This window comes from Malus sylvestris, chromosome 15 (genome assembly GCF_916048215.2).
Source record: "Malus sylvestris chromosome 15, drMalSylv7.2, whole genome shotgun sequence".
Taxonomy (NCBI): domain Eukaryota; kingdom Viridiplantae; phylum Streptophyta; class Magnoliopsida; order Rosales; family Rosaceae; genus Malus; species Malus sylvestris.
The window spans coordinates 1,899,071-2,037,293 of record NC_062274.1 but is presented as its reverse complement, the minus strand read 5'-3'; the positions used below and the strand labels follow the sequence as shown (position 1 = coordinate 2,037,293).

The following is a 138,223-nucleotide window of genomic DNA, read 5'->3' as shown; positions in this document are numbered from 1 at the left end:
AAAAAGGGGAAAATAGTGGAAAAGGTGGAGAATAAGATGGTTTACTTTTCTTGATGGGATTGGCCGGCCACTTTAGTAGTTTTAGGTTTGGATGGGTGTTTCAATTGATAATTAAGGGATTGATTAGGTAATTAATCCCTTAATTAGTCAATTATTATGATATTAGGAAATATGAAAGGAATAAGTATATTATTTAGCTAATTGATTGGCTAAATAATGAAATGGGAAATATATGAATAAATTAGGTTTTAAATTGATACCTATTTTGGGCACTTTTGACTTGGTTAAGGGATAATTGTCTGCTGCTTGCGCGTAGGAATCCTTGTATGCCTCAAGGGTAGTTTTGTCTTCTTTTGTCAAAAATTCACGTGTCGCCTTGTGATTATTTTTAGCTCCACACTTACCACTTTTCTTTTTTTTGGAAAGTGGGATCCAAAAGGATTGCCAACGAGAAGTTTTTATCAAAACAAACATACACTTACAAATAAAACAAAGGCCTAATTTATTCCTAGAAACAAACGAAGAACGGGCCTAAAAACAAAGAAAACACAGAAAATGAGCCCAACAACAGTGAAGCCCAAACAAAAACGAACATAAAAGAAACATCAATTGTGCTCTCCAACGCTAATCCTAGAAGCAGCCACCCATCCAATCCTCCATCCACCGCCAATCATCACCTCTACAGGCGCGACTTGCACACAACCATCAACAAGAGATAGTCAACGAGAGATAAGCCAACCTTCGAAAAGAAGCTCTAGGAAAATCTCGAGCAACACCGTCGTCAACGGTAGACAACAAGGAGAACGTGGTGGTGTGGGAAACACTCGAGTCGGATACAACACCGGAACTCTACACACAAACTCTACAGAAACCATGGCTAAAAAACAAAGCACAGAAGGCCCATGAAAAGGGATACCCACGAGGGTTGAGGGATGGGAAAAGCCAGAGAGGAAAAGGAGAATAACCATTAGCAGATGGAAGGGGAGAAAAAAGAAAAAAACCAGAGGAAAAGGAGAAAGACCATCAACAGATGGAAGCGGAGAAGAAAGAAAAAGCAAATACAAAAAACCACCCATTGATCCCAGCCGTAGCTAGGATCAGCGGCACCAATTAACGGAAGCACGATCGGAAAATTACTCACACAATATGGTGAGAAGCACCCTTAAACAAAGGGAAGAACTCTCACAGTGAGAGAAAAGATGGCATCTTACCACTTTTATTATGTTTGCCCACTTAGAATAAAAAGGTCATGTATTTAAAAATAGAAAGAAGGAAGGGGTAAGGTATCGCATAGCACGTCTAATTGATATGAAATTTTATTTTTTAGTATTGCAGTAAAAAAAATTATGGAACACGCAAAATTTTTCTTATTTTGAATACATTACCAACTACCAAAAAAAAGAATTTAGAAATTAGAATTACTTCAATACTCATTTTAGGTAGGGAAAAATATGAGACATTTTTTTTTGAAAAGGGTTTGGGGTTGATGCCAAAGTACATACCGCGATTGGAAGCTTAGGCTTTCGTTTATTAAGGAAGTTAAATTTGATCGTGACTTGAAAAAAGGCTACTGCGATTAGGATAAAGAACTTAGTCTGACACATAAATGTCATTAGGTTAGATCGAGTCGATAGTGATTGGGTAGGGACCCTCCATCTTAATATATTAAGTAACATGGATGATGACTTTGACTCAAAGTGTGTAAGTTGAATTCTACGTGTTTGTTCTTTATTAACGTATTCATCTTGAAAATATAATGGTGTAAATTAGAGATGAGCAAATACCTATTAGTTATGGATAATCGCAGTTATCCGTCTATTTAAATTAAATAATTACGGTTATGGGTAACCGTTTAGATAAATAAACGGTTATGGATATAACCGCTTACTCGCGAAATTTAAATGAGCGGTTATGGGTATGAACCGCGGTTATAAACAGATAACCGTTTACTCATTTATTTTATATATGTAAAAGTAACACAAATCATGTTCTTGATCCAATAATACTTAGCACCCAATAAATTAGCAAGGAATTCATCGGTCATTCTCTTAATAACACTGCATAGGAATGATGATTCTCATCATCAAGAAATTCGTCAAATTAATTTAAATTCCTTGTGAGTAACCGTGAAATTGACAGAAATGCTTTGACAAAAATGTCTTCTAAACAATTTTTGTAACCCAATAATACTTAGCAAATATTATATTTACCTTCATTGGTAATAGTTAAAAATATCCTCCGTAAACTATTATTTCAATTATTGGAATGGTATAAGGACTTAAAAAATTAAAATACGGAAATGTATGATGAATGTTATAACGGTGTTTAATTGTAAAAAAAAAGAAAATTATGACAATTTTTTTTTTTAATTTTCAAGTTGTTAAAAAACATGTAGACGAATGAAAAATGGGTAATGGTTAAAAAATAAAGATAAAAAGTTAAAATGGGTAAATGGGTGAACGGGTATTAAACGGTTACGGTTAAATGGGTATACGGTTATGAGTATGGTTAACTGTTTATAAACGGTTATGGGTATGGGTATAACCGTTTAGACAATTACCCAACGGGTAAACGGTTGTGCGGTTATGAACATAAACAGTTATTGGTAAATAACCGCGGTTACCCGTCCATCATAACCGTTGCCCATCCCTAGTGTAAACACCCACTATCAAAATTATTTGCGATGCAGACAAGATAGTTCACGGGCGATTAAAGCATGGAAATTTTGTTACTCCATTAAAACTTTGCGTTATTTTTTTAGTCTATTGTGTGAGAGGTTGTGGTTTGAAGTTTGCTTTTAGTTGGTGGTACTTGCGTCGTTGTGTCACTTTAGTGGCTGAATCAAGGTTTTATAATTGTTCTTCACAGAGTGATTTTCTCCAAATAATTCAGTTTTGCGCTCAGATTTGAATTCATCATTTATCGATCATTGGAGAATGTACTCATTTTTGCGAGCATGTTGCTGATAGTATTGGAAACTTTATTAGAATTGAATAACCAACACCATTCTAAATACAAACAAAATCGACGCCTCACCAGTTTTCTCTGCTTCTGAGTTCTGGCAATACCAGCTATCCGCTATTATCCGTTACTTCCGGGATTTAGCATCAAAATCTTGCTTAGCTCAATGCCAATGCATAACTGCACTGCCGATGGTTTCTGCAAAAGCTCCGTGTGACTGTCACCCCTTAATTAATTTTGAAGTTTTCGTCTTCGATTTACATATCTGCATCTCTTCCTCCTCCTCCCCACTTAGCGACACGGCTCTCTGCTTCATCAGCCTGCACATTTCGTGACAGAATTAGTATCGGCTTAAGCAAATTAAAACGATTTAAGGTTAATCAAGAGTAAGGACTTAATACTTCTTTCTTCCAGTTAGTTACGGAAGTGACTACTATCAAGATTATGGTTTGCAAGAGAATGCCACCAATCATTCCTGACCAAATACCCTACAAAACAAGTTTGAAAAACGCAGATTAGGAGAGAGATTAGATTTATGGAATTGTTGCTGGCACTCCAAAATAGTAAGTCGTCTAATTGTATCACCTCGACTCCAAATTTAAATGTGAATCCAAGAAGTATTCCAGCCGGCAATCCGATAATGTAGTAACACCCAATGTTGATGTATGCAACAAGAGACTGCCATCCAGCTCCAACAGCAACACCTTCAAAAACAAATTAAACACAACAAATTGTCAAGAAAAAGAACACTTAATTGATAGATAGATAGATATATGTGTGTGTGTGTGTGTGTCTACGCCAAAGTCTGGGTTAATTATGTGGTTAATTGTAATTACCAGATAAGACTGGTTGAAGGCTGTTGAGGAGGACTGTGATTCCAAGCAATATTGCAAGTTTAGTAGTTTCCTCCGCAACGGCTTCACTGTTGGTGAAAAGGTAGGGGAAATAATCTCTCGTCGTGTAAACTACGATCATGCAGACGATTCCTATAGCGATGGAAGTTATCGAAACTACTATCACTGCAAATTTGGCCCTCTTGAAATCACCACCTCCAAGTTCATTTGATACTCTCACGCTGTTTGTTTTGCAACATATAGCATATAGTCAGAAAATTTAGGATACCAGCTTCCGTATCAGTCGAATTCATGACATGTTGATCTTTAGTTGTACCAAAAAGTCAACAAGTTACAAAAAGAAAGGCCAGATGAGAACATAAGTAAATAAGTTTACCTGATTGCAGCATTGAACCCTAGTGCAATCATTGCATCCCATCCATTTATGTTCATGCTGCATAAATGAGAAGAAATATGAGGTCAAAAAGTGAATTCATAGTTCTGTGCAAAATATCTAGATGGTTAAAGCAACTCACCAAATAGAGATGGCATCAACTGGGATCAAAGGGTTCTTCAAACGACCGGTTATAACCACCAGCACCATCAAGTACCAGAATTCCAAGCTGCAATTATACAAAAACCTTAGTACGACAAAATTCTCGGTGCAGGATGTTCATTGTTTAATATAGAGGGGATGTGCATCAAAATTGTCGAACATGCATGGACAATATGTATGCAGATAATATCGACTCATTACCAATGACATATTAACAGTGTGTTACTCATTAACGAACATAAGCTTGCTCCATAGCCGGACTACTCACCACAACATGACAGCAGAAGATAAAGAGAGCCTAACAAATCCCCACAAGTCTGCAAACGCAAGCCAAGAGAATCCACCCCAAGCACCATCTGACTTGGTGATGAAGATGTATAGCAACTGGCCAATAATTATGAACCACCAGGAAACGTTGAGTGTGATCGCTGCCCCAGTCAGACCCCACTCGAGCTTAAGTATCAACAACCAACTGAAAAATGCATGTTCTACAAGTACTACAACTGAGATCCAGGCCATCACACTAACTTTGCTTTGTGCTTGTAAGAATTTCTGAATTGGAAAGTTGAGGGCGTAGGCGAACAACTGTGGAAGCATCCACACCGCAAACTTTCCTGCACCGCAAAAGCCCTAGTAGTAAGATTTTTCTCCTACCCACCAACACATCAACGACAAGTGTGGGAAGTTAACCAAAAACAAACAAGAGGAGACTTTCCTCAAAACTCAAATCACAAATGACAGCAAGAGGTTCCTCGAACCACATACAGCGGTATTTAGATGAGATATGTTATAAACTAAAATAACCTATAGAAAGTGAATTCAAATTTGGATATAAGAAGACGGACATATTACTCTGCCAAACTCGTCTAACCAAGGTTTTTGCTAAAAATGCGAATATTAATTTTAAGGAAAATGCTAAGGAGACCATCTTTTTAGATCATATTTTGTAAACCACATAATGTGACAATTAATCGTTTGATTCCATTTTTAATGATTTAAAAAATAAATCCAACTATTAAATATCATATCATATGATATACAAAATATAATCTACGAATATTGTCTCTTCTTAGCATCACCCTTATTTAAAATGGGGAAGAGAAAAGAGAAACTTTCATTTTTGGGCAAAAAGTTAGCTCGGGCCTTGAGACTTGGGGACTGGCTAGTAGAGTATGTGTTACACTGCCGGTATCACAAATTAATTTTGCATACACATAAAAGTTAAAGTTTTTTTTTTTTTTTTGTAAGTTTGTTGTTATTAGGTGGAAAAAAAATCGAAATGATCACAATAATTTAAAAACAACTGAGTAATGAGCCTGTGATGCATGAGTATAAGTTTAACACTTTATCTATTAAAATATTAAACTACAAGCATAATAAAGATAAAATAACGTATCATTCGATCATAAACCATTTTTCTTTGGAATTCTATTTATTTATTTAGTTATTGATCAAAGGAATATAGTTATTATTCATGGGATTTTTTTGGGGTCAAGTGCTTTCATATGATGTGATCCAATGACATTTTTATTTGTCAATATTTAAATAAAAAAATAAAAACTAAAACTCAGCCAAAAAGGAAATATCACCAACCAGCGGCCTCAGAGATCTCAGTGGTCTCTCCAATAAGCTCGAGAATAGGTGGGGACCACACATAGATGGGGACCAATACACAGGCGGTCACCAGCAGAATGATCCATGATCTCTGCATGTACACTCCCAACATCCTGATCTGCCCCGCACCGTATGCTTGCCCACACAGCGTCTCCAATGCGCTACCCATACCCCACTGCGGGCCCCCAAATCACAAATCTAATTAATTACTAATCAAGCTTAAGCTAGATTACAAATACTAAATCCAAAGTAAATCACTCCAACTATAGAAGAAAAAAACAGTAATACCTTTTCCGTATTTGAACCCTGCAATTAATAAACATACCAAAAATGCAAATCTTATTGTAATTTTCATACTATATTTATACTATTTTTTAATGCGTTGGTAGATCTCACATTTTTTAACATCTCACACATTCCTATTTAATCATGAGTGTAATTTTCATTTAATTCATTCAATTTGATGGTAAAAAATAAAAATAAAAATAAGTAAAAGGCTAAAAAAAGGTATGTAAAAATCATTTTACTTGTACTATCCCAACTGATTATATATGACGTATCGTAGATTTATGAATTTAGGACAATTGAATCAAATTACACGATAATTATTATAGTCTAATGTTCATTTTTCTAAACATTTCTATTTGTTTATGTATTTGATTTTTTTATGGGCAAACACGCTTTTTTATAAGTCTTACTTTGTAATGTATTCCAATAATCTAAACCGTATATCTTTTAGGTTTTTTCTCAAATATTATTGTACCAAAAATCACCAAAATCCGAAACCATATAATGGATTAAACTTAGTGTTTCTTTGTAGAGCCATATTCGATCATTTTCTTCACTACGTATAAGTGAATGTCTTAATGGTTTTGGATTTTAATTTTTTGCAATGATGATCGATGAATGATAATCTAAAATATAAAAAGTTAGGGTCACTAAAATACATTACGAAGTGAATCCTACAAAACGTGTTTGATGTGCGGAATGATAAAAGTCCTCTTTCCAAATCTGAAAAGAACAATAGCCGAAAGCGATTGGATTGGATTGTGTACAACACTTAGGCGGCTTTTGATGATGATTAAGAGTGATTGGATTGGATTAGTTTGGTGACAGAGAGTGAATGACTTAAAGAGATTTGATCCATTACCATGACGCCGAAAGCGAGTCCGGCGATGACAGAATTCTCGATGGAGACAGCGGCTAGCTCAAGGTCCCCGACGAACCCAGCAAACACCTGAGTGAGGGCACCCAGGGAGTACTGACAGAGGGCGGTGAAGATCGCTGGACCGGCAATCTTCCACAGCTTCTTGGACTCGATCCCGAACTGCTTAACAACTCCAATTTTCTCTTCTCCGTCCTCATGGCCGCTGTAGTTGGAAACCAGGAGAGGGGTATTGTGACTATTGTCGACCGCCATATCTCTCAGCTCAAAAGCTGCAGTGTTAAGAGTTTAAGAGAGGGAGACTGTGTTTGTGTGTTTATATTTGAGAAAGTGGTGAGATTGTAGGGGGTTTGGGTCGTTAAGATTTTGTGATGTGAGTGTTTTTAGGTCGCCAGCCTTGCATGTTTGGTAAGGCATCGTTTGAATGGTGGTTGCGTACTTTTGCATGAAACGAGTCGACGTTGAGATGAGCGGGTCCACACCCCGCAGCCGCAGCGAGAGAGAGGTCAGATTTTTCAGTGTACCGGAAATACTGTTCAATACATAAAATGTAATATAATTAGTTGAAAGCTTAAAAATAAAATTCAATTAATTGTATTATAGACGCTTGGTGTATCGGGCTATATTTCCGACATATTGAAAAATTTATTGATAAAAACAAACAAAATGGAAGAAAATGAAGGGTGAAAACCATTTCCTTTTAAATAGACTATTGCTAGTAACGAAGGAGAGAGAGGGTAAAAGTGGGTACATATTTGATTTTGCCAAAGACTAAAATAGCTATATATACAATAATGAATAGCTCATTATACGCAGATTACACTTTTAACATAAATGAATTGTAGTTTATCACATTTTGCTACCGTAACGGAGAGAAATCATGATTATGCATTATGATGTACGTTTTATTTTTACTGATTTTCATCTCTATATAACAACTAACGATTAAAAGCACTAGCGTTGTTGCTCTACTAAAAAAATATAAATGAATAGTTTTGATTTTTTTTCTTTTGGTGAATTATATTTAATTTAGGAAACTCAATAGGATTTATATTTAATTTACCCTTAACAAAGGCAGAAGCCAACAAATTTACATGCTTCAGTGTAAGAAATATCCGACTTGCTGAAATGCAGCGACTCGGACAATATCTTGACTTTACAAGAACTTTTTGAATTAATGATTATTGTACCTTCTAAATAAATAAATTCGTCACAGCAAACGAACGGTAGCCGACTAGATTTGTGGCTCCAAGTTTGACCAAAAGTTTGGACGGTTAGGTAGGTTGAGGTTCAGCCAAACGAACACGATTTTTAATTTATTTAATTATTGTATTTTATGAAGCATATGATTCATGCCTTGTTCCCGATTTCTCCAAATGTCTGTCTTACTTTTCTCATGCAATCCATGCCAACGCATACAAATCACATGCTATTTAACTATCGCATTCTTTTATATATATATATATATATATATATATATATATATATATATATATATATATATATATATGTATGTAACTGGCTTTTTATATATTTATGACCTCTATCGTCTTATAATTCACAAAAAAAATTCTTATTACCTATTATTGTTGTCCTTTTCAACTTCAGATATTCATTTTTAGAGCAAACTCCATTACTACAAATTACCAATATATTGGGTGATTGAATCTCCTAATCCGCCAAAATCTTCTCCACTCCAATCCCCATGCCAATTGCCCCACCAATTGGGTGGGCCCTTCTCCCACAAACCAAGCAGTCAGGCGAGAATGGCATGAGGCCTTACTCAGGCCATACTTGAGGCTATTTGACGCCAATGGCCTGAGGCCTTACTCATGCCATACTTGAGGCTATATGACGCCAAGGTAATGTCAACCTGACATGTGACATCATCCACGTTATAATTTTTTTTTTGCGCTAGGCTCATGGGCTTCACCATTCGGTCAAGTAGGTTGATAGAAGCATTAGTTGGCTAGCTGAGGCAGGAGGAACTCTTTAGTCTTTTCAGCAGTGAATATGCCAAAGAAATTGTGAGTTTTAATGTCAATCTTGAAAAATTGAGCCGTTTAGAGTTGCCAATTGCCCCTTTTTTTTGGGTGCGGGTGGGGGTGTTTAATGCCATAGTGACTGCTCAGATGTCCCGTATATGAAAACGAGCTGAAACAACCAAAGAGGCCATGCCATGATTGCCATCCCCCAACTCTCTATACATTATGCAATGTTAATGCCAAATGAATCCACATCCCAGAGTTTACAGATATGACACATTTTGTTCAGACAAACATACATGCATCATAAACATCTCGACAAAACCTACATTCATTCCTGCAAGCAAATCCTCTTATCTGTCGAAATTTATTGATGAATCATGGGTCCTCGTAGACAATCTCTGCCTGCACCGAGGCACGCCTAAACAGAAGCAAAGCTTTAACTATCTCCCAATCACAGTTGACGGATGCAGGCTTCACAGTCATCCTCTCGAGCACAGGTGAACTCAAAAGTAGAAATCTGATGAATTCTAGTTCCGGTTTGGTACCTGAGATGCCGTTGATTTTCACAAGTCGCAGTTGGGTGACTGGGCATTTCCAGTTTACATCTAACTGAAGGTCAACTGTTCCCACAACAGCAATGTCCTCTGGGCGGACCTGCATAAAGGAAAATGTTTACGATATCATATTCTTGAACCATGACAAAGCGTAAATTCATTCTTGCATGCATCAATGGAATAAATCTCACCAAAATTTCTACTTCTTGTAGTGCGGGAGAGCTTTTCAAAATGCATACAGCAGTCAAGACCTCGTCCAAATCGTTGAAGCTTATCCGTAGAGAAAGATAGTTCAGAACTGGACATGGTTTAGGCAGCTTTCCTAGCAAGGGACCAATAGCCAAATACTGGAAAGGAAAAGATGCTTAAGATACCACCCGACCAACATGCTTAAGAGAGTGAAACCACACAACCAATTACCTTTAAAAAGTAACTCTGAATTTCAAGTCTCTGGATACCAGGAAGGTGAGCAAAAAACTTGAGCAGATTGCTAGAACTGCTAGGAAGCCGTCTAAAGGAGTTGCCAACATGCTCATACAAACCAATGGACACTACAGCAAGATTTGAGGTATTCTTGAAATTAACATCCTCAAATTTACCTCCAACGTCGAAGAATTGGAGATTTGGCGCATCAATGTTGAGATGGGAGAAACCGTCAAAGTTCATCACAGTCAACTTCTCAAGCAGAGGACAGCGAAGAACCATATTTTCAAAGACGTCTTGGGCCAGGGTAACATGCTGAAGGTCAAGGCTCTTCAAACTCCTGAAGCCTTTGAATGTCGATGGAGGTTTAAGCAAACAATTGAACAACTCTAAATGAATCATATCCTGGCAAGAAAACAAGCATGAGGGCATCTTGTAGCGCTGCCCTTTCCAAATTTCAAGTATGAACTCTTTGATTGAGCTTCTTGACAGATGAAGAATCCAGCGATTAATATCAGCAGTGGCCAGAAAGTCCTTCTTTGACAGCTTGAACTGGTGTACGGGGCCAATGTGAAGTAAAAGCACATGATCAACAATGTTGACGAAGGTCGATTGGTTTTGAGGCGAGACACAGTGGTTATCAAACACAAGCTGTGGAAGCCTAGCATATCTGTACCTCCACTTGGTCGACAAAACACTTGTTCGCACAGCCTCCCTAATCGGCAAATGTGACAAAATTTGATCTATAACATGACACGGTAGGTTGCTAATTCTATCCAAATCCATCTCCATAGTTTTGGAGAGGGACTTGGGGGTTTGTCTTTGCTTCTGCAAAATTCAAGTAATTAAAAAAATCATTAGATTCATACAGTGACCAGTTTCTAGATCATTTAGACTGCAAGTCTGCAACTTTGTGTGTTTGAGTTTGCGTAGGGAGATAAACGATTGTTAGAACTTCAAAAAAAATGGTAGATTAAAACTAAAGGAAATACAAAACAATATTCAGCTTCTTATCCACAACTTCATAAAAAGTGCAGCAAATACGGGTTAGGTCAGTCGGCTAGAGCAGTGTGCCCGTTCCAATGCATACAAGTTCGAATCATCCTCCCCGTAAATTAGAGTAATTTAGAATATCGTATGTCAAATAAAACTTCCACATAAATGCAACTAATTCTTCAAAAAAGTAAATTAAAAAACAAATCCCTAATTCCCTTCAGGCCACCATGAGAACAATACAGAATCGCAAGAAAAGCATACTTAACACACCAAATAGACAAAATTGAATGAAATTATTAAAATTACACGGAATTAAATCAAAAGGCTCACCATTTCACTTCAATTTTGGTCCAGAAATATGGAGAAATTGAGCCGGGATAGCTTCCTTTTCCGCGACAACTGCAAGGGCTGCACATCAACCGGACAAAGACTAAGAATTTCAGAAATTTGAATCAGGTAAGGAATCCAATCATTCCGATAAGCACGATGCCGATAAAAAAAAGAAGAAGAAATTATCGCGTACAAATTCGAAAGAAAGTAGTGCGGAGTAAATGCACTCGCCACGCAGACGCTTGCTTCCAGAGCCCGGTGGATGAAAGCCAGGTGTCTGAAATTGTACTCGATAAAGAGGATTTGTGGGAATATTAATCACCTTAGCTGTTTATGGTACGTTGTGCAGTTATAAATTATTTTTAATTTTTTTATTTAAAATTGAATATAAATAGTATCTAACGAAAATTAACTACATGATCTAAGATAAATAGCCATGATGTGAGGATCCCAATAAAGAGGATTCGGGGAGGATCTTCAAACTAAACGATGTCTCACAAATAAGAAATGAGCATATTTATCAACGTTTAAGTAATAATTTAATCATTAACTTCTAAGTCATTTAGTTTACAAATTTTGTCTGCAAATTTAATTTCTTTAGCATTACTCTTCTTTGATGTGTAAATTGTAATGTTGTTGTCCCCTTTTTTGAAGAACTTTTAATTTTCGTAGTAAAGTAATTCCGATGACTAAATTTTTGGCTGGCATGGGAATTGTTTCCTCAAATTTTAATTATTTTTCGAGAGTTTAATGAAAACTCTGATGAGACTTCCATCGTGGACAGACCGGATTTTGTTCAAGACGCAAGACTCTAATGAAATCAAATCGACTTCGCATTCATATGGAGCAATGAACAATGGACGACATTCACAATTCTGATCATAAGTTAGTGAAAGCTCATATTTGTTTAAAACTTGACAAACCATTGTAACTTGCGAAAATTTGACCGAATTCTAACCGTTGCAATCTAGCTGTTCAGATATCAATGGATCTCATTCACCGGTTGGTATAGAGAAACTTAATAACTTGTATATAAATAGAAAACTTTAATTTACTTCATTCGTGTATGTATTTCTATCTATGTATAGACAGAAATTCCTAGTACGTGGGCCATTTTACATCTCTTGGACGGAAGAAAAAAAACCAATAAAGCCCAAAGACAGGCCCAAAGAGAAACCAGACTTCCATAAGGAGCAAAGATTGTTGTTGTATTTTGTGCTAATTGTATTAGTTTTAAATAATGAAGGTGGTTTAAACTACGACACGTCATTAGTTTGATTCTTGGCATTAATGAATTACACGATAATGTTTAAGATGAAGCTGAAATGCCCCAGTAAGTCTTTTCAGTTTCTAAAAATATAAATTGTTATGACGAAGCCACAAACGGATTCTTTTTTGAAAAAAAAAAATAATAATAATGAAAGTGATTTGAAAAGTTGTTTATTTGTTTTGAATTAGTTTAAGATTTCGTCTGGTTTGTTTCACCTAATTGAGGCCCATCATTGTTGACATTGACCATGACAACATTCGGATTTGCTTAAATAAGCAACCTATTAAAAATTAAACTGCGACTACACCATGCACTTGGACACTTTCCCATTTTTTGGTCGAAGAAAACAAAGTCCATCGCAAAATAGTAGAAGACTAAATCTATATGCATAAATGGTTGACCTTTTATTTTGGGTAAATATACTGTTTTGTTGACATAAACAATTAGTTTTGCTTAGTTGATAAGGTATTAAGTTATACTCATGCAAATGCTCATACAATATACAGTTACATTAAGTTCAATAATAAGTTGTGATTGATCGTAATTTATTATGAGTATATATACGTAGACAGGTCTTTTATCCAAAGGGATACCTACCTTTGGTAAAAAATGAAGACTAATTGTGAGGCCCATTCTATATAGAATATAAACGATTCAAACCGTTTATTTTTTAAGTTGCATTTTTATAAATCATCCTTACAAAATATTAGTCAAATCGAAAATGTTTAAGGAATCTAATTGAGTTAAAAAAAATTGACGAACACAATATTTTAAGAAACATTAAAATTTATTCATGACAATGAAATGAGTAAATGATTTCATATCGATTTGGTATTTTATAAATATGATCTATGAATACAAAATTAAAATATAAACGATTCAAATCATTGAAGTTCGATGTATAAGGAGCCCCGCATCTAATTTCCATTTTACTAAAAAAAATATAATCTCTCTGAATAAATGGTCTGTATACGTAAGATATTTTATCTTTTGTTAAAAGTAAACAAAGATACCATTTTCCTTTCTTTGGTAGGGTGAACGGAAGCTGCTTCACATTGTCACAGACCCTTTTATTGACAAAGTAAAACCCAAAAACCAATGGCACGTGGGAAATTGACATTTCATTTTTCAAACTTTGATATTTAATATTACAGAAACTAATTTCATATAAGGAGCATATAGTCGATGAAGAATTCAATGTATGATGATTTGTAAATGTATGGATAGCGACATATAATAATTAAATTAAAACATAATTATGTCAGTTTAGAGAATTAAACACTTAAACAATGATGCTGCATTAATTATACTTTGATTTGGTAATTTTGATTTAATAATAGGAATCCAATTATTCAGCTCAAACATACAATGCTTGATCCCAAACCGTTCGATTTGCTCGCATTTAGAAAAAAAAATGATCATTATTTGCTCGCATTTAGAAAAAAAATGATCAAAATTGTACCACGCAGTACAACAAAACCATAAGCAATAAATAGGTATCATTGTCAAGGAAATTCAATGAAAATAAAATCATTATAACAACGTTGTACAAATTAAAATAAAATCATGTTATAAAAACCTATATAGATTAGATTCAATGAATGCTACTCTTTTTGTCTATATAAACGTAATCAACTGACAATTCCATCCAACAATAACGAATCGAGAATGATAGTATCATGTAAAATCTTAATAAAAGTGCTTTTCACAAAATTATTTTTGTATTATGCAAACACTTTCAACCAAACCTTGTTCAAAGTGTTTTTAGTTAAGTACTAGTTTGTTTGGTACTGATATAATTTTATAAAAAGTGGGTATAAAAAAAAGTTGAGATAAAAAAAGTGTTTGGTAAACACTTAAAAACAGATTATTTTCATAATTTTGAGTGAAAAAAAAAGTCGAAAATATGAAGCAGCAAAAATAAACTTATTTTTACAACACAGCAGTAATAGTTTTTTTTTTTTTTTTTCGAAACACACTAAATACCAAACCAAGTCACGTTTGCAAAAGTGCTTTTATCTAAGCAAGCCATAGAATTCAGCTTCTATTTTCGGATTCCTTCCACTTTTTCCTTCTCAAAGATATCTTCACAAAATCCAGCTTTTCTGCTCTTTTAGTAGTTAGTTTTTAACTTTAAAGCTCCCAAAAGGACATTTATTTCTTTCTTTTTTCTCTTCCAAATTTTCATATCATTTGTTAAAGATTAGATATTTAATTCGTTTTCTTTCCGATTCCTCGAAAACTTTCGAAACGGCCTTCTCTGATAAATTTCCCCAACTGGGTTTGATGAAAAATTAGTCAACCCCATTAGGGGCGGGATAAAAAGTCAATCGCTGGAGTTTTTACAGTTGTTTTTTTTTCTTTCAAAATATTGTCTTTGAATTTCCGAGGATTGTTCGTGTACTCCTCCATTGAAATTGCTTCTGGGATTTCCTTTTAATTTTAACACGTGAAAGATATTTAATTTCTCCTTCGTTCTTCTTCCCATTTTTCCTCTGCCAGATTCTGCTCTGAATTTAAAGAGTTAAAGGATCAAGCTTTTGTTTTTCTTTGTTCTTTGCTTCCCTTGCCTGCTGGACTAGCTTATATTTTATTAACCCAACCCAGGAGAGAGAGGGAGAGAGATGGAGGAGTTTAAATTATGTAAATTTTGGTTGTGAGCTTTAAAAAAATGGTGCTTTTGATCGTGTTGGGATTTTATCTGATCTGGGTCTGCTCTGTTAGCATTCACAACTCTTGCAAAAGTCTCTGGATTCTTTTGGAGGTGACTCATTTCTCCACTATTTTTTATTCTCTGCCTTTTCCTTTTACCTCAGATTAATTGTTATATGTCTTCAAGTTAATGGAAGAATCTCTCCCCTCTCTCCTCCATAAATGGATGTTTTAGTAATAATTGACTAGGCACGCCTGTATTTCTGCGTATTGAAGTCATAGCTTGAACATTGTGGGGTGCTAAAATGCGTGGTGGGTGAATTACTTCTGTAGTATTACTTTTATTTTTTATTTTTTATTTAATTATGTTCTCTTGAAGAAAAATGCAATCGGTGATTAATTAGTTATTAGAATTGGGATGTCCATGCATGATTTGCAAAATCCACTTTCTGGAATTTTAGGTGATGAAATTAAATAGGTCATGCCATCAGGTTATGTCCTAATTTTTCGGTTTTTGTATTGTTTTGCACCTGATTGGATTTGCTTCGTTACATGAACTTGCACTGGCATTCTGGTTTTATTTGTATCAATTCTCAGTAATTTTGTTTCCAGCATTAACTCAGATGGTGTTTTCATGTTCAGTAAAAAACTTGATTGACTATGAGCAGATAACCTTACACATTATGGGTTGGCTTAGCAAGATTTTTAAAGGCTCGAGCCACAAAATATCGGAGGAGCATTGTCATGACAACAGTGGCGAGGATGCAGATAGCCATGAACCTTCTTGTTCAGGGGTAATAACATCTAAACCTTCTTGATATTATGGAAAACGATCACTTTATTGAACACGAGTTTCTTTCTAATCCTCATTTGGTATGTTTGAACTCCTTTAACATGTTGTGGTGGGAAACTTCATTGTAGGAGGTCTGGTCAGAAAATGAGAATGAAGATATAGATCGTGCTATTGCGCTCTCTCTTTTAGAAGAAAACCAAAAGGGGAAAAATGTGGTTGGTGAGTGATTATTCCTATGGATGATATATATACATTCTGTTCGTTCTTGTACTGTCAAATGATTCAGTTTGAATCAATAAGAATTTCATATTCTTGGATAGGTTCTGATTCTCAGTTGCAAGAAGATGAACAACTTGCCAGAGTCATACAAGAAAGTCTGAATGCGGAGTCTCCTCCTCGACATGGAAATGGAAATGGAAATACGTATCAACCTATCCCTCCTATCCCTCCTATCCCTCCTCCCCGACATGGAAATGGAAATGGAAATGGAAATACATATCAACCTATCACTCCTCCCCGATATGGAAATGGAAGTTCATATCCTATCCCTATGTACTACCCAATGGGCTCCAGGTATATGATTATAAGATGGACAACTGTAGTCACATTTCAGTGCTATTTCTTCCTTGACGTTGCTTCACTGATTGATTACCTCATGGATGTGTAGAATGGTCTCTGAAACAACAATATGTAATTTTCTGAGGGCATCTCATTTCTAACATTTTCTCAATGCTTCTTTGTATTCTCAGTCATTACCCTTTCTCTTGTATACCGTGAATTCCTATTCTATGCTTCTGTTACTTTGTAAATTTTGATTTCTCTCGCTTGGACCTGATTGTGTACAATGATGGAATTTTGAAGTCACTGTGTATAGGAATGACAAATAAAGAAACTTGAGTTGATGGGATGTTATTTGAAATGTTAACAATTTATTCAGTATGTAGGATGTAAGTTGTGGAATTGTAGTTGCTTTTCTCCACGTCAACCACACTACCAAACTTCTCTTGATGCACCGACATTTCTCTGTGGAACTTAACATTACATTCCATATTGGTCCTTTGCTTATTTCCCATATTATGGCACTGAGTATTCTCATTCTTTGACATAGGGTTTGTGCTGGTTGCAATGCTGAGATCGGTTTTGGACGATATTTAAATTGCATGAATGCAGTTTGGCATCCAGAATGTTTCCGCTGTCGTGCATGTAACCAACCAATTTCTGATTATGAGGTGCAAAAATAGGTTTAATTTCAGTAATGGTTCTTTTGCAAGATAACTTTTGGTTGTCCAATTTATCTTACATATGTTTCATTTTATGTAGTTTTCTACATCTGGGCATTATCCTTACCATAAAGCTTGCTACAAGGAGAGCTACCATCCAAAATGTGATGTTTGCAAGCACTTTGTAAGTATCACGATCTGATTTGATTTTTAAGTTACGACGGTGATAAGAGGAAGAATAAATGACAGCTGCTAACCATGCCTCATTGAATTTTATTATAAGTTGAATACTAAATGTCGAGAAATAACTTGTATATGATTTGTTGATAGTTGTTCTTCGTTTTTGTAATATACATCTTTTGACAGATTCCAACAAACCCTGCTGGTCTTATTGAATATAGGGCACATCCATTTTGGGTCCAAAAATACTGCCCTGCTCATGAAATTGATAATACTCCTCGGTGCGGCAGTTGTGAGCGAATGGAGGTCAGTCGGAATAAATTACTTTCTGCAGTTATGCTATGAAATATGGCTGACCCGATTTTTAAAAGAAAAAGAAAATAGAAAGCAAAAGAGTTTGTTACAAGATGTCTATACGTTACATGCAGGCCCGAGACACAAGATATGTACCCCTTGATGATGGTCGGAAGCTCTGTCTAGAGTGTCTGGACTCTGCAGTCATGGATACCAGTGAATGCCAACCCTTATATCTCGATATTCAAGAATTTTATGAAGGTTTAAATATGAAGTTGGAGCAGCAAGTTCCACTACTCTTGGTTGAAAGACAAGCGCTAAATGAAGCAAGAGGAGGAGAAAGAAATGTAAAGACATTCAGTTAAAAACATATCCTTTTAGTACGAAAGTAGGACAGTTTTCCATGGTCATAATTGGCAAGTCATGCATTGTTAATCGAAATTTTTTTTCTCATTTCTCTGATAATTACAAAACTAATGCATATGAAAATCATTCATTCCATTGGTTTTATGTTATTGACATGGAAACATGCACGTACAAGTTTCTCCGGAGATTTTTCGAATTCTCTCCAATAATTTGTAGTCCAAATGTCACACTTGCATCCTGTCGTATTGTTATCTACTCATCTTCTGTTGAAGGTTTTCTTTTTAAGCTTAGAGACTAAATCCGACTTTGATCAATTTTTTGTCATTTCCAGGGCCATTATCACATGCCTGAGACTAGAGGGCTTTGCCTTTCTGAGGAACAAACTATTAGCAAGGTGAGAGTTTTATGAATATATTATTTTTGCTTTCCACACAGGTGGTTTTTTTATAAGGTATCTTCTCGTGGGTTAGCAACTTATATTGTATTGATCCGAGAACCACCAGATTTCAAGGCGGCCACGGTTTGGGGCAGGACACCAAGCTGCGGAATTGATAACAGAGCCCTACAAGCTGACTCGTCGCTGTGAGGTGACTGCAATTCTAATCTTATATGGTCTTCCAAGGTGTGTTTCTATCTATTTTCGATTTGTGGCACAACTGTAACTTCTGGCTGAATTCGTTGCGTGACTAGAACTGTCTGCGTACAGGTTGCTGACTGGGTCTATTCTAGCTCACGAGATGATGCATGCATGGCTGCGGCTTAAAGGTGCTTTTTAGATGGATCCGTTTATTTGCTTGTTTAGTCCCATTTCTGCTAAAGGAATTGTGAACTAAAGATGGCATCAAAATGAAAATTACTGACTAGATTCTCAATACTTCTTGAAGGTTACCGACCTCTTAGTCAAGATGTCGAAGAAGGTATCTGTCAAGTTTTAGCTCACATGTGGCTAGAGGCCGAGCTTATGTCTGGCTCAGGCGGCAATGCTGCATCAACCTCGTCTTCCTCCTCTTCCAGGGCATCAAAGAAGGGTACAAGATCACCGTTTGAGAGTAAGCTCGGGGGGTTCTTTTTGCACCAGCTTGAAACAGACATGTCCCCGGTATATGGAGATGGATTCAGGGCCGGTCAACAGGCAGTGCAGAAATACGGGCTTCGAAGTACCCTAGAACATATTAGAATGACAGGGTTGTTTCCTTATTGAGGACTGAATCTGAATCCTTGAGTTTATTGGGTGCTTCTGAATCTTTTTTTTCCCACATTGGTATAGCTTCGGCCTTTCATGTTAGAACCCGAAGGCCAAAAGTGCATAGGAATTGACTCCATAGTATCACATGGTTTTTTTTATTTTTTATTGTGGCCTTAATGTCATGAATCAATTCATTAATTTGATTTACATTTTTACATTTTTCTGTCTCGCAATGTATATATGCAGAATTTTCAGTCCACCTGTGGACGACTTTCATGCAATGAGATACCATTGTCACTCAATGCTATGAGAAAATCAAAGAGCATTGTAGTGTGTGATTGACTTTACTTCAGATATTGTAGTGACATCGTGGCAAGTTTATTTCCTAGAGATGCCACTCTTATACCTTTAGCCCCAATGAGGAAGGCGCAAGAAAAACCGCGTATAAATTCTAGAGAATTTGAAAAAGCAAAATCATCTAAGTGGAACTACCTGAGGAATTACGGTCCTCAATGCACCTTAATAGTAGTAAAAATGCAACATAAAATGCTTATGTTGTCAAACTATAAATTTAAGGGAACTTTAACGAAAAGCACCCGGTACTGTTTACTTTAACGAAAAACCACATTTTTACACTAAAAAGTCAATCCTGGTACTATTCACTTTACCCTTTATTTTGTCCTTATCATTAAAACTCAAAGTTTTCAAGCCCTTTTCATTAGTTTTCCTTAAATTTAAATTAACAATTTTGTATGTTTGAATTTATAATTTGGATTCAATATTTGTTTGGCACAAGAAGTTTAACTTGGTACTTTAAGGGGGCGTTTGTTGCACCTCCTTAAGAGGGACTGGCTTGGACTGTCTTAAGCAAGACTATAATCCCATGTTTGGTAAGTTGTTGGACTAACATAAGTGGGACTCGCCTCGACTACGAGTCCCGCCGCACTTCACTAAAGCCGTTTATCTAATCCCAAGCTTTCGCTTGGTATTAACAGGGACTAGAAAGGAAATGCGGCCTACGTCCAATTCCCAATTTTTGCTTGCTAAACCCAGACACCCAGTCCCTCTGCGCTCCACCTTCTTCTCCAGCGCCGTCACCATAGCCAGGCTATCACCGTAAGCCTAGGGAGGACGACGACTGCGGCTGCAGGAAAACTTCGATTGATTTGGCGGCGTGGGTTTAATTTTGAGCACCGACCATGGCGTCCTCCTCGAGGCCTCAAGCGCTCCGCTAGGAAGATGCGCCGGCAAGTTTGTTGCTTTCTTCTGCAAGAGCGATTGACGTCGATTTGCAAAAATTGACGACACCTCTGTAAATTGAAAAAAAAAAATTGGGATTTTTCTGTGTTTGATTTGAAGAGAAATAAATTAAAAGAAGAGAATGTTTGAATTGAAGAGAAAGAAAATGAAATGAAGAGAAAGTATGGGTTTGATTTTTCTGAGTTTGATTTTTAATGGGAATGGGAGCAATCTGGCATGCCAAGAACAGGAAACGTATGAAAGAAAGAAAGAAGAGAAGTAGAGAGACAGGGGAGAGAGGGAGTCAAATTAAAAAAGTGTGTATAATAATAATAAATTATTAAAAAAATGAATTAAAAAATGACAGAAAAATATTTGATCTGCAAAAATAATTGAGTCTATGATTTAGTCCGACACTGCACCAAACGTTTCATTAAGTTAATCCAGCTTAGTCTAGTCTAAGCCAATCCAGCTTAGTCCTTGAAGCTAGTCCAGTCCGAGATAGTCCAGCGCAACAAACGCCTCCTAATTACACAATCATGGACACACATTCATCGTACGATTTGGCATCTCTCTGCAATCCTTTCGGCGTTATGCATCCACAGGCCGTATCAACCTCAAACATCTCAAAAGCCCTTTTAACATCCTCCTTGCCATCACCCTCTCGCTCCATCAACTTCACAGAGTCTTCAAACTTCAAGAAGTCGTCGCCTGTTTTGTTTTGTCGAATTCTTCGATCACGCTCTGAGCCTCGGTGTTGGACATGGCTTCCTCGATGGACGTGAAGTAAGCGTGGAGCTTGTCGCTGGAGATCTTGCCATCTTTGTTGGTGTCAAAATGATAAAAAACTTTTGCAAACCCTTTGTCTGTGCTGCCTTTGTTTTGATTTTCAGTAGGGAAATTTGAACTAGGGCTTTCTGTTTCGGAAAGCCAACTCAGAGATCATATCATCGAGATCAACAATTTTGCCAAGGTTTCAGAGACTTGTATAAAAAACAATTTGAACTACTCTTGGAGGGCGCGCCAGGCCAATGCAGTAGTGCAACACAAATGCTACGCGCGAGAGCTACAGTAACAAACTCTCTCTTTAAAAAAATTAATTTAATATCGTAAACACCATTGATTTACGTATTATATATTGTATTATATATTAAACTGATAAAAACAGATTCACACTTAATCTTAGCCTAAAAGCCAAGAAAAGTATGAGGGTAACTTTTAACCGCATTCTATTTTATACACCATGCTGCTTCTGCAGATAGCCGTACTCCCGATGTGGGAACTAAGTACTGCTGCTGGTAAAGTAAGTAGGAAATTCTAAAACTATTGGGATCGCAGCACACATGGGAGTTCCATACTTCCATGTGAAAGTAATTATATTTGTGTTCTCCAATATCTTCTCATTTTTTAATGGACCTGGCTTCTCTGCCCTCCCAGTTCCCATACATTCACATTCTTTCTTATTTTGTGCGGTCACGGTTAAGTCATGTTAATATTTTATATTAATTTTTTTTACAGAGATAATAAGACAACACATAATAGTGATATAAAATGTTAATGTGGCTTAACCTTGACCGTACAAATAAGAAAAGATGAAAATGTATAGGAACTGGGAGGACAAAGAAATCATGTCCTTTTTTTTAATACTTTCAGCGGATTATATTTGGCAGACACAATGGGACCTTTGAAATTGAGCCTTCATGTGGACTTTAAAAACTTAATAATTATCCTTTTGAAAAGAAACGATGTGATATCATTGATAGAAACAATACACCAAGAATAAACTAAAGTATGAGCAATAGAGAATTAAGCCAGTTGAACTTTATAATAAGATTTCATCATTGAACAAATTATATAATTTATTTTTTATTCGTAATCGTACTCGTAATAATTGAAGTGAAATTGTTAAAGGGAATCGAACTCCGATTAGGAGACTGTAGTTTTCAACGACCTCATGAATAGGTCGTCGGTGATTTTAGCATGACATTACAATCCCTAAGTTTCTTGATTAATTAAGATAATCAGAAACTATTGACATCAATTAAGACAGTTAACAAGTACAAGCCAACCTTCTACTCCCAAAATATAGAAGAGAAAGTCACGTCGGATCTTTTAAATTTGTTTAGGGGTATGCGTCATCTTTAAAACGTAGACTTAGAGGCACCTCCAAAATTGAGAGGCAAAAAGAATATGCCACGTCCAACATTAGTCCACTCCTCTCTGCGTACAAATATGGGAACACCTCCATGTGAAGAAACACATAAGTTTTCCAGCGGTCTCAGCTCAGCCACGGAAACCCTAGCACAAACAACGTTTCGGAACAGCTCAAGGTTTTCATACGGATTTCACATATGTGAATTAAGTTAGTTAGTGATAATTTACAAATGCAGTTAATAAAGCAGTATTCCCGCCTATTGCACCTAAAGTCGAATCTCCCTTTTCGTAAACTATATTCATTTAGATATTATCACATGCAAAGAAAATGCTTGGCACTTTTTTTGTTGATTGTGACTTGGAACAAAGCCATCTTCTTTTGTTTTTTTTGGATCAAAGGAACAAAGCCATCTACGTTGTAGTAAATTCATGGGGTCGTGGCACTTTTTTTTGTTGATTGTGACTTGGAACAAAGCCATCTTCTTTTTTTTTTTTTTTGGATCAAAGGAAAAAAGCCATCTACGTTGTAGTAAATTCATGGGGTCGTGGCAGGCAAAAGTTATATGAAACGTCACTGTAGTTATTTACTGAAACATCATTATAAACTTATGTACCGCCGTTGATCACCGCTTCTTCCGCCGTGCATCACCGCAAACTTCAATTCAAACATCATTTCAAGTAGTAAAAAAGTGGTTTCAGAGCCACCTGCGTGTGAGCTTTTGAGAGAATATTCACTCATCTTCTTCTCTTCTTTTTTTAACATGCTTAAAAAATTAATGTTTTATCATAAAATTAAAGATAGTGATATTCACATTGCTATTTTTACCTCTTACATACCTTTGTTAATTTGTTATTGATATTCTTTAATTTATTTGATTCGACGACCAAAATGAGCAAAATGTATGTCAAAAATGGGTGTGTACGGAGCACCATCCAAAAATAATTGCCAATATAACGGAGAGTAGTCTAACTCTATATAAAGTCATTTTTTCCCGTTGTGAGACTTATACTCTCAACACATGTATTTTAAGAATTTTGAATGTCAATAGTAACTATTTTTTATTAAAACAAATACATCATACACCAAGTAATATATTTCTAAATCCAGGGTTGTTGTGATGATATAGTAATTAAGTATAATTATCCATCATGGACGTATTAAATCATGCTTCATGTCTCATACATTAATTGGTTACTTTAAATGGAAGAAATCAGCCTGGAATATTTGATTGCAGAATCAGTAATTAATTAAGCAACCACCTACCTGCACGTTATTAAGACTGAAGCCACTTATATTCCTAATTATTCCTATTAATTAATTGATAATAAATACGTTTTCAAATCCAAAAGTTGTCTATTATTTGATTTAAACGAACTTCTTCTCACCTTAATATAAAAAAAACCGACGTACTAAAAAAAGAAAAAATTTCCAAAAGCAGACAGCTTACCGTAAGGATCTCTGTTCTGTTTCTGTGTCCGAACTGCTCCCTGGCGTCGTTAATTCTAAAACCTAACCTAAAGGTACGTAGGACCCCAGCCACAGGGCGTACCACGGTACCCCCTGGCTTGTCCGACTCGTTTCCTGTACTGATTTTTTGGCCTAAAAAGTTTGCCGCGTGTTCCTTTTTTTATTACGACCTGCTGTCTTGCCACCCTCTTTCCTTGTCCTTTTCCCGCTTCCACCGACACTTCATTTCTTCAGCTAAATATGACATATATTTATTTTTTTGACTTTTAAATGAATAAAAATGATTTAACAAGAGTTTGCTTTCTAATTTAGTTAAAATGAAAAGGGTTTCGAATAAAGATCGTACAGGTTGGCTTTGAATGATATTGACATTATGATTACAGCTTGATACGTGTAAGTTTTTATTTTAAAATTTTTAAGCGTTATATTATATATACATCAAATTGTAATTTAAAGACGAAAAATAAACGAGTAGCGATTTAATTCGTGTCTTTCCTGCAATAACGAAAGGTCCAACTTGCGATGGTATTGTGAATTGACAGTAGTACAATAATCAAAGTTCCAAAATTCCAGATGAGCGACGTTGGCATTGAATTATTTGAGATAATTTGTTCTTTTCAAAGACACAAAACAAGAAGAAAAGACTTGAACGACAGCTGTATTTAATGTAGTTTGAAAATGGTTCAATAATACTTATGTCACTGACCATGACTCGTTAGACACTCGGGAAACTGCACAATCTTTCTAAATCAATTGTAATTGAACGTGGTTATCAAACACAATTAACCGAGCGAGAAGAGAAATTCGAACTTAGAATACAGAAAGGGATCTTGTCGAGGGTAACTTATTAGCACATGCAGTTAAAAATAATGTTGAAAACATATTAAGGAGATTTTATTGACATTGATCAACAAATTGAAATCAAAATTACCATGATTTAATTAATCGACCAACAACAGCTCTTTTGCTGTGCATGAAAATTACAGACGCCTGTATTATACAATTATATGCATTTCAACGCATAATATTGGTGACAGAAATTCATGAACGTTGTTCCATTTATTTCTTCTTCTTCTTTTTTATTTATTTTTTATTTTCTGAGTTAATTAATTTTCTCCCCAGATAGTTTCAGTATTTCATCAGCTAGTAATTTTTTTCATGTTCCTGAAATAATACCTGTAGTAGTAGCATAATGTACAAACAAATTCCAAAAGACTGATCATCTCTGAGAGCTCGCTCATCCCCCAAAACCACGACGCGAAATTCAGAGTCTCAGTCTGTGACTCTGCAGCTTCCACAAGACGGCACCGTTGCCCGCCTCACGAATCCAGAACGAATGGCGTTTCCAAGAGATCGTAAGGAGCCCAGAGAGCATCGAGCGGGCAGGGCCGATTGGCCTCCAGCCGGGCCCACGGCTTCCCCTTCCCGCTCCAATGCAGCAGGCTCACTGCACCCGGATGCAGATCCCTACAAAGCCCTCTGAAGTTATCGCCGCCGAGCCCGTGCTGGTTCCACCGGTGCTCCACAGGTGCGATTTTCCCGGCGAACACCAAAAGAAACGGCGGGAGGGATCCGAGCTCGTAGATCCGCATTCTCTTCTGGAGATGCATCCACTCCTCTATTTTTGCGGTGTAGTCGCCGCGTCGCCACCGGTCGAGGTCGATGACCATGACGCCAGTGTTAAAGTAGCAGGCGTGGCGGTCGGCGAAGGTGAGGGAGAGGGAGGGGTTGGACCAGAAGGCAGAGGTGAAGTAGGAGGTGAAGTTGGCGTTGCAGTATTCTGGGGCGGCGAGGATGGCGCCGCCTCCGAGGGGAGTGGCAGAGAGCTTGGCGATGTCGTCGACGAGGATGAGGTCGGAGTCGAGGTAGACGACGCGGCGGACGCAGTGGGGGAGAAGGACGGCGAGGTAGGATCGAGCATAGTTGAGGGGGCAGTCGAGGGCGGAGCGGATGGAGGTGGTGATGAGGCCGGAGACGTGGGAGTCGTCGAAGGAGTAGATTCGGAATTTCAGGTAGGGAAATGAAGCGGATATTGTTTGGCGGAGGAGGGAGGCGTTGGCGGCGGCGGAGGCGACGAAGTGGAAGACTGCGTTCTGGGGGCAGGAGGAGTGTTGGAGGATGGAGAGGATCGCGGCCATGGAGCCGCGGATGTAGGCGGTGTCGAGAGTCATTGCGACGTGGACTGCTTGAGGAGAGCAAATCATGTGGCTGTCGTCTGATCCGTCGGGGTCCACGTCATCGTCGGGGAGGGTGGTGATTGAAGGGCAGTCTTGGGAGTTATAGAACTGAGGTGCTTCTCTAAACTGTTGGGCGGTGATGGTGGTGGCGGCATTGGTTGCCATGGCGGGGGAGAGGAAGAGGAGGAAGGGGGGGAGGAGGAGGAGGAGGAGTGGAAGTGGGGTGGTCATAATTTGAAAAGGGTGGGAGTGATGTGATGAAACGAGATCTGTACTATTTTCTAAATGATGGGGTGCAGATTTTAAGTTTTATAAAGGGGAGGGGGGTTTTAAAGAAGGAGGGGGATTAAAAGAATATACTTCAAAGAAAGGGTAGGAGGGGAGGGAGTCGTTGAGTTCACATTAGTGAGTAAGATACATGATATGATGATACATCTCCTTCTTTTAGTTCAACCTCCTACATCTCAATCTTTTTCACTTTGTTTCTTTTTTACTATATTTTTTGACAATAGAATGTTGTACATCTTTCGGTGTCAAATCGCCATGGAGAATAATTAATATGCTCGTGTTAATGTGTATCTATTATCATATCACCCTCAATTCGTAAAATATCAACTATACCTTCCAACTTATGTTATAACGTTTTGATCAGAAACACATGACATTTTAGTTGTCACACTCGAAATTTTTTCCATCTACTAGAGTTTAGGGTTAGGGTGAGGAGATCCATTTGACAATTAAATTACTAATTAATTATGTCTTGGTAGGTAAGGAGATTCAAGTGTAATTTTTTTGGTAAATTAATTATTATTATTTTTGGTTGAAAATGGGGTTAAATGTTAATAGTCCAAACAAAATTATTCAATAAAACAGTCTAGACCATGTCAAATAATTAGAATTGGTTTTTAATTTTTTTGGTCAAAGAATTGGTTTAGTATTTCAATTTGGTTTATAGATTTTGTAGGACTGTCTTTTACATTAACGACAGTTCACCAAAATCAACTCATTATGTAAGAATATTAATCGTACTAGTTGTCCGATAATCTTGTCTAAATTATGTTTTGGCATCGAAACAAGATCACTTTTTTTATTACCTCTCTAAACACAGAAAAAAAATTCTGATCACAAATGTGCATGAAATCTTACAGATAAGAAGCAACTAGAAGTTTAAAGAAACTATTGTATTTTGTTTGCTCCTCTTATTAATTTATCTACATAACTTGCGATAGCCAAAAGCAAAAATGATGAGAGAAAGGATTTCTTGCCGGGGAAAAGTGCGGCGGCCGGAGAGAGATGCAAATGTGAATCGCACCCCAGTCACTTATTGCTTCTCTTTTCTTACTACTGCGGATGACAGAACAATCAATCATCACGTTTTCTTTCTCTTTTCTTTTTCATTACAAAAGTGAATCGTACCCAATCAATTTGTGTAATAAAAAAACATGCCTGGAAAACTTTTTTTTTCAAATTGCATGGTTATTTGTCGATGATTCATCAAATCGAAGAATTCTTGTGTACAGGCGGGATACAAGAGGGCTTCCGCAAACAATGAGCGGAGTTCTTCAACTTCAAAAAACAACGGTTGCTAATGTCTCTGTAGTTAATAAAATTTTGGGTGATGGCTGTGAAGAAGTAACCTGTAACATCCCACATCGTCCAGAAGAGTGGATCATGTAAGCCTTATATGTATATTCTCATATCTACATAGCACGAGGCTTTTTGGGAGCTCACTGGCTTCGGGTTCTCATAAACAAAACCGTGATGACATGATCGGGGTCCAAAACGGATAATATGACATAACCAGTCATGGAATCATGTATATTAATGTGACATAACCAATCATGGAATCATGTATATTATTTTTATCATGCAGCACGTATCATTTGATGAAAGAGATACTGAAATAGCAAATAAACCTCCGATTAAGCGGTGGAATTTGTCAATCATCCACTTGTCGTCCTCTTAAGAATGAATATTCTCATTAATTTTTACTTTGGTTTTTTTCCCTTTATTTTCTTGTTAATAATACCTGTCAAAGTGTTGATATATCGTAGTCGGGGAAAACTATTTTTAAGCTACCGACACCTCCAAGTGAGAAGCAGTTAAAAACCTAGAAGAAGAAAGAAACTTGATGCTTCGAGACCAAGTTTTCTACTAACATACTCCAGAGATGTCACACTCATATGCTCAAGGAGACATGGAAAGTTCGATTATATTAAACTATATAATTATGTGGTCGGAGAGTTAATTATACTTTAATTGTTAATTAACGAATGTATTAGTGTAGATTATACGTGTCGTTAAGTAGATTTTAACTCGTACATTCCCTTTAAACATACTAAATAAACGATCATTTTCCCTTTCTTTTCTTCCTCTTCTTCTTACCACCTAATCATGCTAAAATCCCACCTGTTTTTGCACTTGACAGCAAAAATTAAAAGACGCGTTTCAAACCTTAATTAAAAACCATTTAATTTTTTTTTTTTTTTAGATTGTGCTTTATCGTAGGAAACGAAAGTAATTATGCATATGCACTATAGTGCGGGTTTGATCCTCATCAATTTTTTTACTCTCTAACAATTAATTATTTAACCTACTAACGCTATTGCTTGTTAAAAAGAAAAAGAAAAGTTAAGACACTTGGTCGGGGGTTAAATATAAATGAACATCACCGTCACCATTCATATATATGTCAATGCACACAAAAGTCAATAAAAATGGAAAACATCGTTATCACTATACTTTAGTCTATGTCATGCATGCTTCAATAATTTAAAAGAAATTAATATCATCCATAAATAATGTCTCACGAACTCCTCTCCATGTCTTTTGTATTTCATATCACAATGATTTTATTTAATTTATAAATCATATAAGCGGTTTCATTTCTAATTAAATCGAAATTTTTTGTGATTAAAACTTCCACGTTCAATATGTTGTGTAAATGTTTAAACGCAAGTTAAAAAACAACATCAATAAGTTATTTGCTTTGAAATTTTAACAAAATATTATCCTTGGCACTCTGAGATGCATAAACACAGAAAAGGATCCGACACGAATCATTTTCCTAGGGATCATGCAATCGTAATCGTTCATCGTACATCGTGTGGTTAATTTTCATTATGTACTATTTATATTTAATTTTAAAATTTAAATTTTGAAATGATTTATAATCGCACGATATATGATTAACGATCATGATCACGTGATCTCTATAATCCCCAAGAAAAGAATCCGACGAGGATCATTTTCCCATAAACACAATCGTTAATGCATGCTCTTATTGTTTCACACTGCAAAATAAAAATGAAATATCATAAAGTACAAATTACTATTTCGGAATGCTAAAATTGAATCACTATTTTGAAATGTCAATATCATCCCGCGATCAATGTTTGATAAATAAATGTGTACATTGAACTAGGGCTGGGCAAACGGGTCCTGGACCCGCGGGTAGGGGCGGGTAATACGGGTACGGGGCGGGTACGGGCCGGTTCTTAGTTTTGTAAAAATAGAGCGGGGCGGGGCGGGCCGGGTAATTGAAGTTTTAGGGGCGGGCCGGTTCCAAAATTATAGGATCCGCGGGTACCCGGACCGGCCCGTTTGTGTTAGATTGGACGGACGAGATTTAATATCATCTCTCCATCCAATCTCAACCGTCAGTTCAAGTTTTCAACTTTCAACCCTAGCCAACCTTCCCCGAGTCTCCCGAGTTCCAGAAGCATCCTCAGGACCTCAGCCACAGCAGCCTCAGACCTCCTCAGTCTCTCGGATTCTCAGACTCTCCCTCGACTCCATCTCCCTGAGTCCCTCTCCCTATCTCTCTCCGTCGAATCCCTATCCCTTCCCTCGACTCCGACTCTGTGAGTCGCGACCAACATCATCACCCCCCATCACCACCTCCGCCGTCATCATCCGACTCCGACTCTGTGACACTGCTACTACCAGTACCAAGGCAAGTACCAACCATCATCCCTATAAAATTTAGGTATTTTTGAATTAGGTTTTACTATTAATGTGAATTTCTGGAATTAGGGTTATTTACGCGTCGGTTTCTCGAAAAATCTTTGATGGCATCCCTAGAATTATGAAAGTATTTGGCTTGATCCTTACAGATTGCATTTACATTATGTGCATCTGTTTTGGTTGGCCATTTGATTCCATTAATTTTGTAGGACATAAGTTGAAGGTTTTGCTAGTTTCTTCACATCATTCTCCTTGTAGATATAGTACTATTTTGGACTAAATTGGCTGGTCTAGTTTAGATTTCGAGTTGCACAGAAAAATTCGTTACGAAATAGCAAATTAGCATACTCAAAGACTAATCATTTGTAGTTGCACCGAAATGGTAGCTATGGATTGGTTTAAAACTAAGATTATCTCCTTAAAGTGCTCGTTTGGCATGTTCTTTCTTCGGGCACCAAAACAGCGAAACCTTCAGGATTCTGTTCCCTTGAATGTTTCTAACGCAGGTCGTGTCTTCATCTTGTTATCGAGCATGTTTCCAGTGTCGGTTTTCAGATAAGTGTGCAGCTGTTTTGTCGACCCTGCAAAAGTTTGTCTAGTGATAGGAAGTAGGAACTAGTGACCAATAATCTTTCTTTTGCACAACAATGGTGTCTTTTTTTATTTGTCTCTTTCGGAATGTGTCACTTGCCCCAGTTGCTTACTTCCATCTTTCTCATAAATTTGAGTAAGCACTGTTGTTAGATTGATTCAGTTGGTTTGGTTACACATACTACTAATAATCGTACTTTGATTCTGTTCGTTAGCGTTACTGTGAATTTCTTACTCAGAAATTTTAGAACCTTTTCGCTTACCGCTCTTCTGGTCTGTATTATATTCTTGTTATCCTATTGTTAAATACCCTCTTTAAATTTTCCTGCAGTACTTGGACGAGAACAAGTCGTTGATTCTGAAGATTGTTGAGAGCCAGAATACCGGGAAACTGAGTGAATGTGCAGAGTGAGCATTTTATTTCTTAATTAACTGATTTGGTTATTGTGGAATGTGCAGAGTGAGCAAATATCAAACAAAAAGTTAGTCTGATGCAAAGTTTTACTGATTTGGTTATTGTGGAATGGCTATGCTTGTCTTGGCGTAGCATCAAAATAACTTTCGTCATTAACTATCTTTGCTATCTTGTTTCATGTGTTCCTACTCTGATGCAAAGTTTCGTTAGTTGCTTCAAACGAATGGCTTTTCTCTATAATAAAATCCTTTTTCATTCATTTGGATTGTTATAAAAAAAAAATCAATTTTTTAGAAGTCTGTTTTGTAACTTAGTCATCTTCTGGGATAAAATGTGAATAGGAAATGTTAAGAGTAACTGCTCTTGGATGCCTATTGTCATTCTTGTATGTACTAGCATTTGAAAATTTGAGTATTTTCGGTGGAAATTTCAAATGTTATTGCGATCTTTCATTTCAACTGCTCTTGGATGCCTATTGTCATTCTTGTATGTACTGTGCAGTTTTTAATTGCAATCTGTGCAGTTTGAGAAACTGCAATCTGTGCAGTTTTTTCAAACTGCAAGCAATCTGTGTGCAGCAAACATTTTTAAACAGGAAAAAAAAAAAAAACAAAAAGGACCCGTGTACCCGGACCGAACCGGCCCGTTTCAACCGGGCCGGGTAAGGTCCGGTTCCTATTTTCAGAATTGTAATGCCCGGCCCGGCCCGCCCCGTCTCCTTTAATTCCGGGTCCGGTCCGGTCCCTTCAAAAATGGGCCCGGCCCGGCCCGTGCCCAGCCCTACATTGAACAGTTGTCCGTGGTCACGCTCACCGACAACCCCGGAACGTGCGTGGGTCATAAGAGGAATGAGGAAACTTAAATGAAAGTTCATTTACGGACGCACGGACGCACGGACGCACGGACGCACATGCTTGCCTAGAGACTAGGAATTTGGGGCTGCTTGGACTATATAATTAATGCATAAATATTAGGTCAATTTATTCATAGTCTGGAACATTTAAAAGGTTTTTTTTAGTTAAAATAATTTCTAAGGTTGTCATTATTTTTTATTTTGGTTTTTGAAATATAAAATTAATTTTTAAGTTTGTTTTTCGTCAATCATTTTAATTATTTCGATAAAGCTGATCACTTAATAGTATAATTTTGTATTATTAAGTGAAACTTAGCATTATAACTGGATTATTGTAATCGGATTAAAAATGTACCAGTGCTGCTCGGAACACATACTCCAAAGAAATAGAAATCGAGATTCGAGTGGACAGCTACCGTAAGAGAGTCAAACTTTAAAATATTTAGAGGCGACGTTAAGGACTCTGACAATGTATTTATTTATTTTAAAACAACTGGAAGTTAGACCTTTGTTAATAATAATTACAAAATTTGAGTATTGGTTCTTAAATCTTACTTTGATGAAATAGAATGATAAGAGCAGTTACAGGGGAGGGCATTTTGCCCAGCACCCTGTGAAACCCCTCCACCCCACCCAATTGACTGGCACCCAGCCCAAGCTGGTCTCTAGCCCAGTCCAAAATTGACTGAGGTGTTGCCCGGTACATTTGACTCATGCTGACGCCAGCGGGGTCATGTGGAGGAGGAGGAGGTCCATTTTTCGAGGAGCGTTGGTGTGGAGCACCTCCACGGTGAGATCCGACTCCCTGGGTGTGGAGCACCTCCATGGCGAGCTCCGATGAGGAGACGACAACGAGGTGCCTACGAGCGTTTGTGTGGAGCTCTGGCGAGGTCCCATCCGTTGGTGTGGAGCACCTCCACGGCGAGCTCCCATTTTTGGGGGAGGAGGTCCATTTCAGGTGCATCAACTCATTTGAAGAAGAAAACATGGAGAAAAAGGGGGAAAAAAGAGAGGGTAGAGAGAAAGTGCCCCGCCGGAGATGAAATGGAAGCAGGAGAGAAATAAATTAAATGATAAAATATTAATTGATATGAATAAAATAATATATATTAGATTGACTGGGTGCCAGCGCATTTTTAGGAGTGGATATGCTTTGGCCTATTACTGTTTATTGGAGTATATTACTGTTCATTTGAGTGGATAAATGTGCTGGGCGTCGGCACCCAGTCTTAAGGATGGAATTGCTCTAAGAGACAGGTCGGTTATGAAGCTTCCAAGTACTTGCAAATATGCTTAAAAATTACTTGGGTTTTTCTTCATAATTAGGTTGACTGGCTTGCGGTGGCAGCTGAAACTGTAGTACTATGATCGAGTAATATTCTTCTCTATTCATAAGTCGACTGATATTCTTTTTTATTTGTAAGATTTGATAACGGATTATAATCAAGTAATATTTTTCTTTATTCGTAAGTCGAGTGGTTTCTCCTCTATTTGCAAGATTTGACTATCGTGGACGACAAGTTCAATCCGCCTTAAATCCCCAACCCCTCGGTAGAAGCATATTGTCTCTAAGAAAGGTTGTGAAGAATGCCCACAGACAAGGCGAGGCCCAGATTCTTTGTTTTTAGATTCTATTGGCGTTTTATCAGTCGCATTCCATGACACTACAAGTATATATGCCCATTCTTTCACAATAAACTACAAGATTACAGAGAATATCTGGAAAAAGTGTCCACAGGATAGAAGATGGATGCATATCTACTTGATTAGTCGATCGGATCGCTCCGAAGAAAAACTAAAATCTGGACGAGAAAACCAGTCGACAACTTACGTTGCAAACAAACAATGCATCTCTAGGCAAAGATTGATGGATGTCTGCCTGCTGCGCATTCTCGTACGCAGGTGAGATTTCAAAACGGGAAAAACACAACTTTAAGACATGGAAACAAGACAATTTATGCATGAGATTTACGCAAGGATGGCACACATCGAATTATCAAGTAATGGACTGGCACAGCAGGAACTGGCATACTGTTGAAAAATACAAAGCTCTGTCATCCATTGAATGTGAAGTTCGCTAATAATCCAGTATTTAAAACGAGCAATACGTTGTATGGAGAGAATCTCGAAAACACAATTACCACGATAATGTTAACGACAATCGCCATGCTGTGACGACCAGGCAAAATCTACAGCATTTCAGACAATAGTAAAATATGAACACTTACCCTGATCACAACCAAAAAGATGAACTAGCAGACATACAACGCAAGAGGCTGAGCACACCCAAATACCGAGATAGCAACTTGAGACTGACATTCAACCTACTGCCAAGCGAGAGCAAGAAATACTGAAATAATAACAATCACGCACAACATCTTCAGTCTATGATCTTGCTGTCCCTGACCTGTACCCCTGTGCAGGTGGTGCCTATGTGCAGGTCCGCCATGAAATGTATTTGAGAACCCATGAGGAAATCCAGCACTTGCACCGAACATGGCGGCCTCAGGAAACCCATGTAGCGGAAAATTGAATAGAGATGGGATAAAGCCACCAATGGCCGCAGAAAATGTGAAATTCCCAAACCTTGTGGTTGCAACTGGTGCAAACCCGCCCAAACCTCCCATCCCTCCCATGAACCCAAATCCACGGTGGGCAAAATGGCTCTGTTCTGGTGGAGGGGCTGTTTCAGGTCGTTGTCCTGCTGGACGGCTTGGGATATTAATACCAGGAATTGACTTCGATCTTGGGTCAGTTGATGTCTTTCCCCTTCCGTATAAGGGAACCAAACTCTCCTCCTTTATGAGCGCTTTGCAAACAGGGCATTCCTGAGAGTGGGAGTGAATGTGGAGCCACTTATAAAGGCAAGGCCAGCAGAAGAGATGGCCGCATAGGGTCACAATTGGGTCTTGGGCCAAGTCAAAGCAGATATTGCATTCGAAGTCACCAGCGTCACCGTTGTTATTGCTACTGCCGGAGAATGAAGGCCCTTGGGACGACCTACTCGTTGATTCCCCGAACCCACTTACCATCTCTGGACAACCCTAAATGAATTAGTTCATGAATATCGAAACCAGCCACTGAAACATCTAAATTTCCTTAAACCACTACAAAACAACATCATCATTTCAGGCAAGCCCCAGTTGCACCGACTTAACCCGGACAGCAATTAAAATTCCCATCAAACAACATGAATGATAAAAATAAAATAAAAAATATTAAAAAAAACAAAAACCATAATTAAATGATCTAATATCTTCTTACAAAGACATGGAAAATCTCTGAAAACTCAGAAATCCCAGAAATCTGAACCTCAATTTAGTACAAAAATTCGCAATCATTCCTAATTCATAACGAATTTCTGAAAACCCTACGAAATTTGAATCAAATTCTCTTGAGATTTCTGATCATTTAAAAGTAATCGATTCAGTCTCAACAATTCGACTTTAAAATTGACCCATTCAAATACAATAATATCTTCCTAAAATCACAATTTCATACGCCAAATTCACCGATTTAAACCTAAAAGTTGAAATTTAATCCGATCGATTCACACAATAATCCGAACGAATACACGGATTGAAATTATCGTTGGGATCGCTACTGACCTTCACATAGAAGAAGTGAGGCGAATCGAATCGCAGTCAATCCGAGCACCGGCGAGAGATCTCCGTTGCCGGGAAGGAGGCAGAGTGCATAGAATTTGGTGCTTGTGGGCGATGCAATTTTGACGCGGGTTGAGATCTCCGGACGGGAGATTTGTTTTTATGCCTACCTGGCGGCTTCTGAGTGGCAGATCGTGACTTCTCAAATTTTATCCGTTGGATTAGATTATGGATTCTGATTCTAAAATCAACGGTGTCAAAAATGAATAATCTTGAGAGGTTTTTGGGCTTCACTAGGCCCATGATATTTTAGGCTTGGGCTAATTCGTCATAAGTGTTGGATTTTTAACATAATTTGGTCCGGTTTCCGCACGTTGTTGACTCTTTCCTCCTAGAACCGAACCGACCGAAATTGACGAATTGGACCCCGTCCCACTTAACGGTGTCGTTCGGTGAACGAACTGAACTGTGTCCACACTTCTCCTAATGATGAGAAGAAAAATAGTCAATGATTATTTGTTTTAATTTTTTTAGATTGCGAATAATTTTTGTACTTTAAACTACACCAGAAAGAAAGGCACAATTCAAACTCAAGTTAATAGAACGAAAAAAAAAAAACAATATATACCAACTAGGACAATCAACTATTTAATTTGGATTTTAAGTTAGAATAATACGTGGCTACTCAAAAAATGAGTTGAAGTTTTTACTTAAAGTTGTTCGTTGTTGATTCATGGAACTTCGTGTTTACGATCAACATTATTCATATTCTAAATCATTATATAAATATCATATCTGCAAAAAAAATCAATTAAAATTAATGTCGTTTAGTTATCAAACTGTATAAAAATAGATGAACAAAATTGGTAAAAGCATTAAAAACTGTCCATGTGTTTGCTACTGTAAATAGTTTTACAGAGTGATTCGTAATATTAACGATTCTAATCATAAACGCAAAACTCGATAATTTGATCATGAAGAATTTTAAGTAAAAATTCTTATTCATCTTTAAATAATCATGCAATACAAAAAGGGGTTAGACAGCACGATATCCAACTACTAAGGATGTCTTGTGCTTGTGGTGAATGTTATTCTCGTACGTCGTTTTATAGTAAACGATGCAGAATTCAATTTGAAAAATTATCTATAACTCTTTCGTTGCCCACGTATATCTGACGTGCATTTCTGCAAAATATCTTTCTAATAGGATGCATTTTCTGTCACTTATTTTTTTCACTCACTGAAACTACTACTTAAATCCAAATGATGCGAAATATGTCGCATCGTGAGCTTTCTTTTTCTTTTGCGGGATGCGACACCATTACCTTGATAATTCAATCAAAGATTGCCAATCATCTATTATTCAAGAGTGATTAGTAACAAACATACCAAAATAAACACATTCAGAATAATAAATGTGTTCTTTACAATATTTAATTAATGACGTATTTGCTTAATAAGAATCTGAAAAGTAAGGAAATGAAATGAAACCACCGAACTCTTATCGTCTCGTGTATTGAATTGCTAGTTTTAAAGAGAAATCAACGTTTTTGAATTTCAATGTGTTAATGAACAAAACATAAACGACAAATTAAAATGATTCACATATCTATAATTTAGTACACAGCCTTCAAAAAAATAACTTTGTATTTTGTTAAAGAAACATTATGTTCGATTGAGCGACATTCAAATTCAAATGCAAAGATAACGACAATAAACTATTCTGATCTACTTAATTATGGTCAAGGGTGCCGTTAAAGCGCATTTTGAACAAGAAAAGCATTGGAGAATCACTCCGAGCAACTATTATTTCATGGTAAAGAAAGGGTCAAAATGCTCATGTAAATCATGTTGGATGATTACCAGACGCGCTCTAATTGTCAATTTATGCTTTTTCGCAGGGTCCCATTCCCTCTGGAGGGATGCCAAACATACTGGGCAAATCAGAATGCGAAAACAAAAAAGCCTTCAAGACATCGACGTCCACCTCAATTAATTAATTAATTAATTAATTATTAATATTATTATTTGTTGCGTTTATAAATAAATAAATGGTTGGCCGCTGCCCACTGGCATATTAGTCAATCCAGCACAAAAAAAACCCAAAACCGACTCACAAGTCACCAGAAAAGAAAGTTCCGCAGTCTGTCCTCCTCCTCCACCCCATAATTCCGTATGTCCCTTTATATCCCGCCGACCTCCGCCAACCTCAATTGTTTTTCGCTGCCGCATTTCGTCCAACACTTGAGACGCAATCCATGTCGCAGACCATCAAATATTGGCTATCGGAGCACCCAACCATCTTAAACTTCCGCTGGAGCACCACCCACTCATGGGGATCCACCTGGTCCTTCCTCTTCACCGCCATCCCCGCCTACATCGCCGCCGCCGCCGCCCTCCACCTATTACTCACCCTCTTCCGCCGCCGTGACCGCCCTGTCCCGCTCGGCCCAATCCCTGCCGTCCACAGCCTCTGCATGGCCCTCATATCCGCCGTCATCTTCGCCGGAATCCTCGTCTCCTCCGCCGCCGAGATTCGCGAAACCCGCTGGTTCTGGAGGCGCACCAAGACCACCCCCTTCCAGTGGCTCCTGTGCTTCCCGCTCGGCACCCGCCCTTCCGGCCGCGTCTTCTTCTGGTCCTACGTCTTCTACCTCTCCCGATTCCTCCACCTCCTCCGCACATTCTTCAACATCCTCCGCCGCCGGCGCCTCACCTTCTTCCACCTATTCAACCAGTCCATCCTCATCTTCATGTCGTTCCTCTGGCTCGAATTCTCCCAATCGTTCCAGGTCCTCGCCATACTCTCCACCACTCTGCTCTACTCCGTCGTCTACGGCTACCGGTTCTGGACCGGAATCGGGCTCCCCGGCGCGTGCTTTCCCTTCGTGGTGAACTGCCAGGTGGTGCTGCTCGGCTGCAACTTGGTCTGCCACGTCGGCGTCCTCTCCCTGCACATTTTGAAAGGCGGCGGGTGCAACGGGATCGGTGCTTGGCTTTGCAATTCCGTCCTCAACGGCGCGATTCTGTTGCTGTTCTTGAAATTCTACGTGAAAATGTATTTGAAGAATTCAGCGGTGGTTGATGAGGTTGTGAGTTCGCCCACGCATTTGGGATCTGAGTCGGAGTCAAAGCCTGTGGTTAAAGAAAAGTATTGTTAACGATAAAAATTTAGTGACGCATAAATTTCGATAAGGCTGTCTGATTAGATTAGTTCTCGCATCCGTGTGGACAAGTAAAATTCCTTGCGAACGGTGTGATTGGGCTGCCCTACCCAAGCTAGTTTCTCGATTTAGTAGGTTCAGGAGTAGATGGAAATAAGCTTCATTGTGAATAATATTTTTCCTAAAATAAATTTGAATGTTCTCTATTTTTTATTGGAGAGGACAAAATCCTAGTGTTGGATTTTGTAAGGGATTTTATGTTTGCTATTTGGGCTCCGATGTTTTCATACACAAATTAACGGAAAAACTTACAAATGTATAAAATCGATGAAGGGCTTGGACAGCCTGAAGGATGGCGTATCTACTTCAAAATTAAAATCGATCCTATTATTTAGGGGTTTATGTACTTTTCTTCTATTCATACTAGAAATTTTGGTAGAGACGAGAATAGATAGTTGAAATATAAGAGATTTTATATGCTTAACCACATTTTCCTACCATCCTCATGTTATTTTGGTTGTTGAACGTTCCACTTGAATGGTCAACCAAATTCAGCATAAACAATTAAATTATATTTTTGTAAACCATATGATTTGACAATTGATGATTGGATTCATTATTTAAATTATTTAAAATAAAGTCAATCAGTAACCCACTTTATATTGTTTACAAAATATGATTTAAAAAAATAATCTCGTTTACTTTTTCCCTTAAAATTTATGAGTTTGATCATTATGCGATAAAAATTAATTTGTTGTTGTCATTGCGTGCGTAAACATGATTTTTACTTGTAAAATGAAAAATTAATGTGCTAATAGGATGTGACATCTTTTTTAAAGTAGGAACGGCGAAATCGGTATTGAAGATCCATTTTTTCAAATTTTTTAGGGAAAAATTAAGGGAGCTTTAACGAAATACTTCAGATACTGTTCATTTTAATGAAAAATCATATTTTTACTCTAAAAAGTCAATCATAGTACTATTCACTTACAACACCTTTTGTATTTTCGTTAAAACTCAAAATTTTCAAGCCATTTTCATTAGCGCAAAAAATCGAACTTAGGACGTGTCGTATAAAATACAGGCTTGAAACTCATATCAACAATTGGACCACCCCGCGGTGGTTAATTTTTTAGAAAAACTAATGAAAATGACTTGAAAACTTTGAGTTTTAACGATAAGGACAAAATAAAGGGTAAAGTGAATAGTACCATAATTGACTTTTTAGTGTAAAAATATGATTTTTCGTTAAAGTGAACAGTACCGTGGGCTTTTCGTTAAAACTTCCTAATTGTTTTAAGGTGATAACCTAACTAATTATGCGCATGGATGTGCAAGAATAATTACATCACCAGATTGCCAGTTGAATACAATTTTTTTATTTTATTTTAATCTTAAAATTTTCAACTTTGGGCCTTTGGCGTGACCTAACCAATTACGGCATTTGAAAACACTAAATTTCAAAATTCCGGAAACAATCGAATTGACATTAGAATCTCATGATTCCGATTCCATCCGTCCGAAAATTCGAATATCCTAATCATGTACGCTAAAGGGCTAGCAAAATTTGGTGATAATTTGGGCCTAAAGGCCCAACACAAAACAAAGCAGAGCCCAAATCCAGAAACATAAGGGCTAAAAGAAAAGCGAAGAAAAACCCAATTCATAGTGAAGGCTTAAGAGTCAAATTCCCCTGTTAAATAGCAACCATTTTCTAACTTGATCACATTTGTTTTTTGTTGGATAAACCTGGATTTAATACATCCCAGTTTTTTTTTTTTTTTTTTTTTTCGGTTCTTTGTCATCCAAATCCAATCCGATCAGCCCCGACGTAGCTTGATTACCTCTATCAACCTTCATCAAAGCCGGTCGTGGCTTGATCACTAGCAACTCAATTTTCTCCTTGATTTTCACGATTGCATTCCCTTTCCTACCAACATGTATTTGGATGAATCCAATGTTTAGCAACACATGACATTGTCGAGAAGTATTATCGAGCCACAAAGAACAGGTACGTGTCTTCATATTTGCCCTAAAGTTTTGTTCATCCACATGTTTTTTTTTTGGTTTTGCACTTCTGTCTTCTTGATCTTGATCACTCGCTGACATTAGAGTCTTCATGCTCTTGTGATTGATGACTTTTTTGGTCGGATTAGATCTTAATTTGTAGCTGGTTAGTCTTTCGTTTGTTTGTTTGTACATTGTCAATTCTTCATTTTGGTTTCCATAACTAGAAATGTTCTGCTTTCAATCTGATTAAGTCAGTCAGTTATGACAGTATACGTGTCTTTTCATGCTTAAGTTTTAATCTTTTTTGCCGTACGTAAGAGTAAATTAAAGTGTCGCTTTGTCAAAAACATAAAACTTGGATCTTCTCTGCAATTTTATCCCTTCAGATATGGATGGATTCATTGAGGCACATCCATCAGTCTGCTGCTTCACTTGCATCAGACTCCATCACCAAACAGCAGTCGTGATTCTCGTAGTAGTGAAAACTAAGATTGCTTTTCTTTTTTTTCCCCTTAATATTATTTCTTATTTTTTGAGATATATCAAAGAGGAAGCTAGTAGATTTGTTGTTTCAATCAAATTATCGAATTTTATCGTCCAATGTATTTTATTTTACACCAACCAAATTTTATCCAACAAATCTAACAGCTTTATTAATTTAGCTTTTTGACTCGTTCTCTATTTCTACAAAAATAAATACTTCCATATTCGCACTTAATTTTGCTCATCATTTACCTAAACTGCTAAACAAAAAAAGACATTATCTCGAACGGCTTACACAAATAGGCCGAGTTCTAGCGATCCTGGAAAAATATCATTTGCCTATTTATGATATTTTCCTTTTTGCTCATTTAGCTATATTATTTTTGGCATTTATATTTTTGGTGTATTTATATATAAATCGCCTTTTATTTTTGGCCATTTTTACAAAACCCGCTTTATCTTTTTTTTCTGGACTTCTTCGACAACACAAACTTACTCTTCGTTCTCGGAGAAAAAACTTCTCTCTAACTCAACTTTGGCATGAGGTATCAATATTTTTCCCCAGTTTTTCTGAATTTTAAACTCCTTCACACGTACATTGTTTTGTTTTCCCATTATTTTGTGTTTTGAGATTGAATTTCAACCTTTATACTTGTTCGTGATTATATGTCAATTACCCAAAAAGTAGTGGCATCGATATGTGAAAATTTAATCATCACACCCCCTTTGTTTTTCATACCAGAGTGGCTTGTCTTTGTATCTTAAGGATAAATTAGGGTTTGAAGGTTTTCTTTAAAGAATTGTTATTAACACATCAATAAAAAGTCACTGTGACACGTTAATAAAGCTCAATTCATATTGTGAGGATATATTAAGATATAGAAGTTTAATTGTTATTGGCACGTTAATAAAGTCACCATGCATTGGAATTGCAAAATATCCCAAACTGCATGATAAATAAGGCTCCAATTTTGTGCCACAATTCAGTTTATTACATATATAAATATATGTACAGTGTTATTGTGTTTCTTAATTATTACATTCATATTTAAATTCGGGGACATTTGAAGTAAATTTTAAAACCACATTTTATTAATATTGCAGCTGCATTGAGGGAGGTTTTTCCTGGAACGAGATGGATGTTTGCAGTCCTTTGAAACCAGATTGTAAACTAAAACACAGGCCTTTGTCTCCTATTAGAGTTGTGAGGGGTGTCTTATGTTTAGTAGTATTTCTCTCAACAGCGTTCACGATTCTTGTCTGTTTTGCTCCAATCATTGCTGTATTATTGCGCCTTTTGAGCATACATATCAGCAGAAAAGCAACCTCCTTACTCTTTGGCATTTGGCTGGCCTTGTGGCCCTTCCTTTTTGAGAAGATCAACGGCACGAAAGTGATTTTTTCTGGTGAGACCGTGCCACCCAAGGAACGGACGCTGCTCATTGCCAACCATAAAACCGAGGTTGATTGGATGTACTTGTGGGATCTCGCGTTGCGTAAGAGGTCTCTCGGACACATCAAGTATGTGCTAAAGAGCAGCTTGATGAAGATACCGGTTTTTGGTTGGGGGTTTCACATTCTAGAGTTCATCCCGTTGAAGAGGAAGTGGGAAGCTGATGAACCGGTTATGCGGAAAATGCTTTCATCATTTGCTGATCCTGCAGACCCTCTTTGGCTCGCCATTTTTCCTGAAGGAACTGATTATAAGTACTACTTTTTACCCCCTCTATTGTTTTTATCAACGCATTGGTATGTACTTTTAGATTATTAGGTTGAAGTTAATATATTCAGGCTATTAATCTCCATTCGGTTATATAATTAGTCCAACTATAATATAGACGTTCTGCATGTTAGGGTTTGTATTTATTTGATATAACAGATGAATATATGAATATTTAGTTTTCTTTTTGTATCTATACAGTGAAGAAAAATGCAAAAGGAGTCAGTTGTTTGCTTCTGAAACTGGACTTCCTGTACTGTCACATGTGCTGCTTCCAAGAACAAAAGGCTTTTGTGCTTGCTTGGAAACTCTAAGAAGTTCTTTGGATGCAGGTTGTTTATACAAAACTCCACTCTCTGATTTTTCCACGAAATTTCTTACCGAACATTTTGAAAATTGTGTGCGCATGTGCCGTGTTATACGCATATGAGCCCTGATGATCTATATTGTGCTGCAGTTTATGACTTGACGATCGCATACAAGAATCAATGCCCTTCGTTTCTAGACAATGCGTTCGGCGTGGATCCATCAGAAGTTCACATACATGTTCGGCGCATCCCTATTGAAGAGATCCCCGCTTCTAACACAGATGCAGCCTCTTGGTTAACAGAAGCATTCAGGCTCAAGGACAATCTACTGTCCGATTTTGACGATCAAGGCCATTTTCCTAATGAAGGAGGAGAAGAAGAGCTTTCTACATTCAAGTGCTTGGTAAATTTTATCTTGGTAATTGTTTTGACTATCATGCTGATTTACCTAGCCATTTTTTCATCTGTCTGGTTTAAAGTATACATCGGTTTATCATGTGCGTACCTTGCCACAGCTACTTATTTTGATTTTCAACCGATGCCAATTTTAGACTTTGTTCAAGCAACATGTGTTTGCAATAGAGCAAGAATTGAATAGCAATTACAGGAGAAATAAAATGTGCAAATTACCAATTTTTGAAGTGTTTTTGGAATGTTTACTGTTACTATATATTGTTGGACTTGCACCTGTGTGTGTTGGCTGCCAAATTTCTTATGCCGAAACAGGAGAAGAACAACTAGGACGTCACCGTAACGGTTTATTCCCATCCCAACCTAAGTAACCAGTCATTGTCTTGAGGCAAGCAATAGATACAAACTTCATTGTTTTAGTCACTGCAGCACATAATTTAAGGAGAGCTGTAAATTTTGCCAGTAGCATGCTATTGCTCGGGGATTCTTCATTCTTTGAAACCACATAAATAGATCTACAAATAGACCACTTGAAATATGTAAAGTTTGGAACTTTGGACTCCCAGAAGAGACTTGTCATTGTTTCACAGAATTACTGTGAATGTCTAACATCTTCAGCTTTGGATGTAATCTTCCTGCAATGAGTTAACTTGTTTAGTACAGTGCAAATAAAAAAAACAGCGTCATGTTTGAAGTGCTTTCATTGCTTCTGATAATATTCGATAGAAAAAGTTAAAGATGCTTAAGAATGTAAAAGCAACTTGGATTTTTATTAAATAATTTGACACACAAATAAGTGTTTTTTTTCTTGTAAAGAAGTAATTTCATACACAGATTAGAAAAAAAAAATTGGGGTTAATCTCATCTTTATGCTTAAACAAACAAAGGAAACTTGCATGCAATAGAAAACAATGAAACCCCGACAGTGCCAACGATTAAACGAAAACGCATTTTGCTTGGCTCTGCTGTAAAAAATCATTCATTTGCCGTCTGCCGTCTGCCTGCTCATTGATCTTTATGGCCAAACATTGTCTTCCAATAATTGACCAACCGTTTAAACGGTTGCTTATATCAAAGCGATGTAGGAGGTTTGTTTCATTGGCCAACCGTTTAAACGGTTGCTTATATCCAAAGCGATGTAGGAAGCTTGTTTAATCGACCAACCGTTTTAGTCGTTCCTGCTGTTTGTCTTTTATACAAACACGAATCAGGTCAGTTGACTAAATGTCATGTTGACCCCCTTATATGTGTTGTGTTCGCGTTAAGCCACGAGTTGATTGGCACACAAATATAATACAATGATATAATATTAACATACAATAACTCATACTATTCAATTCAAATATGAGAAAAATTATCATTTTATTGATAAACCATTTAGATGAGCATTGTCAAATTTTGTAAAGGTCCTATCTTTGCTAACATTTCAAGCGTTTACGTGTAGTATTTAAAATTGTAGCCCTAAAAAGGGTTATTCTTAACGAGGAATGATTAAAGGCAAAGTTTTTGCTACCATCATACATTCAAATCTTATGCGCATTGTGTCATTTGTATATATAAACCACTAAACAGGATTTCAAGAAACACTCATCCCACCTCAAATCTTATGTGCATTATTTTATTTACCAAATTACCAAGAAATTACCAAATTGCTAAAATGGTTGACACGATCACACATCAGATATTACCATTCAGAAGTAAAGCAAAAGTTAAAGCTAAACAACCGATAAGGTAAGTTTCCTAAATAGGAAAGTAGTGACAAAAGATTGCCCACCAATACTTTGATGACGTGGCGAGCTCCCATTAGTGCATTACCCAGTAAACGTTAGTGCTTCCGGAGCATCGGGGAACACCCCACTATGGTATCCCACGTCACGTAAAGAGAGGAAGAATTTAAAATACCAAAATTAGCCCTGGAATACAAGTATAAATACCAATCGCCAAGCAGAAGCTCACACCACCAAATCAGATTGAATCGTAATTCCAGCAACTGCCCTCGACTCTTTCTTCGTTTTCAGTTATCATGGCGATTAAGCTCTATCTTCTTCTTTCTCTCGTCTCGTTAGGTACGTACCTCATCCTTCTCAACAACTAAACTCGATTGATTACGGTAATTAATACAGTGATTAACTTAATCTCATCAACTTGTTTTTGTTTCTGGGTAATGTTCCTCTAACTGCAGCTGCAGGTAAAGTAGTGTACGCGACACAAGTCACGCTCCAAAACCGTTGCACCTACACAGTATGGCCGGGAACTCTCTCCGGAAACGGCGCTGCAATTCTTGGAGACGGCGGTTTTGCATTGGCCCCGGGTACATCGGTCCAGCTCACCGCCCCTCCCGGATGGTCCGGCCGGTTCTGGGGGAGAACCGGCTGCACCTTCGACGACGCGGGAAATGGAAACTGCGTCACCGGCGACTGCGGATCGCTAAAATGTGCCGGCGGTGGCGCGCCTCCCGTGACATTAGCGGAGTTCACGATCGGGTCCAACCCAGGGGACAAGGACTTCTATGACGTCAGCCTGGTGGACGGTTACAATGTGGGTATGGGGTTGTGGGCCACCGGCGGAACCGGCGACTGCCAGTACGCGGGGTGCGTGACGGACTTGAACGGCAGCTGTCCGGCGGAGCTGCGGGTGATGGATTCGGGGTCTGGGGTGGTGGTGGCGTGCAGGAGCGCGTGCGCGGCATTTAACACGCCGGAGTTTTGCTGTACTGGGGAGCACGCAACGCCGCAGACGTGCTCGCCGACGCAATACTCGGAGATGTTCAAGACAGCGTGCCCTTCTGCGTATAGCTACGCTTACGATGACGCTTCAAGCACTTGTACCTGTTCGGGGTCGGACTACTTGATTACATTTTGCCCAGCCGGGTCATCATAAGCTAATGATCCATTAATCTGCAGATTGGTATTGGTAGAAATTAAATTTTAGATATGAAGGACCCTTGTACTTATGGGTTTAATTAAACCCTTACTTGTTTTCTTGGGAGACACTAATTAATCGGTATATGATGTTTGGTATGGCTAGGGTTATGTAGCAAATTTATTATTATTATTATCTTTACTAATTAATAAAACTCATTGTCAACCAAAATCCTTAGTTTAACCTTCTAATTAAAACAGAACATGAATAAGAAATACGGGGCAGAAATGTAATTTCACACAACTAAATTTTTTTTTTTTTTCAAAGCCTCACCTCACCTACATGTAATCCTAACATATATCTAATTAAATAAATAAATAAAAACTTGTCACTCCCACATTCTCTATCACTCTCTTCCTCTCTCTTTCTATTTCAAAAACAAAAATAAAATATTTTCTCACACTTAGTGTGTGCCCATATGCTAGTTATTATTATGTTAGAAATTTTATGACCAAGTCTGTGTGTGGTTATGCTCGCTTAATTATTTCTCGAATTATAGGTAGATTTCTCTAGTTGTAATTCCCATGCATCTTCGTTATTGTGGATCGTATTATTTTTTCTTTTCTTTTGAAAGTGTTTTAGTTAGCAGCTTGATTACGTGGATTCTTCCTGTTGCAATTAGTTTTCACATATTTTTTTTAACTTTTTATACGTTTTCTGTAAACAACGAGGATCATGATTAATAAAAAATGTGTGTGAGGCTAAAAGTATATGTGCTTATCATTTCCGACGATGCAAATAGACTGTAATGTTCATATGAATATGATAGATATCTATAAATTTTCATGCTCTTGCATTTGCATATGCTTGTCTTAATTTCCGAGGCTACGCAAACGTGTGCATGCGTTTGTTTTGTTTGATATTTTGCATTCATTTTTTTTTTCATTTCAAACCGATGCTTCTCTCCTTTTGTCACTTTCTTCTTCTTCAACCAAGCATCGACAGTGCTAGTTACACCAATACCCTCCCTCTCTTGTGGAAGCCCTCATATCCTATAAAATAAACGGTTCGTCGTATCTTGGAATTATGGACGAGTCCGAAGAAAACCACGCGTATTAGCTTACTAATTAATGTGAGAATCTTTTCCGACCATTTTGAGCCACTCTAAAACGAAAACTCGAACTGATCGAGGAAACAAAAATTACTAAATGAGTTTAGGACATTTAGCTTGAGTTTGGGTTTGGTATATCAACTGAAAATATGCCTTACGAGAACCGTACTTCAGGTTTAAATCTGATTTCCATAATAGATGCAATAACACTAATGAAACACATCAAACTAACGACGTCATTGAAAAGGAGTCCAACCATCAACCACCACATCTTGTAGTCTACAAAATATGGTTTAAAAAGATGATCCATCAAGCAGCACCCTGCAGCTAAAACTACCCTTCTCTATGCCATGCGGACGTCACATGAGCAAATTTCACGGAACAAACAAAATTCAAGTAACGTGAGATGAAAATTGAGTTTCAGGAGATTAAGCGGCGAAATTTAAGCTATAGGGAGAAGGCGAGTTCGATGTTGAATTCGGGGCGCGGGGGTGGCGTATAACAAAATAAGCCAAATAAAAAACGCTAAAGTTCCGACCTAAGTAAGAAAAACAGAGGCTTTTTCTTCCTTTCAAATTTCAAGGCCTTGGGCCAAACCACTGTGCAAACAACTCAACAAGCTTCTTTCCCTAATTTTTTTTCTTCCCTTTTTTGTGGAATCCCCCTTGCATTTCTAAATTTCTCTACAAGCAGCTTTCCTCTTCGAAAGCCGCATGTCACCTTCCCGGCCCAACTTTGTTTTAATCTATTGGGCCGTGCTGAATGGAACCCTAACATCTAACAGGCCCAGCATTAAAATGCCACCACCTTTACCCTAAAATTACAACCCTAAAAAAATTACCAAAAAAAACAAGGAAATAGAACCGCCTATTTTTTTACAGGAGTCCCTTTTGAGGAACTGTTGCTTGAAAACCAACCGTATATGCTGCTAATCCATGACGTTCTCATCTCACTAGAGCCTGTGCACTGCCCTTGTGCTTCGTCTTTACTACTGAATAGGGTTTGATCCGAGCAGTCGAGCGAAGCCCCGCATGCCGAATTGTATGATTGACAAGCTGAATAGCAGACGCGGAGCCTGTTGTCCCCGTCCTTGTCACACTTTTGAATTGATATCTGCAAGGACACGGTCGGATTCTTAGTATTAGAGAGAGATGATAAAGGTGAGAGAAGGTGATGGAGAAAATGAGAAGGGAATGTCGGGTTGTGGAGTGGGGAGGCAACTTACCCAGCAAGCCAGCTGCTTCGCGGTCATATCACAGTAGCTGGTTCTGAAGATGCTAAAAAGTTTCCGGGCGCCACCAGGAAACAAACGGTGGTAGTTGGGCATGACCACTACATCCTCAAGCTGCTGCAATATGCTTGGTTCACTGGGTGCACAGTGCTGTCCCGCACCAGAGTGGACGTTTTCCAGCACATCTTTACAAACTTTAAGGCTGGACTGGAGCATGGTGCTGTTCTGGCATGAGTAGCCTGCATAGTCAGAGCAGCGGAATTCACAGACTCCATCATCACAAACACCTCCGTGAAGGCTGCATTGCTCATCACAAACCGCTGCATTCCATACACAAGCAATGTTATCAGAAAACAGCTGATAGTCATAATTTTAGCAGTCATCATGAACATGACATGGTGCAAAGAATTTAGAAGGTGGTCCTAAATAATTCAACCGGCATCAGTCATGTGTCTGAAAATTAGGCGATCATTCTCGAGTTGGCTACATTGGCCATATAGACAAACTGGAAGAAGAAAAACGAGAAAAAGAGTGCATACCAGTGGAGCAGTCAACACCAGTGTAGCCTTTATTACATTCGCACAGCCCATCAGAAAGGCAGCTTCCACGTCCATTACAGTTGCTTGGGCAGGTGCCTGCAAATATCATAATTTCAGTAGTGGTTCTAGGTAAATGGTGCATCATTGCATCTTGTGTTCAATACAATAAAAACAATGAAACCCTATATGAGGTGCTTACGTTTACTACAATCAGAACCATGAAACCCTAGAAAACAGTGACATCTTCCTTCAACACAGTCTCCATTGAAATTGCATGACTTTGGACATTGTCCATTTCCAGGAACTAGGGCTTTACTACAGAGTTCATCGTACGCCGGGCATAACAATTCCCCTGAAAGAGGAATATTTCAAGCTTTAATCATGGTAATGCACATGGAAAGATTAAGAAGGAAAATGATAGATAGAACAGCATCATTACCATTAAATCCTGGGAACTGAAGGGGTCCACCAACTTCAGGACATACTTTCCACATACCATCCACAGCAACCTGAAAATCGATAAACGATTAAATATGAGACAAGAAGATTGCAGGGGAAATAAAATATGAAGCAGGTTCAAATATAAAGATCGCTTGTCTATTTTATGGTTGATAAAGCTACCGCGATCCCAATGTGCACCCAATAATCTAGAGCAGATGCAAAAGAGCACAATCATTGGAATAACATACCTCTAACGAATTGTTAATACATCTGTGCTGATAACATCCATTTCCTTGGGTCATAGAACCCCGTACAAACCCTGTGCGTACCAAGGATGAAGCCATACACCTACAAATGACAAGATGAATAATCATTAGCAACATCTTGCAATTTATAACTGCATCCAACAACTCAATAAGAAAGCAATGTTCCTATTTTAGTAAGGTGGAATTGGCTTTGAAATCTCACCTAGAGTTACTTCCTCGTACTTCACCCAACATTCTGTCAGGTGGTCGAGCGCTGTTAGTGTCAGTACATGATCCATCAGAGTAGGCAACGAAATAGGTGCAATAATCAGCCAGTGGGGACTGCCCACCTGAAAAGGTCATAAGAAACAGAACTCACATCAAGCCTCAAACCAGGTACTATGGGTAACCGATATTACAATACCCCAAATGATGAAATGCTTACTAACCAGTTCAAATATGATACGGTAAATTACAAATGCAAAAATTATACCTTTGTTAGCCTGGGGAAAATAGCGTGCCCACTGGGGTAGGTCTCCACTGTAACTTACGATTGGACAGTAACCTTCTGCTTCTCTGTTGTATGTACATCCTGACAATTGGGTTGTGTTGCAGTGATATGCCCCCTTCCAGAAATTGCAAGGGGAAGTAACAAATTCAGTTCCTTGGCTGCGGCCCCAATCAAGAGTGTCCGCCATACTATAATTAGCCTGGTACCATCCACTATCTTCTAATAAAGCAAGTGTCATTTTTGAAACCACAGATCTTGTATCCACTGACCCCGTCATAATTTCATTCATTAGAAGTCTTTTCTCCCAGTGTGACCCTGAAAGTTATTAGATGTACAATGATTATTAAACATTTAAATGCTATCACTATGTTGGTATAAATCCTTTTTTTTTTTTTTGGTAGGGGGATCTGCTACAGTTCTTACTATCTATCAACTGTAAAGATTCTCTTTTTGGCATTTCAAACTCTCCTGAATATAGTACATGAAAATATGGTTCCTCATGTTATATAACAGATCATCCATAAATTTTAACTAAAGTACAGCATATTGTTGATATAACATCTGCAACATAGCGTACAACTTTTAGAGTACCTGATGTGCCACGCCCTCCACCATCTTCTAGCTCTAAACCCGTGAAATTCTCAGAGAATGCCTGCCAGAAAAACATTCAACCATTAATTTTCCCCGAAAATATATGGCTTTCTTGAGCAGCACAGCAAATCCATGCACAATAAATAGAGTTGATATTTACCTCATAATGATATCTTGAATGCATGACTACACGTGGAAGAACCACACGAGTCACCATACGCCCAAGCTTTTCATCCATTATTTGTTCTGTTACCTATAAATTGATAGCAAGTAAAATTTTGGGGCCAGTGTGTCGATTAACTTTCCATAATCATCAAAGAAACAGCATGTTTTTCAAAAATAAATTTCAGAGGACAAGTACAAAAGGAAAATCTAAAAGTTCCTAAAGGCTCTTATGCAGATCATGAGCTATTGTCTGTGAAATGTTGCGACAAGATGCAAGGATTATACTTTCGAAAGAAGAATAGTATTTTGGTACATTGAATACGATTAGAAAGTAGCATGCTGGTTAAAATTTCACTCAATTGACCGTATAGTAGTATAATGGGGCAGACTGATAAAGGCAGAACTCAAATTCTAGTTAAGGAGTGTATCTCATTTCTTGCAATTCCAAAGCACCTAGATGGATACAAATCTTATAGGCCTTAAGAATGGGGGGAAAATGATAAAGGCAAAGATGTATTATTTGAAGTTTCCAAAAGTTAAAACCAAAATACATAGATTTCAAGTGGTTGTTAAGGAATATTTTGATGCATTAGTAATAGTCTTTACCTGACTACGCCTTCTTTTCCTTTCATCCCTAAAATGAGCAAATGCATGGGGATCAAAACCGAGAACATGCATAACCTGAAAGGATCACACATTTTAATCAATAAGAAAGCACATCCATGTTATCAAATTTCATTAAGAGCCAACTGACCTCATGTATGAGAGTAGCAGAAAGTAAAGTTTCTGCTTCAGCCGTCAAATGGCGAGGAGCAACATTTACATGTCCTGTCCCCCAAAAATATAAAAGGATACTATCAGTCCTGATTTATATTGCAAGAAAGGCACAAGAATGTCTAGGAAACAATGCTCGATGAACGAATTACCAGCAATTGCACGGCCCCATTGATCACGTTCGCAAGCCACTGCCCATGCAAGGGTGTTCCCAGTGGTAGGTCTTGTTGTCACCAGAAGAACCAGGTCTGTTTCAGCAACACCCTCTGTAAAAGATCAACAATATGGTTAGTAGGATACTAGTGTATGTGCACATAATAAGACTTGCCACAAAAAAACTAAAATCACATGAAGCAATGAGCTTGATACACAACGGCCACCCTGCAAGTAAGATACCTTCAACATATTCACGTGGCAGTTGTACACCTCCATCCTGGCCGCATGCTGAATACCCACTCAACCGCAAGTTCCCCCTCACAGGTTCAACAGCTAGGGCTCTCTTGAACCAGTCTGCTGTTTGCCCTAGAGCCTGCATTCAAATACTTCTGAAGATTAGTTTCATGCATGCTTCAATTTTCCCGGACTGAGTAACATCATTATGTATCACCGCCAATACACCATCTACCATGTGCAAATTATATCTACTATGAACTGACATAGAAACTGTTTGATTAAGCAGAATCCAGAGACAAGAAACAGCACGAACAAAGTTGAATAAGAACAACATACAATGGTTGCATGAAGTACTAACTCGAAAAAATAAGACAGGTGGATACCATAGTACAATCTAACCTTGCGAAGGCGTTGTCTTTTGTCCTTCCCAGCTATATCATCCAAAGTGCAGTTATACCAGCAATCACCAGAAATTGGAGGATCACCATGAGGATTACAAGAAGGAGAGCCAGGAAGAGAAATAACAGGAGGCTCCCCAAGCTTCACAACATCGCCAACATTACGACAATCTCTATCAGGAGAGTGACCAACAGCATCATAATTTAAATATATTCTAATAGGCCTTTTAATATCCTTCTGCTGTACAGAGTACTTGGAAATTCCAAGTAATGCCCTACCCTTTTGGTGAAGGGGTTTTGATACACCAGACCCCTCATACACCTGCGGGGTAACAGTGTACACTTTGCGACCAGGTCGCCTCCGCTGTTTGATTATCTGGTCATGAATGCAGGAATGTGAAACAATGCTATCGGATAACAATTCTGGGCTTTGCCCTTGCAGAGTGTTTTCTTGGAATGATGCATTACTAGCTTGCAACCACATAAACAGCAATATAACCTGAAGCAAAACAAAAATACAAAAACCACATTTGTCAACGAAGCTAGCAAATTTAAACACCTCGGTTTTCAAAAGAGACCCAAACTTAATGTTGACACAGATTGGAGGGGAAAGATCAACCACTCTACACAATCCCAATACATTCACAAAACCAAAAGAAATGGCCGATCTAACATATATAGTCTCAGAATAGCTAAAACGGATATCAAACTACGAAGTTTCCAAATCCTAGAGGCTCAAATTAGCTCAAAAAGTGAACGCCACTGTTTCGTCTCGCTTCGACCCGAATCTGCTTCAACATAAAAAAACACGAACACGAACAATTGACCAAACCCAACCCACAGATCAGCTCAAATCTATTAAAAAAAAAAAAAAAACTGAAATGTGACCCTCCAGCCCATAGTGAACAGTTTCCACAAAAGGAAAGTTTAATTAGATGGAAGCATAACCAAGCAAAAGCAAACAGCTTGGAAAGTGGAAATCCATTCCGTACTAAACACAGCTGCTTCCATGAACCTAATCAAAGTAAAGGAAAGCCCTAACCCGATGTTTGGTTCCCGGGAAAAATAAATTAAAAAAAAAAAAAAACAGATATCAGACAACAAATTTAGGGTCATTGCAGTGCCAAAATCCCAAATTCTCCCATCTATTCCCGCAATTTCTGAGCAACCAAACACACCGTAAAGTCCTAACTCAAATTTTCCAGGGAACAAAAAACGGAAAAAAACTTAAACTCCAAATCGTCCAAGTGAAAAATAAAATTGAAAAAACTGAAAGAGCTGACCTTGAGGACGTCTACGGCGAATCTGGGAGAAGGACATGGACTACGCCGCATCATTACCTCCATGAAATGCGGGAAACTGAAACAATAAGGGCATCGATTCCATCAACTCGCCGGCGATTTTCCAAACGGCTTTAAAACCCAGAAAAATCGCTGGCTCTTCTGCATTTCAATCGACCCAATAATTTAATCAACGAAAACAATCTATTTCCCCCTTTTGGGCTTGTGGGGTTGGATTCGACAGCGCCGTACAGTGTGGGTCTTAGGTGCCTCGAGAGCACAAAAAAATGCTGCTGCTTTCGACGACTGATTCGAACGAGGAGCTCTCTGGTGCGGCCACTGAAAGCTTGGGTCTTTCGGGAATGCGAAGAACGCGGAATCAGTGACAGTGGAGACGAAGAAGAAGAAGACGAGGAGGAGGAGAGAGAGAGAGAGAGAGAGGGAAAGAGAGAGAGAGGAGGAGGAAGAGGTGCTAATGCTAAAAAATCATATGGATTGGGTGGGCTGGGTGCAGCTGATGATTTTATTTAATCTTTTTTATTTTTTTATTGGGGAATTTTTATTTATTTTATTTCCATTTTTATAAGGTTAGTAATTTGAAAAAAGATGGAAAGCAAAAGGACCACCATGTTGGGTAGAATTACGTTAGGCCCCATCCAACGTTTGATAATCTCGTTCATTAATTCTGTGTGTTTATTCATGGTAATGTCGCTTTAACATTCCGTAAATCGAAACTCTTTAAATTATGTTTTGTTTTCTGGGACAATATTTGGCAATGTTTCATGAAATATATAAGCTTTATTCCTCCTTGCCATCTCAATTTGAAATTTGGTTATGAGTTTCTTAAACCTGTAATTATCTTCAATTTTTTCATATTATTGCTTTTGCTAACTCCGAGGTGAAGAAACAAGCCCATTAAATTCTTTTATCTCACTAACTAAAAAAAGAGCATATCACGCTCTTACCTCGCTTTTGACGCCTTCTACTTTCATTCACGATCCAAGCTTCGATTTCAATATGAACTAAATCATCATATCCAAATTAGGATCGGCGGCTTCGCCAATCATCCATTAATGCGTAGCCTTTACTTTGTAACCTCTGGGGTGACATAGATCCAAGGGCTCGAAACACTTTATTTATTGTCGGAACCCCTGTCTACTACGCTCTGAGACATCCGAGAAAACTTTACTTTACAGAGAAAGAAGGTCAAATTGATGGTGGAATTTTCTGCAAATGCGTAGTTTCAACTCAGGTTTATTTTATTTCTTATAATATATCAAAATATTATTAATTCTTTTTGTGAACATAACATTATATTTATGCCTGCTCACAAAAAAAAAAAAACCATTATATTTATGTACATCTCGCTACAAATTGATCATATGCTCTACACGTGATAAAATTAACTAAAAGTTATGATAAAACTTACAATTAAAGCAAGAATGACAAAACTAAAGTTTAAAAAAGCTTAAATTGAAATTTGAAAATTCGAGATCCAAAGCTCAACCGAACCCGCAATACATAAAAGTTTTTGGTTTGGTTTTATGTGGTGGAGTTGTTTTGATTAATGTGTAAGCTAAGTAAGGAAACTCATATCGATATGAATTGGCTTTATTCGTTTTTTTTTTTCCTTTAAAAATGTAAGTGGATCAGGTCGTAACTCATGACGGTCCACCACCGCAACATGTGGATTACTTAACTTATCAATTATTAAATTATTCATAACACTTTTATTTTTTTTATTTTTTTTATTGGTGGTGTGGTGCATCATAATTATTAATAAAGCAATGTTTGACTACTTAAGAATAAGTAGAAACTTCAACTTAAAATTTTTCGTATTCGAATTACAGTGTTTTGTACTTATGGATTCATATTTTGAACAACCTTGCATAGGTCATTTTTGGCAAAAAAAATGAATTAAAAAAGTTATTTAATCAATCTATTGTAGCGATTACATAAACAATTCGTAATGCTTTTATTAATTTTGTCCATTTTTTTAATACAACTTGATGATTAAACGATCTTAATTTAAATTGATTTTTACAAAAACAATCTTTATAGTCAACTGACGTAAATTTATTTGAGCACACTCGTTCAATTGTTAGGTTAAAATACATTTACAAAAATATGATTCCAGGCAAAACATTCTTACATTTCTGTCTGCAAAACATGAAGCAATATTACCATTATTACAGCTCTGTGGGTGAAAAGAGTAAGGGTTGGTTTGGTATTACTATGCTTTGAAAAAAAAACTGCTTCTGTTGTACTGTGAGAATAAGCGGCTGTGAAATAAAGCTGTAGAGTGTTTGGTAAATTTTTTTATAAAAATGTTTTTGAAAAGAAAAAAAGCAGTATTATAGTGTTTGGTAAACTTTTATGTAAAACAGATGTGAAAAAAAGCTGGTTTTTCAAAGCTGGGTTTTGCAACTTCTTGTTTTTGGCTTTTTCACCCAAAACTGTGAAAAAAAAACTGAAGCTAAATGTTTTCCATACACAAAAAAGCTCCCAACTTTTTTTCATACCAATTTTTTTTTTAATCACCTCAATCTCAAACTGCACCTAATTTCCCCGACAATCACAATAACTTATACCCCAAAATACAATAATTTATCAGCTCAATACTTTCTCTTCGTTTCAAGTGAAGTAGACAGTTTACGTTTGTATTGATTTTGTCATTTAAATCTGAAATTATACGATCTTTAGATATTTAAAATGAATTATTATTAGCATTTTAAAATTCTCATTCTACACTCTAAATTTTTTATATTTAGAAAGAAAAATATATTTGTGGAATGCCAATAACACTTCCCTATTTAAATATAAAATTATAAGAACTATATTAGTCTATTTTATTCACTACAAATGAATATCATAATGATTTTTTATTTGTCTAATTTCTTTAAAAGAAGAAAGTTTTACTAAAATATAGATGGTTCGAAACGTTAAAATACATTAGGAAGTAAGCTTATAAAATAGTTATCAAAATATGTGTCAAAAGCACGTGTCTCCAAATTCTAAACCATTAACTTAAACCAAATGTTAATTATAAGAATCAAATATGTGGATCTTTCCAAGTCAACCAAATCCAGATCTTAAAAATGGTAGGATTTGATAGCGTGGGCAAGCCAAAGCTATAAAGTTTGATGTGCTCATATATTTACTGTTATCTGAGTGACTGCTCCTCAGAGAGATTCAGAAAATTATTGATAGTTGGGTACACATACACTCCATGCCTACAAATCTCTATGTCATAAAGTAAATATTAATTTGGTCAAAAATTGGAAACTCTGACGGTGTCACAAAAAATTATTGTCAATGTGATGTCTAGGCCTATCGAAATTATAACGTCGTTGGTCCCTTTCATCTCGAACAACGTTGACTCCCATGACATCTTTTTTTTTTTTTTTTTTTTTTTGGAGAACCCCATGACATCTTTGATCCATTGCATTATATAAACTGCAGAAATATATCGATTCTTTTCGTCAAAAGATCTACACAGAAAATGAGACTAAACAATCATAATTTATGAACACGAGATTCCCAACAAATATTCTAATTAAGAAGACACTCTCGAAAAGCAAGATTCTTTATAAATTTTATGAAAGGTTTTAGTCTTTTGTTTCTTTATAAAAACAGAAAACTAATTAAAACATGGATGAAGAGAACAAGAGTCGAACTCTTACTTTAAAAATTGTAATATTTGTTTGATGATTGAAGATATAAGTCGTTGAATATGAAGTTTTTAATCACAAACTACTCATCTCTTGTCAGTCATCATTCTTAGCTTGTATATTGTGATACTTAAACTTAACTGTGATTTAATAACGTTGTAATTAAACGATGATTGGTACTAAAGCTAGCCTAACTTCTTAAGGTGGCATTGAACATTGGAAAGGGAATTAGGGCAAGAAAGGAACTTTCAAACCAGCTTGTAATATATTATACATATATATCTGAAGTAAAAAAAGGTATGCCAAAGTGTTGGGTTGGAACAATTCTTAGTTGAATGGGATGATGGAAGCAACAACGAAAAACCTCAAAACCAATAAAAGACCTAAAACCAGGAATTTCTTAGGGGAAGGGCATAAAAATGAGAATGGCAGTTGGGTTTGGTATTTTGCTGACCTACATACTCGGCTTAAGTATATTTATTAATTTATTCATACTTTGACCTTCTCTCCCTCACGAATCACATTTGCTTAATCGAAATCTAATTAGGTTGTGTTCCCTTAATTTTATTTTATTATATAATTAGGCATAAACTAATCCATCATTGTCTACAAAGGTGGTCGCTTACTTATATATTAGTTAGAACACAGCTCGTCCAACATATCAAAAATGAATATTAATATAAAATCTTTATTAAATAAAATTTTCTTGTTGGATTTTTACGTGTTGTTTGCTGATTACTGCGTACTGTACTAGGGTTTACCCCCAACTGGAAGGATCATAGTTTGATCGAGTGCTGCAAATGGTCCCGGTTAGGTATACTGCCATAATCTCATTCAGATTATGTCGGAGAGCTGAAGAGGTGATATTTTCTGATCAAGCTACCATTCATGCAACAAACTAAAAAGGTACGCATAGGTCAGCTATATATTCAAGAAAATTCAGAAAAACAACTAACTACAACTAACAATCAAGAGTTAAGAATTTTTAGAGGGGTAGGATACTTTTTTTTTTCTTTTGTCTCTTATGTGTGGAGGAGTGATTCGCTTCGTCTTCAAAGTTGTTAAGATGGAGTAGGCTGATTTTAGTTCGGTAGGGTGGACGAATTTTCATTAAGTGAACAAATTTCATAGCAATCTAATAGCATCAAAAAATTCATTTAATGTTGGAACCAAAATATGAAACAAATGGCGCTGATAATTAATTCATGTTCTTTGCATGAATTTTGTTAGTTTAGATATTGTGCATGTATATGCGTTTTGTGATTACATTTCTTAATAATATAGAAGTTTACACTTTATACTAGTGTTTGCATTGCGCGCGCGCGTGTGTGTGCGTTTTTTAATTTATTTCAGTTTAATCAAATTAATTGCGTCCTTTTCCCTAGCATTTATAATTGCCATGATAACTTCTCTTTCGTCTTTAGTTTGAAAAAGTTGTCATAGAATCGAAGCATCGATCTATTAAGAATGCAGTTTTAATATAAAAAGTCAGACCATGCGAGAAAAGTTAACAACTTGGACTTTCAAATGATAATTAAAGTGGTTAGCGATAATATGCTTTTGAATTTAGTATTTCCTTTACTCGGGCTAGGCATCATTTCTCTTGATAGATTATAATATAACTCATGCATATTATTTCTTAGAGGAATGAAAGCAGAATAAGAAATTGGTAACTCAAGTAACTAAAAACATTTATCTTTGCATATGAGATTTCAGTTCTCTTCCTCCTAATATTGGTTTGTGTTTATATATATATATATATATATATATAGAAAAGGAAGAGATAATGTGTTTCTTGGTAAATTTATTGGCTTTTTATATTTCATTTCATTTATTTTATTTTTTTTGGGATTACAACAAAATGTTCAATCTCCAATGTATAGATGTGAGAAACGCATTGAATAATGATTGAATAACGATGAATGAATTAATGATAGTCCTTAAATATTATTTAAGATTGGATTAATCATGTAATTAAGTGAGCAAAGATCTCATTGAGAGGAAGATTACAAACAGAAAGAGACATGCATGGAGGAGTAGTGAAGATCCTATGGATGGCAGATCCCACCACCATCAATGGGTTGTGCATCGTTCCAAATTTGCAAGGAAATTCAACAAATTTGTGACAAGCCACATTATTCATAAGAAATACATAACGTTTGTAGGTACCTACCCAGTCGTAGTACCCCAACAAAGTATAATGGAATTGTGGCAGAATTATTTGTCCTTTTAAATTATTTGATCAAAAAGGTAAAAGAAAAGCGCAAGCAAACACCACACTGTGTGGGCTCTTTTGCCACATGAAATGTCCTAATCCAAAATCCAAGTTCCTACAGTGGAACAGTAGTGTATGTGTTTGATGCACCTAATCCATATCTACATGTATGCATATAATTATATTCTTCTGTTTATAAATCACACATATGTTTCATGTTTGGTTCACTCTATGGTCTCCAGTTGGGACCATGTTTGATGACATTTAGGCTTCCAAACCAAGAACGTTCATGCATACATTTAATTAAGATGACACGTATAATGATAGTATTTCAAGTAAACCACCCGATGTTGTACCAAAAAAAAAAAAAATATATATATATATATATATATGACAATGTGATTGATTTGAATACAGTCTTAATTAATGACATTCTAAGTGTAATTCAATTTATCTCTTTTGAAACTTAAGCTATTAAGAATTGGATCAACAATGTATATCAAACTAAATGTCTTTTTCGAATTCGACTTTGCATGAAATAGTTGAAAATATATGAGGCTTGGAGATTTACAGCCTAAATCCCCCTCAACCGGAGCTCTAATACCATACGAAAAAATTAAGATATATAACAATGTGTGATTGATTTGAGCACCGTCGTTGACTAATAAAGACATCCAAGTATATTTCAATTCTCACTTCTAAATAAGAAAGTGTAATCATTTTTAATCATAAATACCCAAAGTGTAATCCAATGGTAGCAAACATCTCAGTTGATAGATTACACAAGATATAAAAACTGATAATTCCTTTAAAATACTGTGAAACCATTTATTGATTATTGTTGTTGCAACTTGCATTGCATGATTTGCATCGTCCATTTCAAAATAATGTGACCATTTAAAAAATCATAAATTTACCCTGCATACCTTACAGAAACAGTCTAGTCTATTGGTTTAAGTTTCCTTGATAAATCACTTATCCAAAACTTATGGAAGTTAGTTCACTATCAACATATCTCCTTTTATGTGCAATATTCATGTCATCTATTATGGAGAAATTGATATCGAAAGATGAATAGATTTTCAAATCTGTTCGTTGTATTATCTTGTGATGTTACTAATCTACTTATATTCATATCATTCAGGAATAGTGTTACCGATTCACACGTGTGAGAAGAAGTTGATAAATGCGATGTAGAGAGACTGCATATCAGTCTGCATATTCAGACTGAATTTCTCTCATATATTTAATGCGTTGCAAGTTGCAAGCGTTGGCTCAATCGCATCCAAGGAAAAATAAGGAAAGACTGTTTGGACATGGCAAAACTTAATTTCGATGGAGCAGTTAGAAATCTTATATTTCTTGTCTTGGTTGGTAAGTCGAAAATCATAAAGGAAAAAGAGTGGCATAAACTTTTTTCTAATTTGCCTGCAGCGATCCGGAAAGTGGACAGGCTAGCCATTTTTCAAGTGGTAAAACGCGGTAATTATCAAAGATGACTATATATCAAAACTCTCCATTTTTTTGTGAATTATAGCATGCATAAAGATACATGTGTGTGTGTGTATTATATAATTATCATGGAGCAGGAGGGTGAGTAAAAATGAGATTTTCCCAAAACAGTGTATCTTCAAATAGCTTTTGAGAGCTTAAATTCGAAGTAAATTTGCATGCACCGGATGTATATCCATTATTGCATCATGTTCATTAAAACTCAAAAGAAACTTATATGAGGAGACATGAAGATAAGAAGTGCATGTAAGAGTAATTTGAAATACTCTAAGATTATCACACAACTTGTAAAAATCATAATCATACTCCAACAGTGCATACTTGTTGCATGCAAGTTATTTCTACTTCAAACTCACAGCGTGGATTAATTAGGTCGGCTATTTGGATCATACCCATGACCCTGTTCATAACTTCATGCAAACCCTAATTTGCACGCATAAATAAGTCCATTGGCAGACAACTACTGCATCCCAAATTAGAAAGAAACTTGAAAGGGTGGCAACTGGTATATATGCCAGTCGAAATCATGCGATCGAGACACGCAGCCCTAACACATCACACTTGCTGTTGCTGCTCAATATATATATTTGCTACAAATATCAATCACAACTCGGTGGGCCATTGTTGGTTGTGGATATAAATTAAAAAAAAAAAAACCTATGAAAACAAATTCCAAATTTTTTAATAAATAAGTAAATAGGTGGAAACTATCACACGATTTCGCTCTCAAAATTATGAAGTTTTGTTACGAGGACAAAAGTTGATGGGTATCAAACAAGAACCCTAGCGATATGCTTTCACTGAATTGACATGTCCAAGGCCATGAGAGATGGAACATCTTTTTCTTAGGGACAGAGACACAATGAGTGACTGTGCATGTGAAATCATAAACTCCTCTCATCTCTGTGAAAGCGATATGTGCAATGAAAAATGAACACCCAAATCTCTCTGCAACAAAAAACTTGGCCAAAGGCCAACGTTGGCATGGAGGAAAATTGTTGGATTTTTCTTTGGTTTCTGGAAAATGTTGAATCTAGGATTTTGTTTTCATTGATCTATGCCTTTTTGTTTTTATGGAGGCCCATAAATTCTTCCATCATCGATAACAAGCGAGCCGGCTTAATAGGCCTGGCAACTTTGGAGATTTCTTTTGGGCAAGTTGTCCTATACTTCCACGGTTCCACCTTGATGTTGTATTTATAGATTTTAGAGGTATGGGCCGATTCCTCCACCCTCTCCCACGAACTCGTAAGAAACTGGCAATTCCTCTCTTGAATTTCACTTTTCGCCGACTATCTGTACAATTTATCTCTTGAATTTTAATTTTAGTCAATTACTTCATAAACTTTTATAATTGATCAATTTCCCTACTAAACCTTAAATTCAAATAAAATATGTATGGAGTGAACTAGCAGAAAAAAAGAAAAGAAAAAGAAAAAACAATATGTTGTCTACATTGGGGATATAAATTTAAAGTTCAAAGGGAAATTGGTCAATTATGAAAGTTCAGGAGGTAATTTGCTAAAATTAAAATTCAGAGTGGAAATTAGCCAATTATAAAAATTCAGGAGAGTGCTTGACTAAAATTAAAGTTCATAGGACAAAGTGAAAGCTCCTTACTAGTTCAGGAGGGAAAATCGACAAATATCTATAAATTTGAAGGTGTTGTTTGATGTCTAAGATTGTATTGGATAGGATAATTACTTGCTATATTTAACCTATATGGGAGCGAAAATTGAATGTTAGCTTTTTAAATTTTGTTCAAGTTAAAAGTGGAAGACTAATGCACGTATTGTAAACAAATGTTTGTAGAGTCACTTTATTACTCTACAAGTGTCAATTGAAACTTGGGTCTCCAATTTGGTGACTAGCTTTGTGGAGTCTTGTAGAGAAGTTGTTTTTAATGTGGCTTCTACATTTATGTTGAAGAAAGGAGTTGCCGAGTTTTTAGGAGTTGATCTGTATAAACTTAGCCAAAATCGTGGTCAACCATCAAAGGTGGATGAAGGTTGATCAAAAGGTGGTGAAGATTATCTGCACGGACAAATAACACGAAGATAATTACCCATTCTTGGGAGGAATCTAACTTACAACTGTGTATAAACTTATGTTTTCGTATATCTCGAATCACATAACTGAAATACAGAAAGAATGAGATTTATCGTATAAGACAACTAGACAAGTAAGAATCTCCTAAAAATTAAGACATCGGTATATAATTTGTACCTTATAAACTCGGAAACCAACATTACAAAATTTTGGAATAATATTTTCCAGTAGACAAGATACCATTCTTTAATTAACCACTTGACAATAGTTTTCGTATTTTTAAACGGTGTGTGGCTCAAGAGGCACCTGTCACATTGTTTAATAAGGGAAATGGAACTTAGATTTGTTATCAGATTGCGTGATTTTTTTATTAATATGGGACGCATCTGTGATACAATTTTTTATAGACAATCTTTGATGGTTTTTTTGTGAATACCACTTCATAATGTATTTTAACGATCTGAATCCTTTATGTTTTAAGTCTTCTCTCAAAAGTATCCAAATCTAAAACTATGTGACCGTCGAATTAAGCGTTTAGGGTTTCTTATAGAACCGTATTAGTCTATTTTCTTCACTACAAATGAATGTCTTAGTAATTTTAAATTTGTCTATTTTTTTTTTGCAAGGAATATGTATGAATGATGTTTTAAAAGATAGATGGTTCGAATCTCAAACTACATTACAGAGTGCGCCTCACAAAAACGTATGCCAAAAATTATGTAAAAAAAGTGATGCCAAAGATCTGACCCGTTAAATATATGTAAATATCTTAACTAAATATCCTAATATCATGTTTTGCGCAACAATTAACAAGTCGCCTTTAACTGAAACATGACAAAGTTGTTTTAACATTCAACTATGCAATTTACTGCACACATGGAAGGATGACAACCGAACCTCATTACAAGATTCCGAGTTTCCAATCGCCGGACGAAAGTTTTGTCATCGGCCCGAGATCGATTTTTGGCTCAACAGTTCTTAAAAAGTCCAAACATGTCCGAACCACAATTTATAAACCAAGGCCGACTGGTTTGCTTGTTCAATCGACCATTACTCTTTAAACTCAAAATTTGTTAGGCTTTTAAGTCTAATAGAAGTTTTATTAACCTAGGCATACTACGATGATCCCATAACCATCCCTTCTTCGTGATGAAACGACGCCGGATGATCCGAATTCGGATAAAACACTTTTCGGAGCTGGTTGTACTTTTCGACATCGAACTTATGAGCCTCCATGAGCCGCCGTTGCTTGGCCTTGAAGCGACGGTGGAAGAACCCTTTGAAGGTGGGCTCCGTCGATGTCCGGAGGAAAAAGGCGTAGCCCAAGGCGAAGTCGATGGACGAGACGAAGAAGCAAATGGGCTCCATGACATCCCAGCTCAGCTCCCAGAAAGTGAGCCTCATGGCCCCGATCGTTTGAAATAACAAAAAGCCCAGCCCACAGTAGAGCTCACCACGGACCAGGGCCCTGGCTTTTTGGTCAATTACCATCTTTTGAGTTTCCATCTGCTGCAGCTCTTTTCTTCTTGGATCGTTCGGGGTGGGCATGGTTTGTGAGATTATGCTCTCCACTGATTTTGCCACCTGTACAAAAAATGACAAAGTTTGTCAGACATAAACCAAAAAGAAAACTACCTATATGCCACGAGATGATATGACAAATGAATCATGCATTTCATAATTCATCACGGTAGGATATATTACTTGTCATAATTATGTTATTATACTTTATGTACCAGATTGTATTCTCAACGCATTTTAAAATATCTATGAGACAATATCTCTTTATTTATTTTTTCTAAAATAGTGACGATGCTCTTGTTACATGTAAGTTTTTTTACACGTGTGAAACGGCCAGCCATAATGAAGGTTCCTTAACCCTCCACCTCGAGGGTGATGAAAATTGAATTCCAAACGACCTACCAAAATTCCACGGTTTCAGGGTACTCAAGGTCAATTTCGTAATTTTACAGATCAAAAACAACAACAGAGAGAATATTCAATGACGTGGCGGGAGAATAAGTAGTAACCTGCTCCGGTCGGAGAAACACCGCGTTTCCCAAAATGATGACGTTTCCGGACTCGTCCATCATCTTCGCGAACTCAGCACCTTGCTCTTCGCTCCCGCAGCCTTCGACGCAGATCCGAACGAACTCCGATCGCGAAATGGAACTCTCAGGAATCTCCCTCAGCTTTGCCTTCAGCTTCTCCACCTGAGAAAGCCTCAGAATCTTCTTAGCGTCGCTGACCGAGATTCCGTACGGAAGCTCGGCGTTGGGGGCCCGATCTGGCGGTGGAGGGTTGATACCGCCGAGACGGAGCCGATCAGCGCTAATGTTGATGCCTCTCAGCTTTTCCCGGAGTTTCTCCCCGACCGGAACGGTCAGGAATTCCGGGAGCTTGGCTGCCGACTGTCTGTGGAGAAATCGCCGGAAAAATCCTTTCCGGGGTGTGTCCGTCGAGGTCAGATACTCACTGTGGAAACTCGCCTGGGCGGCATTCGGGGGCACGATGGTTTGGTGATCCGTAATGACCGAGGATGGTGGCGTTAGGGACACTCTGGTGGCGCCAAATGGGCGCTTAGCAAGCGCTCGACGGAGCGCCATGGATGAGTGAGAAAGTAGGGGGAAGGGGAGAGCTCAGACGGTGAGTGTGTATGACGCTCTCTCTTGAGTGTTGAGCCGTTGGGAGTGAGGAGTTGTTATTTATAGGCTGAGTGTCCGACGTAAGCGGAACTTGTTGGAAGATTAACGTTTATGTTTTGGGGGAACGGATCAGGATCCTCTCCACAGCAAAGGGTGAGGATCCTCCTGATCAAGCTATCGGGCCGTTGAAATTTATCCAACGGTTATAAATAAAGGATCTCTCTAAAAGTTATAATAATTGTAGTCATTAGATAAAATTTCAACTGTCCAATGGGCTTGGTCAGGAAGATCCTGATCCGGAACGTAACTTTATTTTTTATTTTACATTTTGTTGCATTATCATTTTCTTTTATCTGAAAATAATTTTTTAATATAAAGATTGATTAGTTGTCTATACGTGTTAAATCAATAAAAAAATTTGATAGTAACTAACCGTTCACTTTATTTTATGCATATAATTGACTAAAAGATTTAAAAATTGAATAATTTTTTTTATAGATAGAATATTTAAATGATGATAAATAAAATGAATAGTTTTGATTATGATGTTTAGACAATAAAAAAAGTTTGTTAATCTTAAGTGGGGTAACAAGTAAGTTCTTATTACATAAAACACAAGCATTATCCGAAAACAATAGGGGCCTACATTTTTTTTATTACTTTAGAGAAAAATTATCAAATTTAAAAAGCTATTGAAAATGAACAAGTTATTGATATTGTTTTAATATTTGAAGGAATAAATATAGAATTTGTGTAATTAAGAAAATCGGGTAGAGTTGATTTGAACGTTACCAATTAGATTTGTATTCTACTTTGCAGGTACGACTCTGATAAACTGACGTCATAGAATGATATTTATGTTAGAAGACCATTTTAAGCTCATATGGTCTTCCCTAAAGCATGGAGAAGGTTATTTTATTGTATCATGTTATGCCACATAATAATATAAAGTTTTATAAGTAGTAGATTGTCATAATGGTTAGGATATTCCTCTTTAATTCATTGTATTCCGAATTTAAACATTTATCCTCTTACATTAGTATATATTAGTGTAGAGTATCGCTCGTACTAAACACAAATATACATTTTTAATTTCCAAATTGAAAAAAAAAGTGAGAGTGGATTTTTCTTTTGCGCCGACATGTTGTGCCAGCTATATTAAATTCGATATAGATTTGACCGAACTTTATTTGTGCGTCGACAAATTGCATTGGTTGTCGACATGTGAATACTGTTTTTCTATGAGTATGATAGGTTTTTGTCTCAGCATCCAGCGCCGTCACAATAATTGCGTGATAGTAAGTTTGCGTATTTTGATGATTACGTAGAAAAAGATGAGAGTTGAGCTGTTTGCGATTAAAGTTAACTATTTTCTTCACTGACATATTGTGGGAGGATAAAACCTAATTTCGACTCATGGGCCGATCATCTAAGGAAAAAGAGTTGTGCAAAATAAAAAGCCCACAAGAAATAAGCACAAGGGTGCGTGCCGAGGTAACTACCCCACTACGGAAGAGAAGTGGGAGAGGAAGACAGGTCATGGGACTTGTTCCCAAAGCATGTAGTGATATGACGATGACCACTAAGGAAGTGGGGAAGGAAGACGATCGTGGTACTTGAATCTCAAGTACAAAATCCTATAAATAGGGAGAGAAGCAAAAGAACTAGGGATGTGAGGAGTACCCGAGAAAATCCAAAGAATAGAAATCAATCAGCTGACTTGAGCGTCGGAGTATCTTTTGCAGGTACTCGCGCCAGACTGCGGAGGAAGATTATTTTGGGACATCTCGAAGAAGGATTCGGCGAACGTGAGGATTGCGGTCAACAAATCTGTGGAGGTATTTCTTCTTGTAGGAAATTTCACTCTAACAGTTGGCGCCGTTGCCGGGGAACGCAACAAAATCAAGCTATAAACATGACTGGATCCACACAAGAAGTTCCAAATCCTTCTGAAGATACAAGGACTCGATCGGTACACGCAAGGTCTCAATCCCAAAATATTGAACCTTGTCTCGCCATGGAACAATTTAGAAGGCTAACGAGGGAATTGCGTGAAACAAAAAAGACAGCAGAGGAGGCGTTGAAGAAGGCTGAAGCGAAAAACGCAGTAGAAGGTGCAACCGGCACCAAGAGACAACGTGCAGAAGAGGAAGATAAGGGGGGCAGCTCTAGTAGCGCGCCATACAGTAACCGTGTTGAAGTGACGAAAAATCAGGGCGAAGAGGATCACAGGGGAAAAGGATCGAAAAAGGTAAAGGATGTTGATTTGCGAGAACAAATTGAGAAGATTGTGAAGGGATACAAGCCCCAGACCCTGGCAGAACTTGCCTTGGAAGCAGCCAGAGGGATTCGCAAATCGCCGTTCACAGAGAACATCCTGAAAGCTAAAAAACCTGCCAAGTTCACCCAACCAAAGTTTAGGCTATTCGAAGGTGCAACTGATCCCGTCGAACACATTTACCACTTTCAACAACAAATGGCGCTTGAAGGAGACGATGAGGCCCTAATGTGCAAGTTGTTCCCCTCAAGTCTTTCGGGGTCATCGTTAACTTGGTTCAGGCAACTGAAACCGAGGTCTATTGGAAGTTTCACAGAGCTTTGCGAAGCATTCATATCCCAATATGTCTGCAATCAGAGGCCAAGAAAAGATATTACGATCTTGTTCAACACCAAACAAAATGTTGGTGAGAGCCTCAAAAGCTACATGACTAGGTTCACCGAAGAGATGTCCACCCTAGCAGAATGTGATTCCCACACTGCGTCTTTGGCATTCCGAGAAGGGGCGTTGCCTGGAACAAAGATGTGTAGGTCATTGATCGAAACGCCACCACTGGACATGAGGGAGGTGATGGCCCGAGCTGATGGAATCATCAGATTAGAGGAAGAGGAATTTATCCAATCAAAGCAGGCCACCGCGACTATTGTTACATCTCCAGCGGGCACTACCACGAAAGATTTGAGTGGGTATTGAGAAAAGTCATGGAAAACAAAAAAGATTTGAATGTAGGGAAACTTGGACGCATATGGGAAAGACCATATGAGGTGACTGAAGCTTTCGGAAATGGAGCTTATAAACTCAGGCACGTAGAAACAGGTCAGTATGTGCCGCGCCTATGGAGGGCAATTCATTTGAGAAAGTACCACATTTAGCTTCTCGTGTTTATGTTTTCCGTATTTAAATTTCTGTTTCTAGCAATGTTGAAGGGTAAATCCCTTATTGTCTTCCTTGCATGTCAAAGGGGATGTCCCTGGATGTCTGTTGACATCTCTTCATTGTATGATAAATAAAGTTGCACTTTATTCGAATCTTAGACTAAAGTCTAAAGCTGAAGAGTATAAACCAAGGGATGATGATCGAATCAAGATCGGATGGGCAGAGACCCAATCAAGATCGGAAATCTAAGATCATGTGGGGAAAGAAAACCCAAGATCGGATGGGCAGATACCCAATCAAGATCGAAATTCTAAGATCGAGTGGGAAAAGAAAACCCAAGATCGGATGGGCAGAGACCCAATCAAGATCGGAAATCTAAGATCGTGTGGGGAAAGAAAACCCAAGATCGGATGGGCAGAGACCCAATCAAGATCGGAAATCTAAGATCGAGTGGGAAAAGAAAACCCAAGATCGAATGGGCAAAGACCCAATCAAGATCGAGAATCTAAGATCGAGCGGGAAAAGAAAACCCAAGATCGAATGGAAAAAGACCCAGTCAAGATCGAAAAGGCTTGGTGAAGAAACTGAGCAGGTGAAGTGAAGGAAAATAGGGATGGAGGAACTCAAGGTAATGACATATAAATATATACGCATACATGTGTAGAGATATATGCAAGTATATGAGAAGTAAGTGCAGAGATTTGCATGTCGTACGCAAAGGTATGCCTGTGTTGTGTGTAAAAATATGCCTATATATGCCAATGTACCCAGATATTTGTGCATATATATATATATATATATACATATATGTGTGTGTGTATAGGTAGTCTGGTTAAGGAAGTGATGTCTGCAAGTCCAGGAAAATATATATGTAGATAGATAGACAGGTAGCCCAATGATGTGATTTATGCAGGAATATACATAGACATATAAGAGAGGGAAAAACAAGTGTGTCAGTGTATATATATATATATATATATATTGATATATTGATATATGTATACATAGGCGTGCATATTAGATGTGCAGACTAGGTGTGCAGCCTAGCATTATGGATTATATGCGTGAGGAGGAAACACACATGGTAAATATTTATATATGTAAATATATATATATATATATATATATATGTGTATGTAAATCAGATAAAAGTGAATGAAGGAGTGCAGACAAGATGGGATAGAGATCTATATAATAAACACGTACAAGGCGTCAGTCCTATTTCGTTATGTCAGTCCTCTTTCGTAATGTTCGTAAATCTTCTTTCGTAACGATAGGACCTCTTCCGTGACGTCAGTCCTCTTTCGTAATGTTCATAAATCCTCTTTCGTAATGATGGACCTCTTCCGTGACGTCAGTCCTCTTTCGTAATGTTCGTAAATCCTCTTTCGTAATGATAGACCTCTTCCGTGACGTCAGTCCTCGTTCGCCATGTCAGTCATCTTTCGTAATGTTCGTAAATCCTTTCGTAATGATAGACCTATTCCGTGACGTCAGTCCTCTTTCGTTATGTCAGTCCTCTTTCGTAATGTTCGTAAATCCTCTTTCGTAACGATAGGACCTCTTCCGTGACGTCAGTCCTCTTTCGTAATTTTCATAAATCCTCTTTCGTAATGATGGACCTCTTCCGTGACGTCAGTCCTCTTTCGTAATGTTCGTAAATCCTCTTTCGTAACGATAGGACCTCTTCCGTGACGTCAGTCCTCTTTCGTAATGTTCATAAATCCTCTTTCGTAATGATGGACCTCTTCCGTGACGTCAGTCCTCTTTCGTAATGTTCGTAAATCCTCTTTCGTAATGATAGACCTCTTCCGTGACGTCAGTCCTCGTTCGCCATGTCAGTCATCTTTCGTAATGTTCATAAATCCTCTTTCGTAATGATGGACCTCTTCCGTGACGTCAGTCCTCTTTCGTAATGTTCGTAAATCTTCTTTCGTAATGTTAGACCTCTTTCGTGATGTCAGTCCTCATGTGAGTTCGTAATGTTCATTCGTAAATCCTCTTTCGTAATGTTCGTTCTTCGAAAATTTATTTTTAGAAAAAGCAACTCCCACAAGGTTGGCAATGCTTAAAGTTTTAGTTTGGCTTAGAGAGTACAGTTTCAAGGCCTTATGAGATCGAAAAACTTGGTTTTTCCCTATTTTACATGCGTAAAAAAGGGAAAAAAGGGGGCATTGTGGGAGGATAAAACCTAATTTCGACTCATGGGCCGATCATCTAAGGAAAAAGAGTTGTGCAAAATAAAAAGCCCACAAGAAATAAGCACAAGGGTGCGTGCCGAGGTAACTACCCCACTACGGAAGAGAAGTGGGAGAGGAAGACAGGTCATGGGACTTGTTCCCAAAGCATGTAGTGATATGACGATGACCACTAAGGAAGTGGGGAAGGAAGACGATCGTGGTACTTGAATCTCAAGTACAAAATCCTATAAATAGGGAGAGAAGCAAAAGAACTAGGGATGTGAGGAGTACCCGAGAAAATCCAAAGAATAGAAATCAATCAGCTGACTTGAGCGTCGGAGTATCTTTTGCAGGTACTCGCGCCAGACTGCGGAGGAAGATTATTTTGGGACATCTCGAAGAAGGATTCGGCGAACGTGAGGATTGCGGTCAACAAATCTGTGGAGGTATTTCTTCTTGTAGGAAATTTCACTCTAACACATATATCATTGTATTATATAAATTACCTTATTATAAACTAAGCTTTGAAATTCATTCACTCAAAGGTTAATCAAAATGTCTAAGGGGTATAATAGCTAGTAGATTTTTCTTTGGAGTTCAGCAGAAAACTCAGGGTTATTCCAGAGGTTCTATCGTAATAATTCTCATTGATTATATTTGCCATTATTCTCAGAAAACACACCTTATATCACGAGACTCAAATAACATTGTGACGTACGTCCATCTTGCATGGTCAGCGCTAGCTAGCTAGCTTGCAAAGTTGCAGTCATGCAGGGCATACGTAATCTCTGAGGTTTCTCACATATGAACATATACATGTCAATCGGGAGTTTTTCTTTGCTGCATGTTAGCCTTCTGGCCCTTACTATCCTCACATGCCTGACATTTGCCCTCCAATGTACAAACTGCTTGGTGTCATGGTGTTGATGCTTCATTTGGTCAGGGATTGCGTTGCTTTCCGGTTCATCTGGTGGAGATATTAATTCAATCGGTGAGTGAAGACAGATTTTTTTGGGTGTAATTGTGACACAGTTACGTGTATGATCGATCGTAATTATTCATCCACTCATCGTCTTATGTGGTTGCTTAATTAATCATCCATCCCTAACAATTTTGCTAACCAAACTTCAGAGTACACGAGAAGTTTGGTGAGGCCTTATTAACCTACTTTGGATCATAAGTTAGTGAAAAACATGAAGTTACATATTGAACATTTCATATATGTTTAACAACAAAGTAAGTAATCAAGTGATACAAGTTCTACGAAGCCTTACAAATTGAAAATTATATGGATGACATGTCAATTCCAGAGAGACTGAATCTTCTAATCCCAAATTGATATTATTTATTTTAATTAAGTAGCAACAATGCAGCAAGAATGAGTGTGTTTTTATAGGGCAGTTAGTTTTATTTTAAGTTGATATTGTTATACAATTCTATTCGATTGATGAGAGAGTGACAAGTACCAACTTTTGGGCTAGAGATCTACTTCAAATTTCATTGTCCATATCTCAAGGATCACTCAATCCGACCACTCAAATTGAATCTAACGGTCCCTAATAATTCATTTGTTAGCTCATCTCACAAAAAAATCAGAGACTCCAATTTATGTTTCACACAAACCAAGAATTTGAATTTCTTGGTCCTTAGGCTTCGGATACTAGGGTCCAGAGAGATCCAAATTTCAACCGTTGACGCTTATTTACTCATTTGTCATTGCATTGCAATAATGCTTTCCATTAATCAAAGCTTTCACATTGATCAATAATTACAATATGAGAAATGTTAAGGGGACGCTCTCAAAAGTGAAATTTTCTATGAACTCTCTGCTAGCTCATTTTTTTGCACAATGTTTTATAATATTAGCACGATAATTGACGTTAAACTATATGAGGTGGCAGAGAGTCTATAAAGAGTCTCATCTTGAGAAAATCCCCTTAGCATTTCTCTAACAGAAGTATAGCATGCATATAGGGTTACCTATAACCTTAAATCCAGTGGAAAGGAGATTCTTAACTATCCCGACGTGAGAAGAATCCAAATATATTCACCCTTCGAATTATATTCACCCTTCGACTTAGGAGGAAGAACCAATAATATTCACCCTTCGAATTATATCCTTTTGCAAATTCACTGAATAAGAATAAAAGAATCTCAAACAAATGGGAGTATAGTGTATGCATGGGAATCTTATTAGGCTGTTGGATTCCAAATCTTCAGATTCTTAATCTTAGATATGATCCCGGCCGGCCAGGCCGGTAGTGGAAGTCTACTACCGCCATTTTATTTTGCATGTGTGTGGGAAACGAGATGAACCAACTTCCTAACATATTCCTGTCATGTCATTACAATTTGTACACATTTCCTGTCATGTCATTACAATTTGTACACATATATCCCCCCATTAATTATTTTAATTTCATATCATGTTTTGTGCTTGTTGGCATTGGAGGGTACAAATTTAATTATCGTGTAACTAAAGTAAACCACTATTTTCCTTCACTTCCCAAACTTTAGGGTTTCCATGGACCATGGCCATGAGTGGATTAATCAGATTCACATCCATGGGTCTATATTTGATCAAGGTAAATGTTATCCACATATCTATTTTTATTTCTCACACACATTTTTTAATCCGGTCACAGATCGAGTGAATTGAAAAAGATCATAGCAAAAAACAAAAAAAAATAAAAATAAAAATATGTAGGATGTAAAAATAAATGTGTGAATAGAACTATCCCTAAACCAAAATTTGGTTGTAAGCTATAGTTTTAACATTTTTTTCCTCCAAGCTTTGAGCTGTAATTGCTTCAACGAATCTAGGGTTTGTCAAATATTTCGACGTAAGCCCCACTAGCCAGGATTTTATTCTTTGGTATTTCATATTTGCAAAGCATGGAACTTTGGAACCCCGCCCTAATGGACCATGGTGATTTCCATTTTAGTTGGCAAAACCATGCAGTTTTCCGACGAGGTCCACTATGTCGCCTCTTTTTATTTTATGTCGGCCAGTGAGGTCTACGTTAGTGACAAATTTTTTGGTATATGTTGAATATCGTCACATCGTAATATTATTTCACTCAAAGTATAAGAACAAGTATTTATTTTTTTATTAACATACATTAGAATTTAGAAGTGAGATATATTAACCATATGTTACCCACTCAGAATATACCACGTGTAATGATGAGGCACTAAGTGATGAATATTACGAGCAAACCTAACGATTTCTCTATGTTAGGACGATAAAGCTATATATTTATAATTTGAAATTGAAAGAAATTCCTAGCTCCAATTATCATGTTCAGGTATACATAGATTTATAGCCGTGGATTATTATTTTTTTTGTGTCAAATGATAGATTTTGTTCGATTTGATGTTAGATTAGTCACCGACGAAATTTAAATTTACATCGTCATACAAGTGCTCAACTCCTTTCTACCACTGTAGTAAATGACCACTTGCATAGCCGTGGACTAATTAAGCTTGCCCAAAAATATCTCATAAGCTTCGGTATCTTTTTGTGGTTACATAATCTTGGATGGAGATCGATCGTAGAGCATTTTATGCATAAGCAGCTAATTCGTGAGCAAAGCCTATTTCCTAGCTCACACGTATATAGTGAATACGTGAGGGTGAAAAGCAAACCTGAGAAGGAGAAAAGTAGGCTGATGCAACGGGGGCAGATTCTCTGCCCTCCCACTTTCCTTGCCCTCATGATTTGTATGGTTACGGTTAAGCCACATCAACATTTTATATTATTTTTTTATAAAGATAATAAGACAAAAAAGAATAGTAATATAAAATGTTGATGTGGCTTAACTGTGATCACACAAACAGGAAGGCCCGGGAGGGCACGGGAAGTGTGAGGGCAGAGATGCAAAACCTTTGTGCCAATTATTTGAACTTAATTATTCACAAAATTGACACACACAATCCAAAAAGTTCATGGTAAATTACTCTGTGAAAAGCATATAGAAATACAAATTGTTAACACCAGAAGAGTTTACTTAGTGCAAAATGACAAGCATATTTAGGGTGATTATTTAACTGCACCTCACTAGTGCGTTCAATTTCTTTGCTATTTGTTATATGATGGAGATCGATCGATATATAACCTAAGCCATAGTTTTTGTGATGACATATATAAGAGCACCTATAGTAAAGGAATTCAATCAAGAAGAGATTTAGGGTTAAGTATTTACTTCTTCCTTTTCCTTATTATTTTTCTTATCCTCTAAATTAGAAGTTCAACTACATGTGGATACAAGACTTTTTCCTTATTTAGAAACAAAAAACACTTGCAAGGAGTGGACATTAACTTTTTTAGAGTGCCAAAAACATCTTCCTTATGAGTTAATTCCACCAACAAAAGAAGGCAAGCATTATTCTATATATACAAATCATATAACCATATATATCGAGCATTAGCCAGTTGGACGACATCTAAATTAATCAATGAGTATTATACATAATTATGTGCAAATATATGTTATATATTTTCACTTTCTAACCTAAATAATATAGGTTCTATCAATGTCATGGAGGATTTAGTGCCTTCCCATGGAGATACCGATACAAGGACACATTGACCCACCACCTACATAAAAAGATTTCAATCTTTTTACCCAGGTTTTTTTCTTAATTACTGTAGTCGACCGTGGATTATTGGTCAGCCTTCACAAATTCTGCCTAATCAACGGCGCAGTATTAGCTATACTTCACTTCTTCTCATGATCTCACCATGAATTAAGAAATATCTGGGATAAAAGTATCAATTTATTTATCACCATTAGCATTAGGCGACCTAGCAAAGCAAAGCCAGAGCCCAATTAATTAAGCTCTTAATGTGGGTCGGAATTATAAAAGAATTGGCTGCAAAGTAATTCCCTGCCTATTAGGCCTTAATTAAAGAAGACAAATTACACGTCGGGATTCCTACTGCATGGAATGCTGTCCGAATCTGAAGCACTAGCTTTTCATAAGAAATGAAAACAATAGCAATATGCAAGCGTACGTAGTTGTAATTAAAACGACAGGAGTGGGGAGGAGTGCACTAGGAGTCCTCTAGGTTAAGCAAACACATATATGAATCGGAATATATATCAGATAGTGAGGCAATTAAGTCAACATCGTTTGGATATAAAACACTCTCACAAGAATCAATAGGATGGGAGTTCGAGTTGGATAAATTTTAGGATTTGGTGGCCATACAAATTCTTCGCCACGTACGACACGAATTATCAGCCAAGAAGGTAAAGCTAACCTTAATTTGCGTATGTATGCAGCACACAAGTTCTTAAGACTTGTACGTATAGAAGAATCTTTCTAACTGTGATATATTTTTTTATGTCTATATCTCTCGTCATATGATGAGTACAATGTAACTATATATATATATATATGACGGGATACAAAACTCTACCATTTTGGATGGGGGTACGTGGGGTGGTTGATGATTAAGACATATGAATATTATTCTACCATACAGGACACTTTATGCAAAAGAATTCTCATTTTTTTAATGGAGATTAGTTGTGGGCACTAGCGGAGCCAATCCCCAATAACCTTGTCAAGTTATCCTTTGAAAATTTTATGAACCCGTATAGCAGCACTGCAGCAGCACACTGATTTGTAAACTTATCCCATTAACCTTTTACTTGTAAAAACTTAACCTTTTCTAAACTTATCCATAAGAAAATAAAAAATAATTTTTAAGTTAACAAAGCTACATCGTCATTTGCATAATGAGTTTTTTGCATTGAAAGAAACTAGTAGCCTTGCATAAAAGTTGGCGGAGGTAAAAAGGGACAAACATTATTCTTTGGTGTACTTGCTAGTGAAATTAGCATTGATTTTAATTGTTGCGACTGCTTCAGTTGAAAGAGTTTTTTCAGTGAGGAAAATTATGAAGATTCCACATCGTAATAAGATGGGTGATCAATGGTTGAATGATAGTTTGGTTGTGTACATTGATAAAGATTATTTGATTCTATTGATAATACTGTTGTGATACGACGTTTCCAAAATATGAGAACATGTCGTGGACAATTACAAATGAAAGTATGATGGATTTTTGTAAAGCTATTTTTTTACCCCATCGCTTTAAATTCCTGGTTACACCACTAGTGGTGGGCAGAGGCGGATGCATTGAGGGGCAGGGGGTCGACTGACCCCCGAACTTCAATGAATGTCTATGGATAACTTGGGTGGTGCCTTTTTGAAGATTAGAGTTGGCTTCATACATGCCCTCCATCTGTAAGAGTGGCTCTTCTTATTATTATTTTTTTAATAAATATTACTTTGTCAAAACGACATAATTTTGGACCCTTAGTTTAATAAAAAATAAAATAAACACCAAAAGCCAAAAAATAAACGCATGGATGATGGATATGTTACTTGAGGGAGATCACGGCGTGGAGCTCAAAGAATCACAAACTTCCATCATGTCACATCCGGCTCGGGCCCCCACCACATCCCCAGCTCAACTCCGTCGTAGCACGATATTGTCCGCTTTGGGCCTCGACCATGCCCTCACGGTTTTGTTTTTGGGAATTCACATGAGAACTACCTAGTGGGTCACCCATCTGGGATTGCTCTCGCACGAACTCGCTTAACTTCGGAGTTCCGATGGAACCTGAAGCCAGTGAGCTCCTAAAAGGCATCGTGCTAGGTAGAGATGAGAATATACATATAAGGCTTACAAGATCCACTCCTCTGGGCGATGTGGGATGCTACACATCATTATCATGTGGAGCTTTTTGATGCTATCGTTGATAAGCAATTTGTGGAATTAAATAGTCGCTTTGATGAGGTAAATATAGAGTTGCTTTTTTGTTTGGAAACTTTGAGCCCGGATGATTCATTCTTGGCTTTTGATGAACAAAAGCTAATTTGTTTTTCTCAATTTTATCCAAATGAATTTACTACTTGTCAGCTCTTGGCACTTGAAGATCAACTTGGGCATTATATTATTGATATGCGTTCGAGTAGTAAATTTTCTCAATTGAAAGGAATTGGTAGCCTTGCAAAAAAAAAATTGGTGGAGACAGGGAGGAATAAAGTATATAATAATGTGTATTTGCTAATTACATTGCCTTTGGTTCTACTAGTTGCTACTGCTTCGGTGGAGAAAGCTTTTTCCGCTATGAATATTGTGAAGATTTCATTGCATAACCGAATGGGAGATCAAACTTCAAATATCCAAACCGTTTATTTTGTAAGTCTTGGTTCATAGATCATCCATGCAAAAATTCAATTCAATATGAAACCATTTGCCTATTTAATTATGACGATGAAATTTCATTGTTTCTTATAGAACAATGTATTTGTTTATTTACTTGAATCCAATTAGATGTTTTAAATATTTTCGATTTGGCTAATATTTTTGCAATGATGATATATGAGGTGCAACTTGAAAAATAGACAATTCGAATTATTGAAGTTCGATATGATATGGGCCCCATAGGACCACAACTACTCTCCGTTAAAAAAAATGAAGATCCCTTCTCTTAAAGGCTACATTCCACTATATATATTTTGGTTCACACACATACACAGAGAGAGAGAGAGAGAGATATATATATATATATATATATGTTAGTTGTCTGAGAATTGTGATCAAGTTGGGGTGAAAAAAGTTGCCAATGATTCCAGAGTTAATAATTATTAGGGAATACTAGAATTTGATCAACTAGCAGTGGCCGACACTGTATCACTTGGCTGCATAAATATTCATGCCTGCCTATCTTCTCATGTATGAATACTCAGGCTGTCATATAATTCTAGATCGTAAAAGGATCTTGTATGAGTATGCAAGCTTCGTATCGGAAAAAGTAAATGAAATGCAGGCAAAAAGAAAAGATTCAGATGCCAACGCACAAAAGAATCGTTGAGAATGTTCTCTTCTCGCGAGTTTGTTAAGGTGTTATTCATTATATTCATACTGTTAGTGTATCATATGTTGGCTTAAAAAAGGATAAAATTTGGCCCACTTATTCGTTTTGATACACAGTCATATAGCATAAGAGTTTTCTTTTCTCGATCTCCCTAATTTTTTAATTGAAATTACGTAAATTAGTAATGTATTATGCGTAGTTGGAACGTATATAGATCCAAAATACACATTCGAATATTAGCATGAACAAATACGATCGACGACATGATCAACAACATGAGAAAATCCTACTTACCACACGAATATATCATTTTATTTCTATAATTGGCAGACATCAAAAACTCTCCTGGACACTGAGTTAGTACAATTTTAATATAGCAAGGGACCAAGATTTTCTAAATTTCTTGGGTGGACAACAAGCAAATAACCCGATCCATGCTTGAAAGTTGAAATTGCACGCTCCACAATTGCTTGATAAGTCTTTGTAATTAAACAAAAGTAATGCTATAAAGATCATCTTTTTAAATTATGTTTGTAAATTATATGACGTGATTATTGACGGTTAATTTATTTTTATTAATTTTTTTTTAAGTCATGAAGTCTTACACGTCATCTGATTTATTAAATATAGTTTAAAATGATAATTTTCCTTTTATTTTGCTTAAGAGCAACTCCACCCTTGGTGGGTGCTCGGGGTACATGCGAAGGGAAAGGGCCCGAGGGCCGGTGGATAGGGCTTCAACGTTGGACAGCCCGAGTGAAGGTGGGAGCCCGAGGGCCAGGCCCGTGGAGGATTGCCAGCCCTGCAGCCCGAGGTGGGTGTGACATCAGGCTGACGCCAGGCCTGGCGTCGGTCCTTTTTTTTTTTTTTTTGTCAGGCGCATGCCCCTCACTCGCGAGTGGGGGCGCGTCAGCCGATAGCTTTACAGGGCACGGGGCTTGAGCCAGTTTCAGCAGGTGATCGTTGGGAAGCCACGTGGCTTCCCATGGTCCGTTTGACCTCAACGGCTCTTTAATATGAGCCGTCCGATTTGAAACGGTAATAAAAAAAACTGATTTAATATCAACCGTTCGATCTGAGATCAACGGTTGATATTAATATGCTTTATAAATTAAAAAAAAAAGTTTTAAAGTTAAGAAAAGTTACCGTTGTGACACATGGCACAATCTGGAGTGTTGGAATTTAATTTTTTTTTAAATCCAACGGCAGAGATTAATTATTTGAATAAAAATTGTAAAAAATCCAAAAAAAAGTTTCTGAAAAAAAAAAAAGTTTCTACATTTCTATAAATACCTTCTCATTATCATCTACCTTACACCACAATTTCATATATTCTCAACTACTTTCAATCACATTCCTATCTTTCTCTCAAAGTTTCAATCCAATTTTTTTCAACAAAATGACTACTGATGTAGGTACGAATTGAATAAAAATCTTATCGAAATCTATGACCAATAATAGTCGTTTTGGGTAAATGACACATGGCACAACGATAACGATTTAAAATATCTTATCCAAAATTACAAATAAATTTATTTTGTAAAAAAAAATTAATAATATTTTATTGCCTATTGCTAGGGGCTATTCAAGTGCAACGGTGGAGATGCAAAATGCAATTACTATTCATTACGGTAGTTACTGTTCACATGATTAATTGAATAGTGGATTACCTGGAGAAAAAGCTCTAAGGGTGGAGTTGCTCTAAGCGAATTAGCTGACAATTTGCTCGAGCTTTAGAATGCTGTCACGTATACGTTAAAAAAAGCTTGAATTATAATGGCAGCCTTTGTCGATTTCTGCTTTTGCATTATTAAAACTTGGAAAGGGATCCTCTCCTCCTAATCCATTAAGTTCGGAAATTTGGATCATTAAAATTTGATTTAACGATTATAAATAAAGGTCTATTTTAAAAATTACAATAACTTTAACAATTAAAACAAATTTTACTGATCAAGATCCTCAAACTTGATGAATTAAGAGAAAGAGATCCGGATCCGTTTCCTTGGAACTTTGACTCGAAACAGAAGTTAAATCTTACAATATTATCAATAAAAAGGTGACAAGAACTAAAAGATAAAACATATATAAAACAGGAGTTAAGAATTAAGTGGCAGTCTGATTGTACCAAAATGGCCAATTCTTAGTCCGATTCTTTTCTTTCTCATCACTTTCTGTAATATAAAATCTGTATAAAAAGATAGTGGCCAATGCCTCATTAATTAAATAACAATTAGATGATATAATTAAGTTTTTTCTTTTTAAAAGAGCGACAACTAGTGACGAATCATAGTTAGGCAATCTCCTTCAGATCCGTATGAGGTTAATTAGGAATTGCACCCTTCTCGTAGTATGGTTAAACAGATTTACAGCTTACAAAGATTGAACCCAAAACCTGTGTTTTTTCATTTAAGGGATTGCTATTTGCACCTTTCCACCGAGCTACTTGTCATTGTTAGCTGCTATAATTAAGTGGAGTTTTTTGAAAAGGCCGATATAATTAAGTGTTGCTTGACCATTATTTTGTTGGCTAATGCAATTTAGAGGGGAAAAGCTGTATCATCTACTTGCAAATTGATTGAACACAGAAGACGTCCCACATTGTGGGATCTAAAATCAAAATTTGACCAAAAAGGCTCTCTTTTCCTCTTCTGAGAATTCTGATTGGAAATTGGAAGGGCTTTATCCATAATTCAGTCCATTGATAACTTTCATAAACTTTATGGATAGTGGCTTCGACAGTATGACAATTTATACTTATACACGACATGTTTGAGAGTGCGGTTGCTTTGGCTAAAAACGTTTTTAACAATTAAAAGTACTTACGGGTCGTTTCCAAAAAAAAAAAAAGTACTTACGGGTCAACAAAATATTTTTTGGAGAAGAGCTTTTTCGAAAAGCACTTTAATGTGAAGCACTTGAAATTTCAACAAAATTTTGGACATGTTCTAATAAATAAATAACAAGCACTTGTAGATAAATCAATTATGTCTCATTTGGCATGCCGTATTACACACCGGATAGTACTATTTAATGCGAATACGGTTATTGGTACGTGATGTATAATTTTAGTATCCGGACTAAATCTCCGGCCCCACTACTTTAGTGCGCGCCAGGCCTGCTTAATTATCCCACCCAAAACCTATGGATAATTAGTCGGGAGAAACAACACTCTGCTTCTTGAATTCCTTCCTCCTTCCATCGCCTGGGTGTTCGCGAATTCTTACTTTGTTCCATCATCTTGGCGTCTGAACTCCAGAAATTGATCTCCTTGTCTATGTTCTTTCTCACACATAGTTTCTCTCTATCTATCTATCTATCTATCTTCCTCCCCCTCGTTTAGTTTCTCTCTATCTATCTATCTTCCTCCCCCTCGTTCTTCCTTCTCTCAAATTTTCTTGCAACTTCATTTTTTTTCTTGCTTGATTTATATAATAAATCAAACTAATAGTATTATTATCCCCATTTCAATTGATTCGTAATCTTGCTTTTTAATTAAAATTAGGGTTTCTCATTTATTTCAAATCTGAAAATTTAAGACAAAATGAAAAATTCAACATTGAATTGTTATGTTTTTTTGTTGCTTGTTATGTTTTTCAAATGATTATTTATTCATCCTCAATTTGTTTTAGATTTAGATTTTGTATTTGTTCGTGTGTGTGTGAAAGAGGGGCTCGGAGCAGGGGGGAGGAGGGGGACAGGTCCTAGGCATTTGTCTTCTGCGGTGAAGATAATTTGCCTTGTGAGGTTGTTGCCGGACTTCGTTAACATTTCGATTTTGATGTTTGGACTTTGGAGTTCATTAGTTTTCTATTATATACATTTGTGTGGTTTTTAATAGGTATAAATTTGAGAAAATTTCAACAAACAAACAAGGAATTATCAAAATTTTGTTTTTTCTCTTTTTTTTTTTCCTTGTACGATATATTACCAAACACAGTATATAATACGGTCATTAGTCCGATATTGCACCAAATGCCTGACTAATTTAGTCAATACTATCAGATGACTATTTATTCTATCTGACTAAAATAGTCATTACAGTCCAAGCTTCCAAACGAGACCTTATGATAAGAAGATATTTTGTTTTTTTTTACCTTACAATAATAATCTTAAACACCAAGTGGGACATAGTGGGAGGAAAAAATAATCAATTATAATGTAAATGGTGGCATGCATCGGCAGCACTGATTTTATGACGTATGTGTTAGACCGATATCATATAAGTAATTAAAGTGAGAATAACACATAAAATTCTAATTAAAAGTTCGGATTAAATTAAAATTTTAAAAAGTATATGAGCTGAATGGGCCAGTGGAAATGACATAAGGCCCATCTAGAAGGAAACGGTCTATGTTCATTGGGGTTGGGCTACAAAGAGATTCTTTTCACCAATCAATTCCTCGTTTTTCTTAACACACAGACCTATTACCGAATGCATCCGGAGATCATCCGGAGCTTTCCTTCTGCTGAGTTTTATGCAGAGTCATTAGAGGATGGTCCTCATATCGGAAGACCGGACGGACTTTCATGGCATGACTACTGTTGTTTCGGACCCTTCTGTTTTTTTTTTTTTTTTTTTTACTTGGGAAGCAAGAATCCGGAAATATATCTTTGGTGAATGTTGTGAGGTTGGTTTTGTCATGCTCTTATATTATAATTTGGTAAGCAGATATCAAGAGCTGAAATCAAGTCATAAGTTGGTGGTTATATACCAGTATCGTGAGCAGATCTCTTAAAACAGCGTTTCAGAAGTGATTTCAGAGGTGGGTTTGAGAAACAAGTGGATGTTACTACTATGGATGGTTACCAGGGACTGAAAAAGATGTTGCCATATTTTCTTGTGTTCGTGCAAATGATAAAAAAGGACTGCAACATTGGATTTGTGGGTCATTTTCGGCGGATTATTGTTGAGATCACTAGGGCAAAATCTTCTATCCTGGTAGTGCAATCTGTATTAACACTGAGGAAGGACAGGCATTGGAGTAACCTAGTGGAAAGTGCTAAAAAAAATAGATTGTTTGAGGTTACGGACTATGATAAATTTTTTAGTGATGAGAATCTGAAATCGCTTGCTGTCAAGAAAGAATCCTCGTTGTCAATGGAGGAAGTTTGCGATGACAACGTGGATAACCCCGTGCCTTTCACCAACTTCCGGACGGTGACGAAGCTCAGGATATGACAATGACTATGGAGATGGGGACATGGACATGGATGATGGAACCTATGTTGATGACTGAGCTGTTCCTGCTTTCTCATGTAAGCCTCATTTCGTTGAATTTACTTGGCCTAGGGTAAATTTATTTTGTTCTGGGTTTCAACTTATTAATTACTTGGAATTTAATGTCAACATGTATATTCCTGCGACTGTACTATCTTGACTTACTGGATTAACGCACATATGACTCTTGAGTTGCTTGTTAAACAAACAAGATTTTGCTCGTTGTTGGATTAGTTCACAAAGTTGTCTAAATAAACAAAAAAAGAGAAGATATAAAAACCTCAAAACATAACTACAATAAGATCACACACTATGGCCATTGGTGGCACATGTTTAGTTTTCACTTTTGTTAGTGTGACATTGGTTTTGGTACAATGATCAATCACCTACACACCACTAATACATTTTGAACTAATAACACGACAATATATTATTTAAGTTTCTCACATAACGTCACATGATTAAATGAAACATCCCCACTTTAGCATTCTTGTTTCATGTATGGCCTTCTACATTTTCAAGGACTTGGCCTGAGTGGTGAGGAGAGTATGGGGGACTTGGAGGCGGAGGAGAATAGAAGTAAAACCAAGCTGGTGGCGGCGGTGTCCCAGGAGGTGGATGCGGCTTATGTTTCGGTTTAAGAGGCGGAGGAGGACTCATTCGCCGGTAGCGGCAGTTACCATGGTGAGGATCCGATGAATGCAGCACAAATGCATTGGAGATAAGTAGTAGCCAAAGTACCACAGGCCCCATTTTTGCAGCAGAGCTCATTTTTCACTAGCAATTTGGACTTGGGCGGTGGAAGTGCCTGGTTTTGGTGGATCGTATACTTGTATTGTAGCATATAACGAATTTATAGTGTGTGTTTTTTTGTCAACGAATTTATAGTTATTTATAAAAAGATTGGACCAAACCACCAACTTTCCAACTAACTTTTTTGGCGTGCCAAATTTCCCTCCTTTTCCTTTAACTCCGGCGGGAAAATGCTTCAACCGCTGAGAGTATAAAGGCCAAGCTAGTAGATTGACTCTTGCAGAAGATATCAATTAATTAATTAGTATTAGAGTGCATAAAATCAGATTAGTATTTCGATTAGATTTTGATTTTATCTGAGATGGTAGTGGTCCAGTGGAACAGAGTGGGGTTTGGTTTGGTTTGAATTCTTCCAAAGGCTTTAGTTCTAAGCACACCATAATATTTATAAGGTCATAACTCACCAATTCATCAACATTTAATTAGCCCAAGCTTTATTTGTACTTGTAACCAGGTTTATTCAACCAACGTCTCTATCGTATTCTTCGCTTTATGACTAGATAGAAACAAGCGCGTGATACCGCATATTCTCTCGTCTAAATGGGGTCTATTTTGATTGAGAATAAGTAGAAAAACTTGGACAGAAACACTGTAATCACGTCATCTGTACGACATAACTCAAAAAAGCATGAGACTATTATATCATATTTCGTCTTTGCACTAGTTCCATCTCATGTGAGAATTGCCAATCCTAACGAAGCTTCTTTCATTACTGACGGTATATCTCCTTGTGTTTATCTCGATCGTCGAAAAGATTAAAATGCTTTTGACAAGGTTTAAAGCAAAGTTTCCAGTTTGAACATGCCTTGGGGGACCTTAGTGTGAAACATGACAAGGATAGGACAATAAAAATATCGAATACGGGAGCCATGGGACCCGATTTGATATCTATATATCTTTGATTTGATTTGTACGATTAACGGACAACGACGGATGAATAAAAAACAAGCATTGCTCTCAAAACATTGAACATAAATTGCAACCCATAATTTCTCTTCACGTTTCCTCTCCTTTCCTTTCTCCAATCAGAAATCTCCACCCCATGTGCTTAACTTACACAGACAGCACATCTTGATCCGGACCCCTCTGATTGGAATCCGACCGTTGGATTTTGTTTAGGGTCCAAACCCCATTGTTTAACTTTAACATGTTCACGAATAAAGAACGAGAGATTCTACCTTATCACGGGAAATATTATCCCGACGAGAGAATCTCACTCATCAGATTACTCGACAAGTTAAATACTCGCATAAAAATACAACCGGTAACATCCAAGATTTTTAACTCCTCGAGCGAGGATAAAAAGGAGCCGAAAAGATGATGGTTTGAGTTGAGAACTAAGAATATTTACATTCTAAGACCAAATCCACCTCCCTAGTTAGCAAACATTCGTCCAAGCTTTAGAAGGAAAGCCACAGCCACAGGGGTCTTCTTCTAACAAGTCTTTGCCCACCAGTTTTACAATATCTACATAAACTATCTACCAAAGGTTAAAACAACCTCTCTACAACTCAGAGACAGTAATTACTACCCTACGAACCGATGACGTTTAAGCATAAACAAGCCTGGATACACATATATGTTACAGATATCACCAAAGGGAAATGGATATCTATCTGGGTTCAGGTTTCTGTTAGCATCGATTACCAAACTCAGACCCTCGATCTCCATGTCATTTGCGAACAGTCTTCTTTAGTTTCCTCGCAGCCTGAACAAACCCCACAATGACCTGCAACTCATCGATTGGCTACAACGACAAAACACAAAATCATATGGTGAATGACGGTATTACAGACCAACAATAGTCGTACTTGCCGGTCAAGGCAACTCGTGCTCAATGCCACAACATGGTTAAATATTGAGAAGCAGAAAAGGAAGAACAAGTTGAGCAATTCTGTGACTACCTGTGACATGAAATGCCTTTGAACAACATCAATTAGTTCCTCTTTCGATGGGTTAGGGATGGCGTCCACCTAAAAAAACCATTCAGCACATAAATAAATGTGGAAACGGAAGTATGGAACGATCATTTGATCTTGGCTGGTAGGTATAAGTACTCACAAGATTGAAGTGTCGCCAATATCTCCATAAAGCGGCCATCTCCAGTTTCCCAAGGTCAATTTTCTGAACATGAGATATTTTAAGTTACGGACCATCTAGAAACGTCAACCTATACCTTCGAGACTATGAAAGAAATAGTAAGAAGTCAACTAGGGCTACTGTGCTTACCGTGGACCCTCGGGGAGTACAAATAGAACCCTTAGATTGTGAATCACAAGAGAAAGTTCTGCACATAGTCTTGTGAGATGATCCAGATGATTTATGCACCCTGTGCCTTGATCTGTGGGACTTTTGAGTGTCATCGGATGCTGGTAATCAAAAACAACAAAAGGACAATCAGAAAGCATAGTGGGACCAATTCAAAAAAAAAGAAAAAGATAGGGAAAGTAAAAGGTTAAGACACAATGGATCCTATGTACCAACCCCAATTACTTTTCGCTAGGAAAAAAAAAAAGAAACATACTATTCCATCCACAATTAGAGAAGTTCCGGAAAATGGTCTCATTAAATTATGACAGCATTATGGGGCCCTAATGAAGCGGCATTACCATGTCGAAAGGGCATGCACAGTTGCAGTCACACAACTAATAGTACTTAGTCAAGCACAAACTCATATCAGTAATTATTAAGACTGCTTTCGCAAATCATCGTTTGAAAAGCAAAGCGAGACATACAAATGATGATATCGTCTAGCGGTTCACAAAACAGAGTATGATATAAGTACTACATAGTTCAATCTGTTTGAGAAGGTTTGTAACCAAACTCACCCATATCTGATCCATTCCAGTGCACATTCTCGAAATCAAGGTCGTCATCTTCCTCATTACCAGTTGGAGCTTCAATCACGCTAAGGGCATTCCTCTGAAGCTTCACTTCTATGCCGTTTGTGAGAACCTGCAAGATTCATTTGGTAGGGAACTTAAGTGGCATTCTCATCAACGGTATAGATGTCAAAAGAAGTACCCAAAAGTGAAAAGATTCACAAGAAACTTTCAGGAAATCAGAAAGAAAAAGCAGAAGCACAAATCCTGTTCTATTCAACGAACCTATCTGTTCAGGAATAAAATTTCTTATCAAATCCAATCTTCTAAAAAGCATGCTCACATTTCCCAGTCTAAAGTTGGATCGAGAATGCTTCCAGAAGTTCTAATACTAGTTTTCGAGGACCAGGAGAAGAACGAAAACCAGCAATCATGCACCCTCAACCCCAAAACTACCCAGTGGGAAGGGAACTATTTCATTCACATCATTACACATACAATAAAATTAAGTCGAAATCGCATTACCGCTTTCGAAGGGAATAGAAAAGTAACGATTACAAAGCGATTTGAAAGAAAATCTGAAAACTTTATGAACAACGCAGGAAAAAAGACAGATCCAGGATAATACTAATATTAGCATCTTCATCTCAGGGGTTGCAGATGCAAGAACTACCAGCAAGCCAAACAGGCAATAAATAGAAATCAAGCTACCAGAAAAATATAATAATTCAATAAAAATATTTAATTCCGCAATACGCGGAATAAAAAAGTTAAAATTATCCTTTAAACCAAATCATGGATATTGCAAATTGACCTAAAAAAAAAAAAGACCACAAACCAACTCATAAATCTGAATTCTTCTAATCTAGAATCTCATCTCACTTCATGCAAACCCCTCAAAAAAAATAAAATCAATCATAAAACCCTAAAACCATTGATTAAAATGAGATTAATCATTTTGATAGACGATAAAATTAGATAATACCCTTAAATTAAGCACCAAAATAAATAAATAAAACCGCATCGAAATCCCAATTTTCAATCCCACTGCAGAGAGAAATCTAATAGATCCCCAGATCCCTTGATAAAATGAAACATGCAAATGAGAATTCAACAATTACAACTCAAATTAAAGGTTTATGCGTTCATAGACATCTGAATTCATCAAATTTACCCATGTAGATGTAGCCCCAATTACTCAGAAACTTATCCGAAACAGCCAGCTTAATTGAATGTGAAATAATTAAAATTACCAGTTAAAAGCTTTAATTCAGTCAAGAGGCATTGAAGATGAACAGAGTAACCAAAAATAATTACTGAGAATACAATAGCACGGTAGATAAACACAAAACCAAAAAGCAATAAAATTGAACTCGCATTGCTTAATCACGGTTAATTAAGAATTAAGTAATTCCAATTAAACCCGGATTTCATATTTACCAATATCCAAAACCATATTTCCACGAAAAACCCGAACAGAGGAAGGAAATTACCAGCCAATGCCACCCGCCGAGCCCGACGGCCTTCTTGACGACGCCCTGGAGGCCAACAAGCACCGACTTGGTACGGTTATTGCCCGTGACCACCACCTTTGTGTGGCGGGGAAGCACCGATAGCTCCTCCTCGCTGCTGTCCCCGCAACTCTGCAAGTGCGAGAATCCGCCCCCATTGACGGAGCTCTCCATTGCCTCGAGCATTTCCGGTTGAAAACTCAGTAGTAGTGAGTCAATAACTCGGACAAAACGTTGTCGTTACAACTCAAAATTGCATTTAATCGAAAGATCACGCATTGCTCTGTGCGTATTCGGGACTTTTAGATAGAGAAAGGAGGGAAATTGGAGCGGAATTTGGGATTTTTCGCAGAGAGAAAACACAGAGACTGAGAGAAAGGAGAGAGAGAGAGAGAGAAAGGCGAGGAGAGAGAGAGAGGGGATGAGAGTGACTGGTATTGTTTATTGGTGTGTTGCTATAATCCCGAAGACCCGCCCCCGACCAATCGGAGAGAGCCACGTCCGGTTGTAGTTCTCCCAAATTATGCGTTTTTAACACTGTATGCTGAGGTCGCGCGCATGATGTAATACCACTAGCGGTTTGGTTTTTCTTGAAGGTGGGTTACTGGGAGTTGACCGTATGACTAAGAGGTGGATGCGATAGGGACTGACTAAAATGACGTAAGTACCCTTATCTGTCATTTTTTTTGTGTTGTTTTTCAGTGGTCTATAATTGGAGCTGCTGCTAGCCCGCTACAGTGCGGTTTGAATTTTGAATTTTTTTTAGGTTTAAGCATCAATAAATTAGTCTACAAAATAGAAACACAACGGTCAATACGTGAGCTGGAAAATCCATGGAGATGGATTGATTTAGGATCTTTCATATTAAATGTAACACTAAAATTCTCTTGCAACTGGTAAAATATATACATACTACTATTGCTACATTAAAGTATCGTTTGTACCAAAAAAATTAAAACATTCAAGTAATAAAATAATTAATCACGGGTTTTACATGGACGAGTTCAAGTTTAACGTAAGGCATGTATAGGCTTGTGATACAATCAATTTAACGTCCTGGTTGTATATCAGTTTATGTTTTGAAACCGACGTTAACTTTTCTGAAAAATGACATGCACTCGACCATTTTCTTCTTCTCAATGCCCCTTTAATTTATTATCTGTTGAATTATGTCACACCCCGGAGACTTTGGGTTATGACTTTTTTTCTGTTCAAATACCACACATAGGGAGGTGTGGAAATCATTTTAATCTTTTGTTTTGGATAGTGCTAATCACACACTTATTTTTACTTTTCTTACACTCTTATTAATTTTTACTTCTCACAGTCTTACTAATTTTTTTTCAGTTAGATTAATGACATGAAATTATTAAAACATAAAAAAATAAAAGGGAATTGTTATTAACACTCCAATAATCTCATTTGCATTCCAATAATTTCATGTTATTAATTTTTATTTCTCACAGTCTTACTAATTTTTTTCCGTTAGATTAATGACATTAAATTATTAAAACATTAAAAAATAAAAGGGAATTGTTATTAACACTCCAATAATTTCATTTGCACTCCAAATTTTATATAATTATAAAGAAAAATATACTTATGAAAAATATAGAATGAAAATTTTGAAGTATTAATAACAGTTTCAAAAAAAAAAAAAAAAAAAGAAGTTGGTAATTTCAGAAAAGGAGGGAAAAGCGTTACGTGGGAAGGGACAGGGGACGTAACGGAAATCCGAAATTAATCCCTAGGGAAGGAGGGCCCCACCGGACTGAGAGTGAGAGAAGTGGAAAGGAAAATGCTATACCTGCCGACGGTGTTGTCTTTATCCGACGTGGGAGTTGGAATGCAATGCCCTATTTGTACACCTGTCCCTCACGCGGTCACACCACAATTTTTACTTTTTACTTTTGACCTTTTACTCGCCCAAGCGAGACAATGTAAACAAAGGTTAATTAACTGGGATCACTTAGTATTATTATTTAATAGTTTTTTTTTATATTTATAATGAAGAGTTTTAAGTTTGATTTTTGTTAAATATAAATTTGAATCATATTGTTGCTAGCACATTATAAGTTAAATCTACCCTCTTTTTTGTAAATAATATCGTTGCTTAAAAAAAAAATTAATTAACCAGTAGTTTCCAAAAAAAAAAAAGTTAATTAACCAGTAAATACTAAATAAAAATAAACGTATCTATCGTTTACTACTTTTAGTGGTGCAATCTCCCGCCCAAACCAAAGCGTTTTCAGCCGTTGAGTAAGGAGGACCACAGCTGCGACCATTGGATGATTAGGGGTTTGATTGGATAGTAGTATCAAGAAAAGCAGACATGCTCCTAAAGCATGTGTAATGATCATAAAGTTAAGGAGCGGTGGACTTTTCGGACACCCAGGCATAAAAAAACCTAATCAAAAGGAAAACCACAAAACGTGACCAAGAATTCAAATTTGTTGTATTTGTTTTTAACAGAATAGAAAAATACAGAATTTAAGTCGCTCTTGTATATAAATTTAGAGTATCGTATACAGCAATGTTATTGACTTTTGAGACTCTCAATCATTGAACCTTTGATTGAAGATTCAACGACTAAGCATTTCATTCTATACCATCAAGAATCTCAATGTATAAATCACTTCGGAGCATAGACTAAAATTTTTTTATCAACATAATCAAATGGATGTTTGTGCATACTCATGCGGCTCCATGTACACCCAACTCAATGTGCACCATCTCACTTTTTGTGAGTGACCCAACCAAATTAACAGGTTATATTGCCTTACTACACTGAAGCCGATCATACTAGTTAAGTTATATATCATAAATAAAATTGCGTAACTCATTTTTGTACTCGACGTATATGATTTCGCACTAAGAAAATAAACTAATTGTGTTATACATCATGTGAGACATAAAAGATTATCTCATTAATGTCTACCATATCCACCGTTTTAACATTTACACAATTTAGACACGAGTTTCTTAAATTGTTAAAATTTTGATAGTTTTCGTACCAGTATGAAAAAATTGAGTGGTTACTCTAAATCTTAGCCCTACATTTACCAAAGCCTTTCTTTGATTGTTTGGAACCATCATATTTCATAGAGCAGCGCACCACTATATCAAGATTGTCGTGTAGTAAAATTTGAGTAGTACCAATACCATACTTGTTTTTGTCTTTATGTGATGCGGTGCAGTTCTCATCACGTACGTTATCGTCTTCATAAGTTTAAAATACTATTTTCCGACACATATAAGTTATAACACATTATTATTAATGTTTATATTTATTATATTGAAAAATGTATAAAAGAACACAAAAAAATATGGAAGCTTTGCGTTGTCAAATAATGTCTGTTGTACGTAGGAGGCCCCATGACGAGCGATAGCTAAAGCAGACAAGACGATGGGCTCCACTATGTAGCTAGGTTTTCATTTTTCCGTTTTATTTCCGAGTATTATCTAATTTGATCGAATTTAGTTGCTAACGCTAATTTGATCAAAGTACCCGTAGGGACTTCGAATTGTTATTGCAGACGATATTTCAACTTTAAACTAGACTAATAAGATACATATTCAAGATGTACGTAATTGGATGAAGAATAAGATTTTATCTATCAATACAAAATTCATTACTTATTACAAGATTCGAACTTAAGTAAAAAATAATTAAGAAGGAATTTCAATAAAATGGTCCGTAATTAAAGCGAATTAGTAAAATTTCAGTACACAAAGATCAATTTGTTCTTCACATTACTTACAAAAAGATGTGTGTGGGTGTATCCATTAGTGCGTAATATATTAAACAATTTCAATTATTTGATAAACAAAATTTAGTAAATGTAAGAACTAATAAGAATTTGACTCAACCCAACTCACACGCGCACTCGTATTTCAATTAATTAATTTTTTAATTTACTTGTATTTTTCCACATCATCATCACTTTGTGACTTCATTATCTTTCATGTGACAACCAGCATGTCTTCATTCCAGTATCAAAATGAGCATTCTAGGTTGAAGTGTGTCAATTTGGGTTCATCTCAAAACCGCCTTTACCATATGTGCATGGCAAAACTAAATTTTTTTTTGTTGAAAAATGTTTGGATCGAGACCACATAATATGCAATAATTACAATAAATAATATGATTGAATATTTATATGTGCATACATTAAATAGAAGTACATATTCTATCCATGTTACGAGCGCATGCGGACCAACCTCAAACATTTTGTCGGCCTCCAAAGCAGAAATTCACACCCATCGTATCCCTCTTCGAGATTAATACATTTGCTGAAAAATTCATCGTGTGGGGGAGACCTACAAGAAGCCCATCATCCATTGTTCATGTTGTGGACCATTCTATGCTATTAATTTTTATTGCAACAAAAATGGCTTCGCATGTAACGTACGTGAAAAAGATGGATACTATTTGTAAAAGACTTGTAATTCAAGTAATTATAGCATTGATAAACTTAAGAATAGGGAAAGTGAGCAACGAAAATTGAATAAGTTATTCTCTTAGGGTATCTGAAGTTTGGTTTTGAGAGTATTTGATTATTGGTCTTAATGATGACACTAACATATTCTTTATTTCTTAAGTCAACGTAAACATTAGTGAAGTCGAAAATAATTCTCTTTTTTTCTTATGTACATTTCTAATAAGTAAACATATCATCAGAGTCATGTTGGATTTATGAAAGTTTGATAACGTAGCTAATTTTCACTAGAATGAACCCGTTTAGATACTATCCAACATCACATAAGTACAACTCTTAACGTGTGAATCTTACTCTACATGTGATTAATTAACCATACACGTAATCACGTTGTCATACCCGAGTTTTGTTATGCTGGGCAAATCAAGAAATTATTTCTTATTTGTAATAACTCAGGTTATTTATTTTATTTTCCATAATTACTTATTAGGCAAGGAAATTAAATATTTTCCTTATGTATTGTTATGCAGGGCTAATAATACCATTTATTTAATATGATATAAAAAAAATTTATTTAAATTCGTTTAGTTCGCTTATGCTCTGCTTAGGCTCTAGGCTCTAACTCACTGCCTATTTAGTATCTTGCGTTTTTTAGAATTTTGATAATAATGTTCTAAATGGTTGTAATTTGATAATCATTGTCAAATTCCAGGATCCAAATGTTGATATGACCTTTCAATATATTGACTTGATTGCGGTCGATATGTTTGGTTGGAAAGTGTCAAGATATTGGTGGAATTGAAGGTTCTACCGAAAAAACTATAGGCCGTCGAACGGGAAAGCTCAAGCATTTTAAGATACTCCAAATATTTGTTTGTTTTGAAAAGAATAATTCTAATTCAATATTACAATGGAGCCGTTTGAAGAGTTTAGACTCGAGGACAAGTGATATTTTTTCAATCAGGGAAGTCAAATACAGGGATTATTTCTTAATTTGTAATAAATCAGGTTATTTATTTTATTTTTCATAATTACTTATATAACAAGGATACTAAGTGTTTTTGTTTCTTGTTAAGACTCTAGGGTTTAGGAAACTAAGTATTTTTCTTATGCTAGCCATTGTGAAGCTTATCTCATTCCTCCAAGAGACTGTTGCAAAATATATTATTGTTGAACTTTTTCTCTTTGAGCTACTTGCGTTTTATGTCATTATCTCATTGTATCGTTCAATAAACGAGTGTTGTTGATGTGTGCATGTCACATCCCTACTCGAGCCCCCACCACATCCCGGGCTCGACTCCGCCATAGAACGATACTGGCCGCATTGGGCCTCGACCACGCCCTCACGGTTTTGTTTTTGGGAACTTACACGATAACTTCCCAGTGAGTCACCCATCATGGGATTGCTCTCACTCGAACTCGATTAACTTCGGAGTTCCGATAGAACCCGAAGCCAGTGAGCTCCCAAAAGGTCTCGTGCTAGGTAAAGATGAGAATATACATAGAAGGCTTACATAATCCATATCCGTAGACGATGTGGGATCTTACAGTGCACTTCCAAATCCGCATTATTTGTTTAGGAAAACTAATGAAAATGGCTTGAAAACTTTGAGTTTTAATGATAAGGACAAAATAATGGGTAAAGTAAATAGTATCAAGATTGACTTTTTAGTGTAAAAATGTGGTTTTTCGTTAAAGTGAACAGTACCGGTGCTTTTCGTTAAAGTTCTTTTTTTTTTTTTTTTATATCAATTTTAGAGTGAGAAGGGAATAGAATAGACAACATAGTTTAATTAAGCAGGAGTTGTTTCAAATGGTGAGCCGTCAATTTCAAAAGCATGTTGGATGCTCCCTAACTTGGAAGCCTGACTTCCACAGGTAAAGTTAGGCAACCACATGGACAAATATGTGACAAAGTATATAGATTAGGTCAATGGTCAGTTCTTGTTTCCAGTTTTCTATATATATATAATATTTTTTAAAGTTGGGTGGGTGCTGAGTTAGTTACGACTTGGGAATTATTTATAGTAAAAGTTGAACTTTTTAAGGACATGGAGGTGGTAGACAGAGATGAAACAATCATGCTTAGGATAAAATAAAATTAAAAAAAAAATAATGAAAAATATTTGAAAATTTTGAATTTTAAAGAAAATGATAAAATAAAGGGTAAAGTGAATAATACCAAAAATATTTTTTTTAGTGTAAAAATGTAATTTTTCGTTAAAATAAACAGTACCGTGAGTTTTTTTGTTAAAGTTCCTTAAAAAAATAGGCTAATTGGTATTTATTCCATTTTCTTACTTCTTAGACAAACAAAGAAAAAAAAATTCTAAAGATGACGAAGGCGGGTAACATCTTATTAAGTGGTTAATAGCAATTACTCTTGTCACTTAATACTACGATTTAACAGTATTCATCTTTATTTATAAGTGTAAAGTTATAGATTTGATTCTTGTTAAATTTGAAGAACCATATTATTACTAATTCATTGTATGGCTTAGCAATTTTTTTTTCATTCTTGATTATAAATAATATTTTTTGTTAAAAAAAGAAAACAATTACTCTTGTATTCGAAAAAAGATTTATCCGAGCCTATCAAATGAGGGACTCTACTCATAAGAGAATCGGACCTTAGTCATTAGGATGCCACGACACCTCATCCCTTGTGAGTGTGTTTTTGCATAGAACAGCTGTATTCGGATAAGATTTTCTCAACTTTGTACAAAAACAGGACAAGTAAACAGGCCCCCTTTTTTAGCTTTTTTTTTTTTTTAAATACAAATGATACATTTAGGGAATTAAATTGTTAGTTTTTATGGGGAAGGAGATCGATTGAAATCGAACTTTCACTAGAGTGCATAGATATGATCACTTTTTGTTACTGGTAAAACGCCACCTGGGCTCAATTGCTATTTTTTTTAGCAAACAATATTATATACACTAATGGAAAAGGTTTGGGCTTAACTTCACAATGAGTTAGTAATGATGTTTAAATTCGCCTTTTAGCCAAAATCGAACCTATGACCTCTTCATTACTAGATTGGAGTACAAAGTGATGGACCCAATTGCTTTTTTGAATGCTTTGATGTGGTTATGCAGATCTTGGTTTTGGGCTACATGTGATGAATTCCCCATATCAAGCATGTTACGAGTTATATATTAGTTAAAGTGTAAATAGTAGTTTATTGTTCCACATTGGTGAAGTACATATGTAATATCAATTGTAACTCCTATACATAATCCACTTTGAAGAATAATGAATAGATAAGAAATTCTCAAATATTGTCATATATATTTTTGGTATGTACCATGTTTAGTTTAATATGGCATCAGAGCAGTTCGCTCTTAGTGACCTGTGTGCTTTAATTTTGTGCCCACATTTTTCGTGATTTCCTTCATGAAAAAAGAAAAGAAAAAGAATAATGTTGCGCTATAGTATAGTGTGTGAACAATGGTTCTCTACAGTGCCGTAAACATTGATTGCTACAGTGCCGTGAATAGTCTCTGCTGCAGTGCCGTGAACAGTCTTTTGCTGCAGTGTTCTTATAAATTGTTTTCATTCCGCTACGTATCTTTTGTGCCTTTATTGTTTGTGATTTTGTTCAATGGCTCAATATAATCATAGTGTTGTTATGCATCTTGGTGGAACAAATAAATGGATAATTGATACTGGGGCCACTGATCATGTGACTAGTGACCCTAGAGTGTTTGATGAGTTATGTGACTATGTTCGTGATCCGTATATTACTAGTGCAAATGGAGCACATTCACCTATGAAGGGTGAAGGAACTATCTCTCTGACTCCAACCTTATCACTGGTCCGTGCTTTACTTGTTCCTGATGTTAAGTGCAATTTTTTATCGGTAGGAAAACTTCTTAATACCTTATATTGTTCTACTCACTTCTACCCTATGAATTGTTATTTTCAAGATATTCAAACTCATAAGATAATTGGTCATGGTAAAAGAATAACGGGTTTGTACATCTTGATTATGGAGGATACTGTTGTTTCTTATTCAAATAATCATCAAGTTTTAAGTGCTAAAATGGATGACAGACATCAAATTTGGTTATGGCATCGACGATTGGGACATCCATCATTCAATTATATGAAACATCTATTTCTTTCTTTGTTTCGCACTTGTAGTGATTCAGAGTTCAAGTGTGAAACATGTGTCATGGCTAAGAGTCATCGTGTTTCCTTTCCCATAAGTGATTCTAAAGTTACTTTTCCATTTGATTTGATACATTCTGATGTGTGGGATCCGACGAAAGTTACTTCTAATAGATTCCGTTGGTTTGCTACTTTTATTGATGATTGTACTCAGTTAACTTGGGTGTTCTTGATGAAGAATAAGAGTGATGTTCCGTTACTTATTCAAGACTTTTGTACAATGGTGTTTACTCAGTTTCAGACCAAAGTTAAGATCTTCAGGTCTTAGGTCTGATAACGGAGGAGAATATGTGAATCACACTTTGGCATGTTTTTTTTCATGATCATGGTATTATTTACCAGACGACTACTCCATTTACACCCCAACAAAATGGTGTGTCCGAACGGAAGAATCGTCAAATAATAGAGGTTGCTCGCTCCTTGATGTTGGATAAATATGTTCCTAATCATTTGTGGGGTCATGCTATTTTGGCTGCTGTGTATTTGATCAATCGTGTTCCAAGTAGGGTTCTTGATTTTCAGACACCGTTCGATGTGCTACAAAAACATGTTTCTCTTGTTTCTGCATCAAAGCTTCCTCTGAAAATGTTTAGGTGTATTGCGTATGTGCATGTCTACTCTCATCAGCTTAGTAAACTTGATGCACATGCTCTATGGTGTGTCTTTATTGGGTATGCTAACAATTAAAAATGCTATAAGTGTTATCATCCTCCGACTCAAAAAACTTATATTACCATGGATGTCACATTCCATGAAGAAGTTTCGTATTTTGTGAAGCCCTCTTCCGACTCTCCACTTCAGGGGGAGATGGGGAGTGAAGTGCAAATTCGAAGAAATGGTATGGATGATGTGTTACATGCAGAGTTGCGAACAGAACCTATTATGTTGCGTGATATTGATCAGTCGGCTACAGATAGTGATCGGTTACCTGTTATTCTCGGAACTATTTCTACTGACAACAGATCAGATGTGCCCAGCGAGTTGCCTGTTAGTATGTCTGACGAATTACCTTTTGATGATTAGTTGCATGGTGCTGATATGTCTAACGAGTTATCTGATGATGATTCGTCTAGTGATGATTCTTCTAACAATTTGGTACAAGATGGTGGCATACATAAGATAAATTATGACGATTCTTCTACTTATCAGTTGCCTCCACGAGCTAATCGTGGAAAACCTAAAGTACAACATGAGCCTAATATGCATGCCAAAGCCAAATATCCTATCAACAATTATGTGTCTATTCATCGTTTGTCCAAACCATATGCATCTTACATATGTCAGTTATCTAGTGTACCAATTCCAACAAAATTGCATGATGCTTTATCTGACCCTAAGTGGGTTAATGCCATGAAAGTTGAGATGGAAGCTTTGGAAAAGAATTCTACTTGGGATTTGGTTCATTTACCAAACGGAAAGAAAGCCGTTTGATGTAGATGGGTGTTTACTATTAAGCGCAAAGCATATAGTTTTTTTATCGGTATAAAGCCAGATTAGTTGCTAAGGGTTATACTCAAACCTATGGGGTGGACTATCAGGAGACCTTTGCTCCTGTTGCCAAACTTAATATTGTGCGTGTTTTTCTGTCATTAGCAGCAAACCAGGATTGGCCTCTGTTGCAGTTTGATGTTAAGAATGCTTTCCTTCATGGTGATCTTAAGGAGGAAGTGTATATGTATATCTCACCTGGTATTGGAACATCTCCTGGAAAAGTGTTGTATGCAGGTTACGAAAGACCTTGTATGGTTTGAAACAATCTCCTAGAGCGTGGTTTGGGAGGTTTACAAGTTCAATGAAGAAGTTTTGGTATATCCAGAGTCATTCAGATCATACTTTGTTTCTAAAGCGACAAAATGGTAAGCTAACTGCATTGATTATTTATGTTGATGACATGATAGTGACCGATGATGATCATAATGAGATACAACGCCTTCAAAAGTACATAGCTACTGAGTTTGAGATGAAAGAATTGGGTGAATTAAAGTATTTTCTTGGAATCGAGGTTGCACGATCCAAGCATGGAATTTTTCTGTCTCAACGAAAATATGTTCTTGATTTGTTAGCTGAAACATGTATGTTAGATTGCAAACCTGTTGATACTCCGATTGAGCATAATCATCGTCTGACCTTATTTTTAGATCAAGTTCCTACTCATAAGGAACAATATTAGAGGTTTGTGAGGAGATTAATTTATTTGTCTTATACTCACCCCGACATTGCTTATGCAATTAGTGTGGTAAGTCAATTTATGCACTCACCTAGTGAAGCTCATATGGATGCAGTAACCCGTATTTTGAGATACTTAAAGATGGCTCCTGGCAAATGCCTTGTTTTCTCCAAGAATGGTCATTTGAATGTCAAAGGGTATACAGATGCAGATTGGGCAAGTTCTATCACTGATTGGCGATCTACATCTAGATACTTTACGTTTATGGGTAGTAATTTAGTTACTTGGAGAAGCAAGAAACAAAAAGTGGTGGCTAGGTCAAGTGCAGAAGTTGAGTTTCGTGGTATGTCTCATGGTGTATGTGAGTTGTTGAAGTTGAAAAAATTGTTGAGAGATCTTGGGTTTAAACCCAAAGGTGCTATGAAACTTCATTGTGATAACAAGACTGCTATTGAGATTGCTCATAATCCAGTGCAATATGATCGAACAAAACATGTGGAGATTGATTGACATTTCATTAAGGAAAAATTGGATGCTGGAATTATTATGTTTCTGTTTGTGAGATCTGAAGATCAACTTGCTGATGCTCTTACTAAGGCTGTGTCTAATAGTGTGTTTTCCAACTCGCTTGACAAGTTGGGCATGCGTGACATCTTTGCACCAACTTGAGGGGGGAGTGTTGCGAGTTATATATTAGTTAAAGTGTAAATAGTAATTTATTGTCCCACATTGGTGAAGTACATATGTAATACCAATTGTAACTCCTATATATACTCCACTTTGGAGATTAATGAATAGATAAGAAATTCCCAAATATTGTCATATATATTTTTGGTATTTACCATACTTAGTTTAATATGGTATTTACCATGTTTAGTTTAATAAAGCAGACAATAGTAGAAAAAAGGTTTTAGATTCTACAAAAAAATTTCCAAAATGATTCATTTGAACAATACAAAAAATGTCTAAGTATGGGTAAACATGCTGATTATTTGCTACTCAAATTCGTTAATATACATAAATACACACGTGTAGAATGAAAACAGATGACCTAAAACGGCATGAAGCAGAAATACTTCTTCCTCTTAAGCTTTTTGGTTCCACCAACATTAGCATTCTGAGAATTTGATGGCCCTTCATTCCTATCGTCTGATTTTTGTTTTCTGCTCGCATTTTTTGAACTATTTTCTGTGACAATCTTGGCACAAACAGATGAACCAGGATTCGGAGAACGATTTCTGATTCTTTCTTTGTCGCGAGACTTGTCGAAAGATCCTATTAACAAAAATAAAAAAAAGAGAGTAATTTTAGGGTTCTTCATATAGAATGATTATTATTGTTCACCAAAATTAAGCAGCATTATTTTTTTATGTACCTGAAGAGGATGCAAACACGACCAACTTATTGTTGTTCGTCACCAATTCTTGCTTACTTTTAGGCTCTAGTTCTTCCAACAATGCCAGAGAATCGAAGCATTCGTCCGAGGACATTGTCAAGCAACTCGAAACTGAACTAAATGAATGAGATGCTGGTGTGTCAAGATCCAGCAATTCCAAGTAGTCGCCTCTCGAAAGGTAATCATTCTCGTGCATAATTTGCACATTATCATCTCGAACTGGAAGCCTTTCTGTAACTACCAATGTTCCCGTTTCGCGATCATTGCTTGCCTCCTACAATATAACAAAGAAATCACGACATCCCATCAGAGCAATGATCAAACTATATATGCATCATAAAAGCTAGTAGCAAAGAATGTTTTTCCAAACAAGTGTACATTTTCAACACGAGGCTTGCTGGTGGAACCACGATCCTCAACAAGCGGAACAACTGAATGTGTTGAGTGAATAGCCCTATCAGAATTCACCAATTCCTGAAGCTTATTGGAGTTTGGTGTTTCATCATCCCTAAGAAAGACTCTGCAAAGCGACCCGACATCCTGCACATTTATCCAACCAAACTGGCAGTGAACTGGCAGCTTGGGCAGAGAAACAAAATATGCAGAACATATCAGGCAATGTAATATACATGATTGGCAGACTCCAATCGATTACCTTCAATTTGCTGCTTTCCGACGATTTCTTCTGAGTTATCCAGTATTCTTGCATCACCCAATTGGTTTTAGTTTCATGAGGGGCTTGGCCTCGATAGAATTCAAGTGTAGCTCTCCAACCATAGATGGAGGAGTTTGAGAATATTCTACTGGCCTCCCCTTTGGCTCTCCACTGCCCAATATTTGTAGGGTTGCTCTCACTCGAGCGAATGAAGTACCAAAAACCATCTGCATAAGACTAAAATACTGTTAAGCTTTAGAGAGACAGACTAGCAGAGTCGTAGATTACTACTAATCACATCGATATTATCCCAATATGACTCAGTTAATCAACTTCATTATATTTACATCCATTTGAAAGGCACGAAAAATAACCGGGTAAATTCGAGGGCGCGCATCGGTAAGGATTTACATCTTGAATCACATTTCCAGGAAGCGGGGATCCGTCCTGTATTTTCTCTAAGGACACACAGAGCTCCTCATCGGTACACTGTAAGCTGATATCAGCAGGCAGGGCAGCTGATTGCGGATACATGACAACTCAATTAAGTCTGCCAAAGGAACAAGCAGGACCAAAAACATGATTTAGGAAAGCAAATAATCAATCAGAGAGTTTTTAACTAAGAATTAACAGGAAATAATTCGCGAAAATGAAGTCATAAAATATGAAGTGAACAATTATTTACGATGATAACTATCAAACTATGAGCATCCACTCAAAATTAATCCGCAATGCGTGGACAGATTAATGATCATTTAAACAAACTTCATCAAGCTAATCTATCGCCCAAATCCATCAAAATTCCCAAATTAATTTACTAAAGATGTCATCTTTCTCAACAAAAGATCTGACTAATCGGGTTTCAAAACAAAAGATCTGACCTTTCTCAAATTCTATTTACTTCCCTTCACAATTTCTCATTAACCAAACAAATGTTTGAAACATTCAACTACAAGAACATCCAAGGGATACATAATTAAAACAAATTACATACTTAATTGTGAGATTAATTAAGGTGGTCAGGTTCAAAGCTCTAACCTTTTGACTTTAGGGACGACCAACGACTCCAGCGCCTTGATCCGGTGCTCCTCCCTTCGCTTCCTTAATCGCTACACAAAAGAAATGAGTTGGGATCGTCGAGTATTTATAGGGCTGCTGAGTCAGTGAACACTCACTACGTGGAGACGTGTCACTGGTCGAGTAACGCAATCCTGTTATTCTTGGGGGGCCTACAGATGAGTTCACCTTTCCCGCTCTTTCTCAGCAAGTACGTGCGAATGTGTTAAAGAAAATAATAGTCATGCCGTACTATTAACTTTATTACTAGTTTTGGAAATTTTGTTGGAAAATTTTACACAAACCATAAACATGAAGTGTTTAATTTGTAACTAGAAAAAGAAAGTTTGAAAATTTCGGATTTATGTGGATCAATTCTGCATTAAAACTTCATTACTCATTTTCCTTATAAGAGCATTTTAAGAAAGATGTCAAAATGTCCACAACAGTAATAACAGTAAAAAAGATAACACTAGTGTTTTTCTATATAAATACCAAATTCTAAGTCAGGATGTGGATTGACAGCAAAGATAATTGGCAAATTTAACAACAGTTCCAAATAAATTTTAATTAATTATTAGATGCTTTTTATTGGTTTTCAGATAATGAAATCTCGAAGAATAATCAAGCAATACAATTAAGAAGTGAAAAAGGTGAGAGTTTAATATTTTGTAGCGCATTGTAAATGCATGCATGCGTAGAACAATTTCCTGAAGTCAAGGCCATATTTGATCTTTTATACAAGCTTTGATTTTAGAGTTTTGATCTTCTATACAAGCTTTGATTTTTAGAGTTAGGGTTAGAAGGTGAGTGAACACGTCATAAGCATCACATTTATAGAGATGTGTTACAATATGGTATGGATAAAATATGATTTCCTCAAATGCTTTTTAATATAAATTACTCGGACTTGAATTCGAACTTAGGTATAAAAAACGAAAGCATCATGTTCTAACTAACTTGACTATTACTACATTTGTTTATACAAGTCATATCTGTTGGAAATAGGGATGATCGAAGTCGAACATGTAACCGGGGCAAATCCCGAACTACTTGAGTTACAAATCACTATCCACCTAATCAAAGACGTGGACCAATAAATGTTTACAAGTTAAGTCTTCAGGCCCATACCAGTCTAAGTAAAAAGGCCCTGGCTTGCAAGCCCTTGTGTTTTGAGTACTAGAGGTGCAATTTGGTTTGGATCAACCTGAATTCATCCATGCCCAATTCAATTTCAAATCCCATAAGAGAAATTACTGCCATCGGGTTCATCACGGAGTCAATATTATATGGTTTTCGTTCATAAAGAAGTATAGGTTATGATAAAGAATAACCCTGAAGTTAATAATAGGTTGTGTTTGAGTCACGTGATATGGAAAGTGGGTGGCACAGTAAGTCAGATCACTATCAAGTTGACTGCTGAGTTGATGCTTCAAGAACAAAACTTGAAAATTTGCTATTGATTTGGGATTGAACTTGGTCTTACTTAATGGGACTTGGATTGTCTGCCCTCCCATTTCGGTGTCCTCGTGCTCTCTTGTTTTGTGTGGTCACGGTTAAGCCACGTCAACATTTTATATTGTTTTTTTTATAAAAATAATAAAACAAAAAGAAATAGTAATATAAAATGTTTACGTGACTTAACCGTGACCATACAAACAGGAGGGCACGAGAAGGGCTGGGGAGCATTCGCAGCTATATTTCTGGCTGATGATGTGATATGACGTTTTTGGTATTAAAAATTTGGACTTATTTCTCCAAATGACACAGATAATATTAGAAGAACAAACAAAACAGAGAAAGTAAAACCACATCATAAAATATTCCACAAGGAAATAAATTAACTACAAATCAAACAGCAGCATCTCTTGATTGTTGTTTCGATCATTGGCCTCGCATTGTCCAGCATCATCCCTTGCTTCCTTATTCGTTCCATTATTGCTGGGATTAGCAGCATTAGCATTCGCCCTGCACCTGTTGAAATAGTTCTGAATGACTTTCATAGACAACCAACCATAACAGGCTATAGGGTTAGGATTTCCTCCCATCACTTGCTCATATTAATTTAGAATTCGATAAGAACTACACACAAGGAGCTGCCAATCATTAGGCCCAATTGCTCAGCAACATTAAATCCACCAGTGACCAACTTCGTTTTGGTCCGAAATACTATCAAAACAGATAGTATGCCCACAAGCTTATCGGCAACCCCAAGAACAGTGGTAGGTTTGACGATCCAAACAACTAAAATGAAAGGGGCAAAAGCAAAGCATGATCATCCAAAGGCAGTAGTAGCCATATTTTGGATCTATTTGCTGTTGGAGGTAGAGATCAAGACCAACAGAAAATATAGATCCAAAATGTGGCTACTACTGGTTAGGAATGGACAAAATACTCATGGGTTTGGATAACCGCGGTTACCTGCCCATTTAAAGTTCACGGTTGTTTAGACGAACAAACGGTTATGATTATAACCGTTTATCTGTGAAATTTAAAATGAGCAGTTATGGGTATTACCTGCGGTTATAACGGGTATCCATTTAGCCATTTAATTTAGGGAGCTTTAATGAAAAAGGTTTGGGCCAACAAATATTTAACCAAAAATCATCCCAAAATGTTATTTAACCAAAATGGCTCAAAGTTTAATAAAAAATCATCCAAAACTATTGTCTACGAGACAAACTTACAAGCCCAACCCACTACAAATCTACACTTCCGCAAATACCCCTAAATGATTTGATATTGTCTTGACTCTTCACCAACCTCAACCCAGCACGAGACCGCCATAATAACTCATTGTCTTCCTATCAAATCGAATTCTCCCATTTCAAAAACAACCAAATCAAAGTTGAAAAATGAAGCATTCATCGGAACAAAGTCGCCAAAACAAGTTCAAAGAAGTTTAATGGCAGAAACCAGAGAAAGTGTCTGGAAAAAAAAAAACAAATACAATGTTTGTTTTGTCTGTGCACAAACAAACATTGTATCTGAAAAGAAAAGAATCAAAATCCAAAAATAGTGACTTAAATTTCAAAAACAGTGACTTAGTTCCATAAACAGTTTATATTTTAACCTTTGACTGTTTCTTTTCTTTCATACATCAATTGATTATATTTAAGAAACAGGGTTCTTATTTTACTTTGAATCCAAATACAGTAAATTTCACTATTTCTTTTCTAGCTTACATTTCAGAAATAGTGTGTCTATTTCATTTGGATTCAAAAACAGTGACTTAGATTCCAGAAACAGTGTTACTTAAAATCCAAAAACAATTTATTTTTATAGTCCAAAAACAATGACCCGTCGTTATTATTGAATAGCATGCAAATCTCAAATTTATTTTCTGCAGAAACAAATGATGAACTCCACAGACGATGAAAAATTAAAAAACAGTACCTCAAATACACTATGAATAATAACAAAGATCACATTTCAACGAAATAATACAAAATATAAATTAAATAGCTTGAGGATCTATATTTTTGTTTCAAAGAAAAAGGAGAAGGTCTGCAAAACATCGGTGAACTCCATTAACGACGAAAATCTGGAACTCAACCTTAAAAAATTAGGGGTAAAATCAACAAATCATAATTTATTATAGTTTGGCCATTTTTAGTTGGATTATTTTAATATGGGCCTTGTACTAATTGTTAAACAAAACTTATAACATGGTTTTTTATTAAAACTAAATTTTTTCAAACAATTTTCATTAATTTTCCTTACAATTAAGACGTATAAAAGGAAAGCGTTTAATATTTTCATGAAGAATTGTAAATGCATGCATGCTTAGAACAATTTCCTGAAGTCAAGGCCATATTTGATCTTTTATACCAGCTTTGATTTTTAAAGTTGGGATTAAAAGGTGAGTGAACATGTCATAGGCATCACATTTATAGAGATGTGTTACAATATGGTATAGATTAAATATAATTTCCTCAAAAACTTTTTAATATAAATCACTCGGACTTGAATTCGAACTTAGGTATATAAAACGAAAGCATCATGTTCCAACTAATTTGACTATTACTACATTTGTTTATACAAGTCATATCAGTTGGAAATAGGGATGATCGAACACGTAATCGGGGCAAATCCCGAACTACTTGAGTCACAAATCAGCACTATCCACCTAAAGGTGAGGACCAATAACCGTTTACAAGTTAAATCTTCAGGCCCATACCATTCCACGTAAAAAGGCCCTGGCTTGCAAGCCCTTGCATTTTGCATACTTGAGGTGCAATTTGGTTAGATCAACCTGAGTTCGTTCATGCCCAATTCAATTTCAAATCTCATCAGAGAAATTACTGCCATCGATTTCATCACGAAGCCTATATCATATGGTTTTCGTTTACCTCACATTACTTGACAGAAACAGAAAGAAGCATAGGTTATGATAAAGAACCGTAAAGTTAATAATAGGTCGTATTTGAGCCACGTAATAAGGAAAAGAGGGTGGCACAGTAAGTCAGATCACTATCAAGTTGACTGCTTCAAGAACAATCATGAAGAGCTATGCAAATCTCATCTCAGGGACTTTGGTTAAAAAGCCTTTCCATATTGCCCTTCACACCCAACATCAAAGAAGAAAGGAAGACACAACTATGTTTTTGTCATGAACATAAAAACATGAATGTTGTTTTCACCTATGAATATCATATGCAAAAAACATGAATAGATGTGACATTTCACAAATGCAAGATTTTTGTCATCAAACGAATATGAACGAAAAATAAATGTTTAGTTAATAATCACAAACATCAAATAAATAAGCCAAATGGTGGTTACTTTCATAGACAACCAACCATAACAAGTTATGGGGTTAGGATTTCCTCCCATCACTTGCTCATATTGTTTTCAGTACAATTCGACAAGAATTAGACATAAGGAGTTGCCAATTGCTCACCAACATTAAATCCACAAGTGTATTAATTTCTGCACTTTGCGTTGATGATGAATATTGTCCTCACACTTTCACACCCATCAAAGAAGAAGCAAAGTAAGACACAATTATGTTTTTGTCATGAACATCAAAACATGAATGTTGTTTTCACTTATGAATATCAAATGCAAAAAACATGAATAAATGTGATATTTCACAAATGCGAGATTTTTGTGATCAAACATCAAATGAATATGAAGGAATAATAAATGTGTAGTTAATAATCACAAACATCAAATGAATATGGATGAATAATATGAATAAGCCAAATGGTAGTTATAACAGGTTATGGGGTTAGGATTTCCTTCCATCACCTGCTGATTTCGGTAAAATAATGCAAGAACTACACACAAGGAGCTACCAATCATTAGCCCCAATTGCTCACCAACATTAAATCCACAAGTGACCAACTTCGTTTTGGCCCAAAATACTATCAAAACAGATAGTATGCCCACAAGCATATCGGTAACTCCAAGTACAGTGGTAGGTTTGGCGGTGCAAACAAATGAAATGAAAAGGACAAAAAATCATGCAAGGATCCAAAGCCCGTGGTAGCCACATTTTGGATTTATACTATTGGCTTTGCATCCTTGCATGATTTTTTGCCATTTTCATTTCATTTATTTGGATCACCAAATCTACAACTGTGCTTGGGGTTGCCAATATGGTTGTGGGCATACTATTTGTTTTGATAGTATTTCTTGCTAAAACAATGTTGGTTAATGGTGAATTTAATGTTGGTGAGCAATTGGGGCTAATGATTGGTAGCTCCTTGTGTGTAGTTCTTACATTATTTTACCGAAATCAGCAGGTGATGGAAGGAAATCCTAACCCCATAAACTGTTATAACTACCATTTGGCTTATTCATATTATTCATACATATTCATTTGATGTTTGTGATTATTAACTACACATTTATTATTACTTCATATTCATTTGATGTTTGATCACAAAAATCTCGCATTTGTGAAATATCACATTTATTCATGTTTTTTGCATTTGATATTCATAAGTGAAAACAACATTTATGTTTTGATGTTCATGACAAAAACATAATTGTGTCTTACTTTGCTTCTTCTTTGATGGGTGTGAAAGTGTGAGGACAATATTCATTATCAACGCAAAGTGCAGAAATTAATACAATGCAGAAAAAGTTCCAAAAATACTTACAGTGGGGTTGGTGATGAAGCCCTTTTTGCATTGCTTGGCACTCCATCTCACTCAACCACTCCCTCGCATTATATTTAAAATATTATTACATACAAGTTTGGGGGTGGGATCCAAACAACACAGAAGGGAGGACAGGATCCATTTGGTGCAACGTTTAGCTCAAGATTCATCACATTTATTCAGGGCAGCATGCATACAAAAGAGAAAAAAATACATGAGTATAATGGAAACTGTCAGGATCCATTTGGATGCAGAGAAACTGATTCAACTCCTAGCACAAATCTGGGATGCATGCACCAAAAAACTGAATCACAAATCCAAGGAATATGTTCAACAGATGTATATCGAAAAAAATAAGTTTTCGCGGTTGAAACCTATACCTGTAATTCTGACCGTGAGGATTTTGAGATGTATGCTGCTTGATTCCCTTTGGATTTGTGCACCCGTGCCAATTCTGTCTCTGCGCATCTTCTTCTAACCACGAATGGGATCTGCACCAAACCCAACTCACATGCATGAGGAGTCCAGAGTCTTTTTCAGAATAAATAAAGCACTGAGACATATAGTGAACCAATGAAAGATCGTGTTTATTATTATTATTATTATTTTATTATTTTTTTGGAGAATCGGTGAGATGGGGCTGCGGATATGGCTTCGAAGTTCTGGGTTTCATTTCTCAAATTCGAAGTTTGGGGGTTACAGGTTGTAGCTCGAAGATGAGATACGATTTTGGACAAAATGGCTATGGTGGCACGGCTAGAAAGTGAATGGGAAGGGTCTCAAGTTTTTGACTGAGGTGAAGCTAGGGTTTCAGTTTCTGGAGAAATGATGCAGGAGTGCACTCATGGTGCTGGGCTCGAGGTCCGCAAAAGTTGAGAGAGAGGGCAACGGCAGCGGGGATTGGAAATGGTGAACGAAGCTGATAAGTCAGCTTATATAGCTCCAGGTGTTAGGGTTTTCACACGAGTGTTCCTGCACGTGCAAGGTTCAGCGCCTCACGCTGTTCCACCAGGTCACGGGTTCAAATCAGGCCCGCAGCACTCTTGGGTTTTTATTTCAGGTCACGAGTTCTATCCCACCGCCTGGCACATTTGTACCTTACTATGGTGGGCGGGTAACAGTAGTTATTTATCCATAACCGTTTAATCTTTTACCCGCATAACCGTTTACCCTTTAGGTAATTATATAAATGATTATAGCCATTGTTTTGTTTCCAGCCCCTTTCCCCAATTCCAGGTAGGGATGGGCAATAATTATAGTCGGCGGGTAACAACGGTTATTTACCCATAACCGTTTAATCTCTTACCCGCATAATCGTTTACCCTTTGGATAATTACATAAACGATTATATCCATAACCGATTATAAACGGTTAATCATACTCACAATCGCTCACCCATTTAACCATAACCACATATACATGTTTACCCTTTTTTTACCCGTACATGTTTTTATAAAAATTAAAAAAGAAATTTGTCATAATTTTATTTTTCTACCATTAAACACTGTCATATTTGACAACGAATTGATGAGATCTTTCTAATTTTACATATATTAACATAAAAGGTTAAATGGGTACCCGTTTATAACCGCGGGTAATACCCATAACCGTTCATTTAAATTTTACGGGGTTGCTGAGACACTAATTCATGGGTTATACTTTGAAAATTTGCACATTCACATCAACATGGTTTGTGGGAAGTGAGATTTAAACACTTAGAACTAAGTTCATTTCTAATATTTGTTCCAAGTAAAGTAAAGTAAAGTTAGTTATTATCATAAATAAAGTAATAATTGTTCCACATGAGGGTTTGCTTAGTAACTGGGTCAGTTCTGCCTAATCAGCAATGATTCTCGCAATAAACAGTAGAGTTTCGGCATGGGGCATGGTGGTTAGTTGGTTTCGTAGCCATTTCAACTCGAGTTAGTAAGTCCTTAGGGGTGTTTTCTAATTGATTCTTAATGGCTTAGACTGACACACCCCGACCTAAATGCACGTCATGCTGGCCGTCACATGAGGGTGACGTAGCCATCAGTCAGCTATACTGCAGGTGTCAAGAATCCATCAACATAACAGAAAGAGTCTAAACCAAAAAAAAAGAGGATTCCAAAAGTAATTGAAAAACTAATGACGAAGCATAGAGACATGAAAAACATCTTGCACTTTGGACAACTCTGAAGGCAACTCAAGCCTGTAAGCAACTTCACCGACTCGCTTGGTGATCATATACGGTCTAATATACCTAGGACTCAACTTGCCTTTCTTTCCAAATCGTACAACACCTCTCAATGGTGATAGCTTCAGAAACACCCAATCACCTACATTATACATCCGGTCAGTGGCATGTCTGTCTGCTAGACTCTTCTGTCTATCCTGGGTCACTTTCAGGTTAGACTTAATCACCTGAAAATTTTGCGTAGTCTCGTCCACGATCTCAGGGCCCACCAAAATTCTTTCTCCAACCTCTGACCAACATAAGGGTGTATGACAAGATTTAGCATAAAGTGCTTCAAATGGTGACATACCAATACTTAAATGAAAGCTGTTGTTGTAGGCAAATTCCATTAAATCCAACCGTTTATGCCAAACGTCACCAAACTGTAATACTGAAGATCTCAGCATATCTTCCAACGTCTGAATAGTCTTCTCTGATTGTCCATCTGTTTGAGGATGATATGTTGTACTATAAAGTAATCTCGAACCAAGAGCTTCCTGGAATGCTATCTAGAATTTAGAAGCAAATCTAGGATCCCAATTCGAGATAATACTAATTGGAATCCCATGGTACTTCACGATCTTCGATATGAACAATTTAGCTAATCGGCTTAAAGGATATTTCTTATTCACGGGAATAAAATGTGTTGACTTAGTAAGCCGATCAACTATCACCCAGGTGCCATAATAACCATTATGTGTACGAGGAAGCTTGTACACAAAATCCATCGTAATATTTTCCCATTTCCACTGTGGAACGGGAAGTGGGTGCATCAATCCAAAAGGCTTCTTTCTTTCTGCTTTGACTTGCTGACAAATGACACACTTACTCATATATTCAGCAATTTCTCTTTTCATACCTAGCCAATAATAAAATGGTCAAATGGTATGATACATTTTTGTACCTCCTGGATGCATTGCATAAGCTGAAATATGTGCTTCATCAAGAATTGCTTTCTTTAATTCCATATTATTCGACACATACATCCTACTCTCCTGCATAAGCATGCCATCAGTTTCTCGAATTCTGAAGTCTTTCTTCTTCCCTCGATTCCTTGTTTGAATTATTTTCTGGGTCTCTTCATCATTCATCTGGGCTTCAAGCATACGATTAATTAAAATTGGCATGACTTGAAAATTTGCAAGCAAGGCTTCCTCTCAATTTTCCACTTATAACTTCACTCCAGTGGACCTTAAATCCGCAAGAAGAGGAACATGACAATCATAAATGACATTAAGTCTAACTGGAGTTTTCCTATTAAGTGCATCCGCCACCACATTCGCACGACCAAGGTGATACTCAATCGTGCAATCATCATCACTAAGCAACTCAATCCACATTCATTGCCGAAGATTAAGATCCCTCTGAGTAAAAAGATACTGAAGACTCTTATGATCTTTGAAGATTTTACATTTCTCTCCGTTTAGATAATGTCTCCAAATCTTCAAAGCGAAGATGATAGCTGCTAACTTCATATCATGAGTAGGATAATTCATCTCATTAGGCTTTAATTGTCGTAAAGCGTAAGCAATCACCCTACCATGTTGCATCAACACACAACACATACCATTTAATAAAGCATCATTGTAGACCACAAAATTACCATTATCATCTGGAAGTGCCAAAACAGGTGCATGAGTGAGATAATACTTCAATTGTTGAAAACTTTGCTCACAATTATTATCCCACTCAAACTTAACTTCTTTTCTAGTCAACCTCGTTAATGGCAAAGCAATGACTGAAAAATCCTTAACAAACCGTCTATAATAGCCTGCTAGGCCAAGAAAACTCCGTACCTCAGTGACGGTTCGTGGTTGTTCCCAATTCTCCACAACTGCCACTTTCTGAGAATCCACCTGAATACCTTGAGCAAAAATGACATATCCCAAAGATGCTACTTGATTTAACCAAAATTGGCACTTGCTAAACTTAGCATACAGCTAATGTTCCCTTAATTTCTTCAACACCAAGGTAAAATGTCGAACATGCTCTGATTTAGACTTAGAGTATACCAGAATGTCATCAATAAAAACAATGACAAACCTGTCTATATATGGCTGGAATACTCGATTCATCAAATCCATGAAAGTTGATGGCGCATTCGTTAATCCGAATGGCATCCCAAGAAACTTATAATGACCATAACGAGTCCTGAAAGTAGTCTTAGGAACATCCTCACTGCTGATCTTCAACTGGTGATAACTAGATCTCAAATCAATTTTAGAAAACACACAGGCACCTCGAAGCTGATCAAACAAATCATCTATACGTGGCAACGGATAACGGTTTTTAATTGTTACCCGATTTAATTGCCTATAATCAAAACATAGTCTCCAAGTTCCTTCTTTCTTCATTACAAACAAAACTGGAGCTCCCCAGGGTGAAGTACTAGGCTGAATAAAACCTTTATCAACTAATTCCTGCAACTGAACTTTCAATTCCCTCAATTCAACAGGAGCCATTCTATATGGAGTCAAAGATATATGATCCATACCTGGAAGCAAATCAATAGTGAACTCCACATCTCGGTCAGGCGGCAATCCATGTAAATCATCAGGGAATACATCAGGAAAATGCCGACTACTCGAACATCCTCCACACTACTAGAAGTAACACCATTCAGCACTACAAGAGCTAAATATCCCTGACAACCTTTTGATAACAACCTTTTTGCTCTTACAGCAGAAATAACACCATGCCTCACCCCACTACATTCACCCATAAAAGTAACTTCAGGTAATCCAGAACGATGGAAAGTGACTATTTTCCCGTAGTAATTTATGTTGGCACGATTATAATGCAACCAATTTGTGCCTAAAAGCACATCAAAATCAACAATATCTAATGGGATAAGATTAGCTGGTATAACTACCTCATCCACCATCACTGGATATCCTGGATATACACAATCAACATAACATATCTCCCATCTAGGCATAGCAAACTCTAAATCATACCCTAGAGGTGTAGGATGAGGTTGCGTCACTTGAGCAAATGTATGAGAAATGACAGAATGTGTAGCGCCATAATCAATTATGTAACACCCGCCCCCTAATTATAAAGATTTGTGTTTGTAATTACCCCTAAATGTTTTAAATATATCAATTTCACCCTTTTGACCTACCAAATCAGGATCCAAAGCATTGGATCCCTTTTTTTTTCTAAATCTGCCACGTGGCAGCCCCCCCAAACAATTTCTCTTTCTTCTCGTTCTTTCCCCCGTGAACCCCCCTTCCTCATTCTTCTTCGTTTCTGTCATGTCTCTCTCCCTTCTCTCGGACCTCTCTCATCTCTCTCTCTTCTCTGCACCGCAAGCACACACACGCACAGAGGCACACGAGTGTGCGAGGAAGAACCATCACCCTTCATCGTCGCGTCCTGCTCTCTCTCTCTCTCCCTCTCGTTTCTGTGAACTCGGCGAAAACCCGGAAAAGAACTCCGGCGGATTTTTGTATTTTCCGGTTAGGTAAGCCCCTAATTCTCTCTTTTCGTCCTTGATTCTTGCGAGATTGAGGTTTAATTAGAGTTATTTTGTAATTGTTGGAAGTTTTTAGGACGAATCAAACCCGGGTGTAAACACCCCCTATTTCCGGCGAGCCGTGGGTGTCGGGGGACTCTCCGGCCATCTCCGGTCGTTCCACGATGAAAGGAAGGTATAGAAAACTCTCCCCTCGTATTGCTCTTCGTTTTGGTACCTAGATCGAAGTCTAGGGTTGTGTGTGGAAGTCGACCGGAGCTGTGAAGCTCCGGTGGTGGTGCTCCGGCGAGGCCAGGCCTCCCAGGCCGGTTCCAATGTCATGCGGGCCTTAGGCCCGTGTGGGGAGTCAGCCCAAAACCCCCAAGCCTGTTTAGTTTTATTTTAATTTTATTGTTTTAAAATCCAAAGGCCTCGGGCCTTTATGTTCTGGGCCTTCGGCCCGTTTGTTGTGCAACCCAGAAAACCCTAGGCTTTAAGCCTTTGGGCTTTCCAAATCAGGGCCCTCGGCCTGTGACCCAACCCAAAACCTTTTTAAGGTTTTTATTTAATTTCTGTTTTAGTAATTTAGGGCCCTTTGGGCCATTTTTTGTTAAGGGGCTGAAAGCCCTTTTCCTCAAAACCCTTAAGGCCCTTTTCAGCCCAACCCAATTCAAAGCCCAATTGACTTTGACCTCTGACCAGTTGACTGTTGACTTGGTCAACGGTCAACGGTCAGAGTTGACTTTGACTTTGATCAGTCAACGATCAACGTTGACTGTTTGAGTTGACTTTTCGAGATTTCGTCCAAGACCTCTCCTAGGCTAATTTCGACGTCCTGGACCCGTTTTTGAAGTCCGTTTTCCCAAATTCAATTGTTAAAATAGAGTTTTATTAATTGGACCCTTTATGTGCTTAGGGGCAATTATTGGTGACGTTTTCTTGTTCGTTAGTTTGCGTGGCTCTTCGGCGGCTAAGTACTGTGAGTGGACCCCTTCTAAAATGCATGTTTTATAGTAGAAATGCATACATGAAAAGCATGATTTGATGATTACGTTTTATGAAACGTTTTGTGAGATAACATGCTTACTAAGGCTACTTTGAATTATTACTATTTTTCCTATAACCCGTGTTCTTATAGAATATCTGATGGATGACGATATGATATTTAGAACATGTTTCGAACACCTCTTTATAGTATAGATGATGGATGACTTTATACTATGAAGTTGTTTTTCAATATATATATATATATATATGTTCAATGGTTTTGTACTTACCTAGTGGTTCTTTCCGCTACGGGACGTAGGGATAGATTCCGGTCCGTCCCGGGCGACGGTTTGGTGTTGGCATAGGGCCTGGAGTGTGTTTCCTCTGGCTATTTAGCATAGGGATGGGGAGTCGGCATGGGGCCTGTAGTGTATTTTCCTCTGATTGTCTGTTCAGAGATGGGGAACCGGCATGGGGCCTGCAGGTTATCGGACAATTCACTAGTGTTTATTACTTATACAAGTTATGAATTTGAGATATTGCACGGCATGCTAGGTTTTGGAAAACCTATTTTGATCATGATATATATGTTTTCATAAACCTTGGGGTTAGTATGTTGATAACTGTTTTATTATATTTATATCAAACTGGTCCACTCACCTTTGTTTTGCGCCCCCTTCAGGATCTACGAACGAGGATTACGATTTAAGCTACGAGGCATTTCCCTACCAGTGATCCAGTGCTATACTTCTTCTGCTTCGATATCTATTGTAATATAGCACATCTCTATCTTAAATTCTGTTTGTACTCTGTAATAGACGTATGCTCTGACATTATGCGTTGATCCTAATGTTATTAATTAGAAGTTGAATTTGTAGTATTAGTGTGACTAGTCTTGCTGCCTGTTTTAGCTTATTTATGAGTTTTTACTTAAATTAATGGCTTTCGTCACCCTTTGGGTGTCGGCCAGCACGTGATCATCCCGATGTCACGAGGACATCGGGATTGGGGCGTGTCAAATTAAAACTCTAGCAAAGTGACCAAGAATGTTTAACGTACCCATGATCAAGTCCGGATGATTCTAAGCATCTTGCAAAGATATATTGTTAATACGTCCATGGGCTTGTTGTCATCCCCCACGACCTCTATTAACTTGATTAACTCGCCCCTGACTTGGCTGACCGGATTGCCTTGAAGATCCTACACTACTGAAAGCAATCTCTACTTGTTGGGGCTGTCATCTATGGTACCATTGAGATCCAATAGCTAGAATAGAAGGATACTGTGTATACCCTCTAAGATACTGAGAATACCCATTATGGTAATAAGGATCCTACGAATACTGATATGGTCATGGAGCATAAGGAGTGGCATCACCCTGATAATGGTAAGCACCACCTCGACCCATCTGATCATAACTACCAAACCCTGAAACTTGCTGGCCCGGCGCTGGTGGTGGCATAGAAGGCTGCTGGGGCCTCTGCTAATTTTGGGGACAATTTATAGCTCTATGTCCCATATGTCCACAAGTAAAACATCCACTGCTGCCTTGTCTACACTCTCCAAAATGCCTATTATTACATCTGCGACACAAATGAACACTTCATCTTCCAGCATCTCCCTGCCTCTGGAATCTATAACCTCCTGAAAATCTATCACCTCTCATCTGACCAATGGCACTAAAACCTCTGCTAGAAGAACTGGAACTAGTTACATCCCTCTTAAAGCTCTGAGTCTTGCGAGGTCCTTGAGAAGACTGACCTTTACCTTTATCATCTCGCCTCTGATTCCCATTCTTTTCTTCTTCATCTTCACTCTCACTGGGCATATTCTCTGAGTCCTCAATCCTTAACAAAATCTCATAAAACACCTGGTAAGTAGCACATGGAGTCGAAGTTGCTATAGAACGCCATTTCTTTTTAGTACCCAACCTGAAACGACGGAACATCTCAACCAGATTAGCTGTAACCTCCGGATGATAGCGAGACAAGTCAATGAATCTTCTATAATATTCATTTTTCGTCATATTCCCTTGCTTTAATTGAGTAAACTCTTGCTTTTTGCGATCAATATACTCAAGGGGAATAAACATTTTCTAAAACAACTGTTAAGACTCTTGTCTCCACCAGGATGCAGGTTCCGGACCTAGAAACCTTGTAGTCGTCTCGACCCACTTATCAGGAGGAAGATTCCCCTGACTCTGCGTTACACAGAAAGTCTTCTCAAGATGATTGATCAATTTCTCTGCTCCTTCATGTCATTCATTCTCCATAAAATGATTCAGCTTTAGATTATACACAATCTCGAGAGGTGTCATTTGGGGAGGACGGAGCGAAGACTGAATGACATTAGTTATAGCTTCCTCTAACTGAGCTATATCTGGGAAACTAGGCTCAACAGAATGACGTTGATCTCTACGAGGCGGTATGGTTCTAACATAAGACATCAAAATAATTAGAAATTCTCAAGATATGCATGACTGCAAACCTAAGGCTCTGATACCAAACTGACACACCTTGACCTAAATCGCAGTGTTTGTACCATACTTGACCAATCCCGAAACTACCGAACACCGGTCAACGTTATACCGTCAAGGACCCATAAGAGTTTCCCTCAAACCAGAAGGCCAATCACAACGTAACACGTGTCGACATCAGAAGCCAATCATAGTGCGACACGTGTCAACATCGGAAGCCAATCACAACATGACACGTGTTAATGTCAGAACAAAGCTAGAAACTCTTTTCTATAAAAGGATATCATTCTCCCAAAATATTTCGTAATGTCATTTGTACTAAATCATTCACTAGTATTCACCAAAGAAGAGCTTGAACCTATGTACTTGTGTAAACCCTTCACAATTAATGAGAACTCATCTACTCCGTGGACATAGCCAATATGGGTGAACCACGTACATCTTGTTTTTGCTTCCCTGTCTCTATCCATTTACATACTTATCCACACTAGTGACCGAAGCAATATAGCGAAGTCACAAACTTGACACTTTCTGTTGTACTAAAGTCATCATCGATTTTGTGCATCAACATTTGGCGCCGTCTATGGGAACGACACTTGTTCCCAATCTCTTGAGCTTTGTTAAGCTGGTTTCCACCATTCGTACACTCTCTTTTGACCAGGCATCCTTTTTCCAACATGGGGAGCGAAGGAAGCCACACCACACAGAATGACACCTTTTTTGCACTTGGTGCGAAGCAAAGAAAGAAGGAACAAAATAAGTCTGCTATTCAGGCTAAAGTTGATGAACTGGAGGCTTAGAACAACAAGATAACGATAAAGAATGAGATCCTCAAAGAGCAGTATAAGAATGTCTTCGAGATGTTCCACGAGGCTAGATATACTAAAACACATGAGCTCATCATCCATGTGGAAGTCAAACATCAACTGGGTGGCCCTCAACACGGAGGGTCATTTTCCCTCGACATGGGTATTCCTGTTGAGGAGCGAGCTACTCATCGAAATGGCAACCAACATGAGACTTTTCTCAACCCAGCTGCTTCGACCCGAAACAGAAGGAGTGAAGGAAGGCACCTTCTTACAGAAGGAGTGAAAGGATCGAAAGCCATCTTTCACGACCGTCGAGACTTCCTAAAACAACGTCGAGACAATCTCATCCATGTAAGCTCAAAGATCAATGACCCAAGGTCTTTGAAAGACTCAGTTCCTTCCCATGTCCCAGGCCGACTACTAGGGAAAGGGCAGCAAGTCCTAGAGAAACACGAAGGTATAGGGGACTTAAAGATGTTCCGACAGACATACCTTAGAAGTCAGTACGACGAGTCCAGAAAAAAATCACATGCTCTTGATCAAACATTCTTACTTCCAAAAGAAGATGGAGATTTACGAAAGAAAGCTCCAGTGGTACATGACTCCACTCATGACCCTCTTATCATACAGCTCCTTAAGGAAGTAAACAAGTTGAAGGCCGAACAAGAAGCTGAGATACTTGATTGGAACCAACCTAGGCCTGGCCCTCTTACAAAAAGGATCATCGACACCCTCTCCAAGCAAAGACAAAGCAGAAGTTTGGCTTGCAACTCTATACTGGAAATGAGGACTCGATTGAACACATTAACCTCTTTGAGTCTACCATGGCATACCAGATGCACATCGACGAAGTGCGATGTCTTCTCTTCCCCTCCACCTTCTCTGGCGGAGCTCTAAACTGGTATTGTCGTCTTCCACCTGAGACGATAGACTCATGTGAGGAATTGAGGAAACTATTTGTTTCTCAACATATTTTCCAGACCGATCACTTGCACTTTGCAGATGACTTGTACATTATTCGCCAAAATCCAAATGAGTCATTATGTATGTATGTTGGCCACTTCAGCCATGAGTATTCTCATTGTGCCGAGACAAACAACAAGACTGCCCTCAAAGCCTTCACGGCAGGCCTACGTGACTGTTTCTTTAAGTACATGATCAATGCCAACACTTGGAAGACTTACTCTGAGGTGATGGGGCATACTTATAACCATGCATCCGCCGAGGCAAAGACATACCAAGAGAAACCCCCAACAACCATCCCCTATCAGCAAGTGGGAAGTGGAAGCCAGACCCACCCAAATGAGAAGACCTCAACCTTTCGAATGGTAGATGTGTCTCCCCCTGCCTTACTTAATACTTTGCCAAGTCAACAGACATATCAATCTCAGGGCAAAATGAAATATTTTCATCCTCAGCAGTCTCATTTTAGTAAAAGGAGTAAGGGACACTACCGTGATAACCAAGGGTATTGCCACGATAATCCCCGACCCCAGATAGTCAACACAGTAGGTCAAGCATGTGTCAGGACATGCCCTACCCCGAGATATGAGGCATACACACTTTTGAACACCACATGCGTGGCCATTTACCTCAGCATAGCACACCTGATATCGAAGCCAAAGCCAAGGCACCCGGATTACAAGCCCACGAAGAAAACAGACACGTTTTGCTGCTACCACGAGCATAACGGCCATGACAACGAGAAATGTATCACCTTTCGTGATCATATTGAAGCTTTGGCACGTGAAGGAAAAATTGATCAATTCCCCATTCACCCTCCAAAGGGTAACCGTAACCAACGCCAAGTGAATGTGATATATTCCATAAGTGGCGGCACACCCATATCTAAATCTTCCAACAGGGCTATGAAAAACAGCGAACGAGCTTTAAGGCCTGGCCACCAAATGTTTCACGTGGAAGACATCAGGGGAGGCAAATATTAAAAGCCTAACCGTGATCCAATATGTTTCTACCCTAAGGAAGAAAGAGGTAGCATCTACCCTCACAACGACCCACTGATCGTGGAAGCTCACATAGCCAACTTTGAAGTACGATGAATCCTGGTAGACACGGGGGCTTCGGTCAATATCATGTTTGTTGAAGCTTTCAGGGCACTTAATGTTGCTGAACACTTGCTCGATCGCTCGATTTCTCATCTGATAAGCTTCTCTGGTGATATCGTGCAACCTTTGAAGAGCATACACTTACCTTTCACCATTGGTACATACCCTTACATAACTACCATTACCACTAACTTCCTGGTGGTTGATTGCCCAACAGCATACAATGTCATCTTCGGACACACATGCATCAATATCTCAAGGCCATGGTATCCACACATATGTTGTTGATGAAATTTCCAACCCCCTGTGGCAATGGTTACATCAGAGGAGATCAACTTAGTGCACGAATATGTTACAACACTTCGGTCAAGCAACAACACCTGCATGTGTCCAAGGAAACCCTTTCTATACATGACCAAGTCATAAAGACCAGCCCAGACGAAGCCAACTTGGATCTTCACGGTGGCAACAATCAACCCGACGATCCTCGAGATGACTCTTCACCCAGCAAGCACAACCCGCTGAAGAGTTGGAGAAAGTCTCTATCTCAAAAGATTATCTGGATCGCATTGTAAAGATTGACACCACCTTGTCACCACCCATTTGGTTGGCATTGATCTCTTTTTTGCAAGAGAACATTGAGGTATTCGCCTGGTCATACGAGGATATGCTAGGCATCTCTCCCGATATCATCTGTCGTCACTTAAGTATTGACCCCTAGACCAAGCCAGTGAGACAGAAGCGAATATCTTATGACGCTGAACGGTACGAGGCAATAAAGGCAGAAGTTGAAAAACTCAAAGGCATATGCTTCGTCCGCGAAGTCAATTATCCAACGTGGGTAGCAAATGTTGTACTTGTTAAGAAGAATCCCACCAAAGAAAGTCTACTGCTCCAAAAAGTCTTGTGGAGAATGTGTGTCGATTACACCGACCTAAACAAAGGATGCTCGAATGATAGCTTTCCTCTTCTTCTCATAGACAGACTTATAGACTCTACGGCAGGGTGTGAACTCCTGAGTTTCATGGATGCTTACTCAGGATACAACCAAATCCTCATGAACCTTCCAGACCAAGAACACACAGCCTTCACTACTGACAAGGGACTATATTGATATAAAGTCATGCCCTTCGGCCTAAAGAATGCATGAGCGACTTATTAGAGACTGGTCAATTCAATGTTCGCCGAACAGATTGGAAAGAGCATGAAAGTTTACGTTGATGATATGCTAGTCAAGAGCAAACATGCTGACCAACACATCACTAACCTATCTGAAACTTTCACCATTCTGAAGAGGTATCGAATGAGGTTGAACCCCAACAAATGTGCCTTCGGCGTAGGCTTTGGCAAATTTTTAGGCTTCATGATAAGCCAACGAGGCATTGAGGCTAATCCCGGGAAGATCAAAGCAATTCTCAACATGAAGGAACCGGTAACTTCAAAAGACATCCAGAGCCTTACTGGCAAGGTGGCAGCCTTAACTAGGTTTATCTCTAAGGCCACAGACATATATGCTCATTTCTTCAAAGTACTTAAAGGAAGTAAGAAGTACTTTACATGGACTGATGAATGTGCCGAGGCCTTCAAGAACCTCAAAAACTACATGAGTAAAACCCATATGCTCTCCAAACCTGAGGTTGGTGACACTCTCATTATCTATCTGTCGATATCGACTTCAGCAGTAAATTCCGTTCTCATTCGAAATGATGGTAATGTTGAACGACCTGTCTACTACGCTAGCAAGGTCTTACAAGATGCGGAGACACGATACTCCAACATTGAGAAATTAGCTCTAGCATTGGTCATGTCTGCTCGAAAACTTCGCCCTTACTTCCAAGCACACTCTATCATTATGCTTACCAATCATCCTATTCGACAGATACTCCAAAGTCCTGACACTTCTGGGTGAATGATCAAATGGGCAATAGCATTGGGTGAGTTTGACATCTCTTACTAACCAAAGCCAGCTAAGATGGGCCAAGCAGTGGCAGATTTCATCGCCGACTTCACATATCCTGTTGACATTGTTTCTACGCCTAAATAAGTGGTTTCATTACCCTCGGAAGCTCAGAAAATAGAACCAACAGCCCCAGCATGGGGTCTATATGTTGATGGCTCGTCCAACCAACAGGGTTGTGGAGCAAGACTAGTCCTTACGACCCCTGACAAAGTGGCGATGGAGTATGCTCTTCGTTTCAAATTCAAGGCGTCGAACAATGAGGCTGAATATGAAGCCCTCATAGCAGGCTTACGTTTGGCCAAACACCTTGGGGTTAAACGAATTGATATCTTCAGTGACTCGCAATTGGTGGTTAACCAGGTCACCAACAACTTTGACGCTAACGATATCTCCATGGCAGCATATATGGCACAAACACAATTGTTGCTCAAGCAATTCCACTACCAGATCACCCAAATTCCTCGAGCGGCAAACAGTCATGCAGATGCTTTGGCTCGCCTTGCCTCAGCAGTGGAAGACAAGATTGGGAAAAAAATTCAGGTCAAATTGTTGGCAGCACCAAGCATTATGGTTGCGGAAGTGTGCAACTTGCAACAGGGGGATAGTTGGATTACCTCAATTTATAGATTCCTTGCTCATGGCACCCTTCCAAATGACAAAGTCCAAGCTAAGCAGATTCGATACAAGGCTACCTGTTACTTGATCATTAATGACCAACTCTACAAGTGGGTTTTTAACCTACCATACCTAAGATGCATGCAGAAGCGGAAACTGTCCTTAGGGAAATACATGAATGAGTCTGCAGAGATCATGCTGGATCTCGATCCCTAGCACACAAGGCTTTTCGCCAAGATATTACTGGCCAACACTCTACTAAGATGCCATCAGAATATCCAGCTCATGTGATAAGTGTCAACGCTACGCAACTATTCCTCACTTCCCTCCCGAGCCGCTCACTTCTATGATCAGCCCTTGGCCCTTTGCCCAATAGGGACTTGATTTGATCGGCACAATGCCTGTATAGAAGGGCAAGGTCCGCTATACAATCGTTGCAGTTGACTACTTCACAAAGTGTTCCGAAGTAAAACCCTTGGCAACCATTACTGAGGCAAAAATAGAAAACTTCGTATGGAAGCTTTGCAAATTCGGCATTCCCAATGCGATAGTCACTAACAACGGGTGACAGTTCGACAACAATAAGTTTAGGATGTTCTGCTTTAAGTTCAACATCAACTTATGTTTTGCCTCCCCAACTCATCCCCAGTCTAATGGACAAGTTGAAGCCATCAACAAAATAATCAAGCGAACTTTGAAAACTAGCTTGGATAATGCTAAAGGTTGTTGGTTAGAATTTGTACCCCAAGTTCTTTGGTCATACCGCACTTCGAATCGGACATCAACAGGAGAAACCCCATTCTCTCTTGCATCTGCTTCAGACATTTCTCCTCTGTAACAATGCAAACACTACAACTCGTCAAAAGCTTCACACATTATTGATCAAGACAATGTGAAGCAAAACCAATTTATGGTGCCAACAAGAGCTTTATCAATGGAGGGCAACCACAATTCTCAAAAGCTTCACACACTCTTGATCAAGACAATGTGAAGCAAAACCAATTTATGGTGCCAACAAAAGCTTCATCAAAAGAGTTCAATCACAATTCTCAAAAGCTTCACACACTCTTGATCAAGACAGTGTGAAGCAAAACCAATTTATGGTGCCAACAAGAGCTTCATCAATGGAGGGCAACCACAATTCTCAAAAGTTTCACACACTCATGATCAAGACAGTGTGAAGCAAAACTAATTTATGGTGCCAACAATAGTTTCATCAAGGGAGTTCAACCACAATTCTCAAAAGCTTTACACACTCTTGATCAAGACAGTGTGAAGCAAAACCAATTTATGGTACCAACAAAAGCTTCATCAATGAAGGGCAACTACAACTCGTAGAAAGCTTCACACACTCTTGATCAAGACTGTTCGAAGCAAATTCAATTTATATGGTTCATCCAAACCTTCGACTACTACAAGGTATGGCTTACATCACAATCTCTTGCTCAACAATGTGGAAGAAAAATTTGTATATGTTGTCTCTTCCACATTTTCAAATTTCAAATTTTCCCAAAAAAATAAATAATTGGGAAATTCAACAAAGCTTCATCAATGGAGGACAACTACAAATTCTCAAAAGCTTCATACTATCTTGATCAAGATAGTGTGAAGCAAAATCAATTCATGGTACTCAACAAAGCTTCATCAACAAAAGCTTCATCAATGGATGACAACTACAAATTCTCAAAAACTTCACACTATTTTGATCCAGATAGTGTGAAGCAAAATCAATTCATGGTACCCAACAAAAGCTTCAACTCCAAAGTTTCACCAACAAAAGCTTCAACTCCAAAGCTTCAACTCCAAAGCTTCACCCACAAAAGCTTCACCCATAAAAGCTTCAACCACAAAAGTTTCATCCACAAAAAATTCACCTACAAAAGCTTCAACTCCAAAGCTTCACCCACAAAAGCTTCACCCATAAAAGCTTCAACCACAAAAGTTTCATCCACAAAAACTTCACCTACAAAAGCTTCAACTCCAAAGCTTCACCCACAAAAGTTTCACCCACAAAAGATTCACCTACAAAAGCTTCATCCATAAAAGCTTCACCTACAAAGTTTCACCCACAAAAACTTCACCTACAAAAGCTTCACCCACCACAAAAGCTTCACCCACCACAAAAGCTTCACCTACAAAAGCTTCACCCACAAAAACTTCACCTACAAATCTTCACCTACAAAGCTTCAACACAAAAGCTTCACCTACAAAAGTTTCACACACTCTTGATTAAGATAGTGTGAAGCAAAATCAATTCATGGTACCCAACAAAGATTCAACCTCAAAGCTTCACCTACAAAACTTCAACATCAAAGCTTCACCTACAAAACTTCAATACCAAAACTTCACCATTCCATCTGACGGTCACACTAAAAAATCTCTCCTCACGTGATCACACCACAATTTTTGCTTTTTACCTTTTACCTGCCCAAGCAAAACAATGTAAACAAAGGCTAATTAACCATTCCACACATAAAAAAACAGAGGGTTAATTAAGGAGGACCGCAGCTGCGACCGTTGGATGATTAGGACTATTAGTCCAAGGGGTTTGATTGGATAGTAGTATCAAGAAAATCAGTCATCAAACGAAAACTCTGAAAGCAACAACCCATTTAAAATTGAATCCAAAAAAATTAAAAGCTTCTATCATCTAAAATTGAACAGAACACAATCAATACATATCGAAGAAATATCGAGAAGAGCACATAAATTGAATCAGATCCTAGAGGCCTGCTCGAATGGACATAATGGTGTTAGATTTTCAATAGAAGTTGGGAAGGAGAGAGTGAAAGAGGCAATGGATTTGGAAGAATCCTTGAGAATGCTTGTAAACCTGCAAGAAACTTCTAAATACATAGTCGACTCTCAGAGGAAAAATTGGATTACATTACTAGATGAGGATGAAGATGAGGAAGATAATGTTGTCAAAATGGCTAAGGAAAAGCAAATTGATCTGCCAAGCTTCTCCTTGGTTCGAGACACGAGCCTAAAAATTGAGAAGTTGGAAGGCCGGGGTTTGTGCAGAAGGTGACTGTAGCTCTAACTTACACTACAGAAGGTAGTAGCTTAAACCGCGAAAAGCAAGGGAAAATAACCTCCTCAACATCAGTTTCTCAGAGGCAATCAGTCAGCTATACTGCAGGTGTCAAGAATCCATCAACAGAGCAGAAAGAGTCTAAACCAGAAAAGGAGAAGATTCCAAAAGTAATTGCAAAACTAATGGGGCTGAATGAGCTTCCAAAACACGAAAACTTGATGCACACCTCGGAGGAAGACTTGAGTTCCAAGTCAAAAAGAGAAAGGCACGTGATAGAGCAAACAACAAATGAAAGAGCAACATTTCTGAGGTTAAGACTAAGGATCATTTGATGCAGAATACGACGTTTGTTTCACAAGCAGAAAAAAACATGCTTGCCAATAATATCAGCCTTAGGGGAGTTGTTCATGATCCGAAAGAATTTAAACCCATGGTGATATCAGGAAATGCAACCATCAAATCAGATAAGCACCAAAAACCTACTTAGACCTTCAAACAGGATAAACCTGTGATGCAAGCAAAACCAGGGTTTAAGGAAATTTGGATTCCAGTGGAAAAGCAAAATGGGAACAACATTCTCCCAAGAAATCAGCAGCATAAGTCCCCATATAATGTTGAACTCCAGCAGCAATCCATGGCTTTGAAATCTGAGTCACCGAAAGAAAAGCGCAGATGGGAGACAAAGGAGCAGCAGATTTGACAACCAAAGTTGGTGGCAAAAAAACAACGAAGAAGCAAAATGATATCAAGAAGTAAGTCAAAAGGGGCAGTAGATTTGCAAAAGAAGCAGACACTTGCAGAGCAAGCTAGGGTAAATAAGAAAATCGCTAGAGAAGCCGCTGCAACAGTGCAATCTATGAGTTCCAAATGCCAAATATAATAAAAATCTGGTCAGAAGCAAAAGTTCCCCTGACTTGAATTTCCACAAGAAAGATTCTTCACCAAACTCCTCGGATCCTCAACAAGCAAAAGAAAAATTTGGCACTCTACCGGCTATGGAGGAGAGATCAGTTCATGCAGCACCACCACTGCAGAAGGCAAATCCAGAAGAGTGAATAAAAGAGAAATGCCTCGAAGAATCGATGAAGTGGCAACCAGACGAAGCCATGAAAAACGTGGTAGTCACAATGAAACAGAAAAAGTTAGAGACAGCAACATTCAACTATTAGATTCAGCGACCTACATAAAGAAGCAGAGCTGGAGGCTCCCACTTTGTATGATCCCAATGAAGTTGAAAGTCGAAGCCTTGAAAAATCACAAACTCTACTTCCATAGGAAAGTGTATGTCCATCTTTACAAAATCTGAAAATTGATAACTTTCCAAATAAAAGATATTGCTTCAGTTGCAAAATTTTGTCTAATTCGAAATAAGCTGGTAACTAACTAAAGCTTTTTTGTATGTTATGCAGTATGATAAGCAAGATCAAGCACCTGCCTTCGGAGATGATGAGTGCATAACTGCAGCAATTACAGTTAATGGTAAGTAGAACCTCTTTCAATTCAACTTCCCTTCTTACAAAAGAAAAACTTCTCTGCAAGGCAAATGTCACTGTGCCAGTATCTCAAGCCAATCATGGCAATGTGGAAAAGTTAAAAGTATGACAATGAGCTAGTGGCTTGAAATACAAGCCACAGTGCCATCTTGTTGCAGGTAAGTTTTCTCTTCTTACACAAAATGCAAAATCATTAAGTTTCTAAAAGTTGCAGAAACCGTGACATTTGTTTTGCAGTAGTAGTGTAGCAAGCACTCAACCTGAGAAAACAAGAGCCAATGACAGAAATTGAAAACCACCTAAGGCAGGTGGTGATCAAGAGCCATCATTTCCTCAACATAGCAGAAGCACTTTTCAAGCTCGACATCACATTTCAAGCACTTTTGTTAAACAGTCTTTCATCCTCTTTTGGTTGACAAATATGATTATATTAATATGTAGTGTAGATTTAGATAAAAGAAAAATTAACAAAAAAAAGGCTCAAATATCTTTAAATTTAGGTTTTAAATCGTTGATTACAAGTATTCAAATACGAATTACAATAGATTTTGCACGGAAAAATATATTTTGAAGATCATGATCCTCGTTCTATATGGTGTGGAGCCCGTCTCATCTTGTATGTCTAGGTTTTAAATCATTGATTACAAGTATTTAAATACGAATTACAATATATTTTGCACGGAAAAATATATTTTGAAGAACATAAATATGATATATTGTTGTGGTGATAGTAGAAATAAAAGAAATATACTTTCTGGCACTCTCAAGAATTTGAATCATTTTTGTGCATTTTTGTTACTACATTTGTTTATAGAAGTCATATCTGTTGGAAAGTGAGGATTAGGAAATCATAATATAACCACCATATGTATTTGTTCTTTTATACAAGCTCTGGTTTTCATTTTTGAACAGAGTTAGGATTAGAAAGTTAGTGAACATGTCACAGACTCACAAGGCCGGTCCTATCTTTATAAATACCTCATATTCTACCAAATTTTTAGAGCTTTTGCAATCCTAAAAAAGCCCTAAACACTTTACTCTCTCAGAGAAACTAACTTAGGCATCGAAGATCCGTTGACCTAACCCCCCAACCTCGTGGACACGTGAGACTTAGGTCTTTGATCAAATGTATTGATTGTTTTGCAAGTATATTTTCGTCAAGACTGAAGACGGCGGAAATTTGCATCGACAATACTGTATATAATCATTAATCTGTCCACACATTACCGATTGATTTTGAGTTGAGTTCTCATACTTTGATAATTACAATTGTAAATAATTGTTCACTTAATTTTCGTGAATTAGTTTCTCTTAATTTTCAGCTAAAAACTATTTGATTGATTATTTACTTTCCCAAATCATGTTTTTAGTCCTAGTTCCTTTTGCAGAGTCAATTGAGTTGTCACTAGTTATGTATCCAAAATCTGCTGCCCTGCCCGCTGAAATTTTGGTGCCCCAAACTTTTTTGGTCGCCGAGGCCGATCTGATAAATAAAGTACTGAGCATAAAATATTACTTTTTTTTAGGGGTCAGAGTCAAAATGATATATAAGTGCCGAACAAAGGAAACAGAATGAGATAAGAACTACAAGTCCGAAATATCCTGCTGCTTTTTTATTGGAATAAAACAGCTGCTTTTTTATTGGTATAAAAAGTATACTCATTCATCATCTTCAGTGCAAACACTCAAAGTGAAGAGCCTAATTAGGGTTGCTTCAAAATTTTCAGGATATGGGGCGCCTACTGATGGACGAAGACAACATCTATGCAAACGGGTAATCAACTACACACTCCCTTATTGTTGATATCTATGGATTATGTGAGATTTCAAATTCAATTTGGGTAGAATCTGGGGAACATTTCATACCATGCGGGCGTAAATAAAAAATTACAAATATTCCAGATTAAACAAAAATTAAATTGTTGAAGAGATCAAAGGTGATCAAGGAGGAACTAATATAAATACATTTCTGCGTGTTCCACAGGCCCGGTTTGTACCCTGAAGCAGTATGGGTGTTCTTGGTGATGATACCATTAATATTCAAAAAGGGACCTCTTCGAGTTATATTGACATATTACCGCATATCAAGAATGCGTTTGTTGCTCACTCAAGCTTCTATTGCCCGCAAGCTCAGAATGATGGACTCCATAGTAAGAAGAATGGTCAGATTTAACTACAGAAACAAGTATTGTCACTCCAAATTCAAGCAGGTCTGCAGCGGTAGCCCCTGGTCCAATCAACTTCCGAAAGATATTATGCAATTGATTCTGCAACGACTATGTGTAACAGATTACCGTCGATGTGCTGCAGTATGCCAATCTTGGCGAGAAATTATTAAGAGCAATGTTCAGTCACCTCGGCTTGAAGTTCCATGGCTTATGCTATGTTCTCATCCCTTTTCTAACAGAGATCATTCCGTCTTAAGTCCAAGTGATTGGAAAGCTCATAAATTTCTACGACCATCGCCAGATCCCATATTTTATTGTACAATGAATAGAATGGATTGCGTTGGGTCGATTGAAGGATGGCTGATCATGATGGACAGTGCTTTGCGGCGTTCGGAGGGTTTTATGAAGCCCAGGTCATTATACTTATTGAATCCTGAGAACCCTAGGTTTAAAATTGACTTCTTCTTCTTCAATCCAATATCTGGTGACCGAGTGATGTTACCGTCGTCCAAATCCACCCTTCCATGCCACTGCAGTAATGGGCCTGGATTTACCATTCTGAAATTAGACGCCTCTTCAGTACCAACAAGAAGGGGGAGCCGGGAGCCCTCTTTTGTGGCAAGTCTCTGCAAAGGCGGTCATATAGCTTTTTGTAGGCTAACCGATAAATCATGGACCTCCATTGATGATCTGCGGGTTAACTTTTTTCAAGATATAGTCATAATGGGCGGGAAATTATATGCCACAACAAGCCATGCATCCCAGTTTGTGAAGGTATTTGACATATTCCACGATGCCAGTGTCAATGGCGGCCCTCCTAGCTCTCCTAGCTATAGCGTTGCTAACTTGCTTACCCTTGATCCCTACCCACTTCCGTCCTACCCACTTCCGTCTATTGATGTTACGACATGGTGTGGAATTACATCACGAATAGTACATCATTACAATGGCCGTGATTTCATTTACCTAGCAAAAGATTATGCATCTATGGAGCTGTTTATGATTTTTCGTAAGGTAGATTTTGGCTTTCCAACATTTTCTCTATGCGCCAGTTTTATGATTGATGTCATGGGTGCTAATTACCACCCTCCACCCACGACTAAAGGATTTCGAGTGTTCAAACTGGAGCGCGATAGTATCAATGGAGGTTCACGATGGGTACAGGTTTTTGATCTTGGTGATCGGATATTGTTTTTGAGCACGGCTAGCCACAAAGTTCTCTCTACCAACTATAATGATCTCAGTTATTATCCCCATGGTGAGAAGCTTGAAAGAAACTGCATCTATTTTGCTTTTGACTATCCTTATTCTGCATCACCGTCAAGCGGACGCGATTTTGGTGTGTTTTCCTTGTCAAACAATAGTATTAGACATTTCAATTTTCCCGACAATTATTCCGGTGCCCTATTACATACTAGAACTGTATGGTTCACCCCAAATCGTTGTTAGCTTAGTTAAGTTGCCAGATGTGCATTTTTCTTTAGGAAGTTGCTCGCGTTGGAATTGTTAATTTACTTTTGCTGTTGCTTAGTCATCTATTTTCGTCCAGATTGTATCAGAGATGCATAGCTTTATCAGGAATAATATGTTGGTTAGGACAGTTTCTCAATACAGTATCCTTACTCTTTAATATCGGAATTTTATTTTTTCTCCCCATATATCATAGTAGATTACACTATAGTTTAAAAAAAAGTTTCAACCGTCCAAACTTATACATGACTCTTATATAACATAAGTGGGATATGTAATATGTGTATGAGAGAATTCGGGCTCAAAATGGTAAACATGGACGGGCAAGACATCAACCTAACTAAACTCAACCCAATAAATGATCCGGTTGAAGTTGGATTGGGTATGGATGGATTTTTTTCTTTATTCTAACATGCCTGATCGGATTTCAAATCAAGTTGGGCATTGACGGATTACCAAAACCAAATTTGCACCTCTAGTCGATAGCAACACTAGTGTATTTAATCATTGACACCATAATATTTTACCATGCCCGTTTCAACATGCATGTAAACCTATGGCTATATGACGTGACAATGCGTACACACAGTATACAACAAGGCAGTAGGAACCAGTAGGTACTAGGTATGTAAAATGCAAGGGCTTGCAAACCATGTCCTTTTTAGACCATCTCCAACCTTTGGGCTAAAAGCTAAATTTTTTAGCCCAGAAGTATCTTTTCTGCTTCAACCTTTCTGATCTAAAATTTTAGCCTGGAATTATTAAATAATAAACTTAGGTTAATTTTTTTCTTAAATCAATTTAAAAAAAAATAAACATATAGATTATTGTAATTTAATTTTATGAACATTTTAATCTAAAAAAATTTAAATTCCGATAAATATTGAAAAATTATTAAATTTTTCACAAAGCAAGCTACTTTCACCAACCGTTCAACTCCAAACTTTCAACTTTCACCAACCGTTCAACACCAAACTTTCAACGTTCAACACCAAACTTTCAACTTTCAACACCCAACTTTCAACTTTCACCAACCGTTCAACACAAATCTTTCAACTTTCACCAATCGTTCATCAATCATAAAGATAAATTGGAAGAATTGTAAATGGAAATAAATGATAGAAAGATAAATTGGAAGAATTGTAGGAGAAAATTGAATTTTGTGTGGATGTTTGAACAAATACATAGGTATTTATAGAGTTTTTGGGTAAATTTTGTGTTAAATAAATTTATTTAATTATTTTAGCCGTTGGATTTTAATTTGGGCCGTTAGATCTTGTTTTTTACTGTTAGGTTTGATTATATTCAATCTCAACCGTTGGATTCAATGTATTTTAAAATAACATATTTTTTAAAAAATGAAATTTGAATCTGAACTGTTGGATCAACCAACGGTCCTTAAATGCTGGTGGTTCGATTTTGAAAAGAGCCATTGGGCTCGGGTGAGTGGCCGACAAGGCCCTGACGCTGGGCCCCCTTCCTGTCGGGCTCCGGTTGCAACTTGCCCGCGTGCGCAAGTCGGCAGGCCAAGAGTGGCCCAAAACGGGGCGAGTCCACGCATTTGGGGGGGAAATTTGGCCCAACTTTAGCATCCCCCTTTTAGCCCAATATTTTAGCTTGGGTTGGGGAGTGTTTGGGGAGGAATTTTGGGCTAAAAATTTGGCTTTTAGCCAAGGTTTGGAGTTGGTCTTATTTGGGCTGGTATTGGCCTGAAGACTTAGCTTGTCAACAGTGATCTCCTCAGATTCAGATTTTCGGCTACAAACGCGTCACGGCGTTGTTTAACGCGAAGTAGTTCCATGATCAGAGAATGTTTGTGTATTTGATTCCCGCATTTGCTCGTGATCCTTCTGCGCATTGCGAGAGAGAGAGAGCGTGTTGGCTAGTCTTGGGTTTGATCAGGAGTTTGTTACGTGCTTGGAGTGCTCCGAGAGAGGGCTTAAAGTCGGGGGATTGATAGGTAAGCGCACGTATGAATTGAGAGGGACGAGTTTTGAGCTAGGCGTTATGTCGAACAGCAATGAGTCCAATCGTCTATGGTCGAATCTGAAATTAGTGAGGCAATTAAGGTTCTTCTGGAGAATCCCAGAGGCGATAATTGGAATTCTGAACCCAAAAATGAAATTAGCATTAGCATGCCAGTAATGAAGAAATTAAGCTTCTTCCGGAGAATGGTGGTGGTGATAATAATTCGCATTATGAACTTGAAGATGAAATTAGAGTTAGCAGTCTCAAGAATTTGAATCATTTTTGTGCATTATTGTTACTACATTTGTTTGTACAAGTCATATCTGTTGGAAGGTTAGGATCGGGAAAGGCTTATTATATTAACACCCCACAAATTGTTGAATAAACTCCACATACTTAATACACCCCACATTTTCTTTTTTAATTAAAAATTATCTTAATACACCCTACATTATTCCCCATAATACCCTCACACCCCACATTCTTAATATACACCTTACATTTTCTATATGCACCCCATATTTTCTATACACTCCACATTTCTCAAATCTTACAAAGCTTTTAATTTGGACAAATAATGCCGACTAAAAGTTTGACAAAAGATGCCGCCTGGGATTTAAAGCATATGTGGGTTGTTTTTAATTCCACCATTAAAACTCATGTCGTCTGTTTTTAATATTTGGTGGTAGTTTTAGGTGTTTAATTCTTCATGTAATCCATGTGATCCCTAAAAGATGAATACGAACATAGAAGTTTGAATAATGCATCAAAAGCAAGATTAAATAATTGTTAATGTTGTCAAAATCACTAAAAAATAAATAATATGAAGTCTACCGCATGTAAAGCTTTTAAAACATCGATTTTGCCTGTCATTCGTTAAAAATAATTTTTCTCAATCAACATGTTTGTAGTTTCATTGGTTAGGGTTTTGTTCAATAATGGAGAGTCGGATGAGTTTTGATAGTTGAAGAAGATAAATAATACGTTAAAAGTGATTTGGGGTGTATATAGAATTTTTTAATTTTTTTTAACCTAACAAGGTCAAAACTGTCATTGCATAGTAGGATAAATAAGTTATTTAACATTAAATTTTAATGTGGGATGTATTCAACATTTTATAAGGTGCTAATATAAAAAGTCTTAGGAAATCATAATATAACCACCATACGTATTTGTTCTTTTATGCTCTCTGGTTTTCATTTTTGACCAGAGTTAGGGTTAGAATGTTAGTGAACACGTCACAGACTCACAAGTATCACATTTTTAGAAATGTGTTACAATATGGTATGGATAATATATGATTTCCTCATAATATTTTTTAATTTAAATTACTTGAACTTGAATTCGAACTTAGGTATAACAAAAGCATCATGTTCTAACTAATTTGACTATTACTGCATTTTTTTTTTTGGAAACTACTACTGCATTTGTTTATACAAGTATCTGTTGGAAATAGGGATGATCGATAACGTAACCGGGGCAAAATGATAAGTAATCCCGAACTACTCGACTTACAAATCAGCACTATCAACCTAGTCAAATGTGAGGCCCAATAACTGTTTACAAGCTAAGTCTTCAGGCCCATACTAGCCCAAGTCAAAAGACCATGGCTTGCAAGCCCTTGCATTTTACCTACTGGTGCCTACTGCCTTGCTATTTAGTGTATGTACGCATAGTCACGTCATATGGCCATATAGCTTACATGCATGTTGAAACGATCATGGTAAAAAATTAAGGTGTCAATGATTAAATACACTCGTATGTTTATCTACTAGAGGTGCAATTTGATTTAAGCCAACCTGAATTGGTCCATGCCGAACTCAATTTCAAATTCTATCAGAGAAATTACTGCCACATTTTTGTCTAGCAAAGTGCGTTGACAAATATGGCCTGACGAATATAACTTGCCCAACAATAGCTTGTTCGTCAGTCAACATTGTATTTTAAAGAAATAAAAAAACATTTGTTGGGCATGTTATATAAAGAAAAAAATAAAACACAAAATTTTTATTATTTAATTATATTAAGAATGAAATATTCGTATTATTAACCAAAAAAGGGAGAGTATGTCCCGAGTATTTATCATATATAACCAAAATTTAATCTCAAATTCATAAATGTTAGTTTTTATAAAAACTATCAATTATGGCGAAAGAATACATGAATAGACTTAAATACCCTAAAAATTAATACACAATTACTCTAAACCCAATAACATACCAGAATAAAGTGACTTGGGTTATCATAAATCTCACCTTCGCAGCCATGTTTGCCTCCTCCCCTCATCCCCAACCACCCACCGCCGCAACCCCTCCCCCTGTGTCCATCCTCTCTCCTTATGGTGTAATGCTCAATTTATTAAAACAAAAATTATAATTTAAGTTCTTATTTTAATTATATACTTTCTGTTTGTCTTCAAAGGCTAACAAATCAAGGGAAGCAAAGTTAAAGGAGGGTGGAGCATCATATGAAGGAGACGACGGTAGTCATCTATCATCTGATAATCACAACATTTGCCTTTTGTTAAAAATCATCAAAAATGTATGTTAAAAAAATTCTATTGCAAAAAAAGAAAGAAAAAAAAAGAACATTTTTATTTCTTGGAGAGGTGAAGATGAGGTCGTGATTGATAAACAAAAGAAATTCATTTCTTGGTGAATACATATGATTGTTTGCATGACGGCGTTCGAATCCATGATCAATCTAACAAAATCTGTCATTTAACAAAAAAAAAATTCTAAGATTTGGATTTTCAGGTTGTATTGTTTTTTATTTGGAGGGTATTAAAGTCTATTGAAACGTGATTTTGATTATATTTGAAAGTTTTTATAAAAACTAATATTTATGATATTAGAGTCTTAATTTTAGTTATTTATGATCAATACTCGTATGTCCCTCCCTGATTGAAATGCGGATTGTCTTTTTCATCTGCGAAATTGAGAACATATGAAAAGAAGAAAAAAAATGGTTTGTCATATTGAGAGAAAGTGATAACGTTAAGGGAAAATCATCAAGGGAAATGATAACGATACCGTGCAGATTAAGGCGCAAGTCGAGACCTTAGCCCAATTAAGGTTTCAACGAGACTGATTGAGGAAGACGAGCGTATTAGGTAATCACATACACTCCCCAATTGCTTTTCTTTTCTGTTTACAGTTCTGAAGTATTTGTTGAACAAAACTTCACGCAGGAAGTTCAAGTAATTGTTTGAAAAACCTTGATATGATTCATTGCAATTGGTATTTGGGACAAATTGCAAATGATTCACAAATATCTTTTCTTTCTTGTTTATACAAGTCATATATGTTGATTCATTAAAATTTCAAACATA

General features: G+C 37.3%; 14 protein-coding genes, 1 long non-coding RNA gene, 1 other non-coding gene and 3 pseudogenes across 22 annotated transcripts; 8 read left to right on the top strand and 11 right to left on the bottom strand.

Annotated features, from left to right (window-relative positions):
- Nucleotides 1-2,959: 2,959 nt before the first annotated feature.
- On the bottom strand, nucleotides 2,960-7,479 carry LOC126603792 (protein DETOXIFICATION 33-like). Its single transcript, XM_050270752.1, has 9 exons — nucleotides 7,115-7,479; nucleotides 5,944-6,139; nucleotides 4,619-4,964; nucleotides 4,331-4,417; nucleotides 4,192-4,248; nucleotides 3,798-4,036; nucleotides 3,547-3,665; nucleotides 3,363-3,449; nucleotides 2,960-3,281 (listed from the first exon to the last, which is right to left on the bottom strand). The coding sequence occupies exons 1-9, from the start codon at nucleotides 7,382-7,384 to the stop codon at nucleotides 3,219-3,221; spliced, it is 1,464 nt and encodes a 487-aa protein (XP_050126709.1). The 5' UTR covers nucleotides 7,385-7,479; the 3' UTR covers nucleotides 2,960-3,218.
- A 1,805-nt stretch (nucleotides 7,480-9,284) lies between these two features.
- LOC126603793 (F-box/FBD/LRR-repeat protein At1g13570-like) lies at nucleotides 9,285-11,729 on the bottom strand. Its single transcript, XM_050270753.1, has 5 exons — nucleotides 11,614-11,729; nucleotides 11,421-11,498; nucleotides 10,092-10,922; nucleotides 9,863-10,018; nucleotides 9,285-9,771 (listed from the first exon to the last, which is right to left on the bottom strand). Exons 2-5 carry the CDS (start codon nucleotides 11,421-11,423, stop codon nucleotides 9,493-9,495), a joined length of 1,269 nt encoding a protein of 422 aa, XP_050126710.1. The 5' UTR covers nucleotides 11,424-11,498; nucleotides 11,614-11,729; the 3' UTR covers nucleotides 9,285-9,492.
- Nucleotides 11,730-14,737: 3,008 nt separating this feature from the next.
- LOC126603789 (protein DA1-like) lies at nucleotides 14,738-19,598 on the top strand. 2 transcript variants are annotated; one of them, XM_050270748.1, is made up of 12 exons: nucleotides 14,738-15,454; nucleotides 16,011-16,136; nucleotides 16,264-16,354; nucleotides 16,456-16,708; nucleotides 17,244-17,364; nucleotides 17,456-17,539; nucleotides 17,722-17,841; nucleotides 17,964-18,176; nucleotides 18,527-18,589; nucleotides 18,699-18,817; nucleotides 18,902-18,960; nucleotides 19,080-19,598. In XM_050270748.1, exons 1-12 carry the CDS (start codon nucleotides 15,362-15,364, stop codon nucleotides 19,394-19,396), a joined length of 1,659 nt encoding a protein of 552 aa, XP_050126705.1. In that variant the 5' UTR covers nucleotides 14,738-15,361; the 3' UTR covers nucleotides 19,397-19,598. The 2 variants fall into 2 exon arrangements, with proteins under 2 accessions (XP_050126705.1, XP_050126706.1); XM_050270749.1 differs by having other exon boundaries at nucleotides 14,739-15,454; nucleotides 15,985-16,136.
- Nucleotides 19,599-21,149: 1,551 nt separating this feature from the next.
- On the bottom strand, nucleotides 21,150-21,562 carry LOC126605940 (probable calcium-binding protein CML41; annotated as a pseudogene).
- Nucleotides 21,563-21,633: 71 nt separating this feature from the next.
- On the bottom strand, nucleotides 21,634-21,827 carry LOC126606068 (U2 spliceosomal RNA). Its single transcript, XR_007617106.1, has one exon. It is a non-coding gene; the product is annotated as a U2 spliceosomal RNA (small nuclear RNA).
- A 3,330-nt stretch (nucleotides 21,828-25,157) lies between these two features.
- LOC126603796 (probable galacturonosyltransferase-like 1) lies at nucleotides 25,158-26,742 on the bottom strand. The gene has a single exon (XM_050270757.1). The coding sequence runs from the start codon at nucleotides 26,648-26,650 to the stop codon at nucleotides 25,562-25,564; it is 1,089 nt and encodes a 362-aa protein (XP_050126714.1). The 5' UTR covers nucleotides 26,651-26,742; the 3' UTR covers nucleotides 25,158-25,561.
- A 7,536-nt stretch (nucleotides 26,743-34,278) lies between these two features.
- On the bottom strand, nucleotides 34,279-36,018 carry LOC126603800 (uncharacterized). The gene is made up of 2 exons (XM_050270761.1): nucleotides 35,853-36,018; nucleotides 34,279-35,278 (listed from the first exon to the last, which is right to left on the bottom strand). The coding sequence occupies exon 2, from the start codon at nucleotides 35,274-35,276 to the stop codon at nucleotides 34,569-34,571; it is 708 nt and encodes a 235-aa protein (XP_050126718.1). The 5' UTR covers nucleotides 35,277-35,278; nucleotides 35,853-36,018; the 3' UTR covers nucleotides 34,279-34,568.
- Nucleotides 36,019-37,911: 1,893 nt separating this feature from the next.
- LOC126603798 (elongation of fatty acids protein 3-like) lies at nucleotides 37,912-39,226 on the top strand. Its single transcript, XM_050270759.1, has one exon. It carries the CDS (start codon nucleotides 38,108-38,110, stop codon nucleotides 39,008-39,010), a length of 903 nt encoding a protein of 300 aa, XP_050126716.1. The 5' UTR covers nucleotides 37,912-38,107; the 3' UTR covers nucleotides 39,011-39,226.
- Nucleotides 39,227-40,806: 1,580 nt separating this feature from the next.
- Nucleotides 40,807-44,167, top strand: LOC126603794 (probable 1-acyl-sn-glycerol-3-phosphate acyltransferase 4). Of its 2 annotated transcripts, none has more exons than XM_050270755.1 (4): nucleotides 40,807-41,024; nucleotides 42,611-43,213; nucleotides 43,428-43,558; nucleotides 43,684-44,167. In XM_050270755.1, the coding sequence occupies exons 2-4, from the start codon at nucleotides 42,642-42,644 to the stop codon at nucleotides 44,130-44,132; spliced, it is 1,152 nt and encodes a 383-aa protein (XP_050126712.1). In that variant the 5' UTR covers nucleotides 40,807-41,024; nucleotides 42,611-42,641; the 3' UTR covers nucleotides 44,133-44,167. The 2 variants fall into 2 exon arrangements, with proteins under 2 accessions (XP_050126712.1, XP_050126711.1); XM_050270754.1 differs by lacking the exon at nucleotides 40,807-41,024 and adding an exon at nucleotides 41,951-42,051.
- Nucleotides 44,168-45,901: 1,734 nt separating this feature from the next.
- On the top strand, nucleotides 45,902-47,038 carry LOC126603799 (pathogenesis-related thaumatin-like protein 3.5). The gene is made up of 2 exons (XM_050270760.1): nucleotides 45,902-46,011; nucleotides 46,128-47,038. Exons 1-2 carry the CDS (start codon nucleotides 45,969-45,971, stop codon nucleotides 46,823-46,825), a joined length of 741 nt encoding a protein of 246 aa, XP_050126717.1. The 5' UTR covers nucleotides 45,902-45,968; the 3' UTR covers nucleotides 46,826-47,038.
- A 1,423-nt stretch (nucleotides 47,039-48,461) lies between these two features.
- LOC126603788 (uncharacterized) lies at nucleotides 48,462-54,993 on the bottom strand. The gene is made up of 16 exons (XM_050270746.1): nucleotides 54,490-54,993; nucleotides 53,208-53,705; nucleotides 52,812-52,944; nucleotides 52,568-52,681; nucleotides 52,396-52,469; nucleotides 52,248-52,322; nucleotides 51,637-51,729; nucleotides 51,477-51,537; nucleotides 50,868-51,200; nucleotides 50,598-50,724; nucleotides 50,378-50,477; nucleotides 50,128-50,197; nucleotides 49,888-50,040; nucleotides 49,689-49,784; nucleotides 49,144-49,469; nucleotides 48,462-49,031 (listed from the first exon to the last, which is right to left on the bottom strand). Exons 1-16 carry the CDS (start codon nucleotides 54,550-54,552, stop codon nucleotides 48,786-48,788), a joined length of 2,562 nt encoding a protein of 853 aa, XP_050126703.1. The 5' UTR covers nucleotides 54,553-54,993; the 3' UTR covers nucleotides 48,462-48,785.
- A 9,765-nt stretch (nucleotides 54,994-64,758) lies between these two features.
- LOC126603797 (calcium uniporter protein 4, mitochondrial) lies at nucleotides 64,759-66,682 on the bottom strand. Its single transcript, XM_050270758.1, has 2 exons — nucleotides 65,964-66,682; nucleotides 64,759-65,517 (listed from the first exon to the last, which is right to left on the bottom strand). Exons 1-2 carry the CDS (start codon nucleotides 66,537-66,539, stop codon nucleotides 65,050-65,052), a joined length of 1,044 nt encoding a protein of 347 aa, XP_050126715.1. The 5' UTR covers nucleotides 66,540-66,682; the 3' UTR covers nucleotides 64,759-65,049.
- Nucleotides 66,683-68,493: 1,811 nt separating this feature from the next.
- Nucleotides 68,494-69,549, top strand: LOC126605926 (uncharacterized). Its single transcript, XM_050273379.1, has one exon. It carries the CDS (start codon nucleotides 68,494-68,496, stop codon nucleotides 69,547-69,549), a length of 1,056 nt encoding a protein of 351 aa, XP_050129336.1.
- Nucleotides 69,550-84,450: 14,901 nt separating this feature from the next.
- On the top strand, nucleotides 84,451-85,047 carry LOC126603313 (probable helicase MAGATAMA 3; annotated as a pseudogene).
- Nucleotides 85,048-87,147: 2,100 nt separating this feature from the next.
- On the bottom strand, nucleotides 87,148-90,631 carry LOC126605509 (uncharacterized). The gene is made up of 6 exons (XM_050272916.1): nucleotides 90,157-90,631; nucleotides 88,670-88,796; nucleotides 88,071-88,210; nucleotides 87,903-87,965; nucleotides 87,746-87,814; nucleotides 87,148-87,588 (listed from the first exon to the last, which is right to left on the bottom strand). The coding sequence occupies exons 1-6, from the start codon at nucleotides 90,358-90,360 to the stop codon at nucleotides 87,514-87,516; spliced, it is 678 nt and encodes a 225-aa protein (XP_050128873.1). The 5' UTR covers nucleotides 90,361-90,631; the 3' UTR covers nucleotides 87,148-87,513.
- An 11,231-nt stretch (nucleotides 90,632-101,862) lies between these two features.
- LOC126605903 (NAC domain-containing protein 83-like) lies at nucleotides 101,863-104,138 on the bottom strand. Of its 5 annotated transcripts, none has more exons than XM_050273352.1 (6): nucleotides 104,044-104,138; nucleotides 103,347-103,555; nucleotides 103,006-103,232; nucleotides 102,729-102,929; nucleotides 102,330-102,624; nucleotides 101,863-102,229 (listed from the first exon to the last, which is right to left on the bottom strand). In XM_050273352.1, exons 2-6 carry the CDS (start codon nucleotides 103,537-103,539, stop codon nucleotides 102,006-102,008), a joined length of 1,140 nt encoding a protein of 379 aa, XP_050129309.1. In that variant the 5' UTR covers nucleotides 103,540-103,555; nucleotides 104,044-104,138; the 3' UTR covers nucleotides 101,863-102,005. The 5 variants fall into 5 exon arrangements, with proteins under 5 accessions (XP_050129309.1, XP_050129312.1, XP_050129310.1 ...); XM_050273355.1 differs by having other exon boundaries at nucleotides 102,729-102,890; XM_050273353.1 differs by having other exon boundaries at nucleotides 102,729-102,903; nucleotides 103,007-103,232.
- A 3,853-nt stretch (nucleotides 104,139-107,991) lies between these two features.
- LOC126601096 (uncharacterized) lies at nucleotides 107,992-111,074 on the bottom strand. The gene is made up of 3 exons (XR_007615681.1): nucleotides 110,552-111,074; nucleotides 110,172-110,453; nucleotides 107,992-108,422 (listed from the first exon to the last, which is right to left on the bottom strand). It is a non-coding gene; the product is annotated as an uncharacterized LOC126601096 (long non-coding RNA).
- An 8,157-nt stretch (nucleotides 111,075-119,231) lies between these two features.
- Nucleotides 119,232-129,889, top strand: LOC126605904 (uncharacterized; annotated as a pseudogene).
- Nucleotides 129,890-130,760: 871 nt separating this feature from the next.
- LOC126604169 (putative F-box protein At5g66830) lies at nucleotides 130,761-133,084 on the top strand. Its single transcript, XM_050271312.1, has 2 exons — nucleotides 130,761-131,060; nucleotides 131,271-133,084. Exons 1-2 carry the CDS (start codon nucleotides 131,017-131,019, stop codon nucleotides 132,901-132,903), a joined length of 1,677 nt encoding a protein of 558 aa, XP_050127269.1. The 5' UTR covers nucleotides 130,761-131,016; the 3' UTR covers nucleotides 132,904-133,084.
- Nucleotides 133,085-138,223: the final 5,139 nt, after the last annotated feature.

Excerpts from the sequence above, each read along its gene's own strand:
- LOC126603792 (XM_050270752.1), bottom strand. The coding sequence starts at position 7,384 with ATGGCGGTCGACAATAGTCACAATACCCCTCTCCTGGTTTCCAACTAC. Across the intron at positions 4,037-4,191 it reads GGGTTCAATGCTGCAATCAG|CGTGAGAGTATCAAATGAAC; the intron begins GTAAACTTATTT and ends CAAAACAAACAG. Across the intron at positions 3,282-3,362 it reads TAACTAACTGGAAGAAAGAA|GCTGATGAAGCAGAGAGCCG; the intron begins GTATTAAGTCCT and ends CGAAATGTGCAG.
- LOC126603793 (XM_050270753.1), bottom strand. Across the intron at positions 10,019-10,091 it reads TTCAGAGTTACTTTTTAAAG|TATTTGGCTATTGGTCCCTT; the intron begins GTAATTGGTTGT and ends TTTCCTTTCCAG. Across the intron at positions 9,772-9,862 it reads TACAAGAAGTAGAAATTTTG|GTCCGCCCAGAGGACATTGC; the intron begins GTGAGATTTATT and ends TCCTTTATGCAG.
- LOC126603789 (XM_050270748.1), top strand. The coding sequence starts at position 15,362 with ATGGTGCTTTTGATCGTGTTGGGATTTTATCTGATCTGGGTCTGCTCT. Across the intron at positions 16,709-17,243 it reads TACTACCCAATGGGCTCCAG|GGTTTGTGCTGGTTGCAATG; the intron begins GTATATGATTAT and ends TCTTTGACATAG. Across the intron at positions 18,961-19,079 it reads TGCATGGCTGCGGCTTAAAG|GTTACCGACCTCTTAGTCAA; the intron begins GTGCTTTTTAGA and ends TACTTCTTGAAG.
- LOC126603796 (XM_050270757.1), bottom strand. The coding sequence starts at position 26,650 with ATGACCACCCCACTTCCACTCCTCCTCCTCCTCCTCCCCCCCTTCCTC.
- LOC126603800 (XM_050270761.1), bottom strand. The coding sequence starts at position 35,276 with ATGGTAAGTGGGTTCGGGGAATCAACGAGTAGGTCGTCCCAAGGGCCT.
- LOC126603798 (XM_050270759.1), top strand. The coding sequence starts at position 38,108 with ATGTCGCAGACCATCAAATATTGGCTATCGGAGCACCCAACCATCTTA.
- LOC126603794 (XM_050270754.1), top strand. Across the intron at positions 43,214-43,427 it reads CCTGAAGGAACTGATTATAA|TGAAGAAAAATGCAAAAGGA; the intron begins GTACTACTTTTT and ends GTATCTATACAG. Across the intron at positions 43,559-43,683 it reads AAGAAGTTCTTTGGATGCAG|TTTATGACTTGACGATCGCA; the intron begins GTTGTTTATACA and ends ATTGTGCTGCAG.
- LOC126603799 (XM_050270760.1), top strand. The coding sequence starts at position 45,969 with ATGGCGATTAAGCTCTATCTTCTTCTTTCTCTCGTCTCGTTAG. Across the intron at positions 46,012-46,127 it reads TCTTTCTCTCGTCTCGTTAG|CTGCAGGTAAAGTAGTGTAC; the intron begins GTACGTACCTCA and ends CTCTAACTGCAG.
- LOC126603788 (XM_050270746.1), bottom strand. The coding sequence starts at position 54,552 with ATGGAGGTAATGATGCGGCGTAGTCCATGTCCTTCTCCCAGATTCGCC. Across the intron at positions 53,706-54,489 it reads TCGCCGTAGACGTCCTCAAG|GTTATATTGCTGTTTATGTG; the intron begins GTCAGCTCTTTC and ends GTTTTGCTTCAG. Across the intron at positions 50,198-50,377 it reads GTATTAACAATTCGTTAGAG|GTTGCTGTGGATGGTATGTG; the intron begins GTATGTTATTCC and ends ATCGATTTTCAG.
- LOC126603797 (XM_050270758.1), bottom strand. The coding sequence starts at position 66,539 with ATGGCGCTCCGTCGAGCGCTTGCTAAGCGCCCATTTGGCGCCACCAGA. Across the intron at positions 65,518-65,963 it reads TGTTTCTCCGACCGGAGCAG|GTGGCAAAATCAGTGGAGAG; the intron begins GTTACTACTTAT and ends TTTTTTGTACAG.
- LOC126605926 (XM_050273379.1), top strand. The coding sequence starts at position 68,494 with ATGACTGGATCCACACAAGAAGTTCCAAATCCTTCTGAAGATACAAGG.
- LOC126605509 (XM_050272916.1), bottom strand. The coding sequence starts at position 90,360 with ATGCTCGAGGCAATGGAGAGCTCCGTCAATGGGGGCGGATTCTCGCAC. Across the intron at positions 88,211-88,669 it reads CTGGAATGGATCAGATATGG|CATCCGATGACACTCAAAAG; the intron begins GTGAGTTTGGTT and ends TTTGATTACCAG. Across the intron at positions 87,589-87,745 it reads AAAGGCATTTCATGTCACAG|CCAATCGATGAGTTGCAGGT; the intron begins GTAGTCACAGAA and ends TTGTCGTTGTAG.
- LOC126605903 (XM_050273352.1), bottom strand. The coding sequence starts at position 103,539 with ATGTATCCGCAATCAGCTGCCCTGCCTGCTGATATCAGCTTACAGTGT. Across the intron at positions 102,625-102,728 it reads GCAAGCCTCGTGTTGAAAAT|GAGGCAAGCAATGATCGCGA; the intron begins GTACACTTGTTT and ends GTTATATTGTAG. Across the intron at positions 102,230-102,329 it reads CGTGTTTGCATCCTCTTCAG|GATCTTTCGACAAGTCTCGC; the intron begins GTACATAAAAAA and ends TTTTGTTAATAG.
- LOC126604169 (XM_050271312.1), top strand. The coding sequence starts at position 131,017 with ATGGGGCGCCTACTGATGGACGAAGACAACATCTATGCAAACGG. Across the intron at positions 131,061-131,270 it reads GACAACATCTATGCAAACGG|GCCCGGTTTGTACCCTGAAG; the intron begins GTAATCAACTAC and ends CGTGTTCCACAG.